Below are 144179 nucleotides of genomic sequence, written 5' to 3' on the forward strand. Positions count from 1 at the left end.
TCAGTCTTGGACATATATGTGCTATCCACAGTGACGGGAAAGTCAGGGAAAGGACAGGGTTTGGGAGGGAAGATAAGGAGCTCTGTCTTGGACATACAGAGTTTTAGGTGGTGGGAGGACATCTAAGTAGAGATGCCCTGAGGGCAGGAGGAGATATGAGCCTGGAAGGATGGAGAGAGAACAGGGGAGGAGATATAGATTTGGGTATCAGTCTTTTTTTTCTCCAGTTCACACTTCACTCTGCTGCCCGGATCATTTTTTCTAAAATGGCGCCCTGCTCCTGTCATCCCTTTCTTCAAAAACCCCCAATGGTTATATGTTCCTCTTCACATCAAGAGACTTATCCAGTCTCTTCTCCCACTACACCACAACTTGCCCTGTTTGTTGCTCTCAAAACATCCTATACCCCTTACGTTTGTTTTCGCTTCTCCCCCAACACCACCTCTCACTCACCTCTCCCCCGTCCTATAACTCCCTCCCCCTTCGAATTTGACAGACCACAACTCTTCCCATTTTCAAAGACCTTCTGAAATCACACCTCTTTCAGGAGGCTTTCCTAGATTAATTTCTAATATCCCTTGTAAATATCCCCCTCTACTGCCTCTCCATCCCTTCTACACTATCTACAGCAAAAGTCCTCATGATCAATCAATGGTTTTTATAGAGCACTTACTGTCTGCAGAGCATGGTACTAAGAGCTGGGGGAGATATAGTAGAATTGGTAGACATGATTCCTACCCAAAAGGGGGAGATAGACATTACAATAAATTACAGATTGGGGAAATAGTAAAGTGTAAGGATATGTACATAAATGATGTGGGGCTAGGGTGAATATCAAAGTACTTAAGGGGTAAACAGCTAAGTGCAAAGGTGACAGAGGGGAGGTTGGACAGGAGAAATGAAGGTTTTTTCAGGGAAGGCCTTGTGGAGGAAATGTGATTTTAGGAGGGTTTTGAAGGTGCGGAGAGTTGTGAACCATCCATCAGTTATGAAAGGGGAGGGAGTTCCAGGCCAGAGGGAGGAAGTGGGGAAGGAAGGAGTAGGCGGTGAGATAGACGATATCAAAGTACAGAGAGTAGGTTAGTGTTATAGAAGTGAAGTGTGTAGATTGGGTTTTAGTAGGAAATCAGCGAGGTAAGGTAGGAGGTAGAGAGCTGATTGAGTGCCTTAAAGCTAGTGATAAGGAGTTTCTGTTTGATGTAGAGGTGGATGAGCAACCATTGGAGCTTTTTGAGGAGTGGGGAGATATGGACTGAATGGTTTTTCAAGAAAATGATCCAAGCAGCAGAGTGAAGCCTGGACTGGAGTGGGGAGAGGCAGGGAGAGCAGCCAGGAGACTGATGCAATAGTCAGAGCATGATATAGAATAATTGTTTGGATCAATGTGATGGTGTAGTGTGGATGGAGAGGAAAGGGCGGATAGATGTTTGTGAAGATAGAACTGACAGGATTTGGTGACAGCTTGACTGTACAGGTTGAATGAGAGAGATGAGTTGAGGATAATGCCAATGTGAAACGTGAGACAAATTGGTATTAGTAGGCTATCCAAGTTATTACTGTATGGTGAACTGAAAGAGGCAAACAAGGAGAGCAAAACTAGCACTTTAAAGGCATAGTGAAGCTCAATTTCAAACGATGTGACACCCATAAACTTTGGAAGACATCAGCAGCAGACATACCAGCTTGGAATGCAGCCAGCGGGAGATGGGTCCCTCTTCTTGAGGAGAGACTTTAGAAAAATTGGGAGGCAGACTCGAAAAGAACAAAAAGCCCTTCGGGCATCAAATGCACTGGATGGAAAGAACTGTATTTATATGTTCCAAATTTGGATTGGAGTGTCAGTCACTCAGATCTAAGCTACACACAGATAGACTCTCACTGTTAATAGCATCAACTTTAAAAATGAAGGAGTCTTAGAAAAGAAAATATCGAGTTAATTATTGTTGGTAACTTTTCTCATTCAAAGGAAACATCCTCCGTGCCAAACAGGAAGAGCCAACAATGCAACCTAATAAAAATTTCAAAAAGGCGATATCACCCTCTCTGTATTTCAAAATAGAAAAAAGACAAATAGAATTGATAAATATAGTGTGTTACACCTAAAGAGATATGTTAGGCTAAAGATATCACTGCCTTTTTTAAAAGCATCATTACTATACTCCTTTTCTCCCGATTTCCATTTGTCTCATTTTTCATGCCATATTTTGCAAAAGGGATTCCGAAAGCAATCAGAATCATACTGGTAACTCTAAACTAAGAAAGAACAAGTTCCTTTATAATTAAATTCCAAAAAGTAGTTGTTTCTTTCAAGACTCCTTCAGGATGGCTTTGCAAGAAGGTGAGTATGGTTTCAGGAGAAGAGAAGTAAGGCTTTTCCGCTAAAAGCAGCATAAATGCTTTACGTGTTCTCCACTAGTTACTAAACATGTGAGTTAACAGGCTTTCGCTCCTTTCCACCGATTCGGTTAAGCATTACACCCACTCTCCTCCCTGTTCTCTCACTGCCAGTGGGCGGGTTCTCTGCATTGAGCAGTGTTGAGTTACACTCTCAGAAGCCTGTCTCTTTCCTGACTTCGTCTGAGCACAGGAGTTGGCTCAGGTCATGGTCTCCAAAGAGTAGCAGTTTCGGATGTTTCAGTTGCCACACTGCTGGGCATCGTGGAGGTGAGACCAAGCTTCACCTTGGAGTTTTGTGCACACTTAGAATCAGCTGTGACATCCGAAACTGAAGCTCCTTCAGCCACGATGGTGGCCAAGGATTATCCTTTTTACCTCTCGGTCAAGAGGGCTAACTGTGCCCTGGAAGTGCAGACAGCAAGCAGTCCTTCAAAGGAGACAGAGGTATGGTGCCAAGACTCTCAATGATTCTTTTTTCCCCCTCTCCCTTCAGAAGCACCCTTTTTTACTGCAAGTGGAAGAGACACTGTCTCTGCAAAAAAGTTCTACAGAACAGCTTTCCCCTCCTACTCCTCAGGCCTTCTTATCTTCCCTGAGATTCAGACATCCTGCACTGCTTTCCAGACTGTTGATTTTCTGTCTGGATTGAGGCAGAGAGAATCTCTTGTATCAGCGGAGCCAGATGAGCAGAAGGGTTAACCTTTAAAATGGATTTCCTTTGTTAATGTAGGGTAGCATGTTCGGAGGGACTCCTTGGTGATCCTACCTGCTAAACTTTGCATTGCAGCCACTTAATAAATGAAAGGATGAATGCAGGATTCAATAATCTGTCTCCAAACCTTTTCTCTCTTAGGTGGATCAAGTCAGTGTGTGCTATATTGGTAAATGCATTTTGTCCCTTTTTTCTATTAAAGTTGGGGGAATGTCTCAAAATGAGCAAAATTTCATATGTCATTGTGAAGCAGAAAACTGTATCATACTTATTTGTGAAAGACTATTACTGCCAAGTTTCAGCTGTACGAATTGGAGGTGCATTCAGCAAGTTTGAATTTGTGTTTAGTCTATCATTTTTCCTGAGCGCTCTCTCTCTGGCAAAGAATGTACCAGCCTTAAGGATTAGATCCAAGTGGGATGGGGCAATGGCCAATTTTTTCCTTTCAGTATCTTATATGAGATACTGGTATTCTTTATTAGACTTGAGAGGATGGGCAGCATGAATACTCTTTGCTGGCAGAACTGCTTGTAGTCATCTTGCTAAATTATGTATGTTTCATAGAATTACATCAAAGATTCATTATTCCAAGAGGTACTAGAACTGATCCAAATTGAAAGAGATTGAACCAGTTTTAAATAGACTAGAAATAAACTTTCTTACTGATATACATTTGTATTTTAAGAGCCTAATAACATAACTGTTTTTTTACCCGTGCCCATTTTAACATACTTGTCGTAAGCTTTGCTTGGAGATTTAAGGAAATGAATTTCAAACTAAAGCTATTTTTTATGCTACAATCACTTTAAAAAGGAGAAATCCACAATTATTTTGATGTATTTAGCTAGTAGGAGAAAATGTGCTGTATGAATGCAAAATGTGATTTAAAAGGACAATAATTTAACAACACATCCCACAATACATAGTGAATCCTTTTTCAATAGTTTGATTACAAACTTTTAAATCTCATTTATTAATTGATGACTAAATAAATTCTATGCTTCACCTTTTCTTATTCTGGAAGTGGAAATATGACAAGCATATGATACTGCCAAGCTTTAAATGCTGATTTAGCATAAGGACAATTGGAATCACTTTATAAAAGTAATCACTTTACATTTCCTCTGACAAATATTGAGGTTATAATTGCCTTAGAGGCTAGGGGATGAAAGTATATGATAAAATATGTTTAAAATTACTATTACATGAGTATTTACAACTGCATATTCAGACCAAAGCACAATTAATATTGGCATTTTAGAGTCTGGTGACCATTATTGCCTGATCATAGTGTCATTTGTAGTTTGACATTGCTACTCACACCCAATATATGGATTCACAGATATGAGAATTCTTTTTTTTCTAGCAGAAAAGGCAATACTTGAAGGAAAACACTGAACATGTGTTTCAGCTAAAGATTTTAGCTAGTCAAAATAACCGCTTTTAGAGTGGAACACAATGTTTTCAGCCTATTTCCTAATGATCAGGTAATTTAAATGATATGCTTTATGGGTTTTTTTCACCAGTAGGTGTCTGTGGTTTCAGAGTAGGAACATTTTTCAGAATTTCAAGTAGGAAAATTTGAGACTCATACACTAGATCTCCCTTTCAACAAGAGTTATTATAGATAACTTATGGTGCCATTAAACATTGAATTTCTTTTAGTCACATCTGTAAAAAATATATTTTTGACCAGTGAAACATATCATGTAATAAGTGTAATATCATTTGCTTGAAGAAAGGGCAGATTTAGGGGGCACAGAGAAAATCTGTGGCCAAAAAAGCCTTATCGAAAAACGAAGTGTGGTTGCAGTAACAGAAATGTTCATAGCAAGCATTTAAAAATCGGTACCTTTCAAGTATGTTATGGAAAGATACTTTTATTTAGTCAAACCTGCATTTAAGTTGTACTTTCAAAGTTCAGTTCAAAGTGATATTAACTAAGATTGCTGAGCGCCTTCTACCATTGTTTTGTGTTACTGCAATGGCAAAACTGCTGTGCTTCAGCAAGGAAAGTTTGTTGCTGACATGGGAAAATCACTTAACATTTGTGTAATGTACAAAAAAATAACAAGACAGAAAAATATGGCTATAAGAAATTCTAAATTTAGAATTTTGTCTTTCCATTGCTGAAAAATATATTTTAGTAAGATTGAACTTGAATATATGACAATCCCTATGACAATCTTCTCAATCAATCAATGCTATTAAATGCTTACTGTGTGCAAAACACTGTTCTTAGTGTTTGGGAGAGTACAATACAGCAGAGTCTCCTTAAACTAATTTTGCTTATCAAGGGGTTAGGGTTTGTGAAGAGGGCTGGAAATACTTTTAATAATTTTGTTTCTTCTGTTTCTAATTTTTAACGTAAGGTTTAGACAAACCGGTACAGAGTGTATTATACATGACTTTCTTATATGGCATTACAAGAAGAGCAGAGGGAGGTTGCATTGTAAGATTTCTGTAAATATCCAAAGTCAGAGTTTGGGCATAATTTCACTTTTTCATATTAGTGTTGTTTTATTACTTACAGAGTGTCACAAGATGCTAGGTATTCTGTTGGAGAAGTTGCATTAAACCCTGCTAACTTGAGTGCCTCAAGCATTGCTCTCTCTGCTCAATAAATGAGGCTGGTTTAGAATAAAATCACCTGGCCAAAATCACTCGATATGGCACTTTCCAAGAAAGAATGTTGTATACAAGCTGGGGCAAGTGGTATATTTTGATATACCAACCTCTAACTGCCATGAGTTCAGAGAAAAATATCGATAATCAGTGACATATATTGTACTTATATTGGTCAATATTTGGACCAATTTCCATGGCAATGCTTGGAGTAGTTGTCCTGATTTCACCACCATTTTGAAAAATCTTTTACTCAAAAACACAAATATTTCCCAGAAATGTTAGTATTAAAGAAGATGATGTTGCTCAGTGGCCTAAGCAATGAATATGAATTCAGAACTGGATTTTGATCTTGGTTCAGCCATCTACTAGCTCTGACTCAAGCAAAAACTTCTTTAACCTCTGCTTGCTGTACTTTTGTCATTTGCAATATGAAGCTAATAATGCTGACCTCCCTGCCTCCTGTCTCTCCCCACCTCAATCCATACTCCATTCTCCTGCCTGGATCATTTTTCTAAAAAAAAGTTCAGTCCACATCTACACACTCCTCCAGTGGTTGCCCATCCATCTCCACAACAAAAAGAAACTCCTTACCATGGGAGCTTCATCCTACCTCACTGAATTCTTACTACAGCCCAGCCCACACACTTTGGTCCTCTAACAGCAGCTTGCTCACTCTGCCTGAATCTCGTTTATCTTGCTGCTGACCCCTTTCCCATGTCTTCCATCTGACCTGGAACTCCCTCCCTCTCTTTGCACAACAGACCATCACTCTCTGCACCTTCAAACCCTTTTTAAAATCACGTCTCCTCCAAGAGACCTTCCCTAATTAAGCCTTCATTTCCCATACTCCTTCTCCTTTCTGTGTCACCTATGCACTTGAATCTGTACCCTTTTAAGCACTTGATAGTCACCCCACCCTCAGCCCCATAGCTCTTAAGTCCGTATCTGTAATGTATTAATTTATATTAATGCCCGTCTCCCGCTCTAGACTGTAAGCTCATCATGGGCAGGGAGTGTGTCTACCAACTCTGTTGTATTATACTCTCCCAAGTGCTTAGTACAGTGTTCTGCACATGGGGAGCATTCAGTAAATACAAAAAAAAAAGAATTGTGTTAGGACTTGCTTAAAATGTATTAATTGCCAATGACGTGTTAAGTACTCTACATAATTTAGGAAAGAAGATTTCTGCCTTTATAGTTCCTACTCTCTGTGTCTGCTAAGATTTATGGCTTTGTCAGAATGTGCATTTGCAAATTTTACACAGCTGATAACAGCAGAACTTGTAAAGTGCATGGTCGTTTTCTAAAAATTCAAGGGCTACTGATTGAATTGACGTATTTAGGATGATGCAGTTGCAGAATTCTGGGTTGAATTTACATTTCAGGAGTTGTTCTTTTAAGAACAACTGTCCCAAATGTTTGCAGATATTTCTAAGAACTTTTAAGAACAACTGTCCCAAATGTTTGCAAATATTTCTAAGGACTGGAAAGGATTTAAGGTCATCTTAAGGCATCTGAATATGTCATGTCAGGGAAGCTATTGTATAGGTTTGCCACAGGACTTAACATGGGAAAGGGAATCCGTATGTTTCGGAGCATGTATTCTAGAATGGCTTAGGCATTTGATTGACTTTCACTCATTACTACTATCTGACTATATAATTATTCTGTTATCTCCAAATTTTGAAATGGTTCTGTGGTTTGTTTAGCTGCAGAATGAAAATATAGGGTCATTTCCTAATTTTACTAAACTCTAAAAACATAGTTGATATTAGTGATACATTTGATTATTGTGTGAGGAGAGAAAATCTGATATGATAGCTGAATAATGGATCATAAAATTAAGATTTAAAATTGAAATCTTTACTCCAAATTCCAAATTTTTAAAGACAATGCAAAATCTGGTGGGGTTTCTTTTTTTCCCTAAATGGAGTTCAATTTATTGGGAGGCAATTACTTTAAAGTTCATTCTTGTAATGTGTCACAATAAAACTTCACCAGTGAAATTTTATGGCTTCATTTGAGGATTTCCGTTTTTACATTTTGACTCGGGATAGCTTGAGTTCCCCTTTCTCTAGCGAATAGGGATGTTCCTGATTGCGTTTCTTGATAAAGCTTCAAGAAACCAGAGTCAGAAGGATCTGGGTTCTAATCCTGGCTCTATCACTTCTCTACTGTGTGACCTTGGGCAAATCATTTAACTTCTCTGTTCCTAGTTACCTCATCTGTTAAAACAGTGATTAAGACTGTGAGCTCCATATGGGACATGGACCTACTTAACTTGTTCCTATCTCAGCACTTAGTACAGTGCTTGGTACATATTAAGTGCTTAATAAATAACCATAAAAAAAGGCTTAGGACATAAATGTACAAACTTGTAGAAGTTTGGACTGCTGAAGGCCCCTGATATATAGTCAGGATATATATTGCATTAAGAGAAGCAGTGTGGCATAGTGGAAAGAGTCTGGGCTTGGGAGTCAGAGGCCGTGGGTTCTAATCTTGGCTCCGCCACTGATCAGCTGTGTGACCTTGGGCAAGTCACTTGACTTCTCTGGGCCTCAGTTCCCTCATCTGTAAAATGGGGATGAAGACTGTGAGCCCCATGTGGGACAACCTCATTACCTTGTTTCTACCCCGGTGCTTAGAATAGTGCTTGGCACATAGTAAGAGCTTAAGAAATGCCATCATCATCATATTGCATATTTATTTGTGATTTGCCCCTGAGTTTGCTGGCATTCAAAAAGTTATATTCCTATAGATCACTTCTCAGGTGATGAGCCTTTCTAAAATCTCTGATTTTTATTTTCATAGTTGTAACTCAATACTGGAAAACACAAAGGTAGTGGTAACTGGCATTGTTTTGCTCAGCTTTTCTAGGATGAATGTTAAAATTAAAATATAGAGCAGACATATTTGCTGTAAATTACAGATTTCTTTATGAAAGAACCAACAGACCTTTCTAGAAAGCCATCTTTTAGATAAAATCTTTTCAAATTATGACAACCAGCTTTTCCAGCTGCATTGCCATCATCTCTTCATTCTCTGAGTTGTGTAAAGTTCTGCTGTTGCCATTGGCGATGGAAAACAAATGGGAGGAGAAACAGGATTTCCTGAAGGCTCAGTGAATGCCTTCAGAAATTGAAAGCTCCTATTAAGTTGAGTGAAAATTTGAGTTTAAAACCAGAACCTAAAATAAAAATCTAGCAAAATCCTGGAACAGTGTGTATAAGACAAAATATAACATGAAATGGGCTGCAAACCAAAAATCAATCTTATTAATAACGTCCATTTCTAGAAAAAGTAACACTGGAAAAGGCAAAAACAAAAAAATCACAGTGCTTTAGAGGAAGGAAAGATCCAGTTCTTGATTATATAAACAGTGGCTAAATGCTGTGGCCCCTCTTTGTGTGTTTTTATGGTACTGGGATTTTGGCAGCGTGCCCACCCTTCTGGAGCTATAATATTAAAATCGTAAATAAAGGGTATGTCCCTCCATGAGAGGCAGCATAGCCTAGTGGATAGCACATGGACCTGGGAGTCAGGAGGACCTAGGTTCTAATCCTAGCCCTGCCGCTTGTCTGCTGTGACCTTGGGCAAGTCAGTTCTCTGGACCTCTGTTACCTCATCTGTAAAATGGGGATTAATACTGTGAGCCTCATGCAAGACGTGGACTGTGTCCAACTTAATTGATATGTATCTACCCCAGTGCTTAGTACAGTGCTTAACAAATACCATAAAAAATAATGTGTAATAAATTTTCACCTTAATACAGCTGCCAGTGAAGAAATGCACAAAATAGGAATAGGTGCTCCTTGTTTCACATCCTATATTCTACAGAACTTGAAGTTTTTTCCATCGATTTTCAACCTTTTTCTTCAAGTCACACTTCTCTAAGCACACTTGTTATTTGAAGTGTCCCTCCACTCCTTTCTCCCATCCACCCACATTGCAACCCTGTAGCAGTCAGTAGTCAGTTAGGAGCACAGCTCCTGTCGATATTGCCAATTTCCCAGAGTTCGTGCCTCTGAACCTATAGGGTGACTTCTTGTTTCACTTCTGAAAGAGTCATGAACTTGGAGGCAACAGCTCTAGACTGTTAAGCTCGTTGTGGGCAGCAAATGTGTCTGTTGTTTTATTGTACTCTCCCAAGCACTTAGTACAGTTCTTTGCATAGAGTAAGCACTTAGTAAATACGATTGGATCTAATGAACAGCGGGAATAATTCTTTTTATGGTATTTGTTAAGCGCTTACTGTGTCAAACATTGTTCTAAGTGTTGGGATAGGTAGATTTAAATCAATCAGATCAGACACAGTCCCTGTCCCCTGTGGGGCTCACAGTCTAAGTGGATGGGAAAACAGGTATTTTATCCCCATTTTACAGTTGGGGAAACTTAAGCACAGAGAAGGTAAGTAATTTGTGCAAGGTCACACAGCAGACAAGAGGCAGGCCCATGCTCTTTCAACTAAACTATGCTACTTCTCTTCTCACTACAGATGCTCTATGTGGATGGCCTCAATGATGCTTCCCCTCATTCCTCCATCCACTTCCCCTTATTCCTCAACTCCAGTGATCTCCTGCTTCACCCACCCCACCCACTCATTAACTTAGGCACATGATCAATCTCATCTATCTAGTCACTGTACAATCTCTACCCTCACCAACTCTAAAATCCCTTTATCAGACCACAACTCCCTCACCTGGCTTCTTTTGCACACACCTGCTCTCCACAGAGACCTCCGATCTTTTGATTCCTTCCAATTTTCTAAAGTCATCATGACCCATTTGCTTTCCATACCCAAACTTCCTTCGCTTAATGCTCAAATCGATCCCCTCATTAGCATCATCATCTACAACAAAGGGCAGGTCTCATGTATTCTCTCTCTCCCTATATATTTCCCCCTCTAAATACATTCACCATATGTGTATCCTTGTAGTTTTCAATTTTCTGCCTCTTCACTGTAACAATATATTATCCTGAAGAGATTTTCCACACTTTTAACAAAAGAGTTGTTGTTAATTATAGAACCCTTCTAGATTGTGAGCCCACTGTTGGGTAGGGACCATCTCTATATGTTGCCAACTTGTACTTCCCAAGCGCTTAGTACAGTGCTCTGCACACAGTAAGTGCTCAATAAATATGATTGAATGAATGAACCCTGAAAATCAACAAGGTACGTAGCATCCAATAAAGTAGTTGAAGAAAATGCTGGATTTTTCCAAGAATTGGATCTCTAAAATGAGAGGGTAGCAAGTTCCAGACCAAATAAACTTTGAGGGTTTTTTAGTTTGATGCTAAAAGTGCTCCTGGATTAGGCACTTACAAAGAACATTCATATGTCTTACCACTTGAGTCATGAGGAGTTATTTTAAGTGCTCCCAAAATGTGTGGGTGATTTATGTGAGGAAAACTCAGAAGCTCAATTAGTCCTTTATAGAGCTTCCGGCCCTCAAATAATTTTGAACTTTGTTCCTAATCTAAAGTGGGTTGAAATCTTGTCTCCCCAGATTTCTGGTTTAAAAAAAACACGGGAGGATGAGAAAGAGGAAAATACTTATTTCAGGTGGAACCTTGATACTTTGTTATTCTGTGAACAAAAAGCAAATTTTTGGTGCAGCAGTACCCTGCCAAAGAGACCACCGGCAAACTGAGAAAAACACAATTTTAAAACCAAACCTTTGGATTTCATGCTTTTTCTTTTTAGCTCCAGTCCTGTGATGTGAATGTAGGCAGAAGAGTCGTGAGAGAGCAAGCAGTGCTTAATTGAATTTCCCACAGGAAGCAGTGGAATTGGAAATGTTATTAGAAAACCTATCCTAATACAATGATCGGCTTTAACTCCAGGCTCCCTTTAGGTTCAGAGTTGTCCTGCAGTTTGATGATGATGCTGTTGCCTTAAGATAAGCCTCTAGTATCTGACTGATTTATTCCCCAACTGACTCAGATCCCTGAACATTTTAAGGTTCCTACATCATTGGCAAAACACCCGGCAGACACCAAAGGCCAGAAGGATGCAAATTTAACTTCAACTCAACTGAGGAGTTATTTATACTCAACTCTCATTCCTCTATCTCAGGGGTCGGGAAGGTATGGCTCTTTATGGAAACAGAGAAACAGCTCATGGGTTGAGGGGACTGTCCAAGAGATCCAGTTACCACTGCCTCTGGCTGCTCAGAGGAACAGGCTGTGGTAGTGGGGAGTACAGTGATGGCAGCCACGCTTTGCTGGTGGTTTTGAGGGAAAAGATGCTTTGGCCAGCCGTGGCTCCCTCCCTCTTCTTTGACCACCTTACTCCCTCAGCCTACAGCTGAAAAGGTCTTGTAGCTTTGTTACTCCTGGGAAAGCACCACTGATGGTTGGAAAGATGAACCACTGACGGTTCCCTTCTGCCCTTCCTCCTGCTTCAGTCTGTGACTGCAAAGGACACTAGCAGTGCTACTCCCGGGAAGTACTTGGGGAAGGACAGAACCATGGCAACTTCCTCTCCTCCTCTCCCCTCTCTTTCATTCCCCTCATCTCTTACTGTCTCCCCTTTCCCTCTTCCCTCCTCCTGCCTTCTCTTTCTTTTCTCCTCATCCTTCTTTTCCCTCTTATCTTCCTCTTTTCTTACTTTTTCCTCCCCTCCTCTCCTTTTCTTTCCCCACTGGTGGCACAGCTGTTGCTATGATGTCTTGTGTCATGTGGGCAGACATAAATGGTATGGTTCTTTGTGCACCAACTGCTCATAGTTTTCATTTTGCTTGGCACATGTGCAAAATATGGGTTGCCAACCCCTGCTCTAGACAGTGCCTTAAAGAGGATTTTTTTCTGGTTTATTATGTATTACACTTCTGATACATTGTCTTTGAAGCCAATTTATTCTTTGAACACATTCAAGAGATTGGGAACCTTCATATTGTTGAATGTGGTGTCTTTTTCCATACTGACTGTAGCAGGGGTCATACTTTTGACCTACTGTTGTTTGTAAGTATCTGATTTGGATGAACAAATACAAGGAGTTTCAAACTTTTTTATTAGAAACTATAGCAATACAGCCGCAAGATTTCAAGTAAAGTATATCAGCATTCTTCATCCACCCCTCCTAGCTAACTCCTCACATACCTACAGAGGAATAATCAATTAATAAATGGTATTTAGCACTTACTATGTGCAGAGACTACCAAGTGCTTGGAAGAGTACAGTACAACAGAGTTGGTAGAGTTGGTCCCTGCCTACAAGGAGCTTACAGTCTAGAAGGGGAAATGAAACATTAATATGAATAAATTACAGATTTATACATAAATGCTGTGGGGCTTAGGGGTGAATATCAAGTGCTTAAGGAGAACAGATTCATGTGCAGTGGCGACACAGAAGGGAGAGAGAGTAGGGGAAATGAAGGTGGGGAGGTGAATATCAAGTGCTTAAGGAGAACAGATTCACGTGCCGTGGAGACACAGAAGGGAGAGGGAGTAGGGGAAATGAAGGTGGGGAGAGTGGTGTTCTGTTGTATATGGAGGGGGAGGGAGTTCCAGGTAAGAAGGAGGTTGTGGGCAAGGGGTCGACAGCAGTATGGACAAGATCAAGATACAGTGAGCAGGTTGGTACTAGGTAAGTGAAGTGTGAAGATGAGGAGGTGGGATTTTTCGAAGACTTTTAAGATGGGAGAAGCTATGGATGTGAAGGGCCAAAGGAGTTCCAGGCTGGGAGAGCAGAATGAGCCAGGAGAGTTAAGGCTGAAGTACAGTTAGAAGATGAGCTTGGGAGGAGCAAAGAGTGCAAGTTGGGTAGTAGCAGGTGAAGATGGCCAAAATGTAAGATGGAGAGAGCTGGTGGAGAGCCTTGAAGCCAGTGGTAAAGAGTTTTTATATGATGCAGAGGGAGGAGAGTCAACCACTGGGGGATTTTCCAGAATGAAGAGATTGCTTAGCAATATTTTCAGGATCAGTCAATCAGAGGTATTTATGGAGTATTTACTGCAGAGCACTGTACTAAGCACTTGGGAGAGAACAATATCAGTCTGAGTGATAGTGTGTATAGACCAAAGAGGAGAAAGCCTGGGTACAATAGTCTAACCATAAATGACTTGAACCAGGGTAATGACTAGTTGAGTGGAGAGGAAGGGGTGGATCCAGGAAATATTTAGGAGGAAGAATCAGCAGGATTTAGTAGTTGACTGAATGTGAGGGCTGATAGATAGCGAGAAGTTGAAGTTGACATCAAGGTTGTAGGGCTTCTGGGACAGGGAAAGTGGCAGCTTTATTAACAGAGATGGGAAAGTTAGGAGGAGGGAAGGGTCTATTTACTTCGAGTGCATTTTCTGATATTTAGGGCTGCTTCAAAAACATTTCTAATTGAAATCACTTTGGAAATGTACTACAGTTCTATGCAATAGCAAAGATTGTCTCTCAAGTCAATCAAATCACCTATGCTAGAAAACAAACATGGCCCCTTTTGGTCTTTTGTCACGTAAAACGTTTAAGGAGTAAGAACAAAATTTTTCATTGAACATATTACAGAACTGCTCTTGTGTACTATGGAAATTTTTATTGGAATTCTTTGCCACTTGATCTCCATTAATCTAACGTTTTTAACAAAACAAACCTGCAGAATAAGTTTCTGTTACTCAAAAGTCAAATTCCATTGTATATTCATGTGCTTAGTTTTGTTTTCTAATTGAAATTAGCTGAAAGTAATGGAGTATGAACCCTTTCCTAGTCTCAGAGGTGTCTTAATTTGTTGCTGTTTGCTGTATTCTTTTGAAATCCCCAACCTTCTACATTTTGTAGATTTCAGGTAATAGTATCCCTGGTTACCCAGTAATTGCTGAGTTAGAAATAGTACCCATCAGGACCCCATTCAAGATTGCAAATAAGCCTTGCTTTACTGACAGCAGCTTAGAACTCATTGCACCTCCTAGTAAGCATTTAAACATACCCACTGTGCTTTAATTTCTGCCAATCAAACTTTGCAGCAAAGACCAGTTGCTTCTGATTGCACTGCCTTTGTGCAACATTTTGAGTTATTCAGCCACCCACCAAGTCCTGGAGTATGGGACAATAGCAAAGCTATAGGAGTTGATCTTAGATTTCCTACTTCTAAATCAGAGTGCCTCACACTGTACTTTTCAGGTTCCATTATTCATTTGCTAGTAAGATGTCATTAAAAAGCTCAAAACAGGGTATGGTCTTTTTTCTTTCAACTTGATTTTAATCAAATAAAGCATGTATAACTAGTTCCTTTTTACCTTTGAATATTCTCATTTAGCACATGGTTTTTGTTCTTCAGAATGAAAGGGCAAGGTTTTTTCTTTTGGTTCAATATGTGGTTGTGGGTATGTATTCTCATCTATTGTGTAGAGATTCGAGGGATAAAGACACTTTGTTGTTATTGGGGTAGATTGCAGTTGCAAGTTTATTATCGTGTTTTTCTGTTCAGCTTAGGCCTCCTTCGTAGCATTGCCTCCTCAAAAGCAAAGCAAGGACAGTAAGTGCAGCATTTGCATTTTTCTCTTCAGAATAAAGTACACTAAGCTTAACCATAACTCGTGTTTGGTTTAGAAGGTTGTGAGGAAACCAGGGAATGTTTGCCCAACCATGCATCCCCAGTCAGTCAATCAGTGGTTTTTAAGAGCTTACTGTGTGCCAGGCTCTGGGAAAGTACTATAATAGAGTTAGTAGTTATGATCCAGAGAAGCAGCGTGGCTCAGTGGAAAGAGCATGGGCTTTGGATCAGAGGTCATGGGTTCAAATTCCGGCTCTGCCAATTGCCAGCTGTGTGACTTTGGGCAAGTCACTTAACTTTTCTGTGCCTCAGTTACCTCATCTGTAAAATGGGGATTAAGAGTGTGAGCCCCCGTGGGACAACCTGATCACCTTGTAACCTCCCCAGTGCTTAGAACAGTGCTTTTCACATAGTAAGCACTTAATAAATGCTATTATTATTATTATTATTATTATTATTGTTATTATTATTATCCCTGCCCTCAAGGAGTTTAAGCTCTGGAAGTGGTGGGAGTCTAGGGTTTAGATGATGCCAAAGTACTGAAGGAGCAGCAGTGGAAGGGTAAATGCAGGTTAATTATGGAAGGGCTCCTGGAGAGATGTTGTTTTAGAGGACTATGAAGAGAGGGAGAGCTGTGCTCCGAGAGATGAGGTGGAAAGAGTTCCAGGCAGAGGGGAGGGCTTGAGCAAGAGGTCATAGGGCAAGAGAGACAAGAATGAGGCACAGTGAGTAGGGTGGCTTGAAAGGAATGAACTATGTGAGCTGGGTTGTAGTGAGAGAGGAATGAGAATAAGTAGGGGGAGAGAGCTGATTGAGTGCCTTAGCACCTGTTTGGTAAAGCACGCTACAGTGTTGGAAGAAATAGTTTGTGTGGACACCACAGAGAGTACTAGAGCGTGAGTATTCCGTAACGCTGCGTTTTGCGAGAACGCAAACCCCTTGTTATGGAAAGAACTATGTGTATTGTTTTAGATTGTAGGTTTTATAAGTACAATACTCTGTCAGTTCTCATTCTACCACTTCAACAGCTCCTTCTCGAGTTGCCTTTTCTGTTCATCTTTGTCTCCTCACCCTTTGACTGTGTGTGTCCTTCAGCTCAGGTCTAGGTCCTCTACTCTTCTCTCTTTACATTAACTCTGAGTCATTCATTTTATTTCAGCTACTAACTCTATGCAGGTGACTCCCAAATCTACATCTTCAGCACCGATCTCTCCTCTGCTCTCATTTCCCCCTGTCTTTGGAACAGCTTCATTTTAAAGACCAAACAGAACCTTTAACTTAGGATGTCCAAAACTGAACTCCAAACCAATTCCGAATTTTCCCATTTCTATCGACAACACCACTAATTCTCCTGGTCCTACAACTCACAACCTTAACTCCCTCATGAAAGCCCCCAGTATTCTAAAAGTTACACTCTGGAAGTTTTGATTGCTTGGTCATTTTGTATGCACTAGAACAAACTGACTATCCTACAATGTGGCCAAATCAATCATATTAATTGAGCACTTACTGTGTGCAGAGCACTCTGCTAAGTGCTTCGGAGAGTACCGTATAACATAGTTGATAGACGAGTTCCTTAAAACCAGAAAAAAACATATACCTTGCCGAGAAAGTATTTGATTAGACAGCTGCCTGCTCTGCAGAAGGAGCAAGGAGAAGGTTGGCAAGAGATAAGAATCAAGTTTTGCTTTTCCAGAGTGGCTGTATGGCACCCTCAATTTGTTTTATGTTATTTTATTGTATTTCACAGTGGTACCTAATCAAGGAGCTTATGCACACTTTTTCATAATAAAGCATAAGCTGTTTGTTGTTCCACACCAGAGAGCTGGGTTAGGGAAATCCTTGGCTGTATTTGGACTTCATAGGTCAAGTTATCACCAAGATTATCTGAAGAGCAATCCCCAAAGTATTCATCAAATAAAATACCTACCCTCACTTCTTCCTTATTAGCTTTTTGGAATTACTTTGTCTGGAATCGGTCCGCTCTGAGCTGGAGTTATTTTTTCTTAATAGTATTTGCTAAGCGCTTACTATGTGTCAGGCAACCACTACTGGGATAGGTACAAGCTTATCAGGTTGGACACAGTCCCTGTTCCACATGGGGCTCACAGTCTAAGTAGGAGGGAATAGGTTTAAACCCCATTTTACAGTTGGGGAAACTGAGGCACAGAGCACTTAAGTGACTTCCTCCAAGGTTATACAGCAAGCAATTGGCAGAGCCAGAATTAGAACCCAGGTCCTCTGACTCCCAGGCCTTTGCTCTTTCCACTAGGCCATGCTGCTGGGGTGTTTAGGAGCTCCAGTAAGACTTGCTCTGGAGCCTGGCATGGGAGGTAGGGGAATTGTATTTCCCAGGGTAGTCCAGTGCACTGCATTTAGTGGGGGCTCGAAAAATACAATCACTATTACTGCTACAACACATTGCTGCTACTCCAGCTCGTAGTTAGAGTCCCTGTTATCAGAGGTAAGAAGAAGACAGGTGCGCTTTAGAGTAGATGGGTTCTTGAGAGTTTGTGTTGGGTTTGGCGGTGCTGAAGAACTATGTTCGTTCATCCTCCTTACCTGTATTTCAGATAGGCCAACATGTTGGAAGGAAGGTGTTCTGGCTCCATAGGTGAGAGCCTGTGTTAACTCATTCTTTCATAGCAAGTCAGATTCTTAGTGCTTCATTGTTGAAGCATAGATTGCCTTGAGTAGAAGCTGTGTGTACAGAACAGAAAACAAATTTGGTGCCAAGATGTATAGAGGTTAATATTTTGACTTCTCTTTTTTTATGGCAGTGTCCATGAGCATGTCTGGGCATGGCTAAAATGTTTTTTGGGTGAAATATTGGCATTAACTAAAAGGAACTTATCCAGGGGGGTGGGGGTGGGGGCAGAACGGGGGGCAGTTTTCCCTTTTTGCTCGAAGTTAAGTAATGGTAACATCCTGTGAATGAAACCTTGAGTGTGGTTTTCTACTAAACTTCCAATATTTTAGGAATATTTATTAGAAGCATTTAATCTTGGGCCAATTTAACCAGTAGCAGACTAATAAAATAACAATTTTGGGCTTGCTGCCAGGACAAATGTTGACTTACCCTTATAATGTTGACTAAAACTAACAACTTTCAAAGTAATTGAAGAGTGAAACTGTGGCCAAAAATATGGTGTCTGAAACAGTGGTTCTGTTTCATTTTACTGGCACCTTTGAGGGATTACATTTGTAACCTAGACTGTGCCCTGTTTCAGCTTTCAGAGATTTCCTTATTTTTCAGAATTAACTTCCTTTAGCAGTAATGAGAGGCGAAGTGTCAAAGAAGGGTATTAGAAATACTGTGACTACTTTTGGACTGCCTGGAGAGTAAGGCTAAAATAAAAAGAATAAAGGTAAACTGTTTTTTCAGGCCACTATCTGAAACCAAAGCATGTAACACAGTCAGTACATCCCACTGCATTTGCTACCTGGAGATTGTTCAATGCCAATCTCCTTCCGTGGCTCCTCACCACCTCATCCGCATCCATTTATATACACTGGTTGGGTGACATGTCAAATTCCAAAGGTAATTATTATGTAGCAATATTCTTTGTGTAAAATTAACAATGGCTTTGAGAAACTTTTGGAAGAGGTTTGGTGGATTGTAGGATAGATACCATAATTTTGTCAGGATAGGCAAACGTGTGTGTATATGAATGGAGTATTTTGAAAAAGGGAAAGATCCAGTTGTAGCGTAAAGCTGATCAGGTTTTATAGTCTCTAAGTAGTTGTGCAAATTAGCATATGCCTAGAAGTAAAAATATGTTCAGTAAGGCCTACAGAAAGGCAAGCAACAAGGCTATCTCTTCTTTCTAGGCCCTGTTTTTGTTGTTTTAATGGGAAAGTGTGTCTGTGGGTGGTCTGTGAGTTTCTTGCCTCAGGCAAGCACTGTACTGTCCATTCTGTTTCCAGGAAATAGTAATAATCATATCAGTCATTAGGATTTATGAGCTCAAGGTGCTTACAATCTAACAAGGGAGACAGACACTAAAATAAATTGCAAGCAGGGAGAAGAAACAGATAAGTTTATTAGTGTTATCAGGTGTGGGGAGCCATCAGGAATTAGTCCGGGGGAATGAGTACCCAAGTGCTTAGGTGATGTGGCAGTAGAGGGGAAAATAAAGTGGGAAGATGAGAGATTAATCAGGGAAGGCCTCCTGGAGGAGATGTGATTTTTAGTATGGTTTGAGGATGGGGAGAGTAGTGGTCAATCAATCAATGGTACTTATTGAGAGCTTCCTACATGCAGAGTGTTGTACTAGTGTTCTGTCAAATATGAAAATTGAGGGAGTTACAGGCAGGAGGGGAGAATGTGAGCAAAGGGTTAGTGGTGAGAGAGATGAGAACGAGATACAGTGAGTAGGTTGGTTTGAAAGGAGCACAGGATGTGAGCTGGGGTGTATTGGAAGAGATGCTAGAATAAGTATGGGGGAGAGTGCTGATTGTGTTTCTTGGAGCCAATCGTCAGGAGTTTCTGCTTGATGCAGAGAGAAATGGACAACCATTGGAGATCTTTGAGAGCTGGGGAGATATGCAGAAAATGATGTTTTAGTAAAATGACCTGTTCAACAGAGTGGAGTATGGACTGGAGAGAGGACAGACTTGAGACAGGGAGATCTGCAGGAAGGCTGATGCAGCAGTCAAGGTAGGATATGACAAGTGCTTGGGCAGTTGTGGTGGCAGTTTAGATAGAGAGAAAGGGGCGGATACTGGAGGTGCTGTGAAGAAAAAACTGATAGAATTTGGTGACAGAATATGGGGTTTGGAATACAGAGGAGTTAAAGATAATGCCAAGGTTGTGGGGTTCAGTGAGAAGAACCTTTTTCTAAGAAAGTCACAAGACCATCTTTTGCCAAAGGTGAATACAAACCTCATGAGTTTGCAAAGTAAAATGGCTAAACTAGCTAATGCAGAAACTAAATACAATGGTGTGGCAAATATCTATAGATGAAGGTACTAATGAGTCCTCAAGGAATTGCTCCTGGTTTGTTAAGTTCAGTAAGAAAACATAACAAGAAGACATTTTGTTGAAATTGGTAAGGGAAAAACAGTCTGAGTGGAAACCTCTTTGCCGACCTTTCTTAGAATCTCATTTATGCATTGCAAACATCCTATTCAGCAGATCACAGTTTCTTTTGGAATTTCTGTCTTATATTTGGCCTCCCATCTACTGTACTCTTATGCTTTGACACATAGCTGGCTCCTACTCAAATCTCACTCTGAATTAAGGCGGTCACTGATTATTCACATCCAAAATTATTCATTTCATGCCAGCAATCAAGGAACGAATACTGTTTCAAGTTAGAAGCGACTGCACAATGTTGAGGTACAAAAGGGGCTGTTTCTCCATTCCTTTTGCCTTATTCTCAAACCATGGTAAGATCATCCTGCAAGATCCAAAGTCAACAAAAGGGGAGAGAGTACTGATTTTAGAAGTTTTCTTTCCTTAAGGAGTCAGGCTTTTTTTTTTTAAAAAAAAAAAAAAGCAAAATGAGAAGAGACTCTGGTGTACAGTGATTTTTCTTTTCTTTTAAATCCTGGGTGAAAAATCAAAATTGACTTCACTTGATTGCTTTACCTAGTGGAGTGTGGTGATGAGAAGGCCCTAGGTGGGCTTGAATGCAGAATGAGACTAAATGGAAAACTAATCAATAAAACAGATATAACTCATTCTGACAGCTGGGCTCTGGTGTCTGATTATAGGGGAATACCCATTATACCAATCAAAATGTCCAAATTTTGAAGTTGAGGGAAACAGGGTAGGGTTTCCATTCCTAGCACCCGTATGACATTCCATTTGGTATTGTTCAATATTAATTTAACCAAAAGTTTACTGAGATTCAATAGCAGTAAATTGCTTTTCATTGCACAGGTTTCCCCACTAAAATCTGTGTATCAGTTTTTACTAAAATCTGGGAATATTTACAAGAAATAATGTCCAGTTTTCACACCTATTCATTCAAGTCTGTTCACTGTACTCTATGAAGTGAGTTACTATCATGAAGAAATTTTAATGACTATTTCATTTATTTTTGTTGGCATTTTTGAACCAAGCATAATGTAAGCATTCAGGAGGTTTGGTGCTTACAGAAATATAGGAATTGGCTCTGCAGTTATAGAGTAACTCTGTATATGAAAATGAATTCAAATGGAAATGATAGTACTGCATATGAATGATCAGGAATCATTTGCATGGTATTAGTAATGGGCATATGGCCATAAAAAAAATAATTAATAAATGCGAAATGCGATGTCAAGGTGAACTCATTTTTAGAAAAGTAATTTTTTGAGGGGGATAGGTTTTCATAAGGAAATAATAAGTGATGGGGTAGTCATGAAACTGAAAGCATTGGATTTTTTATCAAGAAGATTAGATGAAATTAAAATAATTGGGGAATGGGATACATCCATGATGGATTATTCCTGAGTTGCACACTAAACTATCTCATAGAAAATAAGTAGATACCTCCTTTATCACTGAATTCCATGTAATTCTCTAAAATGAAAATCCATGCTTTTAAACATCCTGGGAATGAAAATTTTGTGAAGCTTTGTTCTGACTGCATTAATTTATGGTCAAGAGCATTTATCTGGTAGTAACCTAGTGTGTGTGCTCATCAAATCTACAAACGCATGATCAGCAGTGTTGCCCAGAAGTTGAATACATTCACCCTGACTGTGAACCCGCTGTTGAGTAGGGACCGTCTCTATATGTTGCCAACTTGTACTTCCCAAGCGCTTAGTACAGTGCTCTGCACACACTAAGCACTCAATAAATATGATTGAATGAATGAATGAATGAAGTGGCATGTTTTCAGTTACTCTTCCCTGACCCTTTTGAGGAGAGTATATAACCACTTGGAAGTAGTGTTGCAATGTGATGTCTCCTTTAGAGATAGAAATCTTGAGTTTGATGATGCCAGACACTAAGTTCTTACTATATGCCAAGCACTGTGCTGACAGATGACCCATTCAGACTCACCTTTTCCAGGTGTCTGTTCATTTAGCTTTTAAGAATATTCATATTTTAATGTGAAAGTATATATTAAATTAAATATGAAACAATAAATCTAGATGGTAAGTTCCTTGCAGGGAAGGTTGGTGCCTCTTTAGTAATATTATTCTGACTTGTCTGAAACTGAGGACGAGACGCTACTCTTTTTTGTGCAGCATTGACAAGCCACTTGCTCTGTTATCAGTTCAGTGACTTTAGAACTTAATGTAGGAGAAGATAGTCCTCTTACAAAGGACTTGAACTGCCAGAAAAATATTATAGAGAAGTGTGTCTTTTGAAGGACTAGGGATCTCTAGAGGTGGTTATTCAATGCAGTGATGGTTTTAAGGGAACCAAATTTATGTAATCTTGTTGTGGGCAGGGAATGTGTCTGTTTATTGTTGTATTGTACTCTCCCAAGCAGTTAGTACAGTGATCTGTACACAGTAAGCGCTCAGGAAATATGACTGAATGAATGAATAAATACTCCAGTAACGTGGACTTTTTTAATGTTTTGCGAATTGTGAGTTGGTTTTTACAATTTTTTTTAATAAAACATTTCCATCAAGAGAGGGGAACAGAGTTACAAAATTGAGTCTTTTTTAAGGCATATAGAATTGGCTCATTCATTTTATAGTTTAAATTATGCAATTGACTGTATAATTTTATATTAAAGTAGGTAATTCTAGCATTGCAGTAGTTTTTTTTTTTAAATGCCAGTTCAGTACCTTAGTGGAAAACATGACTTCCAGGCCCTTCTTCACCACCCCCACATTTTTTTCCACCCTGCCTTTCTAAAAGAAAAATAATGTTTGTAAATAAAAGATATGAATAGTCCTAGGGCTTTCAGCAGGATACACTCAGTAAGTCTAACCCTTTCCCGAGTCTCCTGATGTCCATCTGGGTTTTTTTCTACCACACATTTCAGATTTCAAAGGCCTGACTCTGAAAACAAAACTGATTGTTTTCTAAATTTAGCTCAAATTTAGGTTGGTAGGGTTGCTAGACTATAAATCACACCCAGAGATTGTTTTCTATTGTCTTTCTGCAGAATATGACAGCTTTTCTGCATTGGGTTTGTTGTGCTGCTATTCTCAGAATTCACGGTTTAATCTGAACACATTTATCTTGAAGGCTTTTTTTAGCCAGTAGTAATATTTAAGTGGATATACACTGAGTAATTGTAACATATAGGTACACATACACAGTTACATATTTGTCTTTTCTTTTCCCAATGTCCTTAGGGAATATACCATCATCTATCTTTCACTTAGGTGAGGAATGGGGTTCATATAAACCCAGTAATATATAAATGTTAAGGTTTTTTAAGAGTGCTTACCCTCATTAGAAATTTACAGCAGCACACAGATAATTTTCCGGTGTTTCAGAACATATTGTTGGGTACACAAGAATGTCAGATAGGCAAAGCAGTCAGATGTTTATAAATCCAAATCAGCATTCCATGTAAAAATCAAATTCTAATTACAATCTAATTAGCAGCACCCCAATCAACATGGCATGCTTATGTCGCATTTCACATGCCTAACAAGGCTGCAGAGAAAAATGGAATATCAGTCTAGCCAAGTAATGGTGAAACAAAGTCAGCAAAACCTTGGAGAAGGTAATGCAGCAATTAGGGAAGAGCTGAATTTCTCAGAGGCAGTCTGCTGCATGTGTCTCTTTTTAAAAAAAAAAAAAAAAGAAAGAAAATGAAATCCTCATTTGCCCTTCACCTTGCCTGACTGTAGATCTGCAATGCATTCAACAATCCAGTGACTTTAGCAATAAGTAGAGACGTAGAGTATCCAATAATCTCCCCTCACCCAGAAGGTGGAGTACAGTAGCACACCTCTGACCCAGACTCTCTCTCTCTCCCTCCCCAAGAACTTCTATGTCCCCTCACTGCAGTGCAGTGAGACTGAGAAGAGGCAGCCTGTGCCATATAGGGTAGTAGGAGTGCAGCCCTGGCATTCTGAGCCAAAGCAGCTGATGGCTTAGGAGCCATTTAGAGGAGAATTACGGTGGAGGCTTTTTTGTGTGTATTCAGTATGCCATTGGTGCTGCATTGACGCAAAAAAAAAAGCAAACACTCCTTTGGGAAGCTGTGTTAAAGGAGCTGGTTGCTGGAAAGGAGTGCTTCCAAATGACACTTTCACCTGAAAGCCAGAGGGATATTTATTTTTTTCTGGTCATTTAGATGTTTGTTAAACTCCGTATTAACTAATGAGGGAAATCATCTCTGTCTGCGGCTTTTAGCATTGGAATACCATGTTTCAGGAGGTGTCTGGAGAAGATCCTACTTTCTGCTCTGTTTGCTGAGAAATAAGTGAAGTACGTGGCAGACTGGACTGAGCCTTAGTCACTGAGGCTCTGCTAATGGAGAGACATCTGATGGTTAGCACAAGTGGTGAAGTTGCCACAACCACCTGTGGGGGCAGGGGAAGTGTTTCGAATATCAGGAAGGATGAAAAGTCCACATTTCAAAAAGGATTCTTACCTCTGAGCCTCGCATCAGAAATAGAATGACATGAGACATTTGCGCCAGGATTTGTCCGAGAACCAGGAGTTCTAGGATATCCCCTGAAACTTTGTAAACATGGCTGAAAAAGAAAGATGAGCAGCATTAGGATTTCCCTGGACTATGATGTTGGGCGAGGTTTGCCCCATCCATTGGAAGGTTTGACTCTTTTTCTGTCAAAAGTTGCCTTCTCCATGTGCTGCTCTTGATCCACTAAATGTCAGATGGAGGTTAGGAGGACAAGGGTAACTGTTCTATTTGTACTTTTACAGTTGTCGTTTAATCTTTTCTTTTTCCCCCACAGAATTCAGTTTCTGTTGATTTCTGTTCAGCTTCTATTGGTGGTGTTCTTGTCTGCAAAACTAATAAAGCAGGGCATTTTTCTTCCTAGGCATTAGCCATGTTGGGGTTAACTTTCAGGGGTGATTTTAAAATGCAGTGAAAGAAAGTGATGTTTTATAGTTGATATTTGCCTTGTTATAGGTTTTATTTTACTGATTGTTTTTATTTCAGAAGACTGAGCATATTTTAAATTCACAAAAGGCACAAAATGTATTTTATGTCTGCAAAGTAGGCTTTTTATTAGACATATATTTTCATCTTGCTTATGTTAAAAAAATAAAACCAAAACCACACAGAGTGCATAAAAGGAATGCTGAGGGAATGGCTCAAAGGCTGGAAGTGATAGGAAAAAAAAAAAGAAAACCAAAACACAACTGCCATGCTCTTACTTTCCTGAGAAGGTCAAAGTGTAGGGAAGTCGAACAGTATTTTATTTTAATGTGGGAGGGAATGAGGGTATCCCCAAAACAAACCATTTCAATGGGAAATCGAGATAAAGAACTGTTATATACACGGACACCCAGAGCCCCTTTCCCATCTGTTCCGTTGCCGGCAGTGACTTCTACAAACATGCAGATGTTAGAGCGACTCCATTCTGCAAGTCCGGAGCAGAGATAATCTGTTGGACTCTGCTGAGTATGGTTAGCGGTGCAGTTTACATTCAGCCACTGTGACTGTGGTCGCCATTTAGCACTCTGCTGCAGAATCATGCCCTTTTCCTAATTGCTCTTTTTCTTTCTTCCCCTACCCCTTTTCTACAGGAACCTAGTAACAAACGGGTCAAGCCTCTTTCGAGAGTCACGTCATTAGCAAACCTCATTCCTCCTGTGAAAGCAACTCCATTAAAGCGATTTGGTCAAACACTTCAGGTAAGGATAATGGGGGTTTTTTATGGATCCAATTATGAGAGGCACATTGCAGACCTGGTAACATACTTTCTGAACAAAATTATTTCTAGGCTCCTGGTCACGTATGAATGACTTAAGTTCAACATAAATAAGGCGTATATTTTTTTTAGGAGAAAAGGAGGGAACTAGAAATAAATAAGGACAGTTTTCAAATAAAAAGCACTGAAAAAAGTAACAGTGGAGCAGCTGCAGTCTCTCCAGTGGTAACTTTAGATGTCATTGCCATTTATCCTTCCTTCTACTCCTGGGCATGTATTTATCTCAGATCCAACTGTCACTGAGTGCCACTTAGGAAATCACACTGCCTTTTGAAATGAAGGATAGTTCACCAGTTAGACAGAGCACTGTTATTCCTATGAAAAAATTGTGCTGAAAGAGAAATAAAATTTTGTTCAAGGGGGTGGTGTACCATCAAGTATTTTGGAATATTATCTGTTGTTTACTAAAGCTTTTTGTTGTTGTTGTTGTTTTGGTAACAAAAGTCAGTGCTTGAGTACTACTCCAGCCAGCCTTTTCCCATTTGATCAGTCTTTCTCCCTTTTCCCTTCTCTCAACCTTCTCAAAGTTTTCCTGCTTGTCATACTTTTGCTAGGTAGTAATGTAATTTCTCCAAGTTGTTAACCCCTGGGTGAAATCACTGAGAGAAGAAGGTGAAGATGACCTTACCCCAGAGCAAGTGTGTATAGTTTTCCTTCTTATTTCAAAGATGACACTATTGGTGGTGATCACTTTTGGAGAGAGAGTGTGTGTGTGTGAGAGAGAGAGAGAGACACCAAGAAGACCACTTCCCTTCTCCATAGAGCAGCTGATTGTGTATTCTACTGCTATTCATTTTCCATCTGTGTCCTGTCCAGATGTTTTGTTGCCACAAATTTATCTTCAGTGCTGATAGACCACATTTCAGGACCTCATAGTTGGCGAACTTGTCCTGCCATTGGCTTGTAGGTGATGCTGATGAAACTGCTCAAGAAGCTGGATATGATGTGCTGGCTCCGGGTCTCCCAGCCATATAGTAGGTCGGTCACTACCACCACTTTGTAGACCTTCAATTCTCTCCAAGGTGGGTATGGGTCTTATCAGCTCATCAATTAGGTAGGTCCATTACAGGATGCCAGAGAGGATCGGAACTGCTGTGAAAAGGGACTGCCTTGCCGGGGAGGAGACCCGCCCAGATAGATCCAGGCCCTGCCCTCATCCAGGGTACTCGTGCAGTGTAGCCCCACATCCAGATTTCCTTTCTCCGCTAGAGGAATCACACTCCAAACTGAAGCTCCTCCTGTGAACTTCAGAAGAAGCGTCTTCTGCAAGGTAAGACCTTAATGGGGCTAGGGTAAAATAGACATGTTTACTCTATCCCCTCTTCTTCCTAACCGATGTGGTACCTTACCCTGGGTGTCAGAAAGCCCCCACTCTGCCACCTTCCTCCTCCACGTATGCAGGTTGTGGAAAGAGGGACGGTCCCTGGGAGACTGTCTCCCCAGCCTCTTCTCTAGTCTGCTAGGATCAAGGTCCGTTCTCCCCTGTATCCACCAAGTGTTCGTTCTGCCCTTGAGGCAGAACTGTTGTACCTCCCCACAGAAAAGAACATGGCAGCAGGGAGGGAAAGGGGCCCCCAGCCTGAGATTTCACCTCCTTCTCTATTCTGGGGCTGATTTGCTTGCTTCCTTGCCTGCTTGCCTGCCATTCTCCCCATCTCCCCATCCCCCTTGCCCTAGGGGGAATGGAGTCCAGCCCCTCTCCTCCCCTCCATTACCTCTCTTTTCAGCCAACCCTGGAGTGTGGGAAGGATCCCAGGCTCCCTGACCTGGGGAGCCTCCTTCCCTAGCCTCTGACCCATCTTCACCCCTGTAGTGGTCCATCCCAACCCCTGCCTCATTACACAGCTGGATCCCCACCAGTTCATAGGCCTTCCTCATCACCAGGGTGGGAATTTTCGTCTCCTCCCACTGTCCTATGCTAAACTTAGGTGGCAGAAAGGGAACCTCCAAGTTATAACTGGATCAACCCTTACAGTGGCAGCCACTATTTTGGATAGTTATGAAGGAGACAAGAGTGACCTAACTGCTTCCTTTCTGAATGGTGATTGGTGAACGCGTTGTTGGGTAGGGACCTTCTCTATGTTGCCGACTTGTGCTTCCCAAGTGCTTAGTACAGTGCTCTGCACACAGTAAGCGCTCAATAAATATGATTGAATGAATGAATGAAAGGACACACAGATGACTCTCAAGAGTACACCAGCCCTGCTGTCCACTCCTTCCTTCTTTAAAGAAACCAGCTACATTTCCTGCTGAAAGAGGGTATCACCTCAGCCTTTTAAAAGGCAAAGCCAATTTTTCCTGCTGGAAAAATGGATCGATCAATCCATGGTTTTGATTGAGCACTTATTGTGTGCAGAGCACTGTGACTGAGCACTTAATCACCCTCCTCTGAGACTGGAATGGGAAAAAGAGCACTCAGGGGTGAGCTCACTTCTCTGGGAGGGACTGGAGGATGCAGCCTGAGGATAGGGACCCTTGAAGGGAGAGTCACCAAGGAAGGAGCTCCCTTCCATGGGGATTTTCCCTTTAGTCTCATTTAGCAACTTGCCTAGAAACTAAAAGCCAGCTATTTCGCTGCTCTGGTGGCTCTCCTCTTCCTCCTTGTAGGTGTAATGGCTCCGACTACTAAGCTTGATAGCAGCCTGACAGTGCCTAGCATGTGGATCAAGGCTTTCCAAGGACCAGATGGCGCAGTGCAAGTGTTGCACGGGCCCCGTCACTCTACTGGAGTTCGACGTGCCCCTGCCACCCGTGGGAATCTTAGATGAGGTAAGCCGCCCTGTGCCGACCACAGCACCAGCTGACTCTGTCCCAGTTCCCTACTCAGTACCCCTGCCTTATCAAAGATAACAAGAGGCTCTCACATTGGCAGGCAGCTTGGTGTCAGCCGTGTTTCACTCATTATGGGACCCTCTCCAGGATCTGATTTCCTCCATGGTCTCCCAACAAGCTCTTGCTGCCCCACCTCCACCAGTCCCATCTCCCTGTGGTCCTGCCCAATCATCATCATCATCAATCGTATTTATTGAGCACTTACTGTGTGCAGAGCACTGTACTAAGCGCTTGGGAAGTACAAGTTGGCAACAAGTTGCCCAATGGGGAGGGAACCGCGCCAAGTCATGGAAGATCACCTCATCTTCCAGGTCCTCATGCTGCAAGAGACACAGCACAGAGACCCCCTCCTCCAGGATTCACCCTCTCTTCGTTTCTGGCAAGAAGTGAATAGAAGCAGCAAGAGACCTCCTCTGTATCATTCCAAGATGTCTGCTCCTGGAGAAATGGAGGAAAAGTGTGTTCTCAGAGACTGGCCAGGCACTCTGGGCCCACAGAACAGGAGCGGGACTCCAGTTCTCCACCCAAGAAATCCAAGCAAATGGCTCCATCCCACCCTAAAATGAGGGCATCATACCTAGAGACTTTCCAGAAGGTCTCTCATCCCTAACCCTTTTGGTAAATGGAGGAGAAGCTGTATCCGGGGATGCAGCAAAGTTCCCGAGGACCCTGGAAATCAGTGGCTTTGCCAAAGATGCTGTGGAGGGCCAGGAAAACCCAACCGTGAGCCTCCAAATGCAGCACTGCACCCCATGCCCAAAACACCAGGCCAATCCCCTCACCTGGTAAAGCACACTATATACCCAGTGACCAGAATGCCCAGTTACCTCTCCTACTTTGCCCAATTCAAAAACAAAAATGATAAAAAAAAAAACAACTGAGGAATGAAGTACAGAACAATGTGCCCAAGTTATACTCCAAGCCATGCAGTCAATCATCATCAATGGCCTGGACACAGGAACTCTCCAGCCCCAGAGGCTGAAAGATTCTCATAAAGAACTGGCCACGTATCTAAACCTAGCCAACCTCCTAAAAAGAATACAATCCAACATCAAGGTAGCAAGCAAAATGTTAGCTGGGACCCATGTTGGAAGAAGAAAATTTACCACCTACCAACCCTGTAAGCAGAGCCCAACCGAAAAACGCATTGCAGAGGGAAGACTGCAGAGTTTCACGAACAAAAGATTACTCATAACCAACTACTAGAACAACAGCATTCCTACATATTGAGAGTGCTTAAAATTTACCTAGACTGAGCCTGAGAGAAACATTGGAGCATCGTGTAGTGGATGGAACACGGGCCTGGGAGTCAGAAGTTCATGGGTTCTAATCCCTGCTCCACCACTTGTTTGCTATTTGACCTTTGGCAAGTTACTTCACTTTTCTGTGCTGGTTACTTCATCTGTAAACTGGGCATTGAGATTGTGAGCCCTACATGGGACAGGGACTGTGTCCAACTTGATTGGCTTGTATCCACCCAGCACTTAGTGTAGTGGCTGGCACATAGTAAATGCTTAACAAATACCATTATTATTCATAGTAACAATAATAATAATAATAAGAGAAGCAAGGGCCCTATGAGAGAGAAGAGCCATAGAGTCTTCCCAGAAAAGAAAGAGGCATGGGCGGCTTCCTTGTCTCCAAAATATCAGGCATAATCAGGCCCATCCTGGGTCTTAGGGAGATGGATTGTCTAATGAAGAAAGACTCAAGATGGTCTTCTGGCAGAAGGTTGTCCCCACTACTTGTACACCAAAGGGGACCTTGAGGATGCCCACCACTATAGCCAATATACCTTATCTGCTAGAGCACAGGCTTGGGAATCAGAAGATGTGGGTTCTAATCCTGGCTCTGCCACTTGCCTGCTGTGTGACCTTGGGCAAGCTACTTAACTTCTCTGTGTCTGTTACCTCATCTATAAATGGGGATTAAGACTGTGAGCCCCACGAGGGACAACCTGATTACCTTTTGTCTACCCCAGCACTTAGAACAGTGCTTGGCACATAGTGAGCACTTAACAAATACCAGTATTATTGTTATTATTATTATTAACATCATCTCAGATTCTAAGAGGGACACAACCATTTCCAATTCAAGACCCTGCCATTCATTCTAATCTTGGCTTCTTGTGCCTTCATCATGTGTTTGGTTACCTCAGTAACATGCCTCAGGAAGACAAGAGCCCATATATTCCCATACCTGGGTAGACCTAGCTAACTAGCTCATCAAGAGCTGAATAGAATAATCAGCTGAGGGAAATTACACATAACCAATACCATCCTTATGCAGCTGGACTTCAAAATAAATCTCCCCAAATCCCAATTTGAAGCAAACCATTCAGTGGCCTTTGTCAGAGCCCAGTTCAATTCATACTATCTATAGAGTTTGCTGCCAGAGAACAGAGCCAAGGGCATCACAGAATCCATTGTTCTCCATTCTGTCCTTTCAGGGATACCAAGCATGAACTTTTCTGGAGCTGCTGGCTCAGTGGAAAGAGCATGGGCTTTGGAGTCAGAGGTCATGTGTTCAAATCCTGGCTCCGCCACTTGTCAGCTGTGTGATTTTGGGCAAGTCACTTTACTTCTCTGTGCCTCAGTTACCTCATCTGTAAAATGGGGGTTGAGACTGTGAGCCCCACGTGGGATAACCTGATGACCTTGTATCTACCTCAATGCTTAGAACAGTGCTTTGCACATAGTAAGCGCTTAATAAATGCCATTATTATTATTATTATTATGTGAGGCTCCAAGGTAAACCACAATTTGTCTTGAGAATCAGTGGTCCCAGGTTTCTCATCACCTTTCAAAAAAGATCAAAATCAGCAGCCCAGTCACCAGTTCCTTACAGAACCTCATCTCCGGAAAGAATTAGAGTACTCCACTGAACTAGATGAGGCTCACCACAGATGTCACTAATTATAGGGCAAGCCCACACACAATGGAAACTGGCCCATGGCAGTTCATTTTGGAAGACAAATCCCTCCATCAGTGCCCATGGAGATGAGAGGGGTACCAAACAGCTTCAAAAACCTTCCCAGCCCTCCTCCAAAGTATGCACATCATGATGCAGATGGACAATCAGGTATACAGGTTTATGCAGTACGTAGACAAGTAAATGGAGACCTATTCCTGGCCATTTTGGCATATTGACTTTGAATGTTCGGCTGTGAATACTCCAGAATAGACTGGCTATTATTATTCTTCCTGACAGGAACGGGAAACACAATTGCAGGCAACCTTAACAGACGAGCAATGAATGCCCCTAAGTCAACAATAAGCAGTTGAGTGGCAGACTGCCTCTTTTCACGCTGAGGCAGCCTGGATACAGATTTGTTTTCCATGGGGGAAAGCCAAATGACCCAACTCTTCAACTCAGCTGCCAAACATGCCTTTAGCATCCCCTGGACCAAGGGCCTCCTATATGCATTTCCCCTAACTTTTGTCATCTCACAGACTCTCACAAAAACTGACCCAACAAGGGGTAAGTTTCATCTTGCTCTCTACCAGTTGACTCAGGCAGGAATAGTTCCCCTCGATCATGGAACTGGTGGTAGGCACCCTCAAAATACTCAAACTGGAACCAGACACTCTCACTCAGGGCCAAGATCACAAGTGATAACCTTACCAGCACACTCAGACTGGTTCCTAAAAGCACAGAGAACACCCAGTGGGAAGGCTGGGAAGCACTGGCCTCCAGAATACTCAATTTGAGAGGAAAATCCACAACGAAAACCTTTAGGAAAAAGTGAGACAGATTTACAGCTTCTTGTGCATGCAGATGCCTCTGCCCCTTCTCTGATCCCAACCAACTGAAGTACTTCCTGAACCTATCTCAGTCCGGGCTCAAATCCTCATCCCTTGATTGTTAACTCCCTGTGAGCAGAGACTGTCTCCAATTTATAGCACCTTTGCATATTCCCAAGTACTGAAAATAGTGCTGTGTATATACAAAGTAGGTGCTCAATAAATGAGAGTAATAAGTAATAATCACCTGTCAAGGTGCACCTAACAGCAAGATCCCATTTCCAGGACGTGCAAGTCCTCCTGGGTAGTAAGATGTCTAGTCAAGATCTAGTCTCCTATCTAGTCTCCTATCTCCAATCCTATGCAGCGTCAAAGTCATGCTGTTAATTAATTAATTAATTGATTGATTGACTGACCATCTTTACACAACTGACCCAGGAGCTGCTGAACCACCACACTTCTGCTCCTCAAAATTTCTCACCTGGAAGGCTCTGTTTCTGATGTTTGTGACTTTCACTAGTCGATTCAATGAGCTCCAGGTTCTGAATTTCCATGAGGACGGGGCCCTAGCTTTCTCCATAAGACAATAACCGGATTCCACATATTACCTCCAAGTCTTCTTCCTGAGACCTTGTGGTGACAGCAGAGGAGTAGAACTGAACACCCTTGAAGGCCAAAGAGAACTGGTCTACCGATCTACTATCTGGCCAGAACAAAACACGCCGGGCAACAAAAGCAACTTTTTCTTGACCTCCATTGCTACATATAGTTGAAGCAGTTTCCCGTCAGGCCTTTCCAAGGGGCTCACAGACCACATCAAGTTCTGCTACAGCAAGGCTGGCTCCCAGATGACGGACTGGCATTAAATCAGGGAACAATCTAACACAGCAGCTGATCTTCAAAGTGTACCCATAAATAGTGCATGGCAAGCAGTAAGCTGGCCCATATCATGAACCTTCACCAAACACTATTGCCTGGACCTAGAGCCCAACCAAGAGACTCACTTTCATTGATTACTCTTTCTAAACTTGTTCTAATAATGACCTCAATACCCCCACCCGGGGAACATCTGAGGGCTCCAGAGTCTTCCTAATTGATGAACTGATGAGCCCTAAACACACCTTTGAAAGAAAGAGAAGTTACGTGCCTGTAACCGTCATTCTCCAGAGGTGTGTGGTCTCGCCAGCTCATCATATCCTACCCACCTAACTCTCAGTTGGGGCCAATTCCTCATCATGTTTGTTTATAAACAAATCGATTGTGTTTTCTGGAACCTTACCACTGTGGAGGAAATCTGGAGAGGGAGGGGCTACACTGCACAGGTACCCAGTGGGGAGGGAGAGTGAAGGAAGGCCTGGATCCCATTTGGGGTTGGGGGGGGCGGGGTCTCAGGTCACCTCGCGGGCAGAGCAGACCCTGAAGTGTTTCACAGCAGTTCCGATCCTCTCTGGCATACTGGAAGGGACCTACCTAATTGATGAGCTGATAAGACCACACTCCTTTGGAGAACAAGGTTACTGGTAAGTGATCTCTGTTTCAGATTAGAGTTCGATGCCACATTGGTTCCATACTCAATCTGCTAGCCACTCAAGGGACATGAGGACCTTCTTGATCTAATTCTCGGTTTCCCTGACAGACCACCTCACTTGACAGTGTGCTGGCTAGCTAGAAAAATTCAGGGACAGGCTTCATCTCCGAGTTGTCGATATAAATCTTTGGTTTCCCAGGTGTGTGTAGATAATTGTCCTTTATGCGCAAAGGAAGTGCCACTGGTGGTAAAGTCCATCTCAGAGTGTGTATGGCTGACGAGGCCAGTGTGGGACCTCCAGTCCCGATCATGCAGTACATATACAGACTGTCGCATTTGTTGTTTGAGACATCTGGTGTTGCTTGCTTTTGCCTCTTTGTCTCATGATCCTCTAGTCAATTTAAAGTGCTGCTCCTTTCTTGATTGCAGTGTGTTGTGCTGTTTTATCTGCCACAGTTGTCTCACAGTTTTCACCTGGGGTGCAGTATTGTCTGAGGCTTTGTTTTATTGTATCCTTAAAATGGTCCTCTGTCCCTTCATTGTGGTTGTCGAGTTTCAGCTCACCACATGGCAGCTCTTTGGGCATCCTTCTTTCACCCATTCTCCTCCTATGTCCCTCCCAGTCACTGTGTTGAGGTGAGCATGCCTTCCAATCAATCAATCAATCAATCATATTTATTGAGCGCTTACTGTGTGCAGAGCACTGTACTAAGCGCTTGGGAAGTACGAGTTGGCAACATATAGAGACAGTCCCTACCCAACAGTGGGCTCACAGTCTAAAAGGGGGAGACAGAGAACAAAACCAAACATACTAACAAAATAAAATAAATAGAATAGATATGTACAAGTAAAATAAAGAAATAAATAGAGTAATAAATATGTACAAACATATATACATATATACAGGTGCTGTGGGGAAGGGAAGGAGGTAAGATGGGGGGATGGAGAGGGGGACGAGGGGGAGAGGAAGGAAGGGGCTCAGTCTGGGAAGGCCTCCTGGAGGAGGTGAGCTCTCAGTAGGGCCTTGAAGGGTGGAAGAGAGCTAGCTTGGCGGATGGGCAGAGGGAAGGCATTCCAGGCCCGGGGGATGACGTGGGCCGGGGGTCGATGGCGGGACAGGCGAGAACGAGGTATGGTGAGGAGATTAGTGGCAGAGGAGCCGAGGGTGCGGGGTGGGCTGTAGAAGGAGAGAAGGGAGGTGAGGTAGGAGGGGGCGAGGTGATGGAGAGCCTTGAAGCCGAGGGTGAGGAGTTTCTGCCTGATGCGCAGATTGATTGGTAGCCACTGGAGATTTTTGAGAAGGGGAGTAACATGCCCAGCGCGTTTCTGGACAAAGACAATCCAGGCAGCAGCATGAAGTGGGGAGAAGTGGGGAGATTGAAGTGGGGAGAGACACGAGGATGGGAGATCAGAGAGAAGGCTGATGCAGTAGTCCAGACGGGATAGGATGAGAGCTTGAATGAGCAGGGTAGCGGTATGGATGGAGAGGAAAGGGCGGATCTTGGCAATGTTGCGGAGCTGAGACCGGCAGGTTTTGGTGACGGCTTGGATGTGAGGGGTGAATGAGAGAGCGGAGTCGAGGATGACACCAAGGTTGTGGGCTTGTGAGACGGGAAGGATGGTAGTGCCGTCAACAGAGATGGGAAAGTCAGGGAGAGGGCAGGGTTTGGGAGGGAAGACAAGGAGTTCAGTCTTGGACAGGTTGAGTTTTAGGTGGCGGGCAGACATCCAGATGGCGACGTCCTGAAGGCAGGAGGAGATGCGAGCCTGGAGAGAGGGGGAGAGAGCAGGGGCAGAGATGTAGACCTGTGTGTCATCAGCGTAGAGATGATAGTTGAAGCCGTGGGAGCGAATGAGGTCACCAAGGGAGTGCGTGTAGATCGAGAACAGAAGGGGACCAAGCACTGAACCTTGGGGAACCCCCACAGTAAGGGGATGGTGGGGGGAGGAGGAGCCTGCAAAAGAGACTGAGAATGAACGACCGGAGAGATAAGAGGAGAACCAGGAGAGGACGGAGTCTGTGAAGCCAAGGTCAGATAGCATGTTGAGGAGAAGGGGGTGGTCAGCAGTGTCGAAGGCAGCTGAGAGGGTCGAGGAGGATTAGGACTGAGTATGAGCCGTTGGATTTGGCAAGCAGGAGGTCATTGGTGACCTTTGAGAGGGCAGTTTCTGTGGAATGTAGGGGACGGAAGCCAGACTGGAGGGGGTCAAGGAGAGAGTTGGTGTTGAGGAACTCGAGGCAGCGCGTGTAGACGACTTGTTCAAGGAGTTTGGAAAGGAATGGAGAAGCAGCATGGCTCAGTGGAAAGAGCCCGGGCTTTGGAGTCAGAGGTCATGGGTTCAAATCCCGGCACCACCAATTGTCAGCTGTGTGACTTTGGGCAAGTCACTTCACTTCTCTGGGCCTCAGTTACCTCATCTGTAAAATGGGGGGATTAAGACTGTGAGCCCCCTGTGGGACAACTTAATCACCTTGTAACTTCCTCAGCGCTTAGAACAGTGCTTTGCACATAGTAAGCGCTTAATAAATGTCATTAAAAAAATGGTAGGAGGGATATGGGGAGATAACTAGAAGGTGAGGTGGGGTCAAGAGAGGGTTTTTTTAGGATGGGAGAGACATGGGCATGTTTGAAGGCAGAGGGGAAGGAACCAGTGGAGAGTGAGCAGTTGAAGATGGAAGTTCCATGCTGGGAGACTGACATTCTTCCAGCATTGGCCATCTTTGATTCTGACTTGCCATTGGCTATTGAGTATGTGTTGCTGATGGAATGGTTCAGTGAGTCAGGCATGGCATCTGTGGATCGGGGGAATCTGACAGGTCTTTTCTGAAGAGAAGGTGGGAGAGCATAGCAGCTCTGTAGGCCTTCGACTTGGTCTGAAGCCCAATACCATGTTGCCACAAACTTTGTTTGACAGCCTCCCAAAGGCAGTGCAGACCATCTTGACTTGGTTTTCTACTTCCTTTCAATTAATCAATCAATCAACAATAATATCTTGAACACTGACCTTGTGCAGAGCATTGTATTAAGCGCTTGGGTCACTACTGTTGTGACCAGCCATTGAGCTGCCTAAATAAGAGAATTTTGTAATAGCATTTTTCTCTGTATTGCTAATGTTACTCTTTGGTCGTGTATTGAGCTCTCCTGAAGCAGGCTGATACATGACTTCAGTTTTTTCAGAGTCAGTCAATCAGTGGTATTTATTGAAAACGTACTGTATGCAAAGCACTTAGGAGAGTACAGTGCAACAGAGTTGGTAGACATGTCTCCTACCCACAGGGAGCTCATGACTCAATCTGAAAAGGTCTATGATTTACTGACAGTGGGCTCCTCCATTGGTACAGTGCTCTTCTTCCTGGGTGATGCCGTCTGTTTCCTCGGTCTCAATTACAAGCATATGTCCTGCTGCTGAAAGGCTGTCCCCTTTCCTCCCCTAAACAAAAGTCGTATTCAAAATGTGGGCCCAGGATATCAGTAATGATGAGACAGCAGTGATATTTGGCAACACCCTGGGTTTCTGAGCTGTCCCATTTAGGAACACACTATAGACCTCTCTTGGAAAAGGAACTAGAAAAGGTGACCTAAAAAAAGCCTACTTCACTAATCTCAGTTATCTGCCACATTCACATCCATGGATAGGATTTTATCATCTGGAAGACCTTCTTCAAATACAAATGACAATTATTCATTTAGTTCTTTCATAAGGTGGGAGTTATGTTCCTGACGAACCCTGCATTTAAGGAAAACTTGTGCTAGAATACAAGCGGCTTGATTGCTGCTTGAGTGCGTGTAGCCTTATCTTCTGCCATCACGTTGAGTTCAGTGTAAATAGATGTGCTTTGTCAGGAAAGTGTCGCCTTTCTCTAACAGCGTTCTATCCAAAATGAGTAGTGAAAACTTGTCATAGAAGGACTGTGTGTGCGCTTGCAGCTATATGTGTGTATATGAGAGTAATGAGCAAATTTACCTCTGAAATCCTGAACTTTTGTGTTTAGTCCAGCAGAAAACTGACTTCCCTCTTCTATGCCAATTTTCCCTATTGCAGTGAACAGTATGTCACCATCAGTAACCTCCCAAACAAGAAACCCTAGTCATTTTTGTTTTCTATGAATCCCAATCCGTTCCTCTGCTCCTCCCAGGCAAATGTCTCCTTCAGCAATTCACGGCTACCTCAGCTTTCTCTCAGTCCTCAGTTTATGACTGGAATAGTGAAGCAGAGAAGCAGCGTGGCTCAGTGGAAAGAGCCCGGGCTTTGGAGTCAGAGATCATGGGTTTGAATCCTGGCTCCGCCACATGTCTGCTGTGTGACCTTGGGCAAGTCACTTAACTTCTCTGAGCCTCAGTTACCTCATCTGTAAAATGAGGATTAAGACTGTGAGCCCCACGTGGGTTAACTTGATCCCATTGTATCCCTCCGGTGCTTAGAACAGTGCTTTGCACATAGTAAGCGCTTAACAAATGCCATCATCATCATCAATAGTGTGAATTACCCCCCGTTTTTTTTCTTTTTGCTGGCTCCTCCAGTCTTACCTCCTCCAAAACGTCTTACCTAGTTAATTGGATACTCTCAGACACCACTCTTCCTGATATACAAAGTCCTTGACTCACTCTTCTCTTGCCTCTGTTTCTCCAAGTTCTTCTGCACTGATTCTTTTCACCTGCCTCTCCCACTGCCTTGGATGTGACTTTTCCCCTAGCCTCCCAACACCACCATTGGTGTCTCTGGTTATTTACTAGAGATTAATCAGTCAGGTTAACTTATTCACATATGAAAGTCTTCAATAGAAATCTGCCCATTATGCAGTTGGAGGAAGAGAGGAAAATAAATTTTTGGTATGGTTTCAAAGCCTTTCAGCACCAGTCAAAGCTAGGGTTGGAATTTAACCAGTTTCATAATCTTCTGCTAGGCCATCCTAGGCCATTTCTCCTTTCTCACTTTCAACTCTACTAGTTCAAAGCCTGTTGAAAAGCAGGGGAAGAGAGCATTGGGGTTGGGAAGGTGAGGAAGAACTCCAGTAGGGGTTGTGAGAGAAGCAGCCAAAGAAAATCAGCGTGGGGTGACTTTGGGAAAGAGACAAGGGACCGAGAGAGACCCTGCCATGGGGAGCCCACACTTCCCCTAATTCCTTCAATCAAGTTTCTCTCAAGCGCCTCCCAAAAGTTACCCCTTTCTAAGACTCTCTTCCCAGCCTTTTGCCCCTCAGGGAGAAGCGATTAAGTATCTGCTGATAGGTTGGAAACTCCTGTTGTGTTTGCAGAAATTTCTGATTCACAACCATCTTTTTTCTTCGTCCTTGGCTCATGGGCATCACAGTAGGATTTGAAGCAGTTGGTCAGAACTAAACCTTTTTTAAATCATGGAGTATGAATATAGCTCGGATTAAGTATATGAGGTGAAATTAATTACAACAAAATTGGGTCATTTTAATAAATAATACTTATCTTTCCCTCTTGGGCATTAGTGGTGACTAGGAGGAAAAACCTAAAACAATAAGTTATTGGGATAGTTTTTATAAAGCGCTTTTTATAGGTCAAAGCAGAGTCAAAAAGTTAGAAACAACTTATTGGGAAAGCAAAGGTTATTTCTCCTTCTTTCTCCTATGTTCCATATGTTGCTGGAAGGTCAGACCTCAGTATACAAAGGCAGCATTTATGGAGGTGGGGGATGGGAGAGCATGGTTAAACTCACCTCAGCCTGCATTTGATCCAGAAGGTATACTGTTGCCGACTAAAGCAGAGATGCCTTTGCATCCCGTTAGGCCTATAAATCCCCTCTTTGGTCTGCCTATAAGAAAAATTTGGCCCAAATCTCTAAAGAGGGCTGCTTAGTCCCAGTTATGAGGGGGATGGAAAGTGAATTAGCTTATGGCTAGGTACTTGTTCTAAACTCAACACTTCCCATTTCACAGCTGAATACTGCTGTTGAATTATTTTTAAGTACTTCTGATTCCACATTTGATATCGAGACCAACTCATGCTATATAGTTCCACATCTAGTGTCGTAATTTGAAATTTTTTTCTTGATATATTTCTCTCTGTTAGACAAATATTTATGTCTGTTGTGCTCTGGGTTTACTTACTGAATCCAGATTTTTCAAACTGATTTCCCTCCTGCCCATTGAGAAGCAGCATGCTTTGGGGGCTGCATCTTTTAAGAAAGCATCAACTAGAATACATAACCTTTCCATTTAACTTACTGTGATTCTAGACTTATATCTTCTGAAAGCTACTTTGGAGGCAGTCAATGGCCAGGTCTTGGGGGATCTTTAAGTTACCACAACATTACTAGGTGAGAGTTGGATTTTTCAGGTAACTGCCTCTGCGATCAAATGTTTATGCCTTCCCCTTCAAATTATCCCTGTAGGTTAAGGTTTCTCTAAAATGACAGAAGGATTAAGATAAGTTTTCATTACAACTGCCAATGGAAAAAGGGAACATTACATGGAGGTTAACTCTTTAAGATGATCAAAAAAAAGGTCAATGTTGAGGGCGATCAAAATGAAATCCTCTGGGAACTCCGGGGTATAGAGTGGTTAGAGGCTTATAACTCTGTTCCGCTCTTTTCACTAGAATTATTTACCTTTGTACCTTTCACTGCTCCATGGACTTTGGGCTCTCCCTAATATATCAAGATTCCATAGACCAGAAGTCTACATTGGGATTTTCCCAGTCGACACATCTGTAGGTATAAAATAATTGAAAAGGCTGCATGTGTATTTGTATACAATTGGCGGGTACTTCCATAGGCTGCATCTTTCTTTGGCAATTTTTAAGTTAAAATCACTAGTCTGGAGGTTGTCATTTTTCTATTTTTCTCCTTTTTTCTCTTTATCCACCCACTGCAAAAGCAGAGAAACGAAAGGCACCCCAAGCCAGAGAGCACCAATGAGCCACTAGAAACTCTAGCCAACCACAAATGGGTCCCAGGTATTGAAATGCTAGAGAGCTTTCAACAAACTTTGATTCTATCTGAAACAGTGAATTCTCTGTGGTATGGTACTTTGAAGAAAACTGCAAAAATTATTCTGAATATTACAACAGTCACCTCTAGTCGGTTTAGTGATTTTTGTTTCAAAATCAAAAACAGGGAGTTATTTATTCACCTTGAATGCTGGCAATATCTAGGAAATAATAATAATAATAATAATAATAATGGCATTTATTAAGTGCCTACTATGTGCAAAGCACTGTTCTAAGCGCTGGGGAGGTTACAAGGTGATCAGGTTGTCCCACGGGGGGTTCACAGTCTTCATCCCCATTTTACAAATGAGGTAACTGAGACCCAGAGAAGTTAAGTGACTTGCCCAAGGTCACACAGCTGACAATTGGCAGAGCTGGGATTTGAACCCATGACCTCTGACTCCAAAGCCCGTGCTCTTTGCACTGAGCCACACTGCTTCTCAAGGAAAGGAAAGACAAGTTGTGTGAGCCAAATTCCCATTGGTGTGTCTGAGTGAAATTTTTATTGGACATCTGTGGGGATTGTGATTCAGAAATCTAGCATCTTATATTAAAATTTTCAACTTTCCCTTTGTGACTTTCTGTCATATCTCTTTGAAATGTAAAATATTTGCCTTAGGTGCCTTCTCATTCTGCATATTATGGCATATTAGGCACATATAATTGATTGTGGAGACCACAGTTGTATTGTTTTGAACAAGGCATTAATGTCTCTTGGCCAAAGGAAAGGCCTGAGGAAAACTTATTTTTCTCTTTGCAGTCCTAAGAACATGAGCAATGCTATTACTTGACCAGACTAATGGTCCTTCCAGCTCAATGTCGGTCTCTCATTATGGCAGAAAGATTCTTCTGGGAACAATGAGATTGATGTTTGCCTTAACATCCATCCTAATGGCTGGGGATATGCCACCTAAACCCCCAAATTTTCCTCCTCATCTCTAGCTTTCCCCTCCAGTAATCCATTTTGGACCACATGTCCATAAATTTATCATTGTCGCTCTTGAATCTGCAGAAATCTTTGACCTGTACAACTTCCTGTAGCCATGAATTTCATATCCTGGGTGAAATAGTATTTCATCATGTGTGTTTGAACCTATCACCTTTAGGCTTCAGTGGGTTATCCTCATCTTGTTATTGTAAGATTTCAATCAATCAATACTATTTAATGAGCACTTACTGTGCACAGAGCTTGGGGGAAGTACAATTAAATGGAGTTGGTAGACACGATCCCTTCCCATAAGGAGCTTATAGTCTAGAGGGGAAGACAGACTTTGAAATAAATTACAGATAGAAGTGGCATTATAGATAGTGCTGTGGGGCTGAAGGTGGGGCGACTATCAGTTGCTTAAAGGGTGCAAATCCAAATGCATAGGTGACAAAGAAGGAGGAGAAAGAAGGGGAGGTGAGAGCTTAGTTGGGGCAGGCCTCTTGGAGGAGATGTGATCTTAGTAGGACTTTGAAGGTAGGGAGAGTGGATATACTATTGCATATGAAAGGGGAGGGAGTTTGAGGCCACCAGGAGAATGTGGGCAAGGGATTGGCGGCCAGATAGACAAGATCAAGGTACAGCGAGTAAGTTGGTATTATAGGAACAAAATGCATGGGCTGGGATGTAGTAGGAGATCAGCAAAGTAAGATATGAGGGGAGAGCTAATTGAGTTCCTTAAAGCCGATGTTAAGGAGTTTCTGTTTCATGTGGAGGTGGATGGGCAGCCACTGGAAGTTTTCGAGTTGGGAGATGGAAGCTGGGCTTTTTGTAGAAAAAGGATCCAGGCAGCAGAGGGAAGTATGAACTAGAATAGGGAGATAAAGGATGCTTGGAAATCAGTGAGAAGACTGATGCAGAAGTCAAGGTGGGATATAAGTACTTGGATCAGTGTGGTAGCAGTTTGATTGGAGTTTGAACCGCTATCTTGCTGGTTCAATCTCTCATCCTATCCCAACTGGATTACTGCATCAGCCTCCTCTCTAATCTCCCATCCTCTTGTCTCTCCCCACTTCCGTCTATACTTCACGCTGCTGCCCTGATCATCTTTGTGCAGAAACGCTCTGGGCATGCTACTCCCCTCCTCAAAAATCTCCACTGGCTACCAGTCAACCTACGCATCAAGCAAAAACTCCTCACTCTTGGCTTCAAGGCTCTCCATCACCTTGCCCCCTCCTACTCACCTCGCCTCCTCCTACCTCATCTCCCTTCTTTCCTTCTACAGCCCAGCCCGCACCCTCCGCTCCTCTGCCGCCAACCCCCTCAGGTGTACATCATTCTCGCCTGTCCCACCGCTGACCCCTGGCCCACATCCTCCCCATCAATCTGCGCATCAGGCAGAAACTCCTCACCCTGGGCTTCAAGGCTCTCCATCACCTCGCCCCCTCCTACCTCACCTCCCTTCTCTCCTTCTACTGCCCAGCCCGCACCCTCCGCTCCTCCACCACTAATCTCCTCACTGTACCTCGCTCTCGCCTGTCCCGCCATCGACCCCCGGCCCACGTCATCCCCCGGGCCTGGAATGCCCTCCCTCTGCCCATCCGCCAAGCTAGCTCTCTTCCTCCCTTCAAGGCCCTGCTGAGAGCTCACCTCCTCCAGGAGGCCTTCCCAGACTGAGCCCCTTCTTTCCTCTCCCCCTCGTCCCCCTCTCCATCCCCCCGTCTTACCTCCTTCCCTTCCCCACAGCACCTGTATATATGTATATATGGTTGTACATATTTATTACTCTATTTATTTATTTATTTATTTATTTTACTTGTACATTTCTATCCTACTTATTTTATTTTGTTGGTATGTTTGGTTCTGTTCTCTGTCTCCCCCTTTTAGACTGTGAGCCCACTGTTGGGTAGGGACTGTCTCTATGTGATGCCAATTTGTACTTCCCAAGCGCTTAGTACAGTGCTCTGCACATAGTAAGCGCTCAATAAATACGATTGATTGATTGATTGATTGATTGGAATGCCCTCCCTCCGCACATTTGCCAAGCTAGCTCTCTTCCTCCCTTCAAAGCCCTACTGAGAGCTCACCTCCTTCAGGAGGCCTTCCCAGACTGAGCCCCCTCCTTCCTCTCCCCCCCCCCCATCCCCCCGCCCTACCTCCTTCCCCTCCCCACAGCACTTGTATATATGTTTGTACAGATTTATTACTCTGTTTTACTTGTACATATTTACTGTTCTATTTATTTTGTTAATGATGTGCATCTAGCTTTATTTCTATTTATTTTGATGACTTGACACCTGTCCACATGTTTTGTTTTATTGTCTGTCTCCCCCTTCTAGACTGTGAGCCCGTTGTTGGGTAGGGACCATCTCTATATGTTGCCAACTTGTACTTCCCAAGCGCTTAGTACAGTGCTCTGCACACAGTAAGTGCTCAGTAAATACAATTGAGTGAATGAATGGAGAGGAATGCTTGGATTCTAGAGATATTGTGAAGGTAGAACCGACAGGATTTGGTGACAGGGTGGTGGGAAAATGATGGGAAAATCCTAGGGAGATAGGATTTGGGTGGGAAAATGAGGAGTTCTGTTTTAGACAAATTAAGTTTGAGGTGTCAGAGGGACATTCAAGTAGAGATGTCCTGAAGATAGGCTCCAACACACAAGCACCACTGATGATCTGGTTTTGATTGTGGAATTTGTCTAGAAGCATTCTAGACCATGCTAGGCCACTGGCAGTGAAATCCATGTGTTGCTGAGAGCGTCACTGGGAATTGGGGAATTAAAGGAAAATTGGGGCTGTAGACATTGAGAAGCAGCATGGCCTGGTCGAAAGAGCACAGGCCTGGGAGTCAGAGGATCTGGGTTCCAGTTTTCCTCTTGTTTGCTGTGTGACCTTGGGTAAGTCATTTGACTTCTCTTTGCCTCAGTTACCTCATCTGTAAAATGGGGATTAAATCCTATTCTGTCCAACTTAGACTGTGAACCCCTAGAGGGACAGGGACTGTGTCCAACATTGCTTCTACCCTGGCGCTTAGTACAATGCTTTGCACATAGTAAGCTCTTAACAAATACAAAAAAACCCCACTTATTGAAATAATTGAAGTTACCAGAATCTCTGTTTCCCAATTTGTAAACTAATATCCCATAATAGTAAATCTATGGACAACTGTCTCTTTAAATGCCAAGTTTCCAAATAACCTCTAGCAGACTTTCATTTTTTGGAGCAAAAAAGAGTCCAAATTTATAGCTTTGTCTTTCCTCAAAATAATTTAATACATAGCAGAGGCGTAAGCATTTTTCCTTGATTATTCACAATACTTGGACTCTTTAGTGGAAGATCGTTGAAAGATCTTCAATTACTTTCTAATAGAAGAGTTTTGGTCCATAGGGTATGATCTTTATTTTCTCAGTATGTTCTTATCACTAGAAAATGTAGCAGTTATTGGCTGTGTTGAAGGTTGCTTTTGAAAGAGAGAGTCATTGTGCTGCTTTAGGATTCAGCTTGAAGGACTAAGTCTGAAAACCCATGTAGAACTTCTCAAACAATATGCTTTGCTGTTTTTTTAAATATTACCTATGAAAAAAAGAGGTGCTTCTCATATCTTCCCTGAAACGAAAATACTTTGTGCAAGGTTTGGACTATGTTATAGTATCTAATGATACTCATCTCTATATTTACTTTCAAATGATCCTGATAATTGTTCCACACTCCTTATTTGGGCCCAGTCAAAAAGGTTGAAAGTGAACTGCCTGAGGTTCAACCAAAGTAAGACAACATAAGCAAGGTGAAACAACTAGAATTTATGAAATTACTAGTGCCTTGCCACAGCACCCAGGTTAGATTACTGCAGTACAAACATTTGACTTGTAACTACATTTGACTCATCCTTTTGTAAGCATTAGTATGTGAACAGTAAATTGCTAAGTGTACAAACCAATGGAGCAACTGTAACAGTGTTCTCTGATGGCTACTCTAGGCTACCCTGAATTTTGTAGTATCTCTTTTCCCAAAAGCTCATTGTTCTTCAAAGCCTTGTAAAGTTGATCAGGGCAAGGCTGCAGTCTCCGAATTCTTCAGATTAATTGAGGCCCAAAAGGATGAGAAATCAAATCAAGGGTATGGGCTTTGCATTTCTATTATAGTGTTGGTTTCGGTTCACTGTGTTACCGCCCTGCTTTAAGAAAAGAGAAAATAATTTGTGCTAAACAAGGATGGGTTGAACTTGAAGCAAAATTTTGGCCAATGATCACAGACCTTGATATGCAACAAAATAATCAGAAAAAAAGTATTTGCATCTTCTCCCTTCAAGCTCATATGCAGTTCAAGGATAACTCCATACATACCTAACGGTTAGGTTTTTTTGTGTTTTTTTTTTTTGTAATGGTATTTGTTAGGTGGTTACTATGTGCCAGGAACTGTACTAAGCACTGGGGTAGATACAAACTAGGCAGGTTGAACACAGTCCATGACGCACATGGGACTCACAGTCTTAATCCCCATTTTACAGATGAGGGAACAGGCACAGAGAAGTTAAGTGACTTGCTCAAGGTCACAAAGCAGACAACTGGTGGAGCTGGGATTAGAACCCAAGCCCTTCTGACTCCCAGGCCTGTACACTATCCACTAGACAACACTGCTTCTCTTTCCCTGCTCCCAAGGCTCTATATAAAGGAACCTGAAATCTTGAAGGATAAAAAGTGTCATCTTTGAAAAAAATGTCTTTCAGGTGTTAGAAGAGTTAAAGGACAGGATTGATTCATTCTTTCATGTGAAAATGGCAAATGAGAGTTTTCATTTTAAATTTGCATTCAGTGTATTTCCCTCCCCCCTCAACTGAACTGTACTAACTCAGAAAACCTCAAGCTGTAACTATAAAATGTACCTTATGTCTAAGTGCACCCGTTTAAAAAAATCTTTTTTTCCCCTAAATTCAATACTTTTATGTTACAGGCCCATCCTAGTCCAGAAATTTGGTAATGTAGAATTGTTTTTCAGATTTAAAAAGTGAAACATTAAAAATGGATTTTAACTCAAACTGTACAAACGAAAGAATATTGAGTGGTTAAATGCAAAAAATTGACAGAGAAAGTCCATTCCAATCAGCATCAATGCAGTCACCAAATCACTGACCCTGGAAATGTAAGTCATTGATTGGTGCTGACACATAAGCAGCGCAGCTTAGTGGAAAGATCACGGGCCTGGGAGTCAGAGGATGTGGGTTCTAATCCCAGCCCTGCCACGTGTAGTGACCTTGAGCAAGTCACTTAATTTCTCTGTGTCTCAGTTACCTCATCTGTAAAATGGGGATTAGGACTGTGAGCCCCACATGGGACAACCTGATTACCTTGTATCTACCCCAGTGCCTAGAGCAGTGCTTGGCACATAATAAGTGCTTAACAAATACCATTATTATTATTATTATTATTGTGTGTGTATGTATAGCTGTGATTATTTAGAAAGTGAAATAGTAATGGCATTTAATAAGCCTTTAATATGCAAAGAACTATACAAAGCACTGGGGAGAAATTGGCCCATGGGGGGTTCACAGTCTAAAGGTGGGAACCTGAGGGGGTGAGGGGGAGAGGGGAAGGCAGAGACAGACAGAGGGAATGAATAACAGGGTAAATTAACAAAAGCTATAATCGTACCAGTTTTACTGTTCCCTGGAGAGTACGAGTATGTGGTCTCCCCATAGCGACCAGGCAGGACCATCCTGCCACAGTTTTTCCTATGTTCTTCATAGTGCCTGTTGAGGAAGGCAGGGACCATCCTGGGTGTCAGCTGGCTGCACCATTGACCCCAGAGACCTGATGGTTCTTCCTTCACAATGATCTTCACTTGGAACAGCCTAAAATAGCTTGGATTCCACTTTAGGTGAAGCATTAGCAAGAGTTAGGAGTGTATCAAGGGAAAGTCAAACTAGTGTATTTTTAACTATAGCTATTAGAAGATTCTTCAGTACCTGACGGTCAAATAATGATGATCAATGAAATGTCACTATTTAGATTATGGGTACATTCAAGATGTCTTTCCTTTTTTGTTATAAGGAATATTGTGTTGGGGAGCTATAAGCTGATGTTTGGCACCCCCAGCGAGCAGGAATAGATCTTACTTTGTAGCTTTCTAGTTCCATCAGATCCAAAGAGTTTTCTTCATATTTTGGGTCTCTGCTATCACATGCAGAGAAAAGCTTATAGTCAGCCTCTGTTCCTACTGCAACCTGTCTAGGACCTTGTAAATTTTCTTTCCTTCTTATATATATATATATATATAAAGAGTCATCACTTTTTAGAAAGAATTTAGCAGTAGGTGTAGGATAATTGGATAGTTTTTGATGAGTCTAGCACTTTGGGGAGCTCTTAAAGAAGTGCCCCCTGTCTAACTGTAAATCCAAAATTGTAGAGCCTTCCGCTTAGGAAGCGGAAGACTTCTTTTCATCAAGATGTCTGTTTCCCCACAATACACCAATTCTAACTCTATATTTAAAATATTATTTTGTACTCCAAGGTGATTTTAATACATCCGAAGTATTCAAATGAAGAGTTTTTAATTTATTATCATAGAGACATGAAATTTAAACAAGTTCCTTTCCTACATGTGGATAATGTGAACAGTACCTTCTCCACAGTTGTGAACCATTGGTGATTCCGTCTCATCAGCAGTTTGATTGGGTCCTCAGGTCAGAAAGTATTTCTAGTGAATCCAGTCTATCATGGGAGTTCATGTGTTTAGCACGTGGAAAATTTTATGAACAACTTAGTGATAGTGGCTCAGTATCCAGAGACCATATTTACATTTTTATTAGATCATTTGAAGCAATGGAAAGTATTTGTGATAGAAAAATCCATCAGTTTCAAAGTCAGATGTTTGAAAAATGACCTTGAACATTTGCAGAGGAATATTGCCATGTGTAGTCTTCAGCTATACATAAGCCATTAGGTAACGAAGGTAGGAGTCACAGGTGATTTGGAGCATATTGATTAAAGGGAATGGACAATGTGCATTTGAATGGTCAGGGAGGCAAAGATTCCTATACCATTTTCGTGATCTCTATTTATATGTGCTTGTGTATATATTCACACACAGGTATGTAGAGGAAAAGAAACAGATTTTCAGGTTTAGAACAGTACTGATGATATGATTTAGAAATCCCCAATGTCTTAGTGTGTTACATAAAGAAGGGCAGTAGAAGATTGGGTAGCAGACTAGGTAAAACATTGTGATTCCTAAAAATATTGCTCTATTTCTTTTTACCCTCTTCATCAAACTAGTGTTCGATTTCCTTTTTTAATGTTCTTTGTGCTCTTGTTTCTTTTTGCATGTCCCTTTTATCCTTATGCTTCTGGTCACAGTGGTACCAGACAATAGACTGTGGATAGCTCAGTAGAAACCATCACCAGTACAGTTCAATTCAAGTTCATACCTTCATCATGGCAGAATAGTAGGATAAACCATTTTCCACTTTTCCAAACCCTAAAGTCAGGTGAAACACAGGTAGCCCCTCTCTAGCCTATTTTTTTCAATACTATTTGTTAAGCACTTACTCTGTGCCAGGTACTGCACTGAACACTGAGGTACATACAAGATAATCAGGCTCGACACAGTCCCTGTCCCACACAGGGTTCACAGACTTAATTCCATTTACAGATAAGGTAGCTAAGCTCAGAGAAGTTAAATGAGGTCCTACAGCAGGCAAGTGACAGAACCAGAATTAAAACCCACATCTTCTGACTCCCAGGTCTGTGTTCTTTCCACTAGGCCATGCTGTTTCCCTCTTGGTAAGGGAGAGACAGCAAAAATAATCAGTAATTGCCTTGCCATCCTACTTAAGGATATTGAGCTCATTCTAAATGGCAAGGGATGAGAAAAGGTGTCCTAAGATATTTTCATTGGCCAGTGTGCAAGAGTTTTCGCCCAATAGCACCTACACACATGGATGTAATCTCACCATTAGCAATGTCGTTTTTTGAGCATAAACAGCTGTGTGTGTGGGGGGGGGTATGCATGTATTTTTTTTCTTATAAATTTGTGACCTTTATTTTGAAGACACAGGAACTGACTTGTTATCCACTCAGTCATGTTGATAATGAAAGCTGTGTAAAACTTTGTTTTTCTCATTGTTTAGCGTTCAATTAGCTTTCGCAGCGATAGTCGTCCTGATATACTCACCCCACGACCCTGGTCTCGAAATGCAGCCCCTACTAGCACAAAACGAAGAGACAGCAAGCTGTGGAGTGAGACTTTTGATGTTTGTGTCAATCATATGCTTACATCCAAGGAAATCAAACGTCAAGAGGTAAGATCTTTCACTCCGATTCACATGCTAAATTCAAATAACATTATCCGCAGGGCAGAATGAAAGCACATCAGCAAAGAACAAGGCATATGCCTGCCTGGATTGAGTACCATAATCATTGAAGCATGCAGTTTAGTTCAGCAGGTACTAAGCCTGGTCCCCTTTCTACTCACCTGCCCCTCATTCTGAGCTGTTTCTCTCAAGGTATAGAAACTGAAAAGCCAGAGATAGCTAGCTATATGGTCTCTTGTAATCTGGCTTTGCAGTTACATTCCACTTCAGTATCTATAATTTTTATATTCCACATTCACCTCTGGTTGGGGAGATAGGGGTTGGGTGAGAAAGCTCTAGGAAGACTGGATTAATGGATTAATTAATCAATTCTTTTCTAAAGTTATTAGTTTAATAATTCATATATATGGAGCAGAGATATATATGCAGGAGAGGTGAGATAAGAAAGGCAGGAGAGAGGCAGAGAATGCAAGCATGCAAACAAACCCCAGGGGAACAGCTGGAGAAGAAGCCAGAAACATCTGGAGCCACACCCAAAACCAGAGACAGCAGCCAGAGAGCTCTAGAGGCACCAGAGATGCACACAGAGTAGGAAAACTGCAGCAGCCAGGAGAAGGGATGAAGTAAATGATTTCACTTCCACAGTCCTGATTTTGCGGCTGGAGAGAAGGTCCACCCCTGTTACCCCCACCCCCACCCCCAACTGCATCCAATGCTGGCAACTGTATGTGAACCCTTCTTCCTGGTGTTATTTTTTTCAGTCCCCTAGGGCAAGCTAAGGTGATGCATCCTTTCACCACTTCTTAAGTGTTCAGATCTGCAGCTTGCCCATGAGAGAAACACATAAGTCTATTGTGGTTTAAATTGGATCCCCTTTCAAGTGCTTTAAAAAAGACTGAAACTTTTCCCAGGTGTAGTTGTGGTACTGTTGTTACCTCCTCAGTTTTTTAAAAAAACCTTAATTTTTAAAATTCAACACACTTCAAATGATAAATATTACCTCCCTGGATTAAAAAAAGCCTTAATTTTGAAAATTTGACAACTTTCAAAATGATAAATGTTAAACTAAATTGGATACATGTTCTTCTAGAAATGTAAACTATGCTTTGGCCCAAAGTGGGGAAATGTGATTGGCTAACAGAATCATGTTGACATGAAGAAATGAATGTGTGGAGTTTATAAAATTTAAAGTCTCACATTTTTCACGTCTCAGATGTTGCTACTGCACCTGGACTGCAGGGAAATGTGTATTTCAGAAAACACATCTTCTGCCTGGGATTGCTATCGTGAGTGAACATGATCAGTTGTGTGTTCTTTTAAGCCTCCCAATTCCTGGGCAGAAGGGGTCTAGGAAAATGTTTAAAGGAAAGAGGAAAAAGACTTTACAATCCTACCCAGACCAGATTAAAATAAAGTAAACTTGGAGCCACTAAATTACTGAACTTTGGGGTTCTGTGTTCATGAGATTTGCTCTTCTTTTGCTGTTGTGTCAGCCAAATGAGAACAGTGAGTCTTCCAGCCCCCTAACATTGATTCCACTACACACTGTGTGACATTTCTATACTAGCCATTGGAGCCATAAATCAAAAAGCAACACTGATGGCAGGCAGCTTGTGGTGTGGTTTCTGTTACAGCTAATGGGCTGGTGTTCGTGGAAAAATGTTCTTTCAAAATACAAACACAGTGAAAAACGAAAAGAATATTTTTAATGTGAGTCTTACCCCCAAAAGCTCTGAGAGTGATGTTTATTCTTTTAATGTCGTTCCCTTCCTAAATTGTGCTCATTGATAATTCTCAATTTATGATTTTTTTTTAATTCTCAATTTATGATTTCACATGGAATGGGGCCCCCAGTGCAGAAAAGTGCAGTGCAGAAATAACTGTGGATTAATATGCAGCTTTGAGGCAAAGCTATTAGAAGAAAATCATATTGAATGTCATTAAATTTTACCTTTGCAATGACTTTGATTTTGTTTCAAGGGTACTCTTTTCATAACTAGTTTAACATGGTGGTCGACTGTGGCTATGAAGGTCAAAGTCAAGCACTCCTCGTATTCCCTGGACCAAATTCACATTTCCCTCTCCCTGGCATAGCTTGGGCTATTTTTTAGTTGGAACAGTCAGGTCAGAGCAAGGGAAGAGGTGCTGTCAGGGTGGTTGCAGTGGGGTCCTGTGGTAGCCAGAGTGGGTCCATGGAATTGAGCTCTAAGTAAAGATGCCCTATTTGGTCAATGGATAAAGCACTTTTTCATGTTTAAATGTTGAATTTTTTTTTAATTGGGTTAGCTGGTAAGTAGAATAACTTATTAGTGGCCTCTGCCTCGGCCCCTTCTGCCACGACTCCCTCCCCAGCTTATATGTTGCCAACTTGTACTTCCCAAGCGCTTAGTACAGTGCTCTGCACACAGTAAGCACTCAATAAATACGATTGAATGAATGAATACTGAAGAGTGTGACTGTTCCAATAAAGAGATTGAGTGACTCCACTTTTCTTTAAGCACATCAAATCTGCTGCTTCAGAAAGGAAAGATGAAATAACAATGAAGACTCTGGCCAGATAAAGTGCATGCTTATAAATTTGGTGTTTTACTTGGTTAGCCTAGACCCAGCTCACTTGGATCGTTAGGTGTGGCTCTGTAAACCGCTGTGCCTCCGTTTTGCTCTCTGGAAACTGGAGATGATAGCTGTCACTAAATTACATTCAGGAAGATTGCAGAAATTCCTGAATGTAATTTAGTGGCAGCTATCATCTCCCATTTGTCACCTATGTGGAGAATCTTGGATACAAAGGATAAGTACGTACAAATATTGTGACTGTTACGTTGTGAGCATTTAATCATGCCAGATCATATTGGATCTCATGTCTGGTTCCTATCATATTGACTTTTTATTCCTTCAGTGGTTGGTAAGGTACTTCACATTAATTTAGGATCATTTAAATGTACCCATCATTAAAGAAATAAGAAGCAACACAAACTTCAATGTAAAATATAACCTTTTATCATGCCAAGAGTAAAGGTTCCATTGGGTTGTTGTAGAGTCTGTTTCTTTAAAGAAGCAAAACAATTATGCCCAAATTAACAACTGCAGTGCCACTCATTTTGACTATAGTCCTATATCATATGTGTTACTAATAAGCCTGGGCCATTTTAATTGCCAGTTGCAACACACGTAATTCACTGCACAAACTGTAATTATTGTACCAAAAATAGTTAAGAAACTTGTTCAGTTATGCTGAAATACTGTAACATGAAAGATGACTTTTAAGATTAGAAACATTTGTGAGTCTAAAAATGTTTACTGCTGTCACACAAGAAATGTTTTTGCCCAGTTTTGCAAAATCTTTTCTTTAAAGGAAATATTCATCATTAATGCTAAACATCAGTAAAATGTAATATCTATATATAGGGCTTGAAGTAAAGCAAGTAAAGTAAAATGTAACTATGTAGCCTATTGAAAAGATAGCAATTACTAGCTGAATTTAGAATTGACATGAAATGAAAAGTATAAGGCAACATTTTCATTTTTTTTCTTGCAGGCTATTTTTGAGCTTTCCCAGGGGGAAGAAGACTTGATAGAGGACTTGAAATTAGCAAAAAAGGTATTTTTTTTCCTCCTGAAAAATACATCCTCAAAATCTATTGGGTTTTTTGTTATGAAAAATACTTTTTTTTCCACAATTCCTCCTAACAAAAGAAAGAGTCATTAAATATCAAGTGGGACAAGCTCCATCTAACTAGTGAGGTGGAGATGGAATTGCTTAAACTATGCCCAGAACTACTTATAAACGGATTTATTCTGGAGCTTCTAATACATTCCAAAACTTATTTTATGCAATAAGAACAAATTGTGACAGTCCTGGCTAAGAGCCCTAACGAATGTTTCCAGAAATCTCCAGATCTGGGAAGCGCTCACTTCTTAGTACCCCTCCCAGCGGGAAAGCTGTTTTACATAGAATGTCGATCACTCATCTGCTGATCTCAGCTGGAGCACATCCAATTACCAGGGAAGAATTAGGCAAGGAGGCAGGGGCTAGAGCCCCAGAGAGAATACCCGGAGCCACAGAGAAAGAAGGCCCTGCCAGGGTTCCAGGCAGGAAGGCGTATATCATTGGTGTTTCCCAGAAAGGCTGAGGTCAGCAAGTTGAACTACCAGGAAAAGAACTATGGATGACATACCCAGAGAGGAGCAGCTGCTAAGGAAAATATAACAGTATTTCAGGTGGGCAGGAACCCAGATTTAAGTTAGGAATAAGAGTGGAGCTAGGGGTCATTCCCTAGATCTAGTTTAAGATTATGTTGCACAACTGTTGAAACCTTTAACCCCGGGAAATGCTGGATTGATCTGATTATAATCTGTTGTCTTGCAATCAATCAATCATATTTATTGAGCACTTACTGTGTGCAGAGCACTGTACTAAGCGCTTGGGAAGTGCAAGTTGGCAACATATAGAGATGGTCCCTACCCAACAGTGGGCTCACAGTCTAGAAGACTGCACTCTCCAAAGCACTTAATACAGTGCTCTGTACATAGTAAGTGGTCAATAAATCAATTAATTGAACCAGAAGGAGTGCCTGAAAAATCTCTGTGATGTTTTTTGTTGTGTGCCAAGTGCTAGGATAAGTACAATCAAATCCGATATAGTCCCTGTCCCTACCTGGGGCTCACAGTCTAAGGAGAAGGGACAACAGGTGTCATATGGGAAAACTGAGTCACAGAGAAGTTAAATGACTTGCCCATGGTCAGATAGCAGGGAAGTGGTGGAGCCGGAATTAGAATCCAGGCCTCCTGACTCTCAGTCCTGTGCTCTTTCCAGTAGGTCATGCTGCTTCCTATGTGTGTGGAACCTGCTAATTTGGAGGTCTTGCTATCACAGGGATGAAGCAGGCATAAGATTTCCCTCCGAATCTCAGTCGTCAGCCAGTGGGGTGATGGACTGGGTAGCTGTGAACCCTAAATAATGATTGTGGTATTTGTTAAATGCTTACTGGTGTCCCAAGCGCTAGGGTAGATACTAGGTATTCAGGTCGGACACAGTCCCCGCCCCAACCAGCATCCACACTCTAAGCTTGAGGGAGAACAGATATTGAATGCCTATTTTACAGATGAGGAAACTGGGGCCCAGAGGAGTTCAGTGACATTCCCAGGGACTCAGAGCAGGGCTTAGAACCCAGGTCCTCTGACTCACAGGCTGTGCCCATTTCCACTAGGCCACACTGCTTCCCTAAATGCTCCTTAAATGCTCGGGGTTGGGGGCGGGAGAGTACCAAATGTCAGAATCATGGAATTACAGTAGCAAACTTCTAGAGCAATCATGGTGAGCAGTAGCTTGGAGCCCCCCAAAAGCCCTGACCGTGGCTGTAAATTTCCGTAGGCTCTAGGTATCTGGATGTCCAACCCTAAAAAGGTGACCAGGCCATCACACAAATATTCATTCATTCATTCATTCAATCATATTTACTGAGCACTTACTGTGTGCAGAGCACTGTACTAAGTGCTTGGGAAGTACAAGTCAGCAACATATAGAGATGGTCCCTACCCAACAACAGACTCGCAGTCTATATATCTGAGATTATAATTTGGCCCAAATCCACACTGCTTTGTATTTTAAAGATTCATATATAGCGAAGCCATTCTAGGTGAATGCTAGTGAGGAGGATAGAGGTCTTTGTGCTTGTTCTTACATGAAAGAAATTGATGTGGCTTGATCATTTGCCCTCTTGCCTTCGACAAAATGTAAAGAAATGTTGGTTTTCCTTATTTTACACTTCGGTGGACTAATGGACTGATAAAATTTTCAAAACCTTTCTGCAAGACTGATATTGAATATATCAATCTCAATCCCACGCACTGTTATCCAAGTCAATGGCAGGAAGCAGATAAGCAACTGTTCAGAAGATCTCTAGGAGTCTCCTTATATTGCTTTAGCCACCAAAGGCATGGTGCAACACTTTCCTTCTGATCAAGCCCAAGATCACCAAATTTTAACTCAGATTTTGAAATATAATTTTAAGATAAAACCTCCTTACCAAATATCCATGTAATACGTCCCCTGATTCCTCCATCACTGCAGAGGCTCTCTTTTTATTTATGACTCTCAAAGCACTTGCCCCCTCCCTTCTTCCCCTCCCTACCTGACCACCATCTTTAACTGTTCACTTTCCAATGGCTTCTTCCCCACTCCTTTCAAACATGCCTATAATGATAATAATAATAATAATAATAATAATTGTGGCATCTATTAAGTGCTTACTATGTTCCAGGCACTATTTTAAGCACTGGAGTGGATACAAGCAAATAAGGTTGTGCACAGTCCCTGTCCCACAAGGGACTCACAGTCTTCATCCCCATTTTACAGATGAGGTAACCGAGGCACAGAGAAGTGAAGTGACTTGCCCAAAGTCACACAGCAGACAAGTAGCAGAGCCAGTAATGGGACCCAGGTCCTTCTGACTCCCAGGCCTGTGGTCTATCCACTAGGCCATGCTGCTTCTCAGTGGCTCCCCATCCTAAAAAATACCCTCCCTAGACCCCATGGCTCCCTCCAATTATCACCCCATCTTCTTCCTACCATTCCTGTCCAAACTCTTTGAGCAAGTTGTCTACACCCGCTGCCTCCACTTCCTCTCCTCCAACTCTCTGCTTGTTCCCCTGCAATCTGGCTTCCACCCCCTTCACTCCACCAAAATTGCCCTTTTTAAGGTCACCAGTGATCTCCTTCTTCTCTCTAGAATGTAAGCTCACTGTGGGCAAGGAATATGTCTACCAACTCTGTTACATTGTATGCTCCCAAGCACTTAGTACAATGCTCCGCACATAGTAATCAATCACATTTATTGAGCCCTTACTGTGTGCAGGGCACTGTGCTAAGCACTTGGGGGAGTACAACATAATAATATAACAGGCACATTCCCTGCCCACAATGAGGTTACAGTCTAGAAGGGGAGACAGACATTTTGTAAATAAATTAATTATGGATATGTACTTAAGTGCTGTGGGGCTGGAGGCAGGGTGGTGAATAAAGGGAGCAAGACAGATGCAAAAGGAAGTGGAAAAAGAGGAAATGAGGACTTAGGGAAGTCTTTTTGCAGGAGGTGTGCCTTCAATATGGCTTTGAAGGTGGGGAGAGTAATTGTCTGCTGGTTATGAAAAGGGACGGCATTCCGGGCCAGAGGCAGGACATGGGTGAGAGGTCGGCAGTGTAATGGACCAGATCTAGGTACAGTGAGTGGGTAGGCAAGTCACTTAACTTCTCTGTACCTCAGTTACCTCATCTGTAAAATGGGGATTAAGACTGTGAGCCCCCTGTGGGACAACTTGATCACCTTGTAACCTCCCCAGTGCTTAGAACAGTGCTTTGCACATAGTAAGCACTTAATAAATGCCATTATTATTATTATTATTAGAGAGGCGAAGTTTGTGGGCTGGGTTGTAATAGGAGAGTAATGAGGTGAGGTAGGAGGGGGCAAGGTGCTTGAGTGCTTTAAAGCCAATGGTAAGGAGTCCTTGTTTGATGCGGTAGTGGCTGGGCAACCACTGGAGGTTCTTGAGGAGTGGGGAAACATGGACTGAACATTTTTGTAGAAAAATGATCTGGGCAGCAGAGGGCAGTATGGACTGGAGTGGAGGCTGATAACAGTAATCAAGGTGGTAGCAGTTTGGATGGAGAGGAAAGGGTAGATTTTAATGATAAATATGATGGGTAAATATTATGGATTGATTGCTGCCTGCAGGTTCCCAGGGCAATCAGAATATGCTACCAGGTTCCCAAGAAGGGACTCTGACACTTTATCTGCGCAGGCAGAGGCAAAATCCATAGTCTAGTGCTCTGGTCAGCAACCCCTGACTTAATAATTATGGTATTTGTTAAGTGCTTACTGTGTGCCAAGCCCAGTGCTAGAGGGTAGCACACTCAACTATTCTGAACAGCCTACCTGGTGTCTACTTCTGAGATGGCCACGGCTCTTCCAGAAGGCAGTAAGTCTTCTGATTTAGAGCAGCTGCTCTGGAGACATGTCTCTCCCCTTCAATCTCCCTGGTGCACCATGTCTATCAATGGCAGTGGTACTGTGGCCACCTAGGATGGTAGCCCACTGCATAGGCCTGTGGCTGTAGACCTTGAATGCAGCAGTTGAGGCCACACCATGACAAGCCTTCTTGGAAACTCAACACACACTGTGCCAATTTGCCCTAATCATGCTCTCAGTTTAGTACAGCAACTGTTTTGGGTTGCTGATCACTTCCTTAGTGGATAACCTAGTACAACCATCTTTAAGAACTCTGAAGTTCAAAGCTACATAGCCCTTGTCTGCCAACAGGAAAGCCCATGCAAACAACTAAGACTTTTGGGGGAAAACACCATGGTTGTTCCCCCAGATCCTCAGATAGTGTGTGTAATAACACCAAAAGCGTGAAAGCTTGCGTGTCATATTTGGGGATTTATTCAGTCGATCAATCAATGGTATTGAGTGCTTACTATGTGCAGAGCACTGTAGTAAGCGCTTGAGAGAGTACAGTACAACCGAGTAGGCAGCCATGTTCCCTGCCCACAATGAGTTTACAGTCTAGAGGGGGAGACAGGCATTAATATAAATAAATAATGTGTAAATTAAAAGATAAGCGCATAAGTGCCGTAGGGGTGAGGGTGGGGGAATAGCAAGTGCCCTAAGGCACAGATCCAAGTGCATGAACAATAATTCTGTGTTTGCTCTGTCCACACCTTTCATGATCTTGTAGATTTCATTCATGTCACCTTTCAGCCTATCAAGACTGATATTCCAAATCTTTTTAATGTATCACCCAAATACTCCATCCCTCTGACCATTTTAGTTGCTGTTCTCGATTTTAATAATTGTGGTATTTAAGCACTTAGTGCCAGACACTGTTCTAAGCACTGAGGTAGATACCAGCACTTAGTACAGTGCTTTGCACATAGTAAGTGCTTAATAAATGCCATTATTATTATTATTATTTTATACAAGCAAATTTGGTTGGACACAGCCTCTCTCCCATATAGTAATAAAAATGATGGTATTTTTTTAAGCACTTACTATGTGCCAAGCACTGTTCTAAGCACTGGAGTAGAGACAAGGTAATCAGGTTGCCCCACGTGGGGCTTTGTCTTAATCCCCATTTTACAGATGAGGTAACTGAGGCACAGAGAACTTAAATGATTTGCCCAAAGTTACACAGCTGATAAATGGCAGAGTCAAGATTAGAACCCACAACCTCTGACTCCTAAGTCCGTGCTCTTTCCACTAAGCCACGCTTCTGTGTTCTCAATCTTAATTCCCATTTTACATATGAGGTAACTGAGGCACAGAGAAGTGAAGTGACTTGCCCAAGGTCACACAGCAGGCAAGTGGTGGAGCTGGGATTAGAACCCATGTCCTTCTGACATCCAGGCCCATGCTCTATCTGCTAGGCCACGCTGCTTTTGTTCTTCATAAAATGTGGCAAAACTGCATTTGGTATTCCATGTGTAGCAATGCTGTGGTCTTATCCAGTGGGAAAACCATGCATTTGTTTTGTATTCCATTCCTGATGTTGATCAACATTTGACTGGCCTTTTGGGCTGTTGCCCCGTGTTGGAGCATTCCCCTCCAATCTCATAATTTACTCAGGATTGTTTAAGTCTTAAGCATGAAACCTTTTGATGATCAAACTATATTGTACTTACCAGCTCTTCTCCATCCCACATGCACACTAACTCCTTCAAAGAACTCCAACAGATTAGTGAAGTATGATTTCCACTTCCAGAAGCCATGTTGTCTTTTCCCCAGTGGAATGTGTTTTTCTAAGAGCTCTGTGATCCTGAACACAAATATCAACTCTACAAATTTTCCAGACAAAGAAGTGTGTAATTCCCAGAATCTCTCCAGGAACTTGTCTTAAAGATGGGAGTTATGTTGGCGATGTATCAGTCTTCTGAAAGAGGCCATTTGCAAAGAAAGATTCATTGTATACTTCCTCTTCCAGATCTCACCAGGAATTATGCAACTTCCCCTCTGAATTCCTCAGAACTCTGGGGTGAATACCATCTGGTCCTCGTGATTTGTTTATATCTCGTTTATCAATTTACCCTAAATCATCCTGTGTAGCTGCCACACTTTGATCCAGTTCTTCTGGCCTGTTGGCTTCCAAAAACGATTAAGAATTTATCTACGTCTTTCTCAGTAAAGACCAGGCAAAAGAATTCAGTCATTTTAGTGTAAAAACATCAAGATTATATTCCACAGTAAAAATATCCATATCCAGAAAACTGAGTTATCTGTGTTCCTGGGTTGATCCTGGGGGTCCCTGCAGCCCCCTTATCAGAGCAGCAATTGGAATAAACATAGCCAAACTGTTGCAGTGATATTACCATTGTAAAGACCTGAGGTCAGGTCCTTGAGGTCTTTGAGCCTGTTGCTTCAGTGCCCTCAGATAAAAAATATAGAACTTAATAATCCTGAATGTTCAGGTACCCAGACTGTACCTCATCCCAAGCATTCCATATACTTCCATTTTTACTGCAACTCTAATTCATTCATTCATTCATTCAGTCGTATTTATTGAGCGCTTACTGTGTACAGAGCACTGTACTAAGCTCTTGGGAAGTACAAGTTGGCAACATATAGAGACGGTCCCTACCCAACAGCGGGTTCACAGTCTAGAAGGGGGAGACAGACAACAAAACAAAACATATTAACAAAATAAAATAAATAGAATAAATATGTACAAGTAGAATAAATAAATAGAGTAATAAATATGTACAAAGATATATACATATATGTATAGGTGCTGTGCAGAGGGGAAGGAGGTAAGGCGGGGGGGATGGGAGGGGGAGAAGGGGGAGAGGAAGGAGGGGGCTCTTCATGGTTTCTAATGAAATCATGAAGCTCGATCCACTGTCCACTTTTGGAACTAACCTCATACAACCACACTTGTCTGGTTCTGTGTCCTGTTCAGTGTAGAGGGTTGTGGTAATTCATCCTTTGTACTTTTGCTGTTATTAGAGAACATAGTCTGGTCAGGGCAAGTGGTGAAGTGTATTGATAAGGTACACAAATGATGTGACAGTTCCAACCTGGTCTTTGATTTTCAATGTATGTTTCTATTTCTTTCATTGTTTATGCAGGCATACCATGACCCCATGCTTAAACTCTCCATAATGACAGAACAAGAGTTAAACCAAATTTTTGGAACACTGGACTCCTTAATCCCTCTGCATGAAGGTATCACACTGCAAGTTGTGACTTGCAGGCATAATTAAGATGCATTAGCACAACTCAGTTATTATTTATGTATTAATACTTTAAACTTTTACCCTACTTTTAGCTATGTTCATCTTTGTCTAACAAGTAAATGCTTTGCATTGTTCCAGATCTCCTCAGACAGCTTCAGGAAGTAAGGAAGACTGACGGATCCACTGACCACGTCGGCCACATTCTGGTGGGCTGGGTAAGACGTCCGATTCAAAATTTCATTTGTCTCCTATATTGGCTATTTGTCTTTTATCATCCTGCTTTCCTTCTTCATCAAAAACATGCATTCTTTGATTCATCAATTTAAAATAGGGAGGGAACCACTTTCCACTTTCCACTCCATGAATCCTAAAGATGGATTGCAGCACCCTCAAAATCTAGGGAAGTAGATGCTTCCATTACCACCCTAAGCAGTTTGTTAATTGTATGTTTTTAAAAGTGTCTGTTAAATAGAGACAACCCAGAAACATCTCCCCTGCCCCCAGTGCCAGGGATGTTCCCAGTTGCTTATTGTCCATCCATTCATTCATTCAATCATATTTATTGAGTGCTTACTGTGTGCAGAGCACTGTACTAAGCACTTGGGAAAGTACACTACAGCAATAGAGACAAGCCCTGCCCACAACAAGCTCACAGTCTAGAGGTGGAGAGACAGACATCAATACAAGTAAACAGACCTCATGTACATTACAACCAAATGTAAAAACATGGGAGGAAGAGACTCAGAGTCTGTAATCAATACCAACAGTGCATGGAATGACCCAGTAGGAGCCCAGTCCTGAAATGATTAGCCCCCAAAATAAACCAGGGCAGCAAAGTGTGAACAATCGGTATTTATTGAGCACTTACATCTGCATAGCACTGTACTAAGCACTTAAGCACAGTGCAGTAGCTTTAGTAAACACAATCCCTGCCCTCAGAGTTTACAATCCAGTAGGGGAGGCAGATATTGGGTAGGGACTGTCTCTATATATTACCAATTTGTACTTCCCAAGTGCTTAGTACAGTGCTCTGCACACAGTAAGCACTCAATAAATATGATTGATGATGATAAATTACAGGTAGGGGAAGGAACAGAGTATAATTATGGATCTGTACAAGTGTGGGTTAGGGGTGGGGTGAGTGTCACAGTGCTTAAGGGGATATGAACTTTAAAGTGTATAGGTGACACAGAAGGGAGGGAGAATAAGACAGGGAAATGAGATTTTAGGAAAGACTTCCTGAAGCAATTATGATTTTAGTAGGGCTTTGAAGATGGGGAAAGTGGTGTTTGGTTGGATATGAAGTGGGAGGGAGTTCTAGCAAGAGACAGGATATAAACAAGGGGTCAAAAGTGAGTGAGATGAGATCGAGGTATAATGAGTAGGTTGGTGTTAAAGGAGTAAAGTGTGCAGGCTGTGTTGAAGTGGGAGGAAAGCGAGGTTAGGTAGATGGGGAGAGCTGTTTGAGTTCCTCAAATCCAATGGTAAGGAGTTTCTGTTTGATGTGCAGATACATGGGCAACCATTGAAGGTTTTTCAGGTTTGGGGAGTTGTGCTCAGAAAGATTTAATAGAAAAACTATACAGGAGAGGGCAGAGACAGGAGACAGGAAGGGTCAGCGAGGAGGCTGATGCAGTAGTCAAGGCAGGATATGACAAGTGCTTAAACCAGTATGGTAGCAGTTTGGATGGAGAGCAAGGGGCAGATTTTAGAGATGTTGCAAAGGAAGGACCAACAGGATTTGGTGACCACGGACTATGTGGGTTTAAGAAGAGAGAAGAGATGAGGATGATGCCGAGGTTGTGGGCTTGTGAGGCAGGAAGGTTAGTGGTGTTGTCTATAGTGATGGGAAAGTCGGGGGAAGGAGAGGGTTTAGGTGGGAAGATGAACAGAAACATGAAGACAAGAATGAGTAAAACTTCAGAAACCCACAGGCAAGAAATGGAAGCCAAGGCAGTCAAATCTCAACTGTTCAGCTATTGATTCTTCTGCTAGTGAACTATACGGGTCTTTTGCTTTTCCTGCTTTTTCTTCCTGTCCCTGCGTTTTGGCCATTTCACTGCTCTTCAGCAACTTTACAAGGAATTCTCTCTGGAAGGGGACAGGAAAGAAAATAAAACTCACCTTAGTATTTCTGGAATAAAAATTTGACTAAGCCCAAACAGATCCAAAAATATAATTTTAGCAGTTTATGCTTTCTTTATCTACAGTATCCTTACCCACTTTACCCTGGATAATTGAATGTTCACAATAGTAATATATAAGCATGTCCCTTACACTTAGGCACAAACAACTCAACATGAGCAAAATAGCCTAAGTGCAGTCATATCATAATAACCTAATAATAGCAGTATAACAACTCCTCAAAGGCACATACAATACTAGTTCTTGTAATAATAATAATAATAATATGTATTAACTGCTTACAATGTGCCAGGTACTGTACTAAGTGCTGGAATAGATTAGATATAAGGTAATCAAGTTGGGCACAGTATAATCAGATCAGATAATCGAGAGAAGCGTGGCTTAGTGGAAAGAGTACGGTCTTGGGAGTCAAAGGTCGTGGATTCTAATTCTGGCTCTGCCACTTATCAACTGTGTAACTTTGGGCAATTCAGTTGACTTCTTTGTGCCTCAGTTACCTCATCTCTAAAATGGGGATTAAGACAATGACCCCCACGTGGGTCAACCTGATTACCTTGTATCTACCCCAGCGCTTTGAACAGTGCTCGGCACATAATAAGCGCTTAACAAATGTCATTATTATTATTATTATCAGATCAGATCCCCCTGCCACTTATCAGCTGTGTAACTTTGGGCAAGTCACTTGACTTCTCTGTGCCTCAGTTACCTCATCTGTATAATGGGGATTAAGACTGTGAACCCCACATGGGACAACCTGATTACCTTGTATCTACCCCAGTGCTTAGAACAGTGTTTGGCACATAATAAGCGCTTAACAAATGGCGCTTTACAAATGCCATTATTGCCATCAGATCAGATCCCTGTCCTACATGGGGCTCAGTCTAAGAAGGGAGAGCAGGTATTGTGTCTCCACTTTGCTTATGAGGAAAGTGAGACCCAGAGAAGTTAAATGACTTGTCCAAGGCCACACAGCAGGCAAGTGGCAGAACTGGGACTAGAACCCAGGTCCTCTCTGACTTCCAGGCCTGAGTTCTTTCCACTAGGCCATGCTGCTTCTCCGAAGCTTCATCATGAAATATTTTTTGATGGTACTTGTTAAGTGCTTCTGTATTAAGTGCTGGAGTAGATACAAGATCATCAGGTTGGATGCTGTCTCTATCTCATATGGGACTCACAGTTCTATGTAGGAGGGAGTAGAATTTAATCTCCATTTTACAGGAGGTAACTGAGGCACAGAGAAGTTAAGTACTTTGCCCAGGGTCACACAGCAGACAAGTGGTAGAGCCAGGTCCCCTGACTCTCAGGCCCATGCTCTTTCCACTAGGCCTGCTGCTTCAAAGCTCTTTTCACCTCAGTACAGCATTTTTGGATGGGACATGTGAGGAAAAACAGGTAAAATAAACCTAGCAGTACCCTCAGGTAAACATTCCTCCCATACTTAGCACTGCCAAGTTTGAACAGAGTAAATCAAAACCAAACAGCTTGTGTCATCTCAGAGGTTTCGATCTAAAGATAATAAAGAGAAGGACATACATGCAGTATAGGATTTGCTCAGTCATTCGTTCAATCATATTTATTAAGCACTCACTGTGTGCAGAACACTGTACTAAGCACTTGGGAAAGTACAATGCAACAATAATGACATTCCTTGCCCACAACGAGCTCGCAACGAGGCATCAATACAAATAAATAAAATTACAGATATATACATAAATTCATTCGTTCATTCAATCATATTGAGCGCTTACTGCATGCAGAGCACTGTACTAAGCACTTGGAAGACTACAGTCCGACAGTATAGTAGACACATTCCCTGCCCACAATGAGCTTACAGTCTACAGAGGGAGACAGACATGAATAGAAATAAATCAATGACAGCTGTGGACATAAAGTGCTAAAACCTATTGCAGGAGTTCTTAAATCATCCCTCGGAGGTAGGGAGCGGTGAGTATTTTCTCCATTTTATTAATGGAAAACCTTAACAATTGTGGTACTTGTTAAGCACGGTACTAAGCTCTGGGGGAGGTAGAAGATAATCAGGTTCCACATGGGGCTCCCAGTCTAATTAGGAAGGAGAAGAGGCAGAGAGAAATTCCATAACTTGCCCAAGGTTCAGAGGCAGACAGAAGCAAGACACAGGGGCACAGAGGTAGCCAAACATAAGGCACCAATATTTTTCTGTTTTCCTTACTCTCTCTTCCCCCTCTTCTCTCCCCCCTCCCCCCACCAACTTCATTTCCTCTTTCCTCTTGCTGGTTAGCCTCACTTTGCCCTCCCCACACCAGTAGAGCCCTCACCCCACTCATTTATTATATCTTCCTGCTTCTCCTCCAGCTCCGGGTTCTCCTTCGGGTTCCATTTCTCTTCTATTTTTCTTTCTAATTCATTAAGGTCAGCCAGGTTCTGGGAGGGCTGCTTAGGAAAGAGGAATGGTGGCTGGGGAAAAGTATGGGCTGGTCTTTGTGGCCACACCTGGGAGGAAGAGACAGGCCAAGCCCCTGGCAAGAGGGAAGGAGTAGGGTGATGACAACCAGCTGGAGCTGAGACCTATATATTTATTATCTTCTCTGCCCGTATTCCTGGAATAATTCTGCATAGGAAAACTACAGCATCAATAAGCTTCACTGTTTTACTGCATTTCTCAAACAGCAGAATGTTTAGTCTGTTAGCCAAGATTTGTTGGTGTGTTATCATGCAGTCTGCTCCCAGAGGATTCTGGGGAATGGCCTCCTGGACCTTGGCACTGCCAAGTTTTTACGGGCCAAATCAAAGCCAAACAGCCTCTCCTCTCCCCCTGCACCCACCCACACACTGTCTCCCCCAGCCGGCTGCTGATCCAGTCCAGGTTCCAATGGAACATTGGTGAACCGGCTCAGGATTCTGGCAGGCAAACTAGACTTAGAGGCTTGGAAACTGCTGGAGGAGCAGGATGGAGCTGGCTGTCACTCTGGCCTGTTCAACTTTTTCAACTGCTTAGAGCAGTGCACTGCACCCAATTAACCTTACTAACACTACTGTGCTGCATCTCCAAACCTGCCAAAGGGACTAACTCCATGTGCTGGTAGCTTCCTTTTCAGAGGAGACCCATCCCCTCTTACCACTTAAAAAATATTTGCACCCAGCCACCTCCTCTGTTTTACTGCCATCTTCACCCTCTCATCCTCTACTGGCTCTTCCCTCCCCTCTGCCTTCAAACAAGTCCAAGTCTCTCCATACTGAAAAAGCCATTCCCCAATGAGGGACTGCCTAGTCAGCGGTGATTCCCCGACATTCAAATTCAGTAGACAGTTGTCATAGACAGCATTCAATAAAGTGTATATACCATGCAGTAGGGACCCACGTTTTAGGGATCTGCAATTGGTGACGCCCCCAAACCACAGCAAGCTCAACCTCCCACCCTCTCTCTCTCTTTCTCTCCCCCACACCCCAACACACACCATTTACATCCAGTCTGCCTTTTGTCATCCTCAGTATACCAAACAATACATGCTGAAGCTATGCAGACAGTGGAGGACAGGCCTAGCAAGAATCGTGAAAAACAGCTGGCTAATGTGGGCAGTGAAGCAAGTCAGTTCCCTATTGGATCCAGTCCCGTCTGGACTACTGCATCAGCCTTCTCTCTGATCTCCCATCCTCGTGTCTCTCTCCACTTCAATCCATACTTCATACTGCTGCCCGGATTATCTTTGTCCAGAAACGCTCTGGGCATATCACTCCCCTCCTCAAAAATCTCCAGTGGCTACCAATCAATCTGCGCATCAGGCAGAAACTCCTCACCCTGGGCTTCAAGGCTCTCCATCACCTCGCCCCCCTCCTACCTCACCTCCCTTCTCTCCTTCTACAGCCCAGCCTGCACCCTCCGCTCCTCCACTGCTGATCTCCTCACCGTACCTCACTCTCGCCTGTCCCGCCATCGACCCCCAGCCCACGTCATCCCCCTGGCCTGGAATGCCCTCCCTCTGCCCATCCGCCAAGCTAGCTCTCTTCCTCCCTTCAAGGCCCTGCTGAGAGCTCACCTCCTCCAGGAGGCCTTCCCAGACTGAGCCCCTTCCTTCCTCTCCCCCTCGTCCCCCTCTCCATCCCCCCATCTTACCTCCCTCCCTTCCCCACAGCACCTGTATATATGTATATGTTTGTACATATTTTTTTACTCTATTTATTTATTTAATTTATTTCTACATATCTATTCTATTTTATTTTGTTAGTATGTTTGGTTTTATTCTCTGTCTCCCCCTTTTAGACTGTGAGCCCACTGTTGGGTAGGGACTGTCTCTATATGTTGCCAATTTGTACTTGCCAAGCGCTTAGTACAGTGCTCTGCACATAGTAAGCGCTCAATAAATACGATTGATGAAGATGATGATGATGTCATCAGAGCACATCATCAGCACGATTCCTCTGTCACTTTGGCTGTAAATGGCTCCTATAAAATCAAAGATTTTGCATGCACTTTGCATGGGGCTGCACCCCTACCAGCTTGCTCATTGCCCCAGGGGGAGCCAAAGTTGCCCTCGTGAGGAAGCAGCACTGCCCACTCTACCATCCTGAAGCAGCATGGTCTAGCGGCAAGAGCCCGGGCTTGGGAGTCAGAGGTTGTGGGTTCTAATCCCAACTCTGCCACTTGTCTGCTTTGACCTTGGGCAAGTCACTTAACTTCTCTGTGCCTCAGTTACCTCATCTGTAAAATAGGGATTGAGACTGTGAGCCCCGCATGGGAACAACCTGATTACCTTGTATTCACCCCCCAGTGCTTAGAAGAGTGCTTGGCACATAGTAAGCACTTAACAAATACCGTCATTATTATTATCCTGATAATCAATTCTTCCCTCAGGCTTATCTGTTTTCTTGGGAGGAGATTCCCATCATCACCATCTCCTTGAGCACAAGTACCAGGTCATCTGCACTTTGTATCTTTTGTTCAGTGCAGATGATCCTGGGTCTCTCAGAAGAGTCGCATTCAGAGAAGCATAAGTATCCTGGTATTCACACCCCATTCAGTTCAGACATTCCTGGGCTTTTCTTCTTGGATTTGGAACCTGGTTTGGAGGAGGGGCTTCCAGCCTTCTTGCAGTGTTCCCCAGTATGCCTTCCCAGACGGAGCCCCCTTTTTCCTCTCCTCCTCCCCATCCCCCCCGCCCTACCTCCTCCCCTCCCCACAGCACTTGTATATATTTGTACAGATTTATTACTCTATTTAACTTGTACATATTTACTGTTCTATTTATTTTGTTAATGATGTGCATCTAGTTATAATTCTATTCTGACGATTTTGACACCTGTCTACATGTTTTGTTGTCTGTCTCCCCCTTCTAGACTGTGAGCCTGTTGTTGGGTAGGGACAGTCTCTATATGTTGCCGACCTTTACATATACTCATTCATTCAGTCGTATTTATTGAGCGCTTACTGTGTGCAGAGCATTGTACTAAGCGCTTGGGAAGTCCAAGTTGGCAACATATAGAGATGGTCTCTACCCAACAGCGGGCTTACAGTCTAGAAGAGGGAGACAGACAACAAAACAAAACATATTAACAAACTAAAATAAATAGAATATGTACAAGTAAAATAGAGTAATAAATATGTACAAACATATATGCATATTCATTCATTCATTCAATCATATTTATTGAGCGCTTACTGTGTGCAGAGCACTGTACTAAGCGCTTGGGAAGTCCAAGCTGGCAACATATATAGACAGTCCCTACCCAACAGTGGGCTCACAGTCTAGAACATATACAGACAGCACAGAGACCCCGAATCCATTCAAGCCAGGTACCTTATTCCCCCTTCTAGACTGTGAGCCCACTGTTGGGTAGGGACCGTCTCTATATGTTACCAACTTGTACTTCCCGCTTAACAAAGCGGGCTCAGTGGAGAACAGCCTGGGCTTTGGAGTCAGAGGTCATGGGTTCATATCCCGGCTCCGGCAAATGTCAGCTGTGTGACTTTGGGCAAGTCACTTAACTTCTCTGGGCCTTAGTTCCCTCATCTGTAAAATGGGGATGAAGACTGTGAGCCCCCTGTGGGACAACCTGATCACCTTGTAACCTCCCCAGCGCTTAGAACAGTGCTTTGCACATAGTAAGCGCTTAATAAATGCCATCAAAAAAACCCCAAATGTCATTATTATTATTATTGTACTTCCAATATTGTATTATTATTGTACAGGATGGCACACAGTAAGCACTCAATAAATACGATTGAATGGATGAATGAATGAATTTAGTCATCACCTTTTCTAGGTGCTTTGTTCTGGGTTTCAATCAGTCAATCAATCAATCAATCAATTGTATTTATTGAGCACTTACTGTGTGCAGAGCACTGTACTAAGCTCTTGGGAAGTACAAGTTGGCAACATATAGAGATGGTCCCTACCCAACAGTGGGCTCACAGTCTAGAAGGGGGAGACAGAGAACAAAACATATTAACAAAATAAAATAAATAGAATAGATATGCACAAGTAGAATAAATAAATAAATAGAGTAATAAATACGAACACACATATATACATACATACAGGTGCTGTGGGGAAGGGAAGGAGGTAAGGCGGAGGGGGAGGAGGGGGAGAGGAAGGTGGGGGCTCAGTCTGGGAAGGCCTCCTGGAGGAGGTGAGCTCTCAGTAGGGCCTTGAAGGGGGGAAGAGAGCTAGCTTGGCGGATGTGCAGAGGGAGGGCATTCCAGGCCAGGGGGATGACGTTTCAGGATCCTTCTTATTCCAGATTATAACTCATCAAAGGTTTTTTTGGTTTGGGGAGGCTTTTTAGGGTATTTGTTAAGTGCTTACTGTGGTCAAACACTGTTGTAAGCACTGAGGTAAGTACAAGTTAATTAGGTTAGACATAGACCTTGTCCCGCATGGGGCTCACAGTCTAAGTAGGAAGGAGAACAGATATTTAATCCCCATTTTGCAGTTGAGGAGACTGAGACACTGAGGAGATAAGTGACTTGTGCAAGGTCAACAAGCAATTGACAGAGCTAGGATTAGAACCTAAATGCTTTTGTCTCCCAGGCTCGTGTTCTTTCCACTAGGCCATGCTGCTTCTCTTCTTTCTTTTTTCTTTAGACAAAGACATCGCATAAACAAAAACACCAACATACACACATGCAATATGGCCTAAAGGAAAGAGCCTGTGTGAAGAATTGAGAAGCAGCATGGCCTAGTGGAAAGAGCATGGCTCTGGGAGTCAGAGGACCTGGTTTCTAATCCCAGCTCTGGCAGTTGCTTTCTGTGTGACCTTGGGCAAGTCACTCAACTTCTCTGGGTTTCAGCTATCTCATTTGTAAAATGGGGACTAAGTCCTCATTTCTCCAATGTAGACTGTGGAGTTGACAGAGACTGTGTTCAACCTGATAAACTTATATTATCCCAGCAGTTAGAACAGTGCTTGACACCTAGTAAACACTTAACAAATACTGTAAAAAAAAAAGGGGGGGGGGGGCATGGGAGTCAGAGAAACTGGGTTCCAATCCCAGCTCTGCCACTTGTCTTTTGAGTTACTTCAAGCAAAGCACTTAACTTCTCTGATCCTGTTTTCCTTCATACTTCGACTGTGATCCCTCTTTGGGACAGGGACTGTGTTCAACCTGATTACAGTGAACAGTGAACATTTCACTTAGCAATCTACAACAAACAATGTACAAATTACAACAGTACAAATAACAGTTCACTACTGCCTGAAGGGATTCGTTCTCAGTTGCCCTTTTTTAAAATAGTACTTGTTAAGTGCTAAGCACTGCGCTGTATTAAGTGCTGGGGTAGATACAAAATAATCAGGTTTGACACATTCTCTGTCCCACTTGGGGCTCACAATAGAATGAGATTTTCATTCATTCATTCATATTTATTGAGCACTTACTGTGTGCAGAGCACTGTACTAAGCACTTGGGACAGTAGAATATAACAATAAACATACCAAGAAGCAGTGTGGACTAGTGGAAAGAGCACAGGCCTGGGAGTCAGGTGATCAGGGTTCTAATCCAGGCTCTGCTGCATGTCTGCTATATGACCTTAGGTAAATCACTTAACTTCTCTGTGCCTCAGTTTCCTCATCTTTAAAGTGGGAGTTCAGTTTCAGTTCTACTCCCTCCTACTTATATTGTGAACCCCATGTGGGACAGGGATGGCATCCAACCTGATTAACTTGAATATACCAAAGAACTTAGAACAGTGCCTGCCCATTATTAGTGCTTAAAAAGTACCATAATTATTCATTCATTCATTCAATCATATTTACTGAGTGCTTATTGTGTGCAGAGCACTGCACTAAGCGCTTGGGAAGTACAAGTTGGCAACATATAGAGACAGTCCCTACCCAACAACGGGTTCACAGTCTAGAAGGGGGAGACAGACAACAAAACAAAACATGTAGACAGGTGTCAAAACCGTTGGAATAAATAGAATTATAGCTATATGCACATCATTAACAAAATAGAGTAGTAAATATGTACAAGTAAAATAGAGTAATAAATCTGTACAAATATATACAAATGCTGTGGGGAGGGGAAGGAGGTAGGGTGGGGGGGCAATGGGGAGGAGGAGAGGAAAAAGGGGGCTCAGTCTGAGAAGGCCTCCTGTAGGAGGTGAGCTCTCAGTAGGGCTTTGAAGGAAGGAAGAGAGCTACTTTGGCGGTTGTGTGGAGGGAGGGCATTCCAGGCCAGGGGCAGGACGTGGGCCAGGGGTTGACAGTGAGACAGGTGAGAATGAGGCAGAGTGAGGAGGCTAGCGGCAGAGGAGCAGAGGGTGCGGGCTGGGCTGTAGAAGGAGAGAAGGGAGGTGAGGTAGGAGGGGGCGAGGTGATGGAAAGCCTTGAATCCGAGAGTGAGGAGTTTTTGCTTGATTCGTAGGTTGGCAGGCAACCACTGGAGGTTTTTGAGTAGGGGAGTGACATGCCCAGAGTGTTTCAGTACAAAGATAATCTGGGCAGCAGAGTGAAGTATAGACTGAAACGGAGAGAGACAGGAGGGTGGGAGATCAAAGAGGAGGCTGATGCAGTAATCCAGTCGGGATAAGTGCTTAGTACAGTGCTCTGCACACAGTGATCGCTCAATAAATATGATTGAATGAATAGGATGAGAGATTGAACCAGCAAGGTAGTGGTTCGGAGATGAAAGGGCGGATCTTGGCGATGTTGTGGAGGTGAGACCAGCAGGTTTGGTGACGGATTGGATGTGTGGGGTGAATGAGAGAGCGGAGTCGAAGATGACACCAAGGTTGCGAGCTTGTGAGACGGGAAGGATGGTAGTGCCATCTATAGTGACGAGAAAGTCAGGGAGAGGACAGGGTTTGGGAGGGAAGATAAGGAGCTCAGTCTTGGACATATTGAGTTTTAGATGGTGGGCGGACATCCAGATGGAGATGTCCTGAAGGCAGGAGGAGATAGGAGCCTGGAAGGAGGGAGAAAGAGCAGGGGCGGAGATGTAGATTTGGATTCATTCATTCATTCAATCGTATTTATTGAGCCCTTACTGTGTGCAGAGCACTGTACTAAGCACTTGGGAAGTACAAGTTGGCAACCTATATAGACGGTCCCTACCCAACAGTCGGCTCACAGTCTAGAAGTAGAGATGATAGCTGAAGCCATGGGAGTGAATTAGTTCACCAAAGGAGTGAGTGTAGATAGGAAACAGAAGGGGACCAAGAACTGACCCTTGAGGAACCCCTACAGTAAGGGGGTGGGATGGGGAGGAGGAGCCCGCAAAGGAGACTGAGAATGAATGGTCGGTTTATTATCATTAGGATTTAATACTCATTTTACAGATGAGGTAGCTGAGGCACAGAGAAGTAAAGTGACTTATTCAAAGTCACACGGCAGACAAATGGTTGAGCTGGGATTAGAACCCAGCTCTTCTAACTCCCAAGTCTGGGTTCTTTTCCCTGGCCATGCTGCTTTCCTTCTTTCTGGGTTCCTCACAGCTGCAGGACAGGATTAAATTGCCCCAACGTTCTATAGTGTGGGATGGTAGACTTCTGTCTTCCCTCCCCTGTGACCATCAGGTTTATAATAATAACAGTGGCATTTGTTTATGTGGCTCCAGTGATCAGAACCTCTTCCTAGGGGCTCTGGAGCTCTGGTTGAGTGGGAAAGGAGGAAACACCAAGCTGCATAGTGCCTCCCTTCTGCTCTTCTACCCCAGTAGACAAGACACAGGGCTGAGACTAGGGAGACCTGAGGTCTAATCCCAGGTCTGCCCCTGTCTTGCTGTGTGACCTTAGGCAAGTCACTTTTTATGTTAATTTTTATAGTATTTGTTAAGCACTTACTGTTCTAAGCACTGGGGTAGATATAGGTAAATTGGGTTGGACAGTCCATGTCCCACATGGGGGCTCACAGTCGTAATCCCCATTTTACAGATGAGGGAACTGAGGCCCAGAGAAGTGAAGTGACTTGCCCAGAGTCACACAGCAGACACCTGGCAGAGTCTGGATTAGAACCCAGGTCCTTCTGATTCCCAAGCCCGTGCTCTATCCATGAGGCCACTCTGCAGGCACCATTCTAAGCACTGGGGTAGATACAAGATAAATCAGGTTGGACACAGTCCCTGTTCTGCAGCACATGCTCTATTCACACTGCTTCTCTAACCTGTCTAGGCCTGTTTTCCTTATCTGGAAACCCCACTTGGGACGGGGACTGTGTCTGATTTGATTATCTTGTATCCACCCTAGTGCTTAGCAGTGCTCAGCACACAAAAAGTGCTTAAGGAATGCAACACAACATTATGCGTGTTTACATTAATGCTAATGATGGGTAGAAATACACAAGCAGTAGTGGTGGCTGTTGGGTTCTGAAAATCCCAATTGGAATATATGTGTCTTTGCCTCAAAAAACTCTAAATAAAGACTACTGATTTATTTTCACCGAAACAAAATCATCTCAGCGTTGGCTTCAGAAGTCTCCATCAACTGGCTGCCTCTTGTCTATCCACTCTCTTCTCCCTCTACACCCCTCCCAAACTAACCTTCTGATTATGCTTCATGTGCAAATCTCCTATCTCCTGCATGGAACCCCCACCTCAAATTTGCTTACCCAATTAACTCCCCTCTTTCAAAATCCTCCTAAAATGCTACCTCTTCCAAAAGGCATTCTCCGATTAATCCCCACTTTCCTGGTCATGTCATCCCATCAGACATTTTAGCATTCATGTATATATCTGCTTACTTCTTTCTAATGTGTAGGCTCAAACCTTTTTTTTAATGGTAATGAGAAGCAGCATGGTGTAGTGAATAGAGCACAGGCCTGGGAGTCAGAAGATCATGGATTCTAATCATCATCATCATCATCATCAATCGTATTTATTGAGCGCTTACTATGTGCAGAGCACTGTACTAAGCACTTGGGAAGTATAAATTGGCAACATATAGAGACAGTCCCTACCCAACAGTGGGCTCACAGTCTAAAAGGGGAAGACAGGGAACAAAACCAAACATACTAACAAAATAAAATAAATAGAATAGATATGTACAAGTAAAATAAATAAATAAATAGAGTAATAAATATGTACAAGCACATATATATATATACAGGTGCTGTGGGGAAGGGAAGGAGGTAAGAAGGGGGGGATGGAGAGGGGGACGAGGGGGAGAGGAAGGAAGGGGCTCAGTCTGGGAAGGCCTCCTGGAGGAGGTAAGCTCTCAATAGGGCCTTAAAGGGAGGAAGAGAGCTAGCTTGGCGGATGGGCAGAGGGAGGGCATTCCAGGCCCAGGGGATGACGTGGGCCGGGGGTCGATGGCGGGACAGGCGAGAACGAGGTACGGTGAGGAGATTAGCGGCGGAGGAGCGGAGGGTGCGGGCTGGGTTGTAGAAGGAGAGAAGGGAGGTGAGGTAGGAGGGGGCGAGGTGATGGAGAGCCTTGAAGCCCAGGGTGAGGAGTTTCTGCCTGATGCGCAGATTGATTGGTAGCCACTGGAGATTTCTGAGGAGAGGAGTGATATGCCCAGAGCGTTTCTGGACAAAGATAATCCGGGCAGCAGCATGAAGTATGGATTGAAGTGGAGAGAGACATGAGGATGGGAGATCAGAGAGAAGGCTGATGCAGTAGTCCAGACGGGATAGGATGAGAGCTTGAATGAGCAGGGTAGCGGTATGGATGGAGAGGAAAGGGCGGATCTTGGCAATGTTGCGGAGCTGAGACTGGCAGGTTTTGGTGATGGCTTGGATGTGAGGGGTGAATGAGAGAGCGGAGTCGAGGATGACACCAAGATTGCGGGCTTGTGAGACGGGAAGGGTGGTAGTGCCGTCAACAGAGATGGGAAAGTCAGGGAGAGGGCAAGGTTTGGGAGGGAAAACAAGGAGTTCAGTCTGGCCACTTGTCTTGGCCTGTCCTGTCTTGGCCTTGTCCTGTCTTGGCCACTTGTCTGCTGTGTGACCTTGAGCAAGTCACTTCACTTCTCTGTGCCTATTACCTCATCTGTAAAATGATGATGATGATGGTATTTATTAAGTGCTTACTGTGTGCGAAGCGCTTACTATGGGGATTGAGACTGTGAGCCCCATGTGGGACAGGGACTGTGTTCAACCCTATTTGCCTGTATCCTCCCCAGTGCTTAATATAGTGTATGGCACAAGGTAAGTGCTTAAATACCACAATTATTATGTGTTAACTGCTTACTATATGTTAGGCATTGTACTAAGCGCTGGGGTAGATACATGAGGCTCATCTGTAAAATCCCCAATTTACAGATATAACTGAGGCCCAGAAAAGTTGAGTGACTTGCCCAAATTCACACTGCAGACAAGTGGTGAAGTGAGATTAGAACCTAGGTCCTTCTGACTTCTGGGTCCCTGCTCTATCCACTAGGCCATGCAGCTTCTCAACTTAGTTTCCATTGTCCGTGCGGATAAAGCATAGACCTGGGAGTCAGAAGGACCTGGGTTCTAATCCTGGTTCTGCCACGTCTGTTTTTTGACCTTGAGCAAGTCACTTAACTTCTCTGGGCTTCAGTTACCTCATCTGTAAAATGGGGATTAAGACTGTGACCCCCATGTGGGACAGGGACTGTGTCTATCCTGATTAATTTGTATCTACCCCAGTGCTTAGAACAGTGCTTGGCACGAAGTAAGTGCTTAACAAGTACAATTATTATTATTATTGTTAAGGCCCTTTCTGGTTTTCCAATGTCTTGTTTTGTTATACCTTAAGAAAAGAAGGGCTGCAATCAGAAAGCCCACCCTAGAGCCTGATCAAAACTTGTTCCACTCTGATGTGAAGAGTAATGGTCTCCAAAACTGTATTGGAATCATCATAATTGTTGTTAGTTAGATTATTATTATGAGAAACTGCATGGCCGAGTGGGAAGAGTATGGGCCTGGTATTCAAAGGAGCTGGCTTTCAATCAAGGCTCTGCCAGTTGCCTGCAAGTATGACTTTGGGCAAGTCTCTTAACATCTTTGTGCCTCAGTTTCCTCATCTGTAAGATGGGAATTCAGTGCCTGTTCTCCCTTCTACTTAGACCGTGAACCCCATGTGTGACAGGGACTGCATCCGACCTGATTAATTTGTAGCTATTTCCAGGGCTTAGAACAGCGCCTGGCACATAGTGATCATATTCATTGAGCACTTACTTTTTGCAGACCACTGTACTAAGTGCTTGGGAGAGCACAATACAACAGAATTAGCAGGCACATGCCCTGCCCACAATGAGCTTACAGTCTAGCGGGGGAGACAGACATTACTATGAGTAAAGGCAGCAAACTTGAACACAAAACACTGAGAGATACAGTGGCTGCCATCACTGCTGCTGCCTCTATTTTAAGTGAGGAGGCTAGTCTGTGTTATGGCCATAGACCATGCAATTACAGCCACTGGCTATAAAGCAAAGTACTTTCCTCATGAATAGGGTTTTCTGCCTCACTGGAGAAGGCCACAAAAGAGAGCAGGTAAGGGGAGTGAGTGGAGTGGGGTGGAGGGGGTGGTGAAACAATCAAACAGTTGTATTTATTGAGCACTTACTGGGTGCAGAGTGCTATAATAAGTGCTCGGGAAAGTACAATATAATAGAGTTGGTATATGCAGTCTCAGCACACAAGGAGCTTACAGTCCACGGGGGAGATGTATTAAAATAAATTTCAACTAGGGGAAATAGAGTGCTGTGGGCTTGAGTATCAAAGTGCTTAAGGAAAAGGATACGAGAAATGGGATTTGTTGAGGGGAGGACAGGTGTTCTTAGTGGAGGAGTTGGGAGTATTTGATGATTTGCAGAAGAGCCGCAGCAAGGGGTGGCTTGTGGGGAAGAGGAAGTTGGTGCAAGCCTGAGGGTGCTGCTTTGCAGATGAAAGAGGATTTCTAGAAAAGAGAGGCTTGCTGGGTGGATGAGAAGCAGCTGTGGCTCAGTGGAAAGAGCATGGGCTTTGGAGTCAGAGGTCATGGGTTCGAATCCCAGCTCTGTCACTTGTCAGCTGTGTGACTTTGGGCAAGTCACTTAACTTCTCTGGGCCTCAGTTCCCTCATCTGTAAAATGGGGACTAAGACTGTGAGCCCCATGTGGGACAACCTGATAACCTTGTATCTTCCCCAGCGCTTAGAACAGTGCTTTGCACATAGTAAGCGCTTAACAAATACCATCATTATTATTATTATTATTATAAAAGAAAGAAGCAGTTTTTAGTGGTGGGAAGAGATTTGCAAAATAAAAGAAGGGAAAAATAAAAGAACTGCCCTAGAGGGAAGGGCAGTTGCTTTTTTCATGGCTTTACTACTCTTCTCCCTCACACTGATTTTCTCTCATTATCTCTCAACTGTTACTCTCTCCTATTTCTAGGTGTCTGCCTCTGCAGTCAATTCTCCCATAACATGTTTTCACTAGTATTTGGATAGAACACTGTTGGCGAATTAGAGAATGTTCTTCTGACAATACATGCTGGATAGGATGTGAGGATATGGTTGTGCAGTTGCATACAACATTGGTCAAAGCGTGCATATGATTAAAAAAAAGTTATCCTTAATGGGATGTTCCTCAAGAGTGTAACCTCTGTGTTACAGGAGAACTGACTTTGTCTCTAATTCATGGACTGGACCTCTGTCTTTCTGAATTGCTCTCCTCTTTCCTTCCGGATGGCGAAGAGAGCCATTGCCCCCATTATCCCATAGGTTTCTAGCTATGGGAATGAAGCTATTCTTTTCACTCCCAAAACCTTTGGGGCTGGACTCCTACAGTCTAGGTCTCTGACAAAATCTGAGAGCCTCCTACAGAAAAGTCTCCAATTTGGATGTTTATGAGCTGTGAGCTCTTCAGAGCCTGCCAGCTGTTCCTTTCCAGTCCCACTTATCCCCTCCCTATTTTCTACCCTTCTCAAAATGAAAAGTCAGCATTTATGGTGGAGCCTGTCATTCTGGAACTGGTAGAGGAGCTAGTTTCCTAGGGGGATTTGGGATTGTCTGACTGGAAAGGGGCTGGGATAGATGCAGTTTTGATAGGTTACCTTAAGCAGAAAAGTGCTTTGGCTCTACATTTGTGCCCCTGCGCAATTTGAATTTACAGAAGTCTAGGTTGTGAGTTTTTGGGAAGTCATACTTTGAACTTTATGCATCTATATCTGGCATTCCTCAGGAAAATTTTGAGTGATTCATTATTTGGATGATGATGATTATTATTATTTTTGTCAAGCACTTAGGATGTGCCAAGCAACTGTTCTAAGTGCTGGGGTAGATGCAAGGTAATCAGGTTGGACACAGCCCCTGTCCCACATGGGGCTCACTGTCTAAGTTGGAGGAAAAACAGGCATTGAATCTCCATTGTACTGATGAGGAATATGAGACACAGAAATTGTAACTTGCCCAAGGTCACCCAGTAGGCAAGTGGTGGAGACAGGATTACAACCCAGGTCCTCTGACTCCCAGGCCTGTGCTCTTTCCACTAGGCCTACTGCTGATATTTGAATGGCATTAGATCAAACAATAATTTTAGTACAAAGCCTGAAACATTCAAAGGTTCATCAAAAGCCAAATAACCTGAAGTAATTATTTAGTGTTTCAAGAAAACTCCATTTATCTTATATTTTGACTGCTTTATTTTAACATGAGTATTACTTAATGCATCTTGCTTCCTCACCATTCAAAATGTATACCTAGTCAATTAACCAGATGGAGAAAGTAGAAAGGAAAAGGAGTGGGCTGAAGTTGGGTCCAATAAAATAATCTATTTTGATACCCTTAATGAGTCTTTTAAAGTCAAATTTTGTAGAAGATTGGTAGGAATTCTGAGGGTGAGTTTTTTGCTTTTACACTTCTGCCTTCCTGATTTTAAATGTGCTTCTATATAGGGAATTTACAACTGTAAAAGAAGCCTAAAATGAAATAACTGACCAGTTGTTAGAAAATGTTCATGAGAATTCCCCTGATTAGCATGCCTGACTGTTGAAGGCTTCCTTGTTTAAGCTACAGATGTAGTAACACTAATGGGGACTGTAAACTGAATGGTACAATTGAGTAGGTTCTGTTATTTTAACAGATCAAAATAACCACCTTTGTAAGTTTTGAATGAGACTAATTGAAGTCCATTGAAGTAATAAGGGATTCATTTATACATCCAGAACCAAAAAAAGTGAACCTTTAAACTAATACCCAGTTAGGCAGGGTAATCTTGACTGTCCTTTTGACCTCCAATGAATCGGCAACTTTATAACTTTTGAAGGCATAAAACAGGTTAAAGGGATATTTTTTCTCTGTGAACTATCTCTTTTAATGTAAGTTCATCACACTTTGCTAATGGAAGGACCTACTTCTCAATGAAGCTATTATCATAAAGATGTAACTTTAAAAATGTTGGAGTAGACTCAAATTCCTTGTAAAGTAATAAAATAATTCATTACCTCGCTGAGGCAAGTTCACATAATAATTTAGTTTCCAATTAAATTTTAATGTCTGTGAGAGCCAAGAAGCACAGACGTGAAAAATTGAATTGTACCATCTCTTCTCACAAGGTTGTGAATAGTGAGGTAATTGCCCAAAAACAGCAAATCCTAGATGAAATGGTTGCTAACCCAATAAATGTGATGAATTCACCTCCATGGTTAAATTTTGTAGATGAAACCAGGTAGCTCTCAAACTACCAGAACACCAAAACATAAGTCTGCTGAAACCACAGAAGAAAGAGTTTTCCCTAATGATGACTAGAAGAAAATCAGTCTTTTGGTGATACATTCATTCACTTCAAGGCATCGGGCTACAGTGTAGTATCTGTCTTTAGGGAAGCAGCATAGTCTAATGTTAAGAGCATGGACCTAGGAATCAGAGACCTGGGTTTGAATCCCAGCTCTGCCACTTATCTGCTGTGACTTTGGGCAAGTCATTTCTGTGCCTCAGTTCCTCATCTGCAAAATGGAAATTAGATACCGGTTCTCCCTCCTACTGAGACTGTAAGCCCCATGTGGGACTTGATTTTCTTTTACCTACCCCGGTGCTTAGTACAGTGCTCTGCACATAGTAAGCGCTTAACAAATACCACAGTTATTTGGTTACATCCAATTATTGATGATCTGTGGTGAAGGGGGACGTACATGCACACAAACATACACACACACACACGCACACACACACACACACACACACACACACACGCAGCTTGCCACTGCCAATGACAGTGAGTAGGAGGGCAAAATTTTAATTACCAAAATAGGCACTTGACGTCAGTAGGAAGAGGGACGGGAAGCAGCGTGGCCTAGTGGAAAGACCCTGGACCTGGGAGTCAGAGGACATGGGTTTCAGTCCTGGTTCTGCCATTTGCTTGCTTCATGACTTTGAGCAAGTCACTTCACTTCTCTGTGTCTCAGTTCCCTCATGCGAAATGGGGATTCAATACCCGTTCCCTCTCCTACTTAGACTGTAACACCAATGTTGGATCTGATGATCTTGTCTCTACCCCAATGCTTAGTATAGTGCTTGGCACATAGTAAATGCATAACAAATACCAAAATTATCAATATTATTATCATCATCTTTATTATTATTATTATTCTCTATGCCTCTGTTACTTCATCTGTAAAATAGGGATTAAGACTGTGAGCCCATGTGGGACATGGACTGGATCCAATCTGTTATCTTGTACCTACCCAAGTAGGTAGGTACTACAGTGCCTGGCACATAGTAAGTGCCAAACAAATACCATAAAAAAGAGGATTCCTAAGAAAATGTTGGCCCCAAGACTAAGGACTAGGCTATGACAGCTATTGTTTCTAAGACTCCTATCCAGTTTTCATTCATTCGTTCATTCAGTTGTATTTATTGAGCGTTTACTGTGTGCAGAGCACTGTACTAAGTGCTTGGAAAGTACAATTCAGCAACAAATAGAGACAATCCCTACCCAACAACGGGTTCACAGTCTAGAAGCGGGGAGACAGACAACAAAGCAAAACAAGTAGACAGTTTTAAGTTTATCGGGTCTGGCGGACTTGTCATTTACCCTTTTTAAAAATATACTTATCAATTCATTGCTTAAGTGAGGTGAGTTACTTTGAAAGAGAACCAAGATTTGGGCTGCCATCTTAACTCCAATATACTGTAGTACCTTCTTCAGTTCAAGTCATTTCAACATTGTTTCTGTTGTACTAGGCCATTGTCTTAGAGACACAGAAAAGTTTGAACTAGATTGTCTTTCCAGGTTTGCAAAAGAAACAAGAAAACCGATCAAGTATGAAAACAGTATTATATGCCTCTATGGTTACCACAGCAGCAGTCAAGCAGCGTGATAATAGAGATTAATGTTACGAGTGAGGAATGGGCAGTGATGTGGTCAGATTTTGTAGTTAGTATATATCCGTCAGTTACTGTTGATTGGATTCTTTATAATGAAAACATTGGACGTTTCCAGGTCTTTGAAAAAGAGGAAACTGAAACTAAATTAACAGCACTTTGAAGATTGTTTTACTTAATCCTGAAAATCTAAATCATGTCAACAAAGTAAAGAAACTCAATTATTTTGGATGGGTGGAATGAATTACCCATTTTTTAAGGATTAAAAAAGCTAGATTGGATATAGTTTTTTTCTCAGAAAAATCTTTAACAGCACTTACAACACTATATTACTTTGAAAAAAATCAAGCAGTTATGTGTTTTCATGAAATGTTAAATGTATACATTTCTAGAATTACTTTGCTCTTAGATTCAGTCACTAAATAAATATTTTTGGTAAGGTGTGGAAATGTTTTAACATTAGCCATACATACACCCATTATTGTGCCTGTTTCTTTTATTGCTTTTCTAGAATAGGTCTTTCTAAAACATGCACGATGTCATCTAATCAAGGAATAAATCCTGACTCATGTGAAATCAGTCAGTTGGCAGTCTTGGTGATACAGTAGATGTCAGTTTCCATTTTACGAGAGATTACTGAACATGGTTAAGCCATTTCCATCGTTTTATATAATGGTAGTGTTCAGAAATCTGTCAGTACTTTTTTGTTCATTGGAACCTCTCTGATGCCATCTGCTGAGGGCAGATAAGAGGAAGAGAAAGCTAGTGGTTCCTTTTAGTGCCCCTGACCGTCGCTTTACAAAATGGAACATGTCAGAAAACATCATTTTGCTGGAAGGAAGGCAAGTCAGTGGAGTTAAATGGCTCCACTGTCTGTACCATTCTACATTATGTGTCTTTTCATTTCCTTTATGAAGACCAATGTAAAACATTTTTTCTTATCCAGTTCCAGAGTCTGAATTTCCTCATCTACCTGTATTCAGTGTCGCTTTGTGTCGAACACAGTACTAGGCCCTTGAGGAAATTATAAAAGAAGCAGCATGGCTTAGTGGAAGAAGTACGGGCTTGGGAGTCAGAGGACCTGGGTTCTAATTCCGGGTCTGCTGCTTGTCTGCTGTGTGACCTTGGACAAGTCACTTCTCTGTGCTTCAATTTCCTCATTTGTAAAGTGGGGATTAAATCCTGCTCTCCCCTATCTAGACTGTGAGCCCCATGTGGGACAGGGACTATGTTCAACTTGATAACCATGTATCTACCCCTAAAATAATGCTTGACACACAGTAAGCACTAAACAAATGCCATTAAAAAAAGAAGAATCAGACATGATCCCTGCCCTCAAAGATTTTAAAATCTAATGTTAGATCTTGGTTCTCAAACACAACACAAAATGCAAACACAAAAATATAATCCATACAACTAGAGAAAAGCACAAAAGTGATAAGTATACATAACAAAGTGTTTACAGTGACCGTGATTAAGGGTAGTGATTTAATTTGGCATCAGGGAGCCACTATAGGGTTTTGAGGAGGTCAGCGATGTTATTAAATTAGCAGTGAAAAAGTTAATGTGGGTTGCTAAGTGACATATAGTCTGAAGTAGGGAGAAGTTGGAAATAGACTGGAGCAATCAATCCATGGTATTTATTGGGTGCTTACTGTGTAAAGAGCACTGTACTAAGCACTTGGGGAGAGTACAATATAACAGAGTTGGTAGGTTGAGAAGCAGTGTCGCTCAGTGGAAAGATCACAATTTGGCTTAGTGGAAAGAGCACGAGCTTTGGAGTCACAGGTCATGGGATCAAATCCTGGCTCTGCCAATTGTCAGCTATGCGACTTTGGGCAAGTCACTTAACTTCTCTGTGCCTCAGTTACCTCATCTTTAAAATGTGGATTAAGACTGTGAGCCCCCCATGGGACAACGTGATCACCTTGTAATCCCTCCAGTGCTTAGAACAGTGCTTTGCACATAGTAAGTGCTTAATAAATGCCGTTATTATTATTATTATCATGGGCTTGGGAGTCAGAGGTCATGGGTTCTAATCCCGGCTCCGCCACATGTCTGCTGTGTGACCTTGGGCAAGTCACTTAACTTCTCTGAGCCTCAGTTACCTTATCTGTAAAATGGGGATTAAGACTGTGAGCCCCACGTGGGACAACCTGATCACCTTGTATCCCCCCAGCTCTTAGAACAGTGCTTTGCACATAGCAAGCACTTAACAAATGCCATTATTATAATTGTTATTATTATAGACACGGTCCCTGTTCACAACTTGCTTGCAGTCTGGGAAGGGGAGGCAGACATCAATTTAAATAAATGAATTGTGGATATGTATATAAGCCCTGTGGGGCTGAGGGTGTTAAATTTTTCCAGGTAGGAGGTATTAAGAGCTTGTGCTAACATTGTGCCAGGGGAGAGGAAAGGGTGGTTTTATGAAGTATTGCTGAGAGCAAATCAGTAAGACTTGATGACAAATTGGGTTGGGAGTGAATGAGAGACAGAGTCAAAGAGTGTACGGGACAGGGAGGATGCTAGTCGTGTTGACAATGATGGGAAACTTAGAAAAGGGTTGCAGAGGAAGGTAAAGGATTTCATTCTTGACTTATTGAATTTGAATGAGATGTCCAAATGGAGATGTTCTAGAGAGAGAAGGGAATACAAAACTGGATGAGGTTAGAGATGATATAGATTTGGTAGCTGAAATAATGACGAGGAAGAAGAGCTCCTCAAGGATAGAAGTGTAAATGGAAGAGTGCAAAGTACCCAGAACTGAGCCTTGAAGTACACCCTTAAGTTAAAGGGTGAAGAGAGGAAGAGGAACTAGAAAAGAAAACAAAAACTGAAAAGGGAAGTAGAAGAACCAGTCTAAAATTATGGCCTTGAAACCAGGGCAGAAAAGCTTATATGAAACAAGGGCAGGCAGTAATGTTGAAGATAACAGAGAAGGTAACATTGGTTTGGACAGAAAAAGGGATTTGGAAACCATACTGAAAGTTGTCTCAATGGTGCAAATGGTGAAATCCAAATTTTAAGTATTCAAGAAAAAGTTGACAGAAAATGGTTCTGGATAGCACATTTCAGAAATTCCGTGGAAGGTGGAAGGATATGAAACATAGGCTAGAGGGACCAGGAGAAAGTAGAGGGGAAAAGAGACAGAAGAGGAGAGGGGGATTATATTAATAAGGACAATAAGTGTGGTATTTGTTAAGCACTTACTATGAGCCAAGCACACTCCTAAATACTGGGGTAGATACAAAATACTCAGGTCAGACACAGTCCCTATCTCCCATGGGGCTCACAGCCTAAGGAGGGAGGAGAACAGGTATTTAATCCCCTTTTTACAGATAAGGAAACTATGGGACTGCCCAAAGTCACACAGCAGACAATTTCCACTATGGTTTCCATCCCCTACATTCCACCGAAAGTTCCCTCTCAAAGGTCACCAATGACCTCCTCCTTGCCAAATCCAATGGCTCCTACTCTATCCTAATCCTCATCGACCTCTCAGCTGCCTTCGACACTGTGGACCACCTCCTTCTCCTCAACAGGCTATCCAACCTTGGCTTCACAGACTCTGTCCTCTCCTGGTTCTCCTCTTATCTCTCCGGCTGTTCATTCTCCATCTCTTTTGCGGGCTCCTCCTCCCCCTCACATCCCCTTACTGTAGGGGTTCCTCAAGGGTCAGTTCTTGGTCCCCTTCTGCTCTCTATCTACACTCACTCCCTTGGTGAACTCATTCGCTCCCATGGCTTCAACTATCATCTCTACGCTGATGACACCCAAATCTACATCTCTGCCCCTGCTCTCTCTCCCTCCCTTCAGGCTCGTGTCTCCTCCTGCCTTCAAGATGTCTCCATCTGGATGTCCGCCCACCATCTAAAACTCAATATGTCCAAAACTGAACTCCTGAACTCCTTATCTTCCCTCCCAAATCCTGTCCTCTCCCTGACTTTCCCATCACTGTTGACGGCACTACCATCCTTCCCGTCTCACAAGCCCGCAACCTTGGTGTCATCCTCTCTTCCTTTCTTCAAGGCCCTACTGAGAGCTCACCTCCTCCAGGAGGCCTTCCCAGACTGAGCCCCCCTCCTTCCTCTTCCCCTCATCCCCCTCTCCATCCCCCCGTCTTACCTCCTTCCCTTCCCCACAGCACCTGTATATATGTATATATGTTTGTACATATTTATTACTCTATTTATTTTACTTGTACATATCTATTCTATTTATTTTATTTTGTTAATACGTTTGGTTTTGTTCTCTGTCTCCCCCTTCTAGACTGTGAGCCCACTGTTGGGTAGGGACTGTCTCTATATGTTGCCAACTTGTACTTCCCAAGCGATTAGTACAGTGCTCTGCACACAGTAAGCGCTCAGTAAATACGATTGATTGATTGATTGATTGATCCTTGATTCTTCTCGTTCACCCCTCACATCCAATCCGTCACCAAAAACTGCTACTCTCACCTCCGCAACATCGCCAAGATCCACCCTTTCCTCTCCATCCAAACCGCTACCCTGCTGGTTCAATCTCTCATCCTGTCCCGAATGGATTACTGCATCAGCCTCCTCTCTGATCTCCCATCCTCCTGTCTCTCCCCACTTCAATCTATACTTCACGCTGCTTCCCGGATCATCTTTGTGCAGAAACGCTCTGTGCATGTTATTCCCCTCCCCAAAAATCTCCAGTGGCTACCAATCAACCTACGCATCAGGCAAAAACTCCTCACTCTCGGCTTCAAGGCTCTCCATCACCTCGCCCCCTCCTACCTCACCTGCCTTCTTTCCTTCTACAGCCCAGCCCACACACTCCGCTCCTCTACCGCTAACCTCCTCACTGTGCCTCATTCTCGCCTGTCGCGCCATCGACCCCCGACCCACATCCTCCCCCAGCCCTGGAATGCCCTCGCTCCGCATATTCGCCAAGCTAGCTCTCTTCCTCCCTTCAAAGCCCTACTGAGAGCTCACCTCCTCCAGGAGGCCTTCCCAGACTGAGCCCCCTCCTTCCTCTCCCCCTCCCCATCCCCTCCGCCCTACCTCCTTCCCCTCCCCACAGCACCTGTATATATGTTTGTACAGATTTATTACTCTATTTTACTTGCACATATTTACTATTCTATTTATTTTATTTTGTTAATATGTTTTGTTTTGCTGTCTGTCTCCCCCTTCTAGACTGTGAGTCCTCTATTGGGTAGGGACCGTCTCTATATGTTGCCAACTTGTACTCCCCAAGCACTTAGTACAGTGCTCTGCACAGACTAAGCGCTCAATAAATACGATTGAATGAGTGAATGAATGAATAATAGTGAAGGAAGAAAGGGAAGTCATAAACTTTTGGAGGGTTGAGTCTGAGAACAGCATGGCATAGGAGGTAGAGCATAGGCCTGGGAGTCAGAGGGTCATGAGTTCTAATCCCAGCTCTGCCACTGTCTCTTTGTGACCTTGGACAAGTCACTTTATTTCTCTATGCCTCAGTTACCTGATCTGTAAAATGGGGATTGAGAATGTGAGCCCCACATGGGACAGGGACTGTGTCCAACCCTATTTACTTTTATCTAACTCAGGTCTTAGTACAGTGCCTGGCATGTAGTAAGTTTAACAAATACCACAATTATTATTATTATTATTATTAAGACATTGGGCGGGTCACTTAATTTTGCTGGGCCTCAGTTATGTCATCTATAAAATCTATAAAATGGGGATTAAGAGTGTGAGCCCCATGTGGGAAGCAGCATGGTTCAGTGGAAAGAGCACGGGCTTCGGAGTCAGAGGTCATGGGTTCAAATCCCGGCTCTGCCAGTTGTCAGCTGTGTGACTTTGGGCAAGTCACTTAACTTCTCTGTGCCTCAGTTACCTTATCTGTAAAATGGGATTAAGACTGTGAGCCCCCCCATGGGACAACCTGATCACCTTGTAACCTCCCCAGCGCTTAGAACAGTGCTTTGCACATAGTAAGAGCTTAATAAATGCCATCATTATTATTATTATTTTGAGTGGGAACCTCAAAAAAAAAAGCAGATTGGACTAGCGAATAGAGCACAGACCTGTGAGTCAGAAAGATTTGGGTTCTAATCTCAGATCTACCATTTGTCTGCTGTGACACCTTGGGCAAGTCACTTAACACAGTAATAATGATGATGGTATTTGTTAAGCATTTCCTATGTGTCAAGCACTGTTATAAGCACTGGAGTAGATACAAGCTAATCAGGTTGGACACAGTCCCTGTCCCACAAGGGGCTCACCGTCTTAATCCCATTTTACAGATGAGGTAACTGAGGTACAGAGAAGTGAAGTGACTTGCCCGAGGTTACACAACAGACAAGTGGCAGTCAGGATTAGAACCCAAGTCCTTCTGACTCCCAGGTCCATGCTCTATCCACTAGGCTATGCTGCTTCCTGTGCTTTCTCCATGCCTCAATTACCTCATCTGTAAAATGGAGATTAAGACTGGAGCCCCGTGTGGGACATGGACTGTGTCCAAACTAATTAGCTTGTATCTACCTCTGTGCTTAATACAATGCCTGGCGCTTAACCAAGATCGTAAAAAAAACAAAACCCAAAACCAACCTCCAACTCCCTGTACTATCAATTAAAGTTACATAGGCAGGCTCAGGGAAGAGTATGCCTCTACATTTATTACAAGCCAACTGAAAACCAGTTATCTGTTCAGTCTTCACTGCAGCATACCAATTGAGTTTCCTGTGCAACTGTGGAGTATTTCTTTCAACCCACTCTTCTGTTGATTCATTTTTAGCTGCCTTGTCTCAGTTCGTATAACAGCTACTGCAGCAATCAAGTGGCTGCTAAGGCATTACTGGACCTCAAGAAGCAAGATCATCGTGTGCAAGATTTCCTGCAGCGTTGCTTGGAGTCACCCTTCAGCCGCAAACTGGATCTCTGGAATTTCCTCGATATCCCCAGAAGCCGTTTAGTAAAATATCCACTGCTTCTTAGGGAAATATTGAGGCACACACCAAATGACAGCCCAGACCAACAACACTTGGAGGAAGCTGTGAGTTTTTTAGAAATGAACATGCACATGAATGGTTAATTAGTAGATTTGTTGCATCTTCGTATTAAAATCTGAGCAGACTATCTCTATCAGAAAATGCAGAAAAATAAATGAACAATTTTGAAATTGCCTTTGCCAAAAGCATGCCATGGCAGCAGCATTTCTGAATTGTAATCAATGGCTCAGACCCCTCAGTTTTGCTTTTTGCATTAAATCCAAATACGTTGGCTGTCTGTGCCTCTACCTGGTCAGATGAGAGGCTGGTATAGAGGTAAGTGAGATGAAATGCCAGAGTGGTGACATTGTCCACCTTCTGTATCAAGTGATTTGGAATCTGGTTGGCTCCTTGATCTACAGTCTTGTCATATGCTGTCAAGTCATCTCTGACCTATAGCAACTCTATGGACACATCTCTCTCAGAGTGCCCCATCTCCATCTGCAATCGTTCTGATAGTGTATCCTTAGAATTTTCTTAGTAAAAATAGGGGAGTGGTTTTTTACCATTGCCTTCTTCCACGCAGTAAACTTGAATCTCCACCCTCGACTCTCTCCCGTGCCACTGCCTAGCATAGTTTTGACTTGTAGCAGATTGCTTTCCACTCACTAGCCACTGCCCAAGTTAGGAATGGGATGGGTATGACTCTCCCTCCCATAGGCGAGACTGGTAGAGTACTGGAAACTCTCCAGGTGTGATCCTCAGAGGGGTCATCTACAGTAACTAGTGTGATTTGTGCTACAGCATGCGATAACAAGGATTACAAATTCTCCTCTGAGTCAGCCTGTATTATTCTGCAGATTAAGAAACTGCAGCCAGAGGAGGCAGATTTGAACCAGGCCATTCAGCAGATTCCCAGTGAAGTGGACTTACTTTTTAATATTGTTACTTCTGTCTGTTTCATGGGGACACAGAGGGAAGGAGGGGCAGATCTCTTTCCTTCAAAGAGCGTGGAAGAAAAGAGATGGGGCTGGGTTTATTCTCACTTAATCTTGCAAAATTTTATTACTGGAAAAAATATCATCGAGTTGGCTTTTCTCCTAATTCCATTCCAAACCATGTGTGGTCTACATGGGTAAGCACACTGGGGAATTGACCTTAGTCCAAACAATTAGCTTTCTTAGAGAGAAGCACCTGCTTCCATTTGACACTGACAAATTGTAATACATCTTGGGTGTGGCGAGAATAGAACAGTTTATCGTTACTTAGAGAGCAGACATATCAAATTCATTCCTGTGGGTGGGCCGTTTATCATCATCATCATCAATCGTATTTATTGAGCTCTTACTATGTGCAGAGCACTGTACTAAGCGCTTGGGAAGTACAAATTGGCAACACATAGAGACAGTCCCTACCCAACAGTGGGCTCACAGTCTAAAAGGGGGAGACAGAGAACAAAACCAAACATACCAACAATATAAAATAAATAGGATAGATATGTACAAGTAAAATAAATAAATAAATAGAGTAATAAATATGTACAACCATATATACATATATACAGGTGCTGTGGGGAAGGGAAGGAGGTAGGATGGGGGGATGGAGAGGGGGAAGAGGGGCAGAGGAAGGAAAGGGCTCAGTCTGGGAAGGCCTCCTGGAGGAGGTGAGCTCTCAGCAGGGCCTTGAAGGGAGGAAGAGAGCTAGCTTGGCGGATGGGCAGAGGGAGGGCATTCCAGGCCCGGGGGATGACGTGGGCTGGGGGTCAATGGCGGGACAGGCGAGAACGAGGTACGGTGAGGAGATTAGCAGCGGAGGAGCGGAGGGTGCGGGCTGGGCAGTAGAAGGAGAGAAGGGAGGTGAGGTAGGAGGGGGTGAGGTGATGGACAGCCTTGAAGCCCAGAGTGAGGAGTTTCTGCCTGATGCGCAGATTGATCGGTAGCCATTGGAGGTTTTTGAGGAGGGGAGTAATATGCCCAGAGCGTTTCTGGACAAAGATAATCCGGGCAGCAGCATGAAGTATGGATTGAAGTGGAGAGAGACACGAGGATGGGAGATCAGAGAGAAGGCTGGTGCAGTAGTCCAGACGGGATAGGATGAGAGCTTGAATGAGCAGGGTAGCAGTTTGGATGGAGAGGAAAGGGCGGATCTTGGCAATGTTGCGGAGCTGAGACCGGCAGGTTTTGGTGACGGCTTGGATGTGAGGGGTGAATGAGAGAGCGGAGTCGAGGATGACACCAAGGTTGCGGGCTTGTGAGACGGGAAGGATGGTAGTGCCGTCAACAGAGATGGGAAAGTCAGGGAGAGGACAAGGTTTGGGAGGGAAGACAAGGAGTTCAGTCTTCGACATGTTGAGCTTTAGGTGGTGGGCAGACATCCAGATGGAGATGTCCTGAAGGCAGGAGGAGATGCGAGCCTGGAGAGAGGGGGAGAGAGCAGGGGCAGAGATGTAGATCTGGGTGTCATCAGCGTAGAGATGATAGTTGAAGCCGTGGGAGCGAATGAGGTCACCAAGGGAGTGCGTGTAGATTGAGAACAGAAGGGGACCAAGCACTGAACCTTGGGGAACCCCCACAGTAAGAGGATGGGAGGGGGAGGAGGAGCCTGCAAAAGAGACTGAGAAAGAACGACCGGAGAGATAAGAGGAGAACCAGGGGAGGACGGAGTCTGTGAAGCCAAGGTCAGATAGCGTGTTGAGGAGAAGGGGGTGGTCCACAGTGTCAAAGGCAGCTGAGAGGTCGAGGAGGATTAGGACAGAGTATGAGCCGCTGGATTTGGCAAGCAGGGGGTCATTGGTGACCTTTGAGAGGGCAGTTTCCGTGGAGTGAAGGGGACGGAAGCCAGACTGGAGGGGGTCGAGGAGAGAGTTGTTGTTGAGGAATTCTAGGCAGCGCGTGTAGACAACTCGTTCAAGGAGTTTGGAAAGGAATGGTAGGAGGGATATGGGACGATAACTAGAAGGTGAGGTGGGGTCAAGAGAGGGTTTTTTTAGGATGGGAGAGACATGGGCATGTTTGAAGGCAGAGGGGAAGGAACCAGTGGAGAGTGAGTGGTTGAAGATGGAAGTTAAGGAGGGGAGAAGGGATGGAGCGAGAGATTTCATGCAGGCATCCATTCACATACTGGCTTCACTTGGAAAATCCTTCCAAGGACTAATCATGTTTCTTTGTACAATGACTAGCAGCCTAATACTGAAGTATTAAAGAGATCAGAAGGAGATGAAATTGGATGATAGAATTACCAATATTAATCGTTGAAGATATAGTGTTAAGTGGGCAGGGCTTCCATAGGAGCAGATCCTGGATTAGTGGTGAGAGAGGCTGAGACCAAGAGAGAGACAGACCGATAGGCGACCCCCATACTCTCACACACGTGCTGTCTCTGCTGTACACACACACACTTTCTCTCTCTTTCTCCCCACACACACACATGCACACACACTCTCACTCTCCGGTATTCCAATACATAGTTTCCCACTTTCACACATGCATACTGTGTGTCTAATTCATTTATTAGAATGAATTAGAATGAATTAAATTAGCCACTTTTCAGCGTGGCTCAGTGGAAAGAGCCCGGGCTTTGGAGTCAGAGGTCATGGGTTCAAATCCCGGCTCCGCCAATTGTCAGCTGTGTGACTTTGGGCAAGTCACTTCACTTCTCTGGGCCTCAGTTACCTCATCTGTAAAATGGGGATTAAGATTGTGAGCCCCACATGGGACAACCTGAACACCTTGTATCCTCCACAGCGCCTAGAACGGTGCTTTGCACATAGTAAGCGCTTAACAAATACCAAAATTATTATTATTATTATTATTTATTAGTATTTATGGAGCCCTTACTTTGAAAGTGAAGAGAGAACAGTACACTAAGCCTGTGGAAAAGCACAGTAAAAGACATGGTCTTTGTCCTCAAAGAGCTTACAACCTACTGGGGAAAATAGGCAGGCACAAATGGTATACCTACAGGGAGCAGGAGAAAGAAATAGATACAACTGGTAACAGCAGAAGTATAAAAAAATGCATACTTAACTAAAATTTGTTTATGGTATTAAGTGTTCACTACGTGGCAGACACTGTACTAAGAACTAGGGTAGATACAAGATAATTAGGTTGGTTACAGTCCATGTCCCACATGGGGCTCACAGCTTTAATCTCCATTTTACAGATGAAATAATTGAGGCACAGAAAAAATAAGTGACTTGCCCAAGGTCACAAAGCAGATAAGTGGCAAAGCTGGGATTAGAACAGACGTCCTCTGACTCCCAGTCCTGTGCTCTTTCCACTAGGCCACACTGTGCTAAGGGTGGCTAAAGGGATGACATTACCTGGGGAAGTGATAAGTAGTTGGGGAATGCCTCCTGGAGGAAATGTGTTTTCCATAGGGCTTTGGAGTTCCAGGAAGCAGGTAGGGCAAAGGACTGGAGCAAAGGGAAGAGAGTCAAGATCAAAGTATAGTAAAAAGATTAGCTTGGAAGGAATGAAGGGTGTGTAGTGGGTGAAAAATGCAGATATGTAAGGATAAAGCTGATGAAGAGCTTGGAAGCCAGTGGTCAGAAGTTGCTATTTGATGCAGAGAGAAATGAATAACCATTAGAGGTTTTTGAGGAGCTGTGCCTTGTTCTGAATGATGTTTTAGGACGATCATATGGCAGGAGAGGGTAGCATAGGCTGAGGACGGGAGAGCTTGGAAGCAAGGAGACTAGTCAAAAAGCTAATCAGTAGTCCAGCCAGCAGCTGATGTAAGCCTGAATCAAGGTGGTGGCTATAAGTGTGGGGAGAAAGGCAGTTTCAGAAAAGACTGTGGTGGAAAAATGGACAAACAATGTGAGAGGTAAGAGGCAGAAAGGAGTCACAGATTCATTCTTTCATTCAGTTGTATTTATTGAGTGGTTATGGTGTGCAGAACACTGTACTAAGTGCTTGGAAAGTATAATACAGAAATAAAGAGCGACAATCCCTGCCCACAACATGCTTACAGTCCAGGGAGGGGGGTGCAGGGGGGGAGGCAAACATCAAAACAAGTAAACAGGAATCAATATAAATAAATAGAATTATAGATATATACATATATATGTAAGAGCTGTGGGGGGGACCAAAGGAAGTGAGTCGAGGTGATGTGGAAGGGAGGGGGAGCTGAGGAAACGGGGTTTAGTCTGGGAAGGCCTCTTGGAGGAGGTGTGCCTTCAGTAAGGCTTTGAAAGGGGAAGAGTGATTGGCGGATTTGAGGAGGGAGGATGTTCCAGGCCAGAGGTAGGATGTGGACCAGGGGCGAGACAGGCGAGATCAAGCCATAGTGAGAAGGTTAGCACCAGAGGAGCCGAATGTGCAGGCCCCAAGGGAATGAAAAAAACTCAGTAATGTGTCCAGACTGTAGGCTCATTGTGGGCTGGTAGCTTGTTTACCAACTCTGTTGTATTGTACTCTTTCAAGTGCTTAGTACAATGCTCTGCATACAGTAAGTGCTAAATAAATGCCACCAATGATGAGGAGAAGAGAGTGGGGGAAAAGTGAAGACAGTAAGGAGCTGGGACAAGAATGGGAGATGGGGTGATAGCTAGAGGGTGTAGTGGGATCCAGAAAACACTTTTTAGAATGGGAGAAATTTGAGCATGCTTGTAAACAAAAGGCAAATATCCAGAGGTATGTAGTTATAGTATTTGTGTATTTTTACCAAGAAAACTCTGTGAATACACTACCAGAATAATTGCAGATGGAGGTGGGACGTTCTGGGGCAGGTGTGTCCATGGAGTTGCTATGTGTCGGGGACGACTCGACAGCATAAAACAAGAAAAGAATTAATAAATGCTTACAATGTGTAGAACACTGGGGAATACACAAAATAATTCAAAAGGAAATGAAATGTCTTTCACACATGCTCTTTCGCATACAGGTACTTTCTCTCTCACAAATGCTCTTTCTCACATGTACATTCTCACACGTGTTCTCACACCCACATGCTCTCTCTCTTTCTTGCACAGCCTCTCACCTGCACCTGCTGTTTCTCTCTGACTCATGCTCATCCGAGATCATTTTTATCCCCCAAGGGCAGAGGCCACAGCCAACAAGAGGACCCAAGAAAACTTGCCACTACTTCTGTCTTTCACTGGGCTAATTGCTCCCAGCTGGAGAAGCTGCCACCCTTGCTTCCCAAGAGCTGATCATTAGTCTTCACAGCTGGAAAATATGCATGTAGCTTGATCCCTGTGGCCCCAAACCCACAGAAAGCAGACCTCTGGCAGGAACAATAGCCTCTTTAGTCTGGAACAGTATCAAGGAGTTGGGTTGCTGGCCGAGAGGAACAGGTTCAACTGAGTTTCTCTCCCCTCTCTCCCTTATTGTTCCCTGCAGGCTGCAGACACCCTTTTAGCAAGCAACAAGTACCCTATAGACCCTGAGTTGGACATTCCTGATTTCTAGTAATATTACCCTGTGTGGAATACTTATCTGACATGTGTGGTGTACATAACATATGCATGCTTATTATAAAGCACACTGCGTGCTGCTTTTCTGTGCCTAGTAATTCTCACTTTACACACATCCCCATGGGGAGCTCATCCACTCCCATGGCTTCAACTACTAGCTCTGTATGGGTGGCTTGCAAATCTACCTCACTAGTCCAGACCCCTTCCTTCTCTGTAATCTTGCAGGTCCTTCTGACTCCAGGGCATTGCTACATTTGTGTCCTGCAGGCACCTCAAGCTCAGTGTGTCTGAAACTAAATTTTCATGTTCCCGCCCAAATCTTCTCCTCTACCGACCTTTACCATCACAGTTGACAACATCACCATCGTCTCCATATATTATGTATTGTGGCATTTCTCCATATCTCAGGCCTGCAACCTTGGCACTCTCTCTCATCCCCCATATTCAGTCTTTTGCCAAATCCTGTATTTCTTCCCCATACTCTTTCCAGGATTCTCCCCTTCCTCTTGATCCAAATTCCACCACACTTATCCAGGTTTGTTTGGGTTTTTTTAATGGTATTTGTTACACACTTACTACATGCTAGGCATTTTACTAAGCATGGAGATAGATACAAGCTAATCAGGTTGGGTCCAGTCCACATCCCACATCCCCATTTCACAGATGTGATAACTGAGGCCCAGAAGTGAAGTGACTTGCCCAAGGTCACACAGCAGACAAGTGGCAGAGCCAGGATTAGAACTCAGGTCCTTCTGACTCCTAGGCCCTTGCTCTATCAACTAGGCCATGCTGCTTCACTTCTATCTTGCCTTGATTACTGCATCAGCCTCCGTATTGCCCTTTGCTTCCAGCCTCTCCCTTCTTCAGTCCATACTTAACTCTGCTGTCTGGATCATTGTTCTGAAACATTGTTCAGCACATATTCATTGATTCAATTGTATTTAGTGAGCATTACTGTGTGCAGAGCACTGTACTAAGCACTTGGAAAGTACAATTTAGCAACAAATAGAGACAATCCCTGCCCAACAACGGGCTCACAGTCTCTACTAACTCCTCAAAACCAATCAATGACTATCCATTCCTTTCCACATCAAAAGAAAACTCTTGACCATTGAATTTAAGGTATTCCATCAGCTTTCTTTCTCTCCTACTTATCCAGTCTCTTCTCTTACTACACCCCAGCACACAGTCTCTGTTCCTTTCAAGCTAACCTACTCATTAGGCTTCTTTCTCATCTCTCCCACCACCAATCTCTTGTTCACACCCTTCCCCCTGCTAATCAATCAATCATTGGTATTTATTGAGCTCTTACTGTGTGCAGAGCACTGTACTAACCACTTGGGAGAGTACAATATGACAGAGTTGGTAGGCATGGTCCCTGCCCACAAGGAGCTTACAATCTACAGGATAATAATAATAATAATAATGGTATCTGTGAAGTGCTTACTATGTGCCAAGTACTGTTCTAAGTACTGGGGTAGATACAAGATAATCAGGTTGATTACCTTGGGACAACAAGGTAATCAGGTTGCCCCATGTGGGGCTCACAGTCTTAATCCCCATTTTACAGATGAGGTAACTGAGGCACAAAGAAGTTAAGTGACTTGCCCAAAATCACAGAGCTGACAAGTGGTGGAGCCAGGATTAGAACCCACGACCTGTGACTCCCAAGCCCGTGCTCTTTCCACTAAGCCACTCTGAGTCTGCCAGGAACTCTCTCCTGCTTTATGATAGACCACAGCACAGCACTCCCGATTTTCAAAGCTCATGTGTTCCAGTAGTCCCTCACTGATTTATTTCTAATCTCCCAGTTTATATCTCCCCAAATGCTGTTTCAGCATTTCCATGTAATCCAGCACTTAAGTATTTACAACTTCCTCAAGGACTTATGTATGTATAGAGAAGCAGCGTGGCCTAGTGGATAGAGCATGGGCCTGGGAGTCAGAAGGACCTGGGTTCTAATCCTGGCTCCGCCACTTGTCTGCTGTGTGACCTTGGGCAAGTCATTTCACTTCTCACTTCACTTCACAGCCTCAGTTGCCTCATCTGTAAAATGGGGATTAAGATTGTGAACCACTTACTATGTGCCAGCCACTGTTCTAAGTGCTGGAGTAAATACAAGCTGTTTTGTTATGTTGTCTGTCGCCCCACTTCTAGACTGTGAGTCCGTTGTTGGGTAGGGATTGTCTCTGTTGCTGAATTGTACTCACCAAGAGCTTAGTACAGTGCTCTGCACACAGTAAGCACTCAATAAATTTGAATGAATGACTGGGCTTGAGAAATTTCAATTGCCCCTGAAGACCCATGAAGAAGAGCTCGATCCACCCATAGAGCTGAGGGGGACTTACTGGAGATGCACCTGTGATCTGAGCTCTGGAGCCACTGAAGCAACATGCACCCCACAGAACCACACACTTAAAAATAATAATAACAATAATAATGATTGTGGTATTTGTTAAGTGCTTACTATGTGCCAGGCACTGTACTGAGTGCCGAGGTTCACACAAGGTAATCGGGTTGGACACAGTCCCTGTCCCACATAGGGCCACAGTCTTAAACCTGTTTTGCAGATGAAGAAACTGAGGCACAGAGAAGTGAAGTGACTTGCTCAGGTCACACAGCCGACAAATAGCGGAGCTGGGATTAGAACCTATAACCTTCTGACTCCCAGGCCTGTACTTTATTCACTACACCATGCTACTTCTCTCCTGACTGCTTTGGGACCTTGGACAACTCTCTCAACTTCTCTGGGCCTCAGTTTCCTCATCTGTAAAAGAGGGACTCAATACTTGTTCTCCCACATTTTTAAAAATGGTATTTGTCTGTGTGCCAAGCACTGTTCTAAACATTGGGGTAGATAGAAGTTCTTCAGGAGAGGTTCTCCTCTCCTCCCCTTCCCTCCCCTCCCCTTCCCTCCCCTTCCCTCTCCTTCCCTCTCCTCCCCTCCCCTCTCATTTAAGTGCTCACTATGTGCCCAGGACTGTACTAAGCAGTAGGGTCTTGTCTGTCTTATGCTGTCGAGTTGTTTCCGACCCATAGCGACACCACAGACACATCTCTCCCAGAACATCCCGGTTTCCATCTGCAATCATTCTGGTAGTGTATCCATGGAGTTTTCTTGGTAAAAATAGGGAAGTGGTTTTAACCATTGTCGCCTTCTACGCAGTAAACTCGAGTCTCCTCCCTCGACTCTCCCATGCTGCTGCTGCCCAGCATGGATGAGTTTTGACGTGTAGCAGATTGCCTTCCACTCTCAAGCCACTGTCCAAGCTAGGAATGGAATGGGTAGACCTCTGCTTGACACTCCCTCCTGTAGCTGAAACTGGTAGAGTCCTGGAAACTCTCCAGGTGTGACCCTGAGAGGATAAGCAGTAAGGTAGATACAAGTTAATTAGGTTGGACACAGTCCATGTCCCACATGGGGCTAATAGTGTTAATCCTCATTTTATAGATGAGGTAACTGAGGCATATAGAAGTTAAGTAATTTTCCCAAGGACACTCAATCGCATTTATTGAGCACTTTCTGTGTGCAAAGCACTCTGCTGAGCCCTTGGGAGAATACATTACAGCAGGGTTGGTAGACACGTTCCCTGTCCACAGCAATTTTATTATAATAATAATAATGGTATTTAAGTGCTTACTATGTGTCAAGCACTGTACTAAGCTTTCCAAAGTGGTAAAAGTAATATCTCCTTCACATTCACATGCAATGACAATAACTTTTTTTGTGCTTTCTTATTGTTTTTCCTTAGATAAACATCATTCAAGGGATAGTGGCAGAAATTAACACAAAGACTGGAGAATCTGAATGCCAATATTATAAAGACAGGCTAATTTATCTCGATGAAGGCCAGAAGGATGCCTTGATTGATAGTTCACGGGTATTGTGTTGTCACGGTGAATTGAAAAACAACAGGGGTGTGGTAAGCAGTTTAATGGTGTATTTTTAAACTCACAATCAACTAACTCTTGTCAGTTTGGTTCAGCTGGTTCAGAGAGAAGTGATGAAGTCTTGTTCCCTCCATGTTTCAAGTCTTTTTTCTTCTTCTCTTCTCTTCCCCCATAATTTGTGAAATGACCAAACACTGGCCCCATCCCAGTGTTCCTGAGAATTCATCGTTCCCATCTTTTTTTAAAATGGTATTTGTTGAGTGCTTACTATGTGCCAGGCATTGTACTAAGCACTGAGGTAGATAGAAGCTAGTCATTTTTTATATCTCATGGTCCTGAATAATAATAATAACAATAATTACTATTATTATTGTATTTAAGTATGATTACCATATGACAAACAATGTACCAAGTGCTAGGATAGATGAAATATAAGCAGATTGGACACAGTCCCTGTACTTAGGGCTCATAGTCTAAATGGGAGGGAGGACAGGTATTTCTTCCCCGTTTTACAAATGAAACTGAGTTAAAGAGTCATTTGCCCAAGATCACACAGCAGGAAAGGGGTGAAGCCAGGATTAGAACCCATAATAGTAGAGTAAGTTATTTTTGAATGTTTTCTAAATTGCCAAGAGTGTGTGATTAAAGAAAAGTTGGCTACTTGATCTTGGTACAGACTGAATATATTAAGAAAATTGAGAAGTTATCAGTATAAACAACTTCTAGTGGTTTTCCATAATTCATAACATTAATTAAGCTAGCTTACAGCACTCAACCATCAGCAAATTTTGGAGGGCTGTTATTTTCAATTTAATTCTCTCAACAAAAAAAAGTGGAGGAAATAAGTCAGGAGAATGAGAAGAAAATGAAGTTTCCAATTTCCCTAACTTCCATTGAATGATTATGTAGAGCCCAGACCCAAAGTTTGGCAACAACTAACTTTCCTGGAAATGTTTCCCTCATATTTTGGAGGACTTTCCACACTGTTAGGTGATGGTTCTGATAGCTATTCCAGTTTCCTGGGATCTCCCCAGGCATCTGCAGCATGGCTCAGTGGAAAGATCATGGGCTTGGGAGTCAGAGGTCATGGGTTCTAATCCCACTCTGCCATTTGTCAGCTGTGTGACTTTGGGGAAGTCACTTAACTTCTCTGTGCCTCAATTCCCTCATCTGTAAAATGGGGATTAATACTGTGAGCCCCACATGAGACAACCTCCAGTGTTTAGAACGGTGCTTGGCACATAGTAAGTGCTTAACAAATGCCATTATTATTATCTATGGGTAGTCTTGCTTTCTCGTAGCCTTAAAATGCAGGCCTTCGTTTCTTATTTGTTTTCATTTGCCACAAACACGAATTAGCTGCCAGACACTAAGCTGTAGCTGTCACAGAACTAAAGCTACTGTGAACTCAACCAGAAAGGAGATACTATGTTTCTCTTTTCTGTGTCTGCTGCTGTGTGCTTCAGTTGTCCTTGCGTGGCTCAGTGGAAAGAGCACGGGCTTGGGAGTCAGAGGCCATTGGGTTTGAATCCCAGCTCTGCCACTTGTCAGCTGTGTGACCTTGGGCAAGCCACTTAACTTCTCTGTGCCTCAGTTACCTCATCTGTAAAATGGGGATTAAGACTGTGAGTGCCACATGGGACAACCTGATGAGCTTGTATCCCCCCAGTGATTAGAATAGTGCTTCACACATAGTAAGCACTTAACAAATACTGTTATCATTATTATTATAAAAAGAAATAGCCCTTAGCCTTATCTCTTTGGAGAGATATCAAGTGCTTCACATGTTATTTCTTATAAGCTTGGGAAGTCTGTCCCTGGGAGGGTATAAACAGAGCAATTGCCCCTCCCCTAGAAGGGAGTCTCCATGTTGCCGGTTTCTGGAGGCCACCAATTGAGAAGCAGAGTGGCCTAGTGGAAAGAGCCTGGTCCTGGGAGTCAGAGAACCTGGGTTCTAATCCTGAATTGTCCTCCTCCATGCTGTGTGATCTGGCGCTAGTGGCTTAACTTCTCTGGGCCTCAGTTCCTTCATCTGCAAAATAGGGATTCAGTACCTGTCCTTCCCTCCTACTTAGTTGGTGAACTCCATGTGGGGCCTAATAATCTTGTATCTACCCCAGTGCTTAGTACAGTGCTTGGCACATAAAAAGTGCTGAACGAATACCAGAGTCATTGTTAGTATTATTATTGTTATTATCAGTTGGTGAACAATCCCACACAGGACCCCTGTAAGTAAGAGACCCCAACTGGGTTTAAGTAGTGCAACTACTATATCAGTAAGTACTTCTGCTCCTTAAGACATCCCCCACTATGGTTGGAATGAACCTCGGGGGACATGCTTGGCCTGGGCCCCCATTAACCATAATTCCTAGTGCACTGTTGTTTAAGAAACTACTTTAGGAATACTAAGATAATTACTTTTTACTCTTTCTCCTAGAAACTGCATGTCTTCCTGTTCCAACAAGTGCTTGTGATTACTCGAGCCATAACTCACAATGAACAGCTTTGTTACCAGCTATACAGACAACCAATCCCTGTGAAAGACCTTGTGCTGGAAGATTTACAAGATGGAGAAGTGCGATTAGGTGGATCCATCCGAGGTGCCTTTAGTAACAATGAGAGAGGTATGAATGCCCAATTGTGTGTCTTGAAATCATTTACCCAACCCTTTAGGTGTGCATGTTATCCCTTTCAGTTCACCATACAGCATTTGCTTGGGTATCAATCAATCAGTCAGTGGTATCCATTGAATGCTTACTGTGTGCAGAGCACTGTACTAAGCGCTCAGGAGAGTACGATGTAACAGAGTTAGACATATTCTCTGCCCACAAGGAGTTTAGTGGGAGACAGACATTAGTATAAATAAATAAATTACGGATATGTACAGAAGTGCTGCGGGGCTGAGGGAGGGCTGTATAAAGGATGCAAATCCAAGTACGAGGGCGATGCAAAAGCAAGTGCTATCATCGATTCTCCTCACATATCCCACCCAGCAAAGCTGGGTTTGTGTAAGCTCTGACTCAGTGCCGGTGAGCTTGACTGTGTGCCAGGATCTCATTGTTATCAATTGTAATCCTGACACTTGATGTTGAGTAGAGGTCGTAGGTGATGCTGGTGAAACTGCTCAAAAAGCTGCACACAGGTTTGTGGATCAACTCAATATGAAGTTGGATGCCCAGTTGTCATCAAATGAATTCCATCTGCCTAAAGTTCCAACTGGCCTTTGTCTATCCAAACACCATTGTATAGTACACTGCCTGCGTAGCAAAATTTCATCACAGTATAAGTTCTGTGTGGCTGATGAAAATCTTTTGTTGTATGTAGGTTTCCAGATTGTAGGCTGGTAAGTATGCTCAGTTTTCTTCATGTGTATTGTAAATCCATAGTACTCTACCAAATGTGTATAGAGATTGATAATCACTCATATAATCACTCACATGGGAAACAGTGTGGGCCTAGTGGAAAGAGCACAGGCCTGAGCATCAGAGTTCCTGGATTCTAATTATCCTGGCTCAGCCACTTTCCTGCTGTGTGATCTTGGGCAAGTCACTAAACTTCTCTGTGCCTCAGTTTCCTTATCTGTAAAATGGGGATTAAATGCCTGTCTTCATAATAATAATAATAACTGTGGTATTTAAGTGCTTACTACATGTCAAGCATTGTACTAAGCACTGGGTTAGATACAAGATAATCAGGTCCCATATGGGGCTTATAGTACAGTGCTTTGCACAAGTAAGTGCTCACTAAATACAATTGAATGAATAGTCTAAGGAGGAGGAGGAAGATTTGCTTAGGAAGAGAGATGAGCCTGAGCTAAGGTATATCAGGGGTAGAGAGCAGGTAGGTAAGAGGCCAGCCAAGAGTCAATTTTCAGGACATTTATTTTATGTGCAAAGCAATTTGGAATTGTCAAAGTTTTTCATACTCAAATCAGAAATTTAGAAAAATAATATGGGCAGCTGTCTGTAAACTGAACTGAAGAGGAGAGCACCTGGTTGTGGGGAAGCCATTTATACAGTTGTTACAGGAAACAATGAGGGATGGCTGGAGAGGTGAAGTGGAGGAAAAAGATCCATGAAATATTATTGAGAAAGAACTGGCAGAATGTAAAGGCTACTGAAGGTGGAAAGTAAAAGAGAGAGAGGATTCAAAGATGACACCAAGGCTGTGAGCCTGTGGGTCAGGGGATGGTGGTGTTCTCAGTAGTGATAAGCAAATTAGGTAGAGAGAATATAGGAGGGAAGATAAGAAGAGCTTGATTTTGGCCATGTTAAGTTTAAGTTGCTGGGGTGGATCATCCAGATTGGGCTATCCAGAAGACAGAGGAAATGCAACATTGGAGAGCTGGTGAGAGGTAGGGGCTGGACATGGAGATTGAACATCCATTAGCAGAGGGGTGGTAGTTGAAATCATTGGAGAGTTGAGCTCCCCAAGGGAATGTGTGTAGAGTGAGAACAGTAGATGACACAGGTCTGAGTTGAGGGGCACCCACAGTTAAAGGATGAGGAGAAGCTGAGCAGCGAAGGAAACTGAGATGGAGCAGTTGAAGTCTTAGGATGCGTCCCAGGGAAGTACCCCATTCATAAAACCAAGGGTCTAGGATGAGAAGCACTGAACAAACACTGCTAAAAAAAAACAACCCCAAACTGTGACCAAAATGGCATAAAAGTTTCTTCCGCCTCATAATCTCCCCCACCATCAGATTTTGCCAGAAAGAAGATCTTAGAGACCTTGGTGAGCATGCTCTCAGGGGAGTCACATACAATGATTTTTTTTCGTAAGAAAGCTAACAGGTTATGAGACTTCCCCAGAGTCATCAATCAATCAATCAATCATATTTATTGAGCGCTTACCGTGTGCAGAGCACTGTACTAAGCGCTTGGGAAGTACAAGTTGGCAACATATAGAGACAGTCCCTACCCAACAGTGGGCTCACAGTCTAAAAGGGACTAGAATAAATTCATAGAATAAATTCATGGCAAAGCCAGTTTTGACTTGCACCCTGTGGATTTCCCTTTGGTTGTTTAGTCTCCGACCTATGCTCGCCTCTAAAATGAAAATTTGATATTTTTGGCTGCATTCTTCGTTTATTTCACCACCCAGGGAAAAATCTGCATACTAACATGCATGGGCTATTTTCTTTTCCAGTCAAAAACTTCTTCAGAGTAAGCTTCAAAAGTGGATCTCAAAGCCAGACCCATTCATTGCAAGCCAATGACACCTTCAACAAACAGCAGTGGCTTAACTGTATCCGCCAAGCCAAAGAAACCATTCTATGTGCAGCAGGACAATTTGGGGTGCTTGATTCAGAAGAACATTTTCGAATACCTGCCACTATGAGCAGAGAGCCCCAGGGAGAAATTAAGCCCGAGAAAATGGACCAATCAGACAATGACTCAGACTGTAGTATGGACACTAGTGAAATCAGCCTTGACTGTGAGCGCATGGAGCAAACAGACTGTTTCTGTGGGAACAGCAAACAGATCAAAAGCAACATTTGACAGAGACTTAAATCCTTCCTGGAAGTAGCCCTGTGTCTGTCTTGTACAGTATTTGCATTCCGTAAATGGAACCGTCTGGAGAAGCACTTTTTAATTCTGTGACAGTGTCGACAGTCTCTTGTTTCTGTACCTTTGACTGTAGTATTGTAACTGCCAATCTGTCGTTGTAAGCTGGAGTATTTTGCAGCTGTTGTCCTGTAGTGGATTTCAAAAATGTCTGGGTGGATGAAAGAGGTACTTGACCAGTTACTTTCAGTTGTCTTGCTAGAAAATAGAATCTCTAAACTGTTGTTTATTCGTGTGTTTCCTAAATATTTTGTCCCTGCTTTTTCAGCGCTTCGCTTGATTTCAGATATGGTAGCTGAAACTTGGAGTGTAGGGCACCTCAAGTGACAAATGAAGTTATCCATGTGTTGTGATGGTGTTTGGAATGAGGAAAAAGCAACGAAGGGGAAAAGTCAAATCCTTAGAATTGATTTGGTCCAATACTGTGATATTTAATCGAAAGGTATTAATGGACCATGTCTCTGAAGACACTTGGAGGCTTAATTTTCAAAATGACAAAAGATTTGGAAAAGCAACACATTTAGGCCTAATTAGTGCATTTAGTTGAACAAGGAATGAAAAGGCCAGCTCCAAGTTTTCAGCTGGAATTCTGAACATAGTATATGTAGGATATGTGTGGCAATTGGGATTTCTCACTTATAGTACCATTTCTAGTCCAGCGCATTAGCCCAGATCAAAAGATGATGCTATTGATGGTAAGATCCTACACCATGTGTATGAATGTGGCCGAAACGTTTGATGTGTGACCACACTCCCTTCCTCATTGTGTGCAGGAAAGGTAGTTCCTTGCTGTACTAATGGGTTTGTCCTGTCCTGGGCCTGTCTTTGTTTTAAAGTCTGTCTCTTGTCACCCTGATCTTTCTGAAGCATTTGTTTGAGGAGAGCAGTTTTTCCTCCCAGTTGTTGACTGCGGGACTGATCTATCTGATACCGTTCTCTCCCGGCATGTCGCTGCTCTACCGCAGTGTTTGAGACTATGCTTTACTGTGTCTTTATATTGTTTATTCTGCTTTCTTGACTTGTGTGTGCCTTTTCCAATTCATCATACAGTAGCTGCTTGGATACACTGCTGTCATAGATTCTCCTCACAAGTTCCGCCCAGCGGGGCTGTGTTGCTGTGAGCATTTAAGGACCCAAAGGATGTAAAGAATGAAAGCACTGTAATGACGAGGAGGCCCCTCTGAGTAGACACACTAATATTTTAAAGTGTGAATGAACTGGTGATGAAAGAATCTTAGTGATAGAATACATGTTTCTATTTACAGATGGAAAAGAATTTGGGGTGAGAAAGGTAATTTACCTATGAGAACTAGAAATGTCTAAAAAACTGGGGAACATCATGTCATTATATTTTTTCCCTTTGCTTTTATGGGTCACCTTGTTGTTGCCTCTGACCTGAATTGTCACTTTACTTCTCGTGATAGAGGCAGTAAAAATATAGTTAATGAGAATCATGAGAAATAATGAGAGATGTTGAGAGTTCAGTTAGTTGTACTGAACTATTCCTGAAGCCAGCCTAACTAGAAATCTCTATCCATCTTCAGTTTGCAGTCCTGGGTCAGTGTGAAATTTCAGTAATTTGAACTAAATTCACTAAAACATACCTTAAATATAAATGTAAATATTAAAGGATGACCTGTGCAAAAGTATCCCCACACCAGTACTAATAGCAATAATTCTAAATTATTGCCAAAAGATGCTCTTTGAAAAATGAAAATCCCATGCTTTACAAGTTTACAGAAAGAAAGGAGTAAATGAAATGTCATTTTTGCCTTGTACATAGGCTAAGTCCATTAGAGGAATAAATCAATGTGACAAGATAATCAGTATAAAGACAATGTATATTACTTTATTTTTTAAAAAATGTCAGTTTTATCCTGTAGACCATTTCTGTATTTATAGATTTTAAACGTGGTGAATTTTTCTATTTCAGGTTTTGTGATTTATTTAGAACTGCTTCATGTCCAAAGTTGATCTGTAGATTTAGTGACAGTCTGAGAATGCTAGAAATTAAAGCAGAGGACAGAATGCAGCATTAACCAATAGCCAGGATATGCTAAAGTTGAAAAGAGACTGGTAAAAGGATGGCCTATGGGGGGGCAAAAAGTATATGAATGTTTGAGGAAATTATTTGTTTGTATAATGACCTTAAACTTTCTGGAAGCATTTCAAATAAATTACATTAACTATTGTTTTGTTTACTTAATAGGTTTAATTGCTTAGCATATGAATAATAATAACCACTGCAAAAGCTATTTTGACTTTAAAGTAACATTATAAAGCATTGACTTCTTTTTAAATTATGTTTGATTCACCAAGACCCATTGAATCCATATTAAATTTTTTGAAATCAGTTTTTGTCTACATAGAAGGCCTAAGAGTATCTTGCTTATTATGGAAAAAAAAACATTTTTAGTGGTCAATGCGGAAAGTTTTTGTGAGATTCATGGCATTTCATTTTGTCATATTTGCCTAATCTATTCCTTGGTTTTGTGTTAGGTTATGTACCAGCTATCACCTGGCAAACCTTACACACTGCCAAGAATTTCAGGCCCCAGGTACAGTGCTCTGCACAAACAGATGCTCACTAGTGCTGGTGATGACGATAATCTTCATCAGTGACAGTAAGTTCGGTGCCATCACTGAAATCCACTAACTAAGCCCATTGTCCAATCCCATAAGGATAGGCAAGGAGATGGAAACCAAATCAAGAAGGCTGGGCATTCCTTTGAGAGATTGGGTGCTGCCGACACGGCACTAAGATTCAAGACGAGGCGAAGGTCTGTAGGCTAATTGTAGAGTTCAATCTTCTCTGTCGCTGTGATACTAGGACGTACCACAGATGTCACATTCAGCTTCTAGAACCAGTCTGTCATAAAGGGGATGCCAAAGTGTTATTTTGAGCTCAGGGGAAAACTTAGGGTGGAACATTGAGGGGGCGAGAGAGGAAAACGTGGGTGAGGAGAGGGAAGAAAGGGAGACGGAGGCAGGAAAAGAGGTGGAGGAAAAGGGGAGAAAAGAGGGCTCTTGAAAGCAGAATCAGAAAAGAAGCAGAAGTCTTTTAATTGTATTGTACTCTCAAAGGCCTATTACAATGCCCAAGTGGGACTATGGCTGGCAGGGAATTGAGAATACAAGTGTCACTTGCACAAACCACTATCACTATCAGTACTGAGGCTTGTGTGTTTTTCTCGGCAGGAGGCTCCATCTTAATCATCACAGTGCTCTGCACACGGTAGACACCCAATAAATGGACTTCTTCTCCTCCTGCTCATCCTCATTGGGCTGCAGGGCTGAACCAGAGATTTCTTTTGCCTCTGACCCCATAGCCCTTGAGGTCCCCCTTCCTGACCTGGCAATAGGTAGGCAGTGGCCAGGTCAGGAAGAGGTGTGGAGCCTATTCTGCCCAAAGAGGATAAAACCACTTCAACAGTGACTCTGGGTGGCTCATCTTCATGGACCCCAGGGTCAAGGGTTAAAGGAGCCTCTGGCCTGGCTCTTGCAATCCAGTGAAAATCCCGCAGGTGCCAGGGCTGGGCTAGAGGCCATGTCTTGTTAACTCGGGGCAAACCTGGAGACAACATTTAGACTCCTGGTCCCTTTCCAGCTACTGTGGCCCAAAAAGTTTCATCAAGACTCTGGAAAGCTAACTAGTTATGCAATTGCCCGAGGATATCTCCTCCAAGAGGCCTTCCCCAACTAAGCCCTCATCTCCCCTACTTCCTCTTCCTTCTGCATCGTCCTTGCACTTAGATTTGGACCCTTGATTCACGCCACCCTCAGCCCCACAGCATTTTTTACACATCCGTAATTTATTGCAATGTCTTTCTTCCCCTCTAGACTGTAAGCTCCTTGTGGTCAAGAAACATGACTACCACTTCTCTTAAGAGTATTGTACTCTCCCAAGTGCTTAATGCAGTGCTCTGCACACAGTAAGCACTCAATAAATGCAGTTGATTGATGCCCATACGGATGATGTCCCTCCCTTCCCCCCGCCACATGTGGTTGGCATCTATGCCATCAAAGCCACCTACCCAGAATTAAATAATAAGCCAGGATCACAGATATTGAAGATTGGAATACAGTCATTCTTCCAGCAATTTTATCCTGCCTTGACTACTGCATCAGCCTCCTCGTTGACCTCTTTGCCTCTCCCCTTCATACTGCACACTGCTCTCCAGATCAATTTTGTTTTAAAAAAAAAAGTCAGTCCACGGCTCCCCACTCTTCAAGAGCCTCCAGTGGTTGCCCTTGAACCTCCACATCAAAGAGGAACTCCTTACCATTGGCCTTAAGACATTCAATCAGCTCTCCCACTCTTACTTTAACTTCTGAGTCACCTCCTACAACCCAGTCCACACACTACGCTTTCGTAATGCAGCTGACCCCTTGCCAACGTCTCCCACTGTCCTGGAACTCCCTCCCCCTTCATATCCGACAGACCACGACTCTCCCCTCCTTCAAAGTCCTCCCAAAGTCACATGTCTTCCAAGAGGCTTTCCCTGAAAAAGCCCTCATTTCCCCTATTTACCCTCCCTTCTGCATCACCTATGCATCTTGATCTGTACCCCTTAACCACTATTTATTTACCTTACCCTCGGCCCCAGAGCACTTATGTACATATCTATCTGTAATCTCCCTATAGGCTGTAATCTCCCTGTGAGCAGGGATCATGTCTACTAAATCTATTGTGTTGTACTCTCCTGAGTGCTTAGTACAATGCTTAGCACACAGGAAGCCCACAATAAATTTCATCGATTGATCGATTGAAGCCACATTTGTTACATCACGCTTACATTGGAGAGGTCATGCGTAGTGAATGGACAATAGCAAGATTTCCCAAGAGCTGCTCTATGGTGAATTGAAATCGGATAATCATAAACAACCCCTCTTGAGGTCGCACCTGGAGAGTTTCCAGCACTCTACCAGTCCCGACTACGGGAGGGAGAGTCAAGCAGAGGCATATCCATTCCATTCCTAGCTTGGGTAGTGGCTAACGAGTGGAAGGCAATCGGCTACGAGTCAAAACTCACCTTTGCCGGGCAGCAGCGGCGTGAGAGAGAGTCGAGGACGGAGACTCAAGTTTACTGCGTGGAAGGAGGCAATGGTAAACCAATTCCGTATTTTTACCAAGAAAACTCTATGGATACACTACCGAAATGATTGCAGATGGAGGTAGGGCATTCTGGAAGAGATGTGTCCATGATGTTGCTATGGGTCGGACATGACTCGACAGCATAAGACAACAACAACAATCATAAACAGCATGAATATGATGGAGCAAAACCTCAAAAGTTTTGGCATAACCATACATAATTAGAAGGAGCCCCTTATCAGCTAGGGTGGGCACAATTGCCTAATCCCCTGTGATGAAGGTGATCCCCTTCTAGACTGTGAGCCCACTGTTGGGTAGGGACTGTCTCTATATGTTGCCAACTTGTACTTCCCAAGCGCTTAGTACAGTGCTCTGCACACAGTAAGCGCTCAATAAATATGATTGATTGATTGATAAAGGTTGGTCTGTGACTCAACCACCCCCCACCCCCCAACCTCCTGTCATCAGTGACCCATCCCGGGGATGGCCAGTCCCCACCTACATCCAGGCCCTAGGGAAAGCCTACACTGGGATCTGCCTCCAGGGGCCCCAACTACGCTCACCATGCTGAGCAGAGAGTGTCAGGTCTTACTGGTGATGCGTTATACAAGCAGCAAGGTGCCTAATAGGCATTATGGAAGACAGTCTGGCCAGCCCACCATTCAGAGGACCAGGCAGGGGCATCGCGGAATGCTGTGCACTCAGCCACAGACAACCAGGGTTGTCTTTCCAGTGGCAAGCTGTACTCCAGTGTCCAGCCTAGAAGTAAGACTGCTTACCGAGTCCCTGTGATGGGCTATTTTATAATATTTTTCATCCTTACCACATCTTGCCCCTTCATTGCCTACTGGCTAATCCATCCCTATCACCCCTGTGTCTCCCCTCCTTAGAGGAGACTTTCCATTCCTCTCCGATGAGGGCCAAGCTGGGTCCTCTGCCCCTACAACTTATGAGTGATGCCTGGCTTTGGTGGCTCTCTCTTCTGGCTTCTCTTCATATTGCGACCTCATGCTGACTCAAACTCCTCAAGCAATATAAACAACTGCCTCGGAATCTTGGGCCATTTGCTTGGTGCCTTTCTTTTCATTAGGCACCAGCAGAAAAGAGATCATTTTCCATCTTGGTGTGCAGCAATTAAAAATTGGGTGGTTCTCTTGGAACAAATACATTGGCCAGGCCAGTCATTCGTTCATTCATTCAATTGTATTTATTGAGTGCTTACTGTGTGCAGAGCACTATACTAAGCACTTGGAAAGTACAATTGCACTATACTAAGCACTTGGAAAGTACAATTTGGCAACAGAGACAATTCCTACCCAAGAACAGGCTCACAGTCTAGACAATGACACCAAGAGGGAAAAACAAAAATGGCAGCAGCCACTCTGGGTAGCAAATGCAACAGGGCAGTAAGGCACAAATTTTACATGCACACAATGTGAAAGGGATTGCCAGTCATAACTTGGTCCTCCTCAACCACACCTGAAGGACAATTACAATCCAGTCTCAAATAATGAAAGGGTTAAGTTCATGAAAAAAAAAACCCATGTTATGGACAAACTGGTGCCTAGTAGTCGCTTCTTCTCTGGAACTTTGGATTTCTATGTATATACTCTGCTTTGATTTATCTATGGATTTGTTCTCAGTTGACCAATTGGTGTTTTTCCCTGGAGTAAGTGAAAAGGGGAAAAGAAAAAGAGAAAAGGAGGATAATCAATAAATGGTATTTATTGTGCACTGTGTGCAGAGCACTGGAATAAGTGCTTCCTCTAGACTGTAAGCTTGTTGTGGGATGGGAATGTGTCTACCAACTCTGTTCTACTGTACTCTCCCAAGCACTTAGTACAGTGCTCTGCACACAGTAAGCACTCAATAAATGCAATTGATTGATTGATTAGAAGAGTACAGTGCAACAGAGGTGGTAGTATACATCCCCTGCCCACAAGAAGTTTATAGGCTACAGGATGTGGTTCACTTCAATTAGCCTTATGAAGTTTCCTCTAATTTCTGGCTCAATCACTTTCCTCTGAGTTCTAGCAGGGCTGAGGGTTATACTGTATTTCCTTTCTGACTGTAAACACAGTCATTCCCAGACATTTCTAGAACTTCTAGAGGGACTTTGAGGATCAGATCAACCTAGAGTTAACAATGGAATCCCTCAGGAAGTTCCAGGAATGTCCTGAGAGTCTATGCCTATCTTCAAAAACTCCTTATTAGCCCAAGAATTAACAGCTCTGAATGTAAGCATGGTGTTTCCAAGACTCTCCTGGGCTTTCATGGGGCCGTTACTCATGTTCACTATTAACTGTGTGGTTGAGATGATCACCACATGTCATTGAATCAGCATGTCATTGAATCAGCATGACCTAGTGGAACGAGTAGGGGCCTAGGACCAGGGTTCTAATTCTGGCTCTGCCAGTTGCTTGCTGTTTGACCTTGAGAAAGTCACTTAACTTCTCTGTACTGCAGTTTTCTCAACTGTAAAATGGGGATTCAATACCTGTTCTCCCTCTTACTTAGACTGTGACCCCCACATGGACAGGGACTGTGTCCGACCTGATTGTCTTGTACCTACCCCAGCACTTAGAACAGTTCCCTACACATAGTAAGTGCTTAACAAATACCAGAATGATAATAACTCAGTTAACTTCATCTTATTATTTTTGGAGCTAAAGATGACTAAATGGAAGTTTCAGAAAAGGAAAACAGCCAATTCAGCATTTCAACTTACGGAATCAGCTTAAACACAGAGTGACTGTTTATGTGCGCATGTGTTTTAGGCATGTTGTTAAGAAGCTTTTCAGACCTCTAAAGTATACTAATGGGAACTGTGACCTAAACCTCTTTCTTCACCCTGAACGTATAGTGACCTGACAGTTTCAATCTTGTCAGGCTTTCCCCTGTCAAGCTAGGCCAGGAGGGACTGTGGTCCCCAGCAGGTGCAGGAATTGTGGCATTGCCATGGGGCTGTCTCAGTGCATGTTCACAACCCCAATTCATCCCAAAGTCTTATGAGGCTGAGCTAGGTGTCAGCTGAGTATGGGCTCAGTAATGTTCAGGTGGAGGCCCAGAATTTCAACATTTTTAATTATTGGGCTCTACCATTCAGTATACTCCTACACAGTTCTGAGAGATCTAAAGTGGTAAATGCAGCTCCCAAAGGGGCCTAATTCACTCCCAAGAGCTACTTTATGCTCTGGCAGAATCAGGATCATTATTTACTGAGCTTTAAAGATCTTTAAAGGAGGTTAAGAGCCTAAATTCCAGCCAATCAGATTAGCACAGATTGATGAACCTAGGACCCAAAAGAAATTGTGCTGAACCCTAAAGCAACTTAAGACTTTGGGAAAGGAAGAATTTAAGCCATAGTTCAAAAACCTCCAGTGGTTGCCCATCCCTCTCTGCATCAAAGAGAAACTCCTTACCATCAGCTTTAACACACTCAGTCTTCTTGCCTCTCCTATCTTACCTCACTAATTTCCTTCTACGACCCAGAACACTTACTTTGCTCCTCCTATGCCAATCTACTCGCTGGACCTCAATGTCATCTATCTCGCCATTGACACTTTTGCCATGTCCTCCCTCTGACCTGGAACACTCCCTCCTCCTTCACATCTTCACAATCCTTCTCCTTCACAGCACATATTTATGTATATTAACGTCTGTCTACCCCTCTAGAATGTGAGCCCATTGGGGGCAGGGAATGTGTCTATTGTTAGCTTGTACTCTACCAAGTGCTTAGTAAGTGCTTTACACACAGTAAGCACTGTCCCCATCTTCAAAGCTCTACTAAAATGATACCTCCTCCAAGAAGCCTTCTTTGACCACCTTCTCATCATCATCATCATCAATCGTATTTATTGAGCGCTTACTATGTGCAGAGCACTGTACTAAGCGCTTGGGAAGTACAAATTGGCAACACATAGAGACAGTCCCTACCCAACAGTGGGCTCACAGTCTAAAAGGGGGAGACAGAGAACAAAACCAAACATACCAACAATATAAAATAAATAGGATAGATATGTACAAGTAAAATAAATAAATAAATAAATAGCGTAATAAATATGTACAACCATATATACATATATACAGGTGCTGTGGGGAAGGGAAGGAGGTAGGATGGGGGGATGGAGAGGGGGAAGAGGGGGAGAGGAAGGAAAGGGCTCAGTCTGGGAAGGCCTCCTGGAGGAGGTGAGCTCTCAGCAGGGCCTTGAAGGGAGGAAGAGAGCTAGCTTGGCGGATGGGCAGAGGGAGGGCATTCCAGGCCCGGGGGATGACGTGGGCTGGGGGTCAATGGCGGGACAGGCGAGAACGAGGTACGGTGAGGAGATTAGCGGCGGAGGAGCGGAGGGTGCGGGCTGGGCAGTAGAAGGAGAGAAGGGAGGTGAGGTAGGAGGGGGCGAGGTGATGGACAGCCTTGAAGCCCAGGGTGAGGAGTTTCTGCCTGATGCGCAGATTGATTGGTAGCCATTGGAGGTTTTTGAGGAGGGGAGTAATATGCCCAGAGCGTTTCTGGACAAAGATAATCCGGGCAGCAGCATGAAGTATGGATTGAAGTGGAGAGAGACACGAGGATGGGAGATCAGAGAGAAGGCTGGTGCAGTAGTCCAGACGGGATAGGATGAGAGCTTGAATGAGCAGGGTTGCAGTTTGGATGGAGAGGAAAGGGCGGATCTTGGCAATGTTGCGGAGCTGAGACCGGCAGGTTTTGGTGACGGCTTGGATGTGAGGGGTGAATGAGAGAGCGGAGTCGAGGATGACACCAAGGTTGCGGGCTTGTGAGACGGGAAGGATGGTAGTGCCGTCAACAGAGATGGGAAAGTCAGGGAGAGGACAAGGTTTGGGAGGGAAGACAAGGAGTTCAGTCTTCGACATGTTGAGCTTTAGGTGGTGGGCAGACATCCAGATGGAGATGTCCTGAAGGCAGGAGGAGATGCGAGCCTGGAGAGAGGGGGAGAGAGCAGGGGCAGAGATGTAGATCTGGGTGTCATCAGCGTAGAGATGATAGTTGAAGCCGTGGGAGCGAATGAGGTCACCAAGGGAGTGCGTGTAGATCGAGAACAGAAGGGGACCAAGCACTGAACCTTGGGGAACCCCCACAGTAAGAGGATGGGAGGGGGAGCAGGAGCCTGCAAAAGAGACTGAGAAAGAACGACCGGAGAGATAAGAGGAGAACCAGGAGAGGACGGAGTCTGTGAAGCCAAGGTCAGATAGCGTGTTGAGGAGAAGGGGGTGGTCCACAGTGTCAAAGGCAGCTGAGAGGTCGAGGAGGATTAGGACAGAGTATGAGCCGCTGGATTTGGCAAGGAGGAGGTCATTGGTGACCTTTGAGAGGGCAGTTTCCGTGGAGTGAAGGGGACGGAAGCCAGACTGGAGGGGGTCGAGGAGAGAGTTGTTGTTGAGGAATTCTAGGCAGCGCGTGTGGACAACTCGTTCAAGGAGTTGTCTCATTTCCCCACCCTATTCACCCTCCCTTCTGGGTTGCCTATGCTTTTGGGTCTTTACCCCTTAAGCACTTTGATACCCAACCCCACAGCACTTCTGTACATATCCTTCTACTCTACTATTTCCCCTCTCTGTAATTTATTTTAAATCCGTTTCCCTCTGTAGATTGTAAACTCATCGAGGACAGGAATTATGCCTACCTTTTGGCACTCTTCCAAGTGCTTAGTACAGTGCTCTGCACATAGTAAATGCTTAATAAATACCACTGATCAATTCTACACAATACCAGTGTTTACATTGATAATTTTGGAAAGAGCTATGGGCATTTTTAACCTATTTTAAGACTGGTTTTTGCCTGTTTATAGAGGGTTAAATGAAAAGCCATGGGCACTGACTAGTACAGTGCATTTTTGAAAACTTTACCATTGCTTTATATTGGGATTTTCATTTTGGATGCTAACTTAGTACTTTGACCCAGCTGTGCAGAGTGTTTTCAAAGCATTCACTCATCTTTGTTCATGACCAAGCTTCCTGCCTCTTAGTTTAGAAACATAAATACTTCATCTACTTTTCTTTTGCAACTTTTGATAAGTTGGTGAATATTTACACCTCATGAATAGAATGGAAGCCAATTAGATATTATTATTCAGGAGATATTTTTGGCTTAGTGTTCATTTTCTAAAAAGAATACATGTTTCCAGAAGAGAACTTCTAGACCCAGTTGACCATCCTCTCCATCTCTCAAGGTTGCAACCTTGGCATTATCTTTAAGTGCTCCCTCTCATTCATCCCCCATATTCAATGTGTAGCCAAATCCTGTTGGTTCAGGGAATGTGTCTACTAACTCCATCATATTCTCCCAAGTAGTAATAATAATGATGGTATTTGTTCAGCGCTTACTATATGCCAAACACTGTTCTAAGCACTGAGGTAGATACAAGGTAATCAAGTTGTCCTACATGGGGCTCACAGTCTTAATCCCCATTTTACAGATGAGGTAACTGAGGCACAGAGAAGTTAAGTGACTTTCCCAGAGTCACGCAGCTGATTAGTGGTGCAGCCGGGATTAGAACCTACAACCTCTGACGGCTCAGCCCGTGCTCTTTCCACTAAGCCACGCTGAGTGCTCTGCACACAGTAAGTGCTCAATAAATGTCATTGATTTATTGATCTTCCCCCACAACATTTCCCAGATCCATTCCATCTGCTCTATCCAAATGACTAATCCAGGCACTTGTCATATTCCAACTAGACTGTCACATCAACCTCCTCACTGATCTCCGTGACTCCAGTCTCTCCAGTTCAAGTTTGGCTTTGCCACCCAGATCATTTTTCTAAAATGTTGTTCCACACATACTTCCTCAAAAGTGTCAATTGGTCGTTCATTCCTCTCCAGCAGAAACTCCTGAACGCTGACTTTAAGGTACTCAATCAATTTTGTCCTTCCTACTTTTCCACTCTCTTCTCCCACTACACCCCAGCTCACAGTGTGTTCCTCTTTAGCTAACCTTACTCATCTCATTCTCAACTCTCTTGCCACCAACCTCTTGCTGTTGCCCTTCCCCTCACCAGCAACTCTCTACCCCTTCATGACAGACCACTGCTCTCACCATCTTCTAAGCCCTGAAATCCCATCCCCTCCAGCAGGTCTACAGTGATTTATTTCTAACCTTCCACCTAATTTCCCCAAATTACACCCGCACTTAAGTGCCAATTATCCACTATCTTAAATACTCTATTATTTCCACCTATCTGTATTTACTTTAGTACCTTTCTCCTTTGCTAGACTGTAAGCTCCTTGAGGGCAAGGATCATTGCTACCTACATTATTATACTCTCTCAAACAGTTAGTACAGTGCTCACTTTGCACAGTGAATACTCAATAAATAATATTGATCAATTGATTTCCCCAGATAAACTGAATTCATGAGGGAAGTCCAGAAGTCAATGGCAAGCAATGTATTAAGGGAAATGAGGGTAGAGTTAAGATGGTTTTAATACAATTAAAACATAATGTAAAAGGTGTAACATTGGAAACTGAGCATATAACAAATTGAGGCCTGCAAATTGGAAGCAGAGAATTGCGAGGAAAAATTTACATTTGGGAAGAGGAAAACTTCCTTAAGAAGCAGTGAGCTTAGCATTCTTTCCAAAGTCATAGAAGGAACTGAGGAATGAGAAGAAAGGGCTGCTGAAACAATTACCCACTTTCCAGCTCCAGAAGATGACCCAGGAGTTTTATGAACTTCTCAGTCAAAGTAGCTTGAAACTCAAGGCCTAAAATGAGCTGGAATTTAGGCCTTGAACTCTGCTTGAAAGCAATCTATAGGCCTTTCAAATACTGTACCATGCCTGATCCAAGCCTAGTACCCATATTTTTTGGCCTAACTTTCCTCCTTCCCTTCCCCATGTCCCACCACCCTCATCCTTATTTTTGCTACAAGCTAGATCCATGCCTGGGGCAATAGAATGGGGATAGGTGTTGCGGGGGGCGGCAGGGGGGGACCATGTCCCCCTTCACCAGAGGCAGCAATCAATAGTATTTATTGAACATCTATATGCATAACATTGTAGTGAATGCTTGGGAGAGTACAATAGAATTAGTGGACAGGACTCTTGCCTTCAGAGAGCTTATAATCTAGTGGGGAAAGACAGACACTAAAATAAATTACAGAAGGGAGAAAGTAATAGAGTACAAAGATTAGTATTTAATGGCAGGGGGGTATTGTGAATGAATAAGGGCTCAGGGGGCAGCATTTCTCTTTTGATGTCAGTTGTGGACAAGGAGAAGAGAGTTAAAGAGCACACATTCTGCCTTTAAAAGCACAGCCAAGTGGCCAAAGTAGTCAGAGAGCAAAAATTTCAACTCATACTTATTTAATACACCTGTCCTTCTATGTTTCTCTAGTTCTACCAAGCTCCACTAATGCCTGCTCAAAACAAGCCACCTCTCTCTGCTCCTTCCCATCACATCTGTCTAATCCAGAATTTCTCAAGCTCTCCTCTATGAAGGATCCCCTTGGGTAACCCATGGACACATCACTGCCACCAGAGGTATGCCACCTTGCTCCTGGCCCTTCCCCAAATGTGCACATCGTTGGGGTACTGAGAGAGAAAATCTTTAAAGGAAACTGACTCTTATTGTGCTTTTTTTGTTCTAAAGCTGCAGACTTGGGAAAAGCATTGGAGTTAAGTGGGAATGGGGTTGGAAGAGTGGGGATCTCTCCCAGAGGTGAGAAGGTGGATGTCTCCAGGAATTAAAAACAAAGGACCAGGCCCAATTTCCTCCCAACTTCAGCGGCTGTGAGGCTTCTCAATCAAAGCGGTCTTCAAGCTGAGTGGTAGTGTTAATTTTGAAGTACATAAGCTAAACTTTCCTGGCAATATGACCCTAAAATTTGCTGTGTGTAGAGCACTGTACTAAGCTCTTGGGAGAGTACAATATAACAGACTTGGTAAACACATTCCCTGCCCACTACAAGCTTACAGTCAGGTCTATCTTCATATTCAAAGATGACACCACTGATGATGAAGCTCCCCTCTGGATGTGCTGGATGTCTGACTAAATAGATAAATTGAGGGACTGACAGTTCTAGCCACATGTTTGCACACACAAAGTTGTGTTTGTTGTTTGTAGGACCTGGTGCTATTTTTGCTTTTGCCTCTACCAGATGGTGGGTACACTGGAGGGGTGTGGTTTGCTAATCTATGACTCCCTCAACAATGAATGGCTTCAGAATACCTCCCATTAAAACACTGTTTTATGATCCTCCCCTCCCGCCCCCTTCTCTGATTGGTTTCTCCCAGGAAGGTTTCTGATTGGTGGGCAAATCTGCCTGCCTCCCCCTGCACCAGCAATGCAATCCCCTCTGGTTGAGCAGCAGAAGAACTGGGGCAGAAGGGGACCAATGGGGTTGCATTTTCTGTCCCTTGGCAGCACCCAGCAGCTCCTTCAGTCATGACCAGTCTCACAGAGTGTCTCACCGGTCTGCCCTCTATCCTACTTTGTAACCTCTCCAGCGCTTACAATAGTGCTTTGCACATAGTAAGCACTTAATAAATGCCATCATCATTATTATTATTATTACTTAGCACTTACTGTACCCCGTGACAGCAGCAGCATTCCAGCTCCAGAAAAATTGGGGGTAAATGAGAAGCAGCATGGAAGAGTGGATAGAGCATGGGCTTGGGAGTCAGAAGGTCATGGGTTCTAATCTGCCACTCGTCTGCTGTGTGACTTTGGGCAAGTTGCTTCACTTTTCTGGGCCTCAGTTACCTTATCTGTAAAATGGGGATTGACATTATGAGCTCCACATGGGACAGGGACTGCGTCCAAATTGATTTGCTTTCATTCATTCATTCAATCGTATTTATTGAGCGCTTACTGTGTGCAGAGCACTGTACTAAGCACTTGGGAAGTACAAATCGGCAACATATAGAGATGGTCCCTACTTAACAACGGGCTCACAGTCTAGAAGGGGGAGACAGACAGCAAAACGAAACAAGTAGACAGGTGTCAATATCATCATAATAAATAGAATTATAGCTATGTACACATCATTAATAAAATTAATAGAGTGATAAATATGTACAAACATACACAAGTGCTGTAGGGAGGGGAAGGGGTAGGGCGGAGGAGGAGAGGAAAAGGAGGGCAGTCTGGGAAGGCCTCCTGGAGGATGTGAGCTCTCAGTAGGGCTTTGAAGGGAGGAAGAGAGCTAGTTTGGCGGATGTGTGGAGGGAGGGCTTTCCAGGCCAGAGGCATGATGTGGGCCAGGGATCGACGGCAGGACAGGCATAGTCAGGAGGTTAGCAGCAGAGGAGCGGAGTGTGTGGGCTGGGCTGTAGAAGGACAGAAGGGAGGTGAGGTAGGAGGGGGCGAGGTGCTGGAGAGTTTTGAAGCCGAGAGTGAGGAGTTTTTGCTTGATTCAAAGGTTGATAGGCAACCACTGGAGATTTCTGAGGAGGGCAGAGACATGCCCAGAGCGCTTCTGCAGAAAGACAATCCAGGCAGCAGAGTGAAGTATAGACTGAAGTGGGGAGAGACAGGAGGATGGGAGATCAGTAAGGAGAGTGATGCAGTAATCTAGTCGGGATAGGATGAGAGATTGAACCAGCAAGGTAGCAGTTTGGATGGAGAGGAAAGGGCAGATCTTGGCGATGTTGTGGAGGTGAGACTGGCAGGTTTTGGTGACAGACTGAATGTGTGGGGTGAATGAGAGAGCAGAGTCAAGGATCTGCTTGTATTCACCCCAGCGCTTAGTACAGTGCCTGGTACATAGTAAGTGCTTAACAAATATCATTATTATGAGAAGCAGCATGGTTTAGTGGGCAGAGCATGGGCCAGGGAGAAAGAAAGATTTCTAATCCCGTCTCCACGACTTGTCTGCTGTGTGACCTTGGACAAGTCACTTCACTTCTCTGGGCCTCAGTTACCTCATCTGTAAAATGGGGATTGACATTGTGAGCTCGACATGGGACTGCACTTCATGATGTCAGAAGTGAGCCCGTTGTTGGGTAGGGGCCGTCTCTATATGTCGCCAACTTGTACTTCCCAAATGCTTAGTACAGTGCTCTGCACACAGTAAGCGCTCAATAAATACGATTAAATGAATGAATGAATGAAAGTGAACTCAAGAAGGACCTGGGTTCTAATCCTGACTCTGCCACTTGTCTGCTGTGTGACCTTGGGTAAATCACTTAACTTCTCTGCACCTCAGTTACCTCATCTGCAAAATGGGGAGCACTTAAGCACTAGAGCAGATGCAAGCTAATCTCCATTTTGCAGATGAGGTAACTGAGGCACAGAAAAGTTAAGTGACTTACCTAAGGTCACACAGCAAAGTGGCAGAGCCAGGATTAGAACCCAGGTCGTTCTTGAGTTCACTTCTGACATTATGAAGTGCACTCCCATGTGAGCCCCATGTGGGACAGGGACTGTGCCCAACCCGATTAGCTTGCGTCCACTCTAGTGCTTAGTACAGTGCCTGGCACATAAGAACATGACAAATGGGCAATGCATTTTGATTCCTTGAGGAACGCTTCCACTTCGCAATCTCAGCTATCCTGTGCAACACACAAGGACCCAGAATATTTATGTGTCTCTCCTGACAGTAAAGAGATGACTCATTTCAACACCCCTTGTCCACCTGTAGCTGAAAGGGACGCCCGGGACTCCGTTCCCGAGAGGCCCGCCCGCCATCACACCGCATGGACCCCGCTGCTCCCGGAAGGATCCTCTCCTCAGAGCGCCAGAGAGGCCCGCCATAGACGCCGGGGACTCCGTTCCCGAAAGTCCCGCCCGCCATCACACCGCGTGGCCCCCGCTGCTCCTGGAAGGACCCTCTCCTCAGAGTGCCGCCATAGACTCCCGGGACTCCGTTCCCAAGAGGCCCACCCGCCATCACACCGCGCGGCCTTGCTGCTCCCGGAAGGATCCTCTCCTCAGAGTGCCGCCATAGACGCCCGGGACTCCATTCCCGAGAGGCCCGCCCGCCCATCACACCGCGCAGCCCCCGCTGCTCCTGGAAGGATCCTCTCCTCAGAGTGCCGCCATAGACGCCCGGGACTCGGTTCCCGAGAGGCCCGCCCGCCCGGCATCACACCGCGCGGCCTTGCTGCTCCCAGAAGGATCCTCTCCTCAGAGCGCCGCCACAGACGCCCGGGACTCCGTTCCCGAGAGGCCCGCCCGCACACCCGGCATCACACCGCGCGGCCTTGCTGCTCCCGGAAGGATCCTCTCCTCAGAGCACGCCGCCATAGACGCCCGGGACTCCGTTCCCGAGAGGCCCGCCCGCCCGCCCGCCATCATACCGCGTGGCCCCCGCTGCTCCAGGAATGATCTTCTCCTCAGAGCGCCCCCATAGACGCCCGGGACTCCGTTCCCGAGAGGCCCGCCCGCCATCACACTGCGTGGATCCCGCTGCTCCCGGAAGGATCCTCTCCTCAGAGCGCCAGAGAGGCCCGCCATAGACGCCGGGGACTCCGTTCCCGAGAGGCCCGCCCGCCCGCCATCACACCGCGTGGCCCCCGCTGCTCCCGGAAGTCTCCTCTCCTCCAAGCGCCGCCATAGACGTCCCCTCCTTCCACCCCCCACCCTTTAAGCGACCTTCCTTCTAGTGCCCCCCAACCCCCCTTCCCGGCCCGGTCCTGACTGACTCTCCCCCCCCCACCCCGGGAAAAAGGCCCTTGTTATCACCAAGTTACATTAACGACAACCTCATTTGCACCTACTCAGCCTTCCTGTCCGGCCATCGACCCCCAGCCCACGTCCTCCCCTGGTCCTGGGATGCCCTCCCTCTGCCCATCCGCCAAGCTAGCTCTCTTCCTCCCTTCAAGGCCCTACTGAGAGCTCACCTCCTCCAGGAGGCCTTCCCAGACTGAGCCCCTTCCTTTCTCTCCCCCTCATCCCCCTCTCCATCCCCCGCATCTTACCTCCTTCCCTTCCCCACAGCACCTGTATATATGTATATATGTTTGTACATATTTATTACTCTATTTATTTATTTATTTATTTATTTTGCTTGTACCTATCTATTCTATTTATTTTATTTTGGTAGTATGTTTGGGTTTGTTCTCTGTCTCCCCCTTCTAGACTGTGAGCCCACTCTTGGGTAGGGACTGTCTCTATATGTTGCCAGCTTGTACTTCCCAAATGCTTAGTACAGAGCTCTGCACACAGTAAGCGCTCAATAAATATGATTGATTGATTGATTGAAAGCCAGATTATACCTTTAGAAACAAGTGTTAGGAATACTGCTTTGGGACATGGTCAGAAAACCAGGTGAGTAATTTAAAAAAAAAAATCTGCAAGGTTGTGATAATTTATGTAGAATTTAGGATGGAATTTTAAAATAATTTGATATTTATGATCCTATATTTTCCATTGATTGGATTATTTATTTGAAAAACAAAAGCTTAGTAGATTTATTTGGTAAAATATAACAGAGGGCACAGAGGATAGTATTATAACATTTGAAATAATGACATTTATCTACCTAGTTTCCTTCGTTCCATGACTGCTCTCCTGGATCCTGCTCAAATTGAGGAAAGAGAGAGAAGGCGTCAAAAACAGCTAGAACATCAGGTACTACAGCATTCCTCAGTATTAGTATTAGGTGATCTAATATATGTCTAGAAAAAATACAGTTACAGTTACATGAAAAAATTGTAATGCTACAAAGTCCTTTTCAGATTTTCTGACTTTTTGAGAGGTGAGAGCTCATATGACAATTGTATGTTCTGTGATTCATGTTAACTAAAATCTGCAGTTGTTTTATGGCATAATGTTCCACCCATCTCTTTAAAAATTCAAGAACTACTTTTCTTGCTGCAAATTCAGGTGTCAAACTGAATGATTATGATTTAATTATATTGATTATTCAATTACTTTAATACTTTAATTTCTCAGAGCAATCTTGTTTGCTTAAATGCAGTCATCTACAGAGTGGATACATAAAATATATAAGGCCCCAAACTGGAATATGCTGTACACCAGGGGTTTCAACTTTAGATTTTGAGGAGCTACAGATAACAGACCTGTAGGAAAAGAGAGCTAAATGATGGGGAAGAAGTTAAAGATGGGAGAAAGAGTTGGAGAGGGAAGGAAAGGGAAGAGAATGAAGGGACAAAGGAGGGAAAGAGGAGACCAAGGGGGAGAGAGGGTGAAAGGTGAGGAGCATCAAGATAGTCACTGTTGCTGCGGTGCTGTATCTTCGCCTAAACTGAGCTCCAGAGCCCTATGATGGTGAGCCAACTGCCTGCCTCACCCCCGTCAATTCCACCCAGGTAGTTGGGGGATCCTCTGGGGACGAAGAAAGGGTTGTGGAGTTCTGCTGGTGTGCTTCCCAGCTCAGTGCCCTTGCTGTCTCTTCAAGCAGTAATAAAGAGTAGGAGTTCCCCCTACTGCTTGCCTAAAGGCAGTTGGAGGCACCAAGAAGGCTCTGGACTGCCAGTAGATGGCTTGCTCTCAAAGGGCCTCAGGGCTGGGAGCAAGGGGTTCCTCTCACCTGTGGCCCTAAAACCCCAGGGGGATGAGAAAAATGGCTATGTCTTCCTTCTCCTGCCAGCTGGGTGCCAGAGGCGGAGCCAACATTTTGGTTCCACTTCTGGTCCTTTTCTGATTCCAAGAGGAAGCACAGGCCAACTCAGTTGCTGCCCTCCATACCCAAAAAGCTATGGAGACAAGGCTTCATCTTCTTCATGCCAATCCTGTATAGGCCATCAGCTCACACACACCAGATCCCTTTCCCCTCCTCCTCTCCCTTCCCCATACCTGAGACATCCTGTTGAATGGGAGGGCTGTGAGATAACTTCCTTGTTATTGATGGCCAAACATTCCCCCAACTCCTAAACCCAGCCCACCGAGGAGTATAATAGACCTTCAGCGTGGCTTAGTGGAAAGAGCATGGACTTGGGAGTCAGGGGTAGTGAGTTCTAATCCTGGCTCCACCGCTTGTCAGCTGTGTGACTTTGGGCAAGTCACTTAACTTCTCTGTGCTTCAGTTACCTCATCTGTAAAATGGGGATTAAGACTCTGAGCCCCAGATGGGACAACCTGATTACCTTGTATCTCCTCCAGCACTTAGAACAGTGCTTGGCACATAGTAAGCGCTTAACAAATACCATCATTATTATTATTATTAACAAATACAACAATGTATAGATGTAATGCTATGGCCTGTGCTAAACTGTTACTAATTCCACAAAACACCAGGGAATTTAAAGTCCTGGGAAACATTACTGACTTCCTAGAACAGCTACCTCAAAATCTCACCCAAACTGTGACAAATTACAAGCCTAGGCAATAATGATGACAGACTAAATCAAATGTTTAAACTGATTAGGTCTGCAAATTGTGCTGACGGCCATAGCTGCCCTCTACTGGACATATATAGGTCATACTCTTTAGGACATTTATTTGTGGTAACTAACATTAATGGAGAAACAAAACACAAAGCTGATTGTAGAAATTGGGGGGGTGAGCCCTTAAGTTTGGGAAAGACTGGGTCATTTGGGGACCCAGGCTGAGACAGATGTGGTCTGGACTAGAGAGAGTGAGGTTTCAATCAACAACCAATCAGAGCTATCTATCTGGAACTTGGCAGATGACTCAATTTAGAAAGAGTCAATCATTAAGTCAATCAAGAGTCAGTCAGTAGTATTTATTGAGCACTTAGTGCAGAGCACTGTCCTAACCATTTGGAAGAGTACAATGGAATTAGTTGGCACAATCCCTGCCTTCAAGGAGTTTATGATCTAGCAAGGCATCAGGAAAGGATCAGCTGGAAACCAGACCAGACAGGCTCAGAGTAAGGTGATGGAAGATCATGTCCCTTTAGACAGAATGGAGCAGGGCCTAAAAGAGGCTGGAGAGGAGGGGAAGGGAAACAGGGGGAAATGGGGGAAGGGATAGAATGAAGAGAAAGGAAAAGAGGGGGAAAGTTAGGGGAGGTGGGGGTGGGTGGGAAGGGGAACTAATCTCCTCCTCTGATACTGCTGGTGTCACCACCTCCCACTTTCTTCTCAGGTCGGGATGCTGAGTGGTCACTGCTACCCGTCAGCACCCCTGTCACTCGAGCTGGGTAGTGGTGGACAGTAGTGAATGATAGACCACCTGGCCAGGTTCAATATTAGTGCTTTTAGGCTAGTGATGGAAGTTTTAAGGGCAACCAGCTCATGTGCTACTGAGAACATAAGAAGCTCCCATCCATGGCCCAGAAGGGCCAGTTTGGCTGTGGCCATGATCATGGTTGGTGTAACATCATCATCATCATCATCAATCGTATTTATTGAGTGCTTACTATGTGCAGAGCACTGTACTAAGCGCTTGGGAAGTACAAATTGGCAACACATAGAGACAGTCCCTACCCAACAGTGGGCTCACAGTCTAAAAGGGGGAGACAGAGAACAAAACCAAACATACCAACAAAATAAAATAAATAGGATAGATATGTACAAGTAAAATAAATAAATAAATAGAGTAATAAATATGTACAACCATATATACATATATACAGGTGCTGTGGGGAAGGGAAGGAGGTAGGATGGGGGGATGGAGAGGGGGAAGAGGGGGAGAGGAAGGAAAGGGCTCAGTCTGGGAATCAGCCCCACCCCAGAAAAAAGTGAATCTTCCCCTGGGACTTTCAGGTAGTGGGACAAATCTCCCCAAAATAGGGTAGTGCCACCCAAATTGGGACATCTGGTCATCACCTTATAGTGAGGCTAAGAGTGGGGAGGTTCCATATTTCATAAATGATGTGTGTGTTCAGGTTTCAACTGAAAATCAGAGCTGGAAAGGTCTTCAAGATCGCATCTAGCCCATCCTTTTGTCCCCGCCAACAGATATCTGTTCCTGAGTTTTATCATCCTGGTAGTCAGAAAGTTCTTCCTTATGTCCAACCAAAGTCTCTACTATTTTCATTTTAATCAATCAATCAATTGCATTTATTGAGCACTTACTATGTGCAGAGAACTGTACTGAGTGTTTTGGAGAGTACAGTACAACAGAATTAGACACATTCCCTGCCCATAATGAGTTTACAGTCTAGAGGGGGAGATGGACATTCAGTGGAAAGCGCACAGGCTTGGAAGTCAGAAGTCATGGGTTCTAATCCCAGCTCCGCCACTTGTCAGCCGTGTGACTTTGGGCAAGTCACTTAACTTCTCTGTGCCTCAGTTACCTCATCTGTAAGATGTGGATTAAGACTGTGAGCCCCACGTGGGACAACCTGATTACCTTGTATTGCCCCCAGCGCTTAGAACAGTGCTTGGCACATAGTAAAGGCTGAACAAATACCATTGTTTTAGCCCATTTTTTCTCAAATTCGGACTCCTGAGACAACTGACAAGCATCTTCTTCATTAAAAAAGGAGTTCTTAAATATCCATGTGTTCTTATAAAACCCAAGTTAAAGAAAACTTAGCTGTTCTCATGTTGTCCCACACTGTATAGATGCAACCATTTCTGGTGACAGGGCACTGTCCTTTATCCTAACAGGCTTGCACTTTTAGATGATTCCCTAACAACATTTTAGCTCAAAATTGTTGTGAAAATATGCAATGTGGCAGAACAGGGAATACTTGAAGGCAGTAATGAAATCACACTTTAGGGACTGGGGATGAAGCCTGCAACTTGAATCATTTGTGTTGCCTCACTAGATCAGCACCATTAGATTTACATCACTGGATTTCGCAAAAGTAAATATTAAGTAGGTTTGTTCTCCTATTGATCAAATGTGGCATAGTTTCCTGAAAGACCTTGTGTCAGAAAGTGGGTATTTAGACAATGCGTGGATAGAGCAGAGGAATTTTAGGGGTACAGTGTGTAAGTCTATTTCTTTTCCCAAGAGTAGGAGTTTAGAACAAGCCATAAAGCAGCAGCCTGGACCTGAGCGAGATTAGTTACTGAGGTACTGAGATTTGCTGTCTCCGCCCTTGTCTGGCAAAAGCCACCAGTCTTCAGTGGCCCTTACGTTCCTTGTCCAGTGCATCCCTGAGGACACCTAAACTTGCGTTGGTGTGGAACACAAGCAGTTTACCAGGCATGGTGAGCAGAGGAGAGCATGAGGGTGTGCATTAACAATGTCCTTGAAGGCCTGGCTGCCCTGTCTGTCCTAGCAGTCTCTCCCAAAGGCACCAAGTGCTAAGTCCGCCCTGTCACCCTTGGGGAGGAAAGTGATGCTTTGAGCCTAACCCCTCTTCTAGCCCTGCCTTCCCTCATACCCACAAGTAAAATTGTCAGTGGTTGGACAATGGCAGGATAATTTTTCTCAGGTGGTGATCCCTGGGTGGGACAGAGACTGTGCCCATCTTTTATCTATTCCAGCACTTAGTATAGTGCATGACAACTAGTAAGCATTTAAAAAATAACATGCCTAAGTTTCCAAAACCTCCAGTGGTACACACTGATCCCCAGGAATGTTCTTTATGGGGCAGGGGCAGATGGTGAGTGCTTCACTCTTTTCAGATTCAGTACTCATCCCTTTCTGGGCATGATGTAGCCTATACACTCAATGGACACCCAGCAAAACCAACACTTGCTCATGGAGAGATTTAATCCTGAGATAGTAGTCAATTAAGTACCCTTAACAGTCAGGTAATAATAATAATGATGGCATTTATTAAGTGCTTACTATGTGCAAAGCACTGTTCTAAGCACTGGGGATGTTACAAGGTGATCAGGTTGTCCCAAGGGGGGGGCTCACAGTTTTAATCCCCATTTTACAGATGAGGTAACTGAGGCACAGAGAAGTTAAGTGACTTGCCCAAAGTCACACAGCTGACAATTGGTGGAGCCGGGATTTGAACCCATGACCTCTGACTCCAAAGCCCATGCTCTTTCCACTGTTCTTCTAGCAAATTTCCAAACACAATCAGATCACCTGATTTTGCCTGGGTCCTCTATATCTAATTTTTTGTGATGCCAGGTTTCAAGTCACAATGCACAGCCAACTCCATCCCCACCAACCAAATTTTCTAGAGATCTTCAGCTCTAGAATAACCAGTTCTTTGTTTAATCGATCAATCAGTCACATTATATTCACCTTCCCTCTTCCCCCTGTGCAATAGAGGATGCCCCTGGACCTAAGAAGCCTCGGCTCTTTAGACACGTACTTCTCAACACAGGGCACCAATAAGGGCTTGATGATTTGTAGCCATTGAGTGAAAGCTCCCACTCCCTTGGGATATGCCTAGCTTCCCTGTGGGTTAGGGAGGTTGGGATGAGTTCTTCTTCAGATGTCTGAGCCCACAGAGTAGGCCTCTTCCCTTTCTCATAAATCTATAGTCTGCAGGTGAAGTCCAGACTCTAGAAGTCCAGAGGTGCCAACAGCCAGTTAGCTCAGACTCTGAATAATATGGTTAATTCTAAATAGAATGGTGATGGAATTTCCCAGATAAATCAATCAGTCAATCCCAAATACTTATTTTTGTGTTAATTTTCTAATCTATTTCCCCGGCTTCAGAGGTCTAATCTTTTGCCTTGCCTGTTCCATACAATTGGTCTTTTCTTTATAATCTCATATGTATTGTTACTCTGCAGTATTCTCTAGTTCCTTTCCTAACACGGTTCCTTCTTTCTCTTTATTGACTAAGTATGGCTCTCCCCAAGATTCAGTCTGTTGATTCACCCAGTCAACAGTTTGGGGCTAGAATATCCACAAGTCTTTTTTTTTTTTTTTAATGGCATTTGTTAAGTGCTTACTATGTGCCAGGCACTGTACTAAGCACAGGGGTAGATACAAGCTAATCAGGTTGGACAGAGTCCATGTCCCTCATAAGGCTAACAGTTTTAATACCCATTTTACAGGTGAGGTAACTGAGGCATGAAGTTAAATGACATGCCCAAGGTCACAACAGCAGACAAGTGGAGGAGCTGGGATTAGAACCCAGGTCCTTCTGACTCCCAAGCCTATGCTCTCTCCACTAGGCCACGCTGTTTCTCTGTTCTTTAATATCCTCCTTAAGAATTCCTCCACCTATCTCCTCTTTAAAAACCCAAGCAGCATGGTGTAGTGGAAAGAGCATGGGCCTGAAAGTCAGAGGACCTGGATTCTAATCCCAGCTCTGCCACTTGTCAGTTGCATGACCTTGGACAAGTCACTTATCTTCTCTGTGCCTCAGTCACCTAATCTGTAAAATGGGGATGAAGACTGTGAGCCCCACGTGGGACAACCTGATCAACTTGTATCCCCCTCAGCACTTAAAACAGTGCTTGGCATATAGTAAGTGCTTAACAAATACTATTATTATTATTATTATTATTATTATTATTATTATTAACTTCTCTATGTCCCAGTTCTCTTGTCTGCAAAATGGGGATTCAATATGAGTTCTCCCTTCTAGTTAGACTGTGAGCCTCATGTGACATCTGATTATCTTGTATTTATCCCCAGAGATTTCTACAGTGCTTGACAGGTAGTAAGTGCTTGACAAATATCATTAAAAAAAAAAATAGCCTTTAACTCCAATAAGGGGTCATTTCTATCCTGGGGGCCATGCACTCTTATAGTCTTGAAGAATTCAACTATCCTTTTCTTTAGGGGTAGGGAGGACTATCATAGCCTCACTGGTAGAGGTCAGATCTGCTCTACCACAACAATTGTGCTATTTAAGTGCTTACTATGTACCAAGCACTGTACTAAGTGCTGGGATAGATAAGAGATATTCAAGTCAGTCCCTGTGCCACATAAGGTTTACAGTCAAAGAGGGAGGGAGAGTGGGCATTTCATCCCCATTTTACAGATGGGGAACTGAGGCACAGAGAAGTTAAATGACTTGTTCATTCTCCAAATCTCTCCCTAACCTATTTAGGGTAAGCATGGCATAGTGCATAGAGCAAAGGCCTGGGAGTCAGAAAGTCATGGGTTCTAATCCCGGCTCTGCCACTTGTCTGCAGTGTGACCTTGGGCAAGTCACTTTACTTCTCTGGGCCTCAGTTACCTCATCTATAAAATGGGGATTGAGACTGTGAGCCCCACGTGGGACAGGGACTGTTTCCAACCCAATCTGCTTGCATCCACCCCAGTGCTTAGTACAGTGCCTGGCACATAGTTAAGTGCTTAACAAATACCATTATTATTATTATTGTTATAATAATGGTATTTGTTAAGCGTTGACTACATACATTCTTAATCCTCATTTTACAGATGAGGTAACTGAGGCACAGACAAGTTAAGTTCATTCATTCAATTCAATCGCATTTATTGAGCGCTTACTGTGTGCAAAGCACTGTACTAAGCGCTTGGGAAGTACAAATCAGCAACATATAGAGACAGTCCCTACCCAACAATGGGCTCACAGTCTAGAAGGGGGAGACAGACAACAAAACAAAACAAGTAGGCAGGTATCAATACCATCAGAGTAAGTAGAATTATAGCTATGTACACATCATTAATAAAATAGAGTAATAAATATGTACAAATAAAATAAAATTAAGTGACTTACCCAAAGTCACACAGCTGGCAAGTGGCGGAACCGGGATTAGAACCCACAACCTCTGACTCCCAAGCCCGTGCTCTTTCCACTAAGCCATGCTCCTTCCACCTCCAGGGTGTCCTCTAAACAAGTAGATAGTTCAATTTTAATTTTTTGTGTTACAGGTCATATGGGTGAGGCGGGGAGGAAGTACAGAGCAGTAGTTTAGAACAGTGCTTTGCACATAGTAAGCGCTTAACAAATGCCATCATTATTATTATTAGTTGGCACCAGAGGCAGAGCAGAGGTTTTCTCTTCCCAAGTGTTTCTTCCATACTCTTCCTGGTCCTCGGTCCTTCCCGTTGGTTTTTTCTAATCAATTGATTGTGTTTATTGAGCACTTGCTGGGAGCACTTACTGGGTGCCCACAGGCTTACAGTCTAAAGGGAGAATAATTGTGATACTTGCTAAGCACTTACTATGTGCCAAGCACTGTACTAAGTGCTGGGTAGATAAAGGATCATCCGGCCCCACATGGAGCTCACAGTCTGAGTAGGAAGGATTCTAACCAGTCCTAGTTCATTCAGCTTGACTCCCTTTGCTTCTCACTCTAATGTTCTCTTTATCCCTTTTTTTCTCAGCATGGACCTCAGAAGGTCTCCCTCTAGACTGTAAGATCTTTGTGGCCAGGGAACCTACCAACTCTTATAGTGAAGAAGCAGCATGGCTCAGTAGAGTCAGAGCTTTGGAGTCAGCGGTCATGGGTTCAAATCCAGGCTCCACCAATTGTGAGCTGTGTGACTTTGGGCAAGTCACTTAACTTCTCTGTGCCTCAGTTACCTCATCTGTAAAATGGGGATGAAGACTGTGAGCCCCCCATGGGACAACCTGATCACCTTGTACCTCCTCAGCGCTTATAACAGTGTTTGGCACATAGTAAGCGCTTAATAAATGCCATCATTATTATCCATGAGAAGCAGCATGGCTCAGTGGAAAGAGCCTGGGCTTTGGAGTCAGAGGTTATGGGTTCAAACCCCGGCTCCGCCACTTGTCAGCTGTGTGACCTTGGGCAAGCCACTTAACTTCTCTGTGCCTCAGTTACCTCATCTGTAAAATGGGGATTAAGACTGTGAGCCCCACATGGGACAACCTCATCACTTTGTATCCTCTAGCACTTAGAACAGTGCTTTGCACATAGTAAGCACTTAGCAAATACCATTATTATTATTATTATTATATTGTACTCTCCCAAGTGCTCGGTACAGTGCTCTGCACACAGTAAATGTTCAGTAAATACAGTTGATAGATTAACTGATTGATATTCCATTGGCCCAGTCTCTTGCCCAGGGATCCCAGCAAGAGGGTGGTATAGAAATCAATATTTATGAAAGCCTTCTCAAACATGCAATTAGGTGAGGACTCAGTTGATCTTGCCACATGCATAGGATCTTACTGTCTATAGTAATATCTTTAAGAGAGACAGTTATATATAAATTGTGAAAAGGGAGGATTAATAGTGAGTAACTTTAGTCAAATGTGAGGAGCCTGATGAAGAAGGGAATGGGGTGGGGGAGGGGGTCGCTGCAAAAGAGCAATCCCACCCCAAAACCCTCCTTCTTTAAAGCTACATTCCTATAGCCACGCCCAAGAAGGTTTACCTCCTTGAAGTCCTGAAAAATTACCAGGTTTGCTCTAAAGAGGTATCCCAATCTCTCTGGGGAAGAGGTGGCTGAACAATTTAAAAAAAAAATTTGTGGTAAGAATATCATGGTTTCTACTTTTCCAGAAGAGTTGTTCTAGGAACTTTCCTTCTAAGAAATTCTCCCTACCCACCATTTTAAAATAAAGAAAATTGATTTTTATTAGGAAGGATTATATTTCTTTCCTCCCCAAGGAAAGCACAGTTAAATGATCAAGGGAATAGGTTAATAACTAAATGACACAAACCACAAATACTGTTCCTCTTCATAATTGAATGCCATGTTTTCCTCAATTAAATATTCTTGGTGTTATGTTTCTCTCATTTATGTAATTTTGTCAACTACAGCCACAAACAACATATCAAGTACCTTACTTAAACTTGGCTGGCTCCCCAAATATGTCATGGAAGAAAATTAGTAAAAATTTGCCTATGATTGATAAACTTCTTAGAGCTACAAAAACACCAGTGAATACTTTGTTTAATGTAAATTTACAACAAAATACTTTTAAGGGGCTTGCAAGAAGAGATAAAAGGAAAAAAATGAAAAAAGATATTTACTTCAAACTATGAGAAAAATAAATTTTGTATAAAAATAAAGCAAGCTCTTTAAATAGAAACAGAACTATATAAATAGAATTAGCTATAACTTTCCTAATTTGAATTATTGGAAGAATGGAATGAACAGGCTGAAGTTTGCCAAATAACCCACTTTAAGCCTAAGTGCAAAAAATGTTCATCTTTGAGAGATCAGTGACTATAGGTCTAAAATAGGCATTTCTTCATTTACATAGAAGTTTCTATTGTAGCTGCATGGCACATTAAACACAATAAAGCATTTGTTTTACCCAGGACTCAAGGAAAAAATGCTCAAAGGGAAAGATGATCTAAAGCTTCAATTTATAATAATAATAATAATAATAATAATAATAATGGCATTTGTTAAGCGCTTACTATGTGCCAAGCACTGTTCTGAGTGCTGGGGGGACACAAGGTAATCAGGTTGTCCCACATGGGGCTCACAGTCTTAATCCCTATTTTCCAGATGAAGGAACTGAGGCACAGAGAAGCTAAGTGGCTTGCCCAAAGTTACACAGCAGACAAGTGGCAGAGTCGGAATTAGAACCCATGACCTCCGACTCCCAAACCCGTGTTCTTTCCTCTGAGCCACGCTGCTTCTCCGCGCTGTTGATATTACCGTTAAAGCATGAAGCTAATCCAACTTTATGTATAGAGATCCTCGTATTTGGCAAATTCCCCCCAAATAGGTTGTTTTAGAGGCCGTTTTATAAAGTGATTATTCATTTCCCCAAGTCTGCGTAATGCTCGATTTCAGTATAGCTAGTGAAGAGGGGGTGGGGTGGGGTGGAGTGGGGCCAGGCAAGGCAGGGGGAGGAAGCAGGTAGATCCTGCCCAGGTATTTTGTGGGGATTTGCTGGAAGCAGGAGAAATGCTGCCGGGAAAGCTCTCCTAGGCCCCATCCTGCGTGAGCTCCTCCTCTCTCTCCCACCTACCTGAAGACTCTCCCCACCATTTACTCCAATTTTCCTGGATCTTAGAACTTGGATCCCGACTGCTTGCCTCCCCCAGCCTTGCTTCCAGCAAGGAAGGAAGCGGCAGATTCAGGACTCAGTTTAGACTCCGAAAAAAACCCTCCAATTCATGGGCAAGGGCTGGACAATGTTTTCTGGTTTTCCCCTCCCACTTGCTTGCAGCGTATTTCCAGACTTCAAACTCTGCCAGGCTCTCTCCCTTCCACCCCCAGCTCCGGTGATTGCATCCAAACTGCACTCTTCCCCCCCCCCCCCCACCTCCCACATTTTCTGATAAGCGCTTAGTAGTCAATTCATTCAATCGTAATCAGTGGTGCTGATTGAGTGCTTATTGTGTGCAGAGCACTGTACTAAGTGCTTAGGAAAGTACCATAACAATGGAGCAGGTAGACAGGATCCCTGCCCACAGGGAGCTTCCCAGACTTTTTGCTTTTGCTCCAGAAAGCGCACCAAATCAAGAGACTTGGGAAGTAGAGTGACTGCTGCCATGAGAAGCAACATACAGTGGGTGATGAATGCTCACCATACCCACCCTCCCGGGTTCAGTTTCAGAGGACTCAAACAGGCAGATTTGCTCACTAGAGGAGGGGGCAGGAAGGGCAGATTATAAAACCATGTTTAAATTGGAACAATACAAACAACAAAGGATTCCTGGAAGCCTTTCACTTGTCATGGGAGTCGTAGATTAGCATGCTGCAAACCTAGTGTGTACCTTACCCCAGCACGTTTAAGCCTCACCTCCAATGTTACACCCAATCACTGCAGGTAAGTAAATTCCCTCCCTGCTTTCACCTGTTTCCGGTAATTTTCCAGTCTGTACTCTGAACTTGGCTCCCCGCCTTCTCCATCTCCCTCCAGTGCTACAGAATTTTCATTCTTTTTTTTTTTAAAAAAAAGTACTCCATTGATGCCAGAGACTGCCGTCGCAAGCCACACGTAATGCTGGCATTACCCCCTTCCCCTTCCAATTTGTAGCCCTGGCTTCAGCTCTAGGAATGGGAACCAATGTAGGATAGGAGCATGGCTGTCGCTAGGGAATGGTCTTTTAGCTCCCCCACCTTCGCACCTCAGGGTCAGCTGTTAATGACAAGCCAGAAAGGTGAATGGAAAGTAGAGGGCCCAAATTGCAGCAACAGCTTTTACTATGATTAAATTGTAAACAAACAAAAAAAAATATGAGAGCGTATGGCTGTGTGAGGGGAACGGAGGAGATGCGAGGAGGGGGCTGGGTTTTGGGCATGGCCTGCAGGAGAGCCACAGGAACAGGAACAGAGAAGGGGCAAGGGGATGAAGGAGACCCATGAAGCGGTTAGGGTAACATCGTGGGCAGGGAATGTGTCTGTTTATTGTTATTTTGTACTCTCCCAAGTGCTTGGTACAGTGCTTTGCACACAGGAAGCACTTAATAAATATGGTTGAATGAATGAATGAGATGGTGGGGCAGGATGGAATTTGCAGCGTAAGTTTTACTTACAAGTAGGGCTTGGCCCTCGAGTCAGTATTGGTCCTAGAGTGGAATCTAATTGCATGTAAATCTATGGGACAATGTGCCCCATGATACGGCCAAGTTTTTGAGGAACATATGTCATGAGACATGCCTATACTAACGTTAGTGATCTGACTTACCTGAAGCACCTCAGTTGAGTTATGGAATTCTCTGTGGCCCCTGGACAACAGCTCTCCCCATCATTAATCCCACCTCCTCTGGGAAATCTTCACTGATTAATTCACAATGTACAAGTCATGCCAACTCAACAACACCCTTAGCACTTATATGTTTCATGCTTATCCTCAGCACTTATGTATCTAATTATATTTTTATTTGAATAAACCATTATTTATTCAATTCTTTCATTCTGAAACATTCGTACTAATTCCTGCTATATACTTCCTCCCTCCTGGTTACAGGGAGACTGCTCTGGTGCAGGTCGAGAGGAGAAGAAGGATAATGGCCCCTTTCTTGGAGTTACTGTTCCTTGCTCAACAGGTAGAGGTTGTGGCGGGGGTGGGCTTGGGGTGCCCGGCTTTCAGCCCTGCCATGGCGCCTTTCTATTACACTACACGCCTGGCATAGGGAAGCAGCGTAGCTCAGTGGAAAGAGCTCGGGCTTTGGAGTCAGAGGTCATGGGTTCAAATTCTGGCTCCACCAGTTGTCAGCTGTGTGACTTTGGGCAAGTCACTTAACTTCTCTGGGCCTGTTACCTCATCTGTAAAATGGGGATTAAGACTGTGAGCCCCCTGTGGGACAACCTGATCACCTTGTAACCTCCCCAGCGCTTAGGACAGTACTTTGCACACAGTAAGTGCTTAATAAATGCCATCATCATTATTATTATAACTTATGACACCATCTACTAAGGAGTATTTTCTAGTAAGAAGTATTTTCCAGCTTCCCCACTGGTTGGATTCATAAATCTTTAAGCCCGTTTTGCCCTGTTCCCTCATTTGTAGGCCTGCATTTCATCAAGGACAAACACAGTCATCGAGTTGCCCCTTTAGGCCCCATTTATCGACCTGTAAGCCACTTAAGATTTTATTTCATTATGCCCATGGGTATAAAAGAGCTATTAAACTAGATTGTTAGAGTTGGAGCTTCATCTCCATGAGGGCATAACGAGGGAAATTACTTCACAGATTTTCAAATTCAAATTAGTAGACAGAATGTTACATTTAAGAAATGGCATTAGAAATTTTGCCCTGATAGAATTGCTTTTATTAACTGTTTTATTTTGTGAAATTATTCAATTAAAAGAAGGTAAAGTGTAAGTTCTCAATTCTGAAGGTTTCACTATTCCCTAAATAATGTTTGCCAGAAGAAGTGAACAATTCCTAGGCAACCACGAACGAACTGGATCATATGAACTTGTGGTTTGCATTGATAATATTAAACCTAGATACCTGGGTAACAGTACATAGTGTCCCTCAGGGATCAGTTTTAAAGAGTCAAAAAAACAAAGGAATATGCTCATAAAACATGTAGCAGGGTTAGATTAACAAGAAATGGCGTAACAAGATAACATTTTGAGATTGTAATGTTCTAAAGAAAGTAAACTTTAAAAGCACAACAAGGCAGGCCCAGGACTCGTAAAACAATTGTTTCCTGAAAGTTCTGTCTTAATTCGAAACATTCTAAATCTGAACCAGTGTTCTCATAGGAACAATGTTGCCCAAAATAATAATAATAATAATAATAATGATGGTATTTGTTAAGTGCTTACTATGTGCAAAGCACTGTTCTAAGCACTGGGGGGATACAAGGTGATCAGGTTGTCCCACGTGGGGCTCACAGTCTTAATCCCCATTTTACAGATGAGGTAACTGAGGCCCAGAGAAGTGAAGTGACTTGCCCAAAGTCACACAGCTGACAGTTGGCGGAGCCGGGATTTGAGCCCGTAACCTCTGACTTCAAAGCCTGGGCTCTTTCCACTGAGCCAGGGTACTCAATTTAAAAATACCTTGTAGCTACATTATTCAATATTGTCTTGAGTCTCAGAGATTTGTAATTTTTCCATGAAGAGCTCCTCAACCCTTTGTATGTTATCAACACACTTGTTCCCTCCCTTAAAAATGATGGCATTTGTCAAGCACTTAATTATGTGCGAAGCACTGTTCTAAGTGCTGGGGGAGGGATACAAGGTGATCAGGTTGTCCCATGTGGGGTTTACAGTCTTAATCCCCATTTTACAGATGAGGTAACTGAGGCCCAGAGAAGTTAAGTGACTTGCCCAAAGTCACACAGCTGACAAGTGGCAGAGCTGGGATTAGAACCCATGACCTCTGGCTCCCAAGCCCGGGCTCTTTCCACTGAGCCATGCTGCTTCCCTTCTTTCCTCCCTGACCTCACTCTTCAACTAGCAGAGTTGCTAGAGAAGCAGCGTGGCTTACTGGATAGAGCATGGGCCTGGGAGTCAGAAGGACCTGGGTTCTAATTCCAGCTCCGCCACCCGTGTGCTGCGTGACCTTGGGCAAGTCACATAACTTCTCTAGACCTCAATTACCTCATCTGTAAAATGGGGATTAAGAGTGTGAGCCCTTTGTGGGACAGGGACTGTGTCCAACCTAACTTGTATCTACCCTTGGGCTTAGAACAGTGCTGGGCACATAGTAAGCACTTAACAAGTACTGCTATTATTATTATAGTAAGCGCTTAACAAGTACTATCAATCAATCAATCGTATTTATTGAGTGCTTACTGTGTGCAGAGCACTGTACTAAGCGTTTGGGAAGTACAAGTTGGCAACATATAGAGACAGTCCCTACCCAACAGTGGGCTCACAGTCTAGAAGTACTACTATTATTATTATTATTATTACTTTCCAATGGCTCCTTCCCCCCTGCTTTCAAATATGCCCATGTCTCCCCCGTCCTAAAAAGCCCTACCCTTGGCCCCACGGCTCCCTCCTACCATTCATTCCTCTCCAAACTCCTTGAGTGAGTTGTCTCTAGCAGTTGCCACCATTTGTCCTCTTTCAGTTCCCTCCTCAGCCTCCCTGTAGTCTGGCTTCTGCCCCCTTCACTCCACAGAAACTGTTCTCTCTAAGGTTATCAATGATCTCCTTGCCAAACCCAATGGCCCCTACTCCATCTTAATCCTCCTTGACCTCTCAGCTGCCTTCAACACTGTGGACCACCCCCTTCTCCTGAAAACATTATCTAAATTTCACTTCACTGACACTGTCCTCTCCGGGTTCTCCACCTAACTCTCTGGCCACTCCTTCTTAGCCTTTTTCACAGGCTTCTCCTATGCCTCCCACCCTCCAACTGTGGAGGTCCCTGAAGGCTCAATTCTGGGTCCCTTTCTCTTCTCCATCTACACCCACTCTGTTGGAGAACTCATGTGCTCCCACGGCTTCAACTACCACATCCATGCGAATGATTCCCAATCCACCTCTCCACCCTGATCTGTTTCCTCTGCAGTCTCTCCATTCATTCATTCATTCATTCATTCATTCATATTTATTGAGTGCTTACTGTGTGCAGAGCACTGAATTAAGCGCTTGGGAAGTACAAATTGGCAACATATAGAGACGGCCCCTACCCAACAACGGGCTCACAGTCTAGAAGGGGGAGACAGACAACAAAACAAAACAACTAGACAGGTGTCAATACCATCAGAATAAATAGAATTATAGCTATATACACATCATTAATAAAATAGAGTAATAAATATGTACAAATATACACAAGTACTATGGGGAGGGGAAAGGGGTAGGGTAGAGGGAGGGAGGGGGGCAATGAGGAGGGGAGGAGGAAGAGGAGAGGCATAAAGGGGGGGGCTCAGTCTGGGAAGGCCTCTTGGAGGAGGAGAGCTCTCAGTAGGGCTTTGAAGGGCGGAAGAGAGATAGTTTGGCAGATGTGTGGAGGGAAGGCATTCCAGGCCAGAGGCACGACATCAATCAATCAATGAATCAATCGTATTTATTGAGCACTTACTGTGTGCAGAGCACTGTACTAAGCGCTTGGGAAGTACAAGTTGGCAACACATAGAGACAGTCCCTACCCAACAGTGGGCTCACAGTCTAAAAGGGGGAGACAGAGAACAAAACCAAACATACTAACAAAATAAAATAAATAGAATAGATATGTACAAGTAGAATAAATAGCGTAATAAATATGTACAAACATATATACATATATACAGGTGCTGTGGGGAAGGGAAGGAGGTAAGATGGGGGGATGGAGAGGGGGACGAGGGGGAGAGGAAGGAAGGGGCTCAGTCTGGGAAGGCCTCCTGGAGGAGGTGAGCTCTCAGTAGGGCCTTGAAGGGAGGAAGTGAGGTAGCTTGGCAGATGGGCAGAGGGAGGGCATTCCAGGCCCGGGGGATGACGTGGGCCGGGGGTCAATGGCGGGACAGGCGAGAACGAGGTACGGTGAGGAGATTAGCGGCAGAGGAGCGGAGGGTGCGGGGTGGGCTGTAGAAGGAGAGAAGGGAGGTGAGGTAAGAGGGGGCAAGGTGATGGAGAGCCTTGAAGCCCAGGGTGAGGAGTTTCTGCCTGATGCGCAGATTGATTGGTAGCCATTGGAGATTTTTGAGGAGGGGAGTAACATGCCCAGAGCGTTTCTGGACAAAGACAATCCGGGCAGCAGCATGAAGTATGGATTGAAGTGGGGAGAGACACGAGGATGGGAGATCAGAGAGAAGGCTGATGCAGTAGTCCAGACAGGATAGGATGAGAGCTTGAATGAGAAGGGTAGCGGTATGGATGGAAAGGAAAGGGCGGATCTTGGCAATGTTGCGGAGCTGAGACCGGCAGGTTTTGGTGACAGCTTGGATGTGAGGGGTGAATGAGAGAGCGGAGTCGAGGATGACACCAAGGTTGCGGGATTGTGAGACGGGAAGAATGGTAGTGCCGTCAACAAAGATGGGAAAGTCAGGGAGAGGGCAGGATTTGGGAGGGAAGACAAGGAGTTCAGTCTTGGACATGTTGAGTTTTAGGTGGCGGGCAGACATCCAGATGGAGATGTCCTGAAGGCAGGAGGAGATGCGAGCCTGGAGAGAGGGGGAGAGAGCAGGGGCAGAGATGTAGACCTGTGTGTCATCAGCGTAGAGATGATAGTTGAAGCCGTGGGAGCGAATGAGGTCACCAAGGGAGTGCGTGTAGATCGAGACATGGGCCAGGGGTCAAGATGGGACAGGCAAGAACGAGGCATGGTGAGGAGATTAGCGGCAGGGGAGCAGAGTGTGTGGGCTGGGCTCTAGAAGGAGAGAAGGGAGGTGAGGTAGGAAGGGGCAAGGTGATGGAGAGCTTTGAAGCTGAGAGTGAGGAGTTTTTGCTTGATTTGAAGGTTGATAGGCAACCACTGGAGATTTTTGAGGAGGGGAGTGACATGCCCCAAGTGTTTCTGAACAAAAATAATCCAGGCAGCAGAGTGAAGTATAGACTGAAGCAGGGAGAGAGGAGGATGGGAGATCAGAAAGGAGGCTGATGCAGTAATCCAGTCTGGATAGGACGAGAGACTGAACCAGCAAAGTAGCGGTTTGGATGGAGAGGAAAGAGCGGATCTTGGCGATGTTGTGGAGATGAGACCGGCAGGTTTTGGTGACGGATTGGATGTGTGGGGTGAATGAGAGAGCGGAGTCAACCTGCCTTTAGGACATCTCTGCTTGGATGTACCACTGATACTTTAAATTCATGTCCAAAACAGAACTCCTTATCTTCCCACACAAGCCCAGTCCTCCCTCTGACCTTCCCACCACTATAAACACCACCAGCCTTCCTAACTTTGGCATTATTCTCAATTCCTCTCTCTCATTCAATCCATCTAGTCAGTCTGTCACAAAATCCTGTCAGTTCTACATTCATACTTTCCTCTTATACCATGCTGACCCAAGCACCTATCCTATCTTGCCTTAGGCTGCTTCATTAGCCTCCCCACTGACCTCCCTGCCTCCTGTCTCTTCCCACTCCAGTTTATATTTCTCTCTGTTGTCTGGATCATTTTTCTACAAACAAAACAAAACAAAACAAAAACTCTCAGTTCATGTCTCTCCACACCTCAAAAACCTTCAATGGTTGCCCATCCATCTCCACCTCATACAGAAATTCTTTACCACTGCCTTTAAATCACTCAATCAGCTCTTCCCCTCCTACCTTACCTTACTGATCTCCTACTATAACCCAGCTACCACCTTTCATTCATTCATTCAATTGTATTTATTGAGCACTTACTGAGTGCAGAGCACTGTACTAAGCACTTGGGAAGTACAAGTTGGCAACATATAGAGACGGTCCCTACCCAACAGTGGGCTCACAGTCTAGAAGGGGGAGACAGAGAACAAAACAAAACATATTAACAAAATAAAATAAATAGAATAAACATGTACAAATAAAATAGAGTAATAAATACGTACAAACATATATACATATATACAGGTGCTGTGGGGAGGGGAAGGAGGTAAGGCGGGGGGATGGGGAGGGAGAGGAGGGGGAGAGGAAGCAGGGGGCTCAGTCTTGGAAGGCCTCCTGGAGGAGGTGAGCTCTCAGTAGGGCCTTGAAGGGAGGAAGAGAGCTAGCTTGGCGGATGTGCGGAGGGAGGGCATTCCAGGCCAGGGGGATGACGTGGGATGGGGGTTGACTCCCGGGGGAAGACTCCTTGTCTTCCCTCCCAAACCCTGCCCTCTCCCTGACTTTCCCATCACTGTTGACGGCACTACCATTCTTCCCGTCTCACAAGCCGGCAACCTTGGTGTCATCCTCGACTCCGCTCTCTCATTTACCCGTCACATCCAAGCCATCACCAAAACCTGCCGGTTTCAGCTCCGCAACATTGCCAAGATCCGCCCTTTCCTCTCCATCCAAACCGCTACCCTGCTCGTTCAAGCTCTCATCCTATCCTGTCTGGAGTACTGCATCAGCCTTCTCTCTGATCTCCCATCCTCGTGTCTCTCCCCACTTCAATCCATACTTCATGCTGCTGCCCGGATTGTCTTGGTCCAGAAACGCTCTGGGCATGTTACTCCCTTCCTCAAAAATCCCCAGTGGCTACCAATCTGCGCATCAGGCAGAAACTCCTCACCCTGGGCTTCAAGGCTCTCCATCACCTTGCCCCCTCCTACCTCACCTCCCTTCTCTCCTTCTACAGCCCACCCCGCACCCTCCGCTCCTCTGCCGCTAATCTCCTCACCATGCCTCGTTCTCGCCTGTCCCGCCATCGACCCCCGGCCCACGTCATCCCCCGGGCCTGGAATGCCCTCCCTCCGCCCATCCGCCAAGCTAGCTCTCTTCCTCCCTTCAAGGCCCTACTGAGAGCTCACCTCCTCCAGGAGGCCTTCCCAGACTGAGCCCCCTCCTTTCTCTCCCCCTGACCCCCTTCCATCCCCCTGTCTTACCTCCTTCCCTTCCCCACAGCACCTCTATATATGTATATACGTTTGTACATATTTATTACTCTATTTATTTTACTTGTACATATCTATTCTATTTATTTTATTTTGTTAATATGTTTGGTTTTGTTCTCTGTCTCCCCCTTCTAGACTGTGAGCCCACTGTTGGGTAGGGACTGTCTCTATATGTTGCCAACTTGTACTTCCCAAGCGCTTAGTACAGTGCTCTGCACACAGTAAGTGCTCAATAAATACGATTGATTGATTGATTGACAGCGGGACAGGCGAGAACGAGGCACGGTGAGGAGGTTAGCGGCAGAGGAGCGGAGGGTGCGAGCTGGGCTGTAGAAGGAGAGAAGGGAGGTGAGGTAGGAGGGGGCGAGGTGATGGAGAGCCTTGAAGCCGAGGGTGAGGAGTTTTTGCCTGATGCGTAGGATCAGCTCTTCTAATGCC

At 43.7% G+C, this 144179-nt stretch overlaps 1 protein-coding gene and 2 non-coding genes across 6 annotated transcripts; 2 read left to right on the forward strand and 1 right to left on the reverse strand.

The window, feature by feature from the left end:
* Positions 1–2716: 2716 nt before the first annotated feature.
* Positions 2717–107103, forward strand: ARHGEF3 (Rho guanine nucleotide exchange factor 3). 4 transcript variants are annotated; one of them, XM_038740074.1, is made up of 11 exons: positions 25908–25955; positions 26940–27302; positions 28640–28801; positions 50147–50317; positions 53868–53930; positions 61449–61545; positions 61695–61771; positions 89131–89388; positions 99494–99664; positions 102070–102256; positions 104781–107103. In XM_038740074.1, exons 3-11 carry the CDS (start codon positions 28718–28720, stop codon positions 105131–105133), a joined length of 1461 nt encoding a protein of 486 aa, XP_038596002.1. In that variant the 5' UTR covers positions 25908–25955; positions 26940–27302; positions 28640–28717; the 3' UTR covers positions 105134–107103. The 4 variants fall into 4 exon arrangements, with proteins under 4 accessions (XP_038595999.1, XP_038596000.1, XP_038596002.1 ...); XM_038740071.1 differs by lacking the exons at positions 26940–27302; positions 28640–28801 and adding an exon at positions 2717–2841 and having other exon boundaries at positions 25848–25955; XM_038740072.1 differs by lacking the exons at positions 26940–27302; positions 28640–28801 and adding an exon at positions 24863–24903 and having other exon boundaries at positions 25848–25955.
* LOC119920325 lies at positions 98970–99107 on the reverse strand. Its single transcript, XR_005448080.1, has one exon. It is a non-coding gene; the product is annotated as a small nucleolar RNA SNORA7 (small nucleolar RNA).
* A 2981-nt stretch (positions 107104–110084) lies between the features above and the next one.
* LOC119920068 lies at positions 110085–110222 on the forward strand. Its single transcript, XR_005447836.1, has one exon. It is a non-coding gene; the product is annotated as a small nucleolar RNA SNORA7 (small nucleolar RNA).
* Positions 110223–144179: the final 33957 nt, after the last annotated feature.

This window comes from Tachyglossus aculeatus, chromosome X1 (assembly GCF_015852505.1).
Source record: "Tachyglossus aculeatus isolate mTacAcu1 chromosome X1, mTacAcu1.pri, whole genome shotgun sequence".
NCBI lineage: Eukaryota > Metazoa > Chordata > Mammalia > Monotremata > Tachyglossidae > Tachyglossus > Tachyglossus aculeatus.

What these genes read in the sequence shown, in the direction of transcription:
- ARHGEF3 (XM_038740071.1), top strand. Translation starts at nt 2,746, where the DNA reads ATGGTGGCCAAGGATTATCCTTTTTACCTCTCGGTCAAGAGGGCTAAC. An exon ending in ACTTGAAATTAGCAAAAAAG is followed by an intron (nt 53,931 to 61,448) that starts GTATTTTTTTTC and finishes TTGTTTATGCAG; the next exon opens with GCATACCATGACCCCATGCT. An exon ending in CTTAATCCCTCTGCATGAAG is followed by an intron (nt 61,546 to 61,694) that starts GTATCACACTGC and finishes GCATTGTTCCAG; the next exon opens with ATCTCCTCAGACAGCTTCAG.